Source organism: Dendronephthya gigantea, unplaced genomic scaffold, assembly GCF_004324835.1.
Source record: "Dendronephthya gigantea isolate DGI-Jeju-01 unplaced genomic scaffold, DenGig_1.0 000033F, whole genome shotgun sequence".
NCBI classification, from domain to species: domain Eukaryota; kingdom Metazoa; phylum Cnidaria; class Anthozoa; order Malacalcyonacea; family Nephtheidae; genus Dendronephthya; species Dendronephthya gigantea.
Genome location: NW_021163043.1, coordinates 1,304,804 through 1,431,331, shown reverse-complemented (window position 1 = coordinate 1,431,331; position 126,528 = coordinate 1,304,804). Strand labels below are relative to the sequence as shown.

Here is a 126,528-nt window from a genome sequence, read left to right as displayed (position 1 = left end):
CGACGTCTAACACAGGCCTAAGAAATTAATCTATTAGCGTAGGAGCTAAGGTATAGAAAAGCCTGGCTTGCGAGGTTGAGATTTGACTCTATTGTGTGTTTTTGCGCACTCGAGCATTGGTCAGGCATTTAAATTGGTCAAGGTTAATAGGACACCCTGTATATTAATCATTTGAGCATTTTGCATGGTTTAGGCTGCACACAATAGCCACTTGGTTTATTTGTGTTGGATATTTTTTTGTTGACGGCACTAATGACGATTTGGCCTAATGATTCAGTTAGTCTGCATGCCCACCCAGTTGTTGATTATTTCATTCATTCATATGTTTGTGTAAGTATAAGCCTGATACCGAAGGAAATAAAGTTGAGGCAGGGCTTAGAGATATACGAGTGCTACTTTCGAAATGTGTGCGATGACAGCATGGGAATTAAACAAAGTTTGGGATCAATTTATTGTTAATGTAAGAGAAGATAAAGGACTATGCTGTACAAACCAAAAACATGGCATCAGTGTTAGTAAACAAGCTAAGGGGGTTTAAACACAGAAAATCTCCCCATGCGATGCTAGAATGGCGGATGTTGATCGCAGAGAAAGGTATGTTGTAACTTGTACAAATTGTTAATTCCTTGTACTGAACGGTGCATTGAAGAAGGTTTAAACACAGAGGATTTTATTCGAAGCCACTGCAGGGGCAGGTTGTATCAAGCCCGTTTAGTTTAAACGGCGGTTAAGTTCAAATTAGAATGCAAGTTTATCGTTTTATTCAAACAGCAAACTAAATGTTTTTAACCTTAATACAAAGATAATGTTTACAACTACATATTCAGTGCATAATATTCAAGTTAAATTGACTCATTCAAGAGAGATGTAAGCGTGTTATTTAATTTTGAGGTAACCACCGTTTAAGCGAAACGGGCTTGATGAAATAACTGACTTGACACCCTTTGGTTTTGGTGCATGTCTTGGAAGCAATAGTGCATGATGTAAAATGCAAGTATATAGCTGATTATTTTATAAATCGAGCAATAGGAGGTGATGGTGTTACCAAATACTGGATTTAGAAAATGGTTCCAGCAGTTACGCGTGGTAGAAGTATACAGAACGGGAAGACAAGTCAGTAATTAAGGGAAACGCGAATGCTATATTGGGTTCTTTATTTTGGGCTATTTATTTTTTACCATAAGTGGAGGAGGAAGTGTAACGTTGCTATTTAAAAAAGGTGGAAAGGTTTCTTGTGGTTGTATAAAAAATGTGTGGGGGGTAATACTGACTGAGGTACCCGCATTGATAGATAACATTGCATTTGACCGCTCTTTATTAATAAAAATAGGTCCGCAATGCGTACATGCGCCCGCTGTTCCGCGAGGAATTCGTTTTCTCGTAAGTAAATGGTTAACATTGTGTGAAGAGTTGATTAGATTTTGGTTGAATTTTGTTGTGAATTGGGCGAGAAATTAATAAGGAAATAAAACGTTTCTCAGTAGTGGGAAGTTATAGGAATGCATAGTGATATTTTAATTATTAAATCACGCGTGCAAAGTCTGTTTTGAATCAGGCATTCACAATGAAAGATTATCTACGGATTTTTCTGTAATTGCGGTGCCCTAGCACCGCATTATAATTGCTCGGTTTTTGTTCGTTCGTTCGTTCGTCCGTCCGTCCGACCAACTTCGATAGGTATTTACCGCTTGCACATGCAAAATTGTATAAGTTACAACGCATCAGACGTCTACCGTGGGCTCGGATTTTGATCAGACCAGTTACCGTGGGCTCGGATTTTGGGGGGAATCTGGAGGATCGTAGATGTACAATAAGAGATAGAGGAAGCACTCGGGGATATGGAATCGTTGCTTTCGTGCTGAAATACATGCTTCTGAACCAGTGCACGTAAACAAACCACTATTTTGGAAAGTTCATTTTTGCGGCCAAAAAAGCTCTGATTTCGCTTATGTGTAATGCAATTAGTTTGTCTTTGGGCAATCAAGTTTTGTACGCCTACAGATTACAGCGATCGGCTGCAGAAGTGTCCATCGGCATCGTGCATTGAACGTCGACAAGCATGATGATGAAAGTGATATTGCTGAAGATTATACAAATAGACAAGTAAATGAAGAATTTCATGCGACAAATTTTTGTTTGTACTAGACTTATAATGTCATTTTAACAATTTCATCCAATATTCTGGTAATGTTTTCTGTTAAACTGTAATAATTTTTTGTTAGAAATAGGAATACATATCATACTGATTCTAATTTAAAATGAATTATTATATACTACTGTATTATCATTATGGTGACACTATACATTCCCAAGAAGTATAAATCCTGATTTAAATACAGTACACAGGTCCTTATTGTAGGAGTTATGAGGCAAAGCACAAACCCCTGCACTTAAACCTCCTAGTATAGCCACAATAGTCACTATAATCATTGTTTTCTCATATAGTAGACTTTAATTTGGGGAATCATATCATCAATTCCTACATGTATTAACCACCTGTGATGCATATCATGTATGCTGTTACTAATAGTCTACTATTGTTTGTACATAGTTCACATTTCACTGACAGTTTTCCTGGCAGTGAGTAAAATCATCTGATGAGGGTAATATTTAATAATAGGTTGATTCTGCCCGTTATTTTCAGCAGTTCATATTACAGGTATTATTTTTTATCAACTATTTTTTTCATTGTAAATAATTACTGCATTCGCACTAATTAAGGACGTGGCTTATAGTAAAGTTGAAATGTGTTTTACTGTATGAAATTAAAATTTTTGCTTCTCATACTCTTGTACTGATCATGTCATCAATACACCAAATTTTATATGCAGTAATATTTAATTATTAAATTCCCAATAGAAAAAGTGACCTTTCCCTTTATTAAATATAAATGATTATTAAACTACAGCAACAGGCATACAGGCAGATGCTCGCAATGCATTCTGGTTAAATGTCGCTATAATTCTGTGCCATAAATATCGCCATCTTTTTCATTTCTTTTCAAGTGAGTATGTATGAACCGTCTATTGGCGATACAGGAAAACTGACAATTATTAATAGGAAATTTGATTTTCATGGTGAGCCCTGGTATATGACGTTCACAACCACATTGTGGGCAAATAGCTGCATATTAAAACTGTAGTGAAGCCATCAGGCAACAGGCCTCAGCAAGGGGCACCGCATTGTACTACTTTGTCTGGTTTATTGTTAAAAGTCAGTTGTACCCTACTCATTTCGGGCTGGATACGTCCCTGCGTAACTAGATCGAATATTTAATGAGAAAGTTCCTCTAGTTTACTTGTTGAGGCGTGCAATGTTAGGCTTGTCGAGCTAAAGGTTCTTGGCCTTCTGGTGCTGAGTCCGTTGAGTGTCTATAGATTATAATTTTTTTTCGGATATTCTATTATAATTGTATATTGAGCGAAAAGTGGGACCGTGTAAGGCCGGCCTAATGGATAAGGAGCAGAAGTAGAGTTAATATCAAGGGATACAATTTCAGACGTTGGGCGCACAACGGAGAGACCTATATAAAGGCAGATTTCCACTAGGCGAAATTTTTCGATCGAAACGAAAATTTCCTTTGTCTCAGAAGCATTCAAGTGGAACTAATTTATGATCTATTGAATTTTGACAATAGAAACCAACTTCGGTCGAAAATTTTCGCCTAGTGGAAATCCTAGTGGAAATATTTGGTTCCACATGAGACGTTTTCGTCACATGCGCGATGATATATTATGGCCCTGAAACATGACCTATTTCCGGCCGCGCGGCCGTGTTAGGACACTGGGACGATTTTTCGCGATTCGGCCTTCGGCTGTTTTTTTTTGCAAATTGCACGTGCTTTATCAACATGGCAGCTAAAAAAGTGGATGTAGAAGGCTTCGTCCATCGGGTTTCCGATCTGGCAATGCCAGCTAAAACTGGTGGAAGGTACTTCCATTTTGTCGTGCAAGAGGGGACGAAAGCCGACGCGTGGTGTGCTTTTCTCCCGAGAAAAGAAACAACCTCAAACGCAAGGAAGATGACAAGTCGCCAGTGCGGTTAGTACAAGTCAGTCCACAAAAACGAAAGTTTGCAGAGGGAACGGAGTACAAGTTGGAAAAGTATTCGAAAGTCGAAGATGCCAAGAATGTTTCCTTCCCGTGGAAGGACCATAATTCGAAGTTTCTTGACGTTGCGAGTATTTTGGAGGAAGGAAAAGAAGGAGAAGTGGTTTCACTGAAAGCTGTTGTTCTGCACAAGTCAGAAGTGACAACTATTTTCTCGAATGCGTATGGAAAGAAGCTAAGAAAATGCGATCTGGTAGTGGCAGATGCGTCTGGGTCAATTGAATTGACGGTGTGGGAAGATCTTATTGCCCATGTTATCGTGGAAAAAGTGCACAAGTTCAAAGATGTCAAAGTTGCCTTGATAGAAGCAAATGTCTGAATACTAACACTGGTTCTACCATAGTAGAATTGCCCGATGAAAAGATGAGTATAGAGGAGGAGATCGTGAAGGCAGCAATGGAGCTTGTGCCGAATGAGAAAGAAACCAGTTTATTTGTTGGCAACATTGTGGGCGTAGAAGTTAATAAAGCGTTTTTATGCGTAAATTGTAAAAGTAAGTTGGTTCATTGCAGTGATAAGTTCATAAAGTGTAAATGTTGTAAATTAAGTATGCTTAGCGGAAGTTTGGTGTCAGTTGTTACAGCAAATGTTATTATAGCAGAGGAAGGAGAAATCAAGGGTAGATTTTTTCTGTTCTGAAGCAGTCATAGATGAGATGTTTAAGTCAGTCTCTGAGAAAGATGATTACAACGTAAAAGAAAGTGTTAAAAAGTTGTCTGAAGATATGATAACCGAAACCCTGTTGTTAATTGATAGAGTGAAATTCACTGTTTCTGTAGAAGAAAAGGTGGTATTGTCAATGAGGGTAGCCTAGGGTCTTAGATTTGCCTGGCGTAGGGACGGTTTTGTTAATATTATGTAAACACGTTTTTTGTTCATGAAAAAGAGTTGCACCATGGAAAGTAATAATAGGTACTGTAAGTTGTGTTTTCGTTTCTATATTGACTTGGTATGACAATATTACTGTATACAGTATAGGCACAACTTGATTCATCACATGGAATTTGTAGTCACAAATATTAAAATTACTAGTTATTCAATAAGTTTTAGTTAGCTAATAACTTATACTTTGCAATTTGTTAATAGTTATTGTTACATAAAGGTAATGAATGGTTGATATTAAACATTAAATAAAGATGAAAATAATATTTTTTGTTGATGTGTTTCTGTTTGACAGTAGCAAAATGTTTTATGATCTATGGATGCACATAATGATGCAATGAATGCATTGTTTAAGAAAATGAATGCTATGGGATCTATGCATTGTGAATTACTTAAGCTAAAATATTACATGAGTACTATATTAGAGGTAATAAATAATTAGTCTCATGAGTGTCAGTCTGGTGTGTGGTAATATGTCTTGAATTTATACTCTTCGTCCATCTGCTTTGAGAGTCAATGTTTTCCATTTGAAGATATCGATCGAAGATGGATTACACATTTCAAAGTACTATAGCTTCCACACTGTTGCTTGAACATGACTTCATTGACTTGTCCAAAACATCGTGGTGCATGGAGAGTGTTCCAACCAAAGGTGAAAGAGGAGTGATGTTATAAACAGGTGATGTTTCCAGTAGAAGACCATCATCAGATAAATGAAAATAATCAAGTAGAATAAGCCAATGGCATGGTTATCTTCATTATTTTGAAATCCATTCAGAAATAAAATCCCATATTCCAAGTCAAGCTTCCAAGTGCTTATATATATTCAATAAAATGTCCAATGTCATTGTTGTGTGACAATCCAGGCTTTTCCTGTGCTGATTGCTAAAGCTGGTACAATCATTGTTGTTGGAGGTTCAGTTGCATGCACACCAGTGCCCACATACCATGAGTTCCTAGCGTGAAGGAGTTGGGCCAGGGTGCATGAACCAGCAATATACTGCAGACTACAGTAGGTACCAGTTGTAATGATTTTGTGTATTGGTCCACCACACCCATAGTGCATAGCAGTTGATGACTAATCCAGTATAAGTACAGTATAATGATATTGTCAAGCATATAATGTACTTTAGTCTCACCAATGGATAGAATAATCCCTGTAGCATGTCTTTAACAAACTTCTCTCCATGGGACCCATTATTGAATTGTATGTCAGTATAATAATTGATGTTGACTCTCCAGTACAGAAGCTAGTTATACCAGTATGGTCAATTTTGGATGTGCAGTACATGGGTTGTACATATTTTCATTCGACTCTCAGGCAAGATTTCAATGGCCAATGATTTTAATCCTGAAAAAACAACAGAATTACAGATTATTGTTAATAATAGGCATGCTAGATGGAAGAACTACAACATAGTAACAATGAATAATGATGTACTTGGTAAATTAATGCAAGTAATACCATAGGACAGTATACAAACCTTAATTATTTCTTGGAATACATGCAACAACCAGACATGGCAGGAGCTTTTCAGTTATTATTTTGTTACTATTGATATGATCATATAACAGAATTGGGATAGAATTATATTACTAAAATCATTGTTACTGTTAACTCTTGAAAATGACGGGGCATATCAGAGTGTACAATATTTTACATCATTTTCAAGAATGGGCCTAGTCCTATTGTAGTCATGCATGCAAGGTTTTGGTGGCTAATGGAAGGGGAGAGCATGTTTGTTTTACAAATGAAACCAACAACATAGAAAGTTATTGGCTTTTTTGAAAACTAACCCCCTCCATTAACCACCATGTAATATAAGGTGTAGTATATGGCTGTATGGCTGCACTTATCACAGTTTTGCATTAATTATCGCATACATACAAGTAACTCATGAAACTACAATAAATTTAGTAAGAGCTGTGTATATTATTTCTGTTATGTTGTTTATATGAACTGCAATGATCAAAATGATCCAAAATCTCTATTCCAAATAACAATTAACATATTATACTGTATATTCTCATAGCATAGCATAGTTTGTATGATTTCATAACTAAGTTCACTTTTAAGTTGTTTGCATTGTTTTTTTGCAAAAGTAATATGTCTTGAATATATTAGACGTATTACATAACAGTAATTATAATTGTCTAAAGTCTAATACCTTGGTTTGTGGGAAACCCAGATTGCCTTATGGTCACTAAAATATGTTTCAAGAATACCTGATTCTGTTTCAGACTCGGAAATATTTGTAAATATTTGATCAATTAGCGTTTGATTGTCTGTTGTAACATCACATATCAACTGTCTATGAGCATTGGTCTCTTACCATGACGTTGTAGAGCGGTTGTCGTTCTGTGTCCACTAACCAGTTGACATTGAAATCTCCGATCACAATATTCTGTAGTGATGCATGCTCATTCAAAATGGTTGTCAAAGCTAAGCATAAGTCTCTGATAGGAACTTTTGGTGAACGATAAACTGCAATGATGGTAGTATCAGCTCTGCTGGCAACCTTGATCACTGTGAACTCGATACCATTCATGTTGTGACAATAGGGATATCCTGGAACATATGGTACTTTGCTGTACACTGCTGTACCTCCATAGCCTCTTGTGTTTGTGCGTTGATTAAACATGGCGTCATTTCGGAATAGTTCGAAGCCATCTATTGTGTACATTTCATCCTCATCAAATGGACTAAATCGCGTTTCTGTAAATACTGCTATATCAACATTACAGTAATTAAAGTCTTTACGGACATCATTAATGTGTTTATGCAGAGAACGCGCGTTTAAATGACAGATCTTCAAGGCAGATTGGTCAAGGTTATAAAATGGGGTGTAACAGAGTTTCAAAGATTTATCTGTTCGTAATTTTGTCATCTCAGCAACAACTTTGGCATCGACTGCTATTTTATTCTCACACAGGTCAGTGACATATAAACCATCTAATGAGGTTACTCTACTCAGTGCAACATAATGGATATGCGAGAATGCTCTCTTTGTGTCGAGATTAACAACAATTTCAGACATAGTACTTCCTTGGCTTTTATGTATAGTTTTTGCAGCAGCTAATCTTAATGGAAACTGTTTCCTCACAACTTGAGCAGCCTTATTTCTACCAACAGCAAATTGAGCTGTAACAGGTTTGATTGGTGTCCATGAACGTTCAATACCTTGCACATAAAGGTGTCTGTTTTCCTGTCTGGTTTTTTTGCCAACATCTTCATGATCAAACTCAGCCCATACTATACCAGATGGTCTGTTAGCTTGATGCAACTGTATTAATTTAATATTACCAGCTCCATTTGTGAGACCATCATCAGTTCTTACATTCAAGACCATCTCTGTTCTTAAACCTTCAGCGAGTTGTAAGTTTCTGGCAAGCTGTTTAGTGTTTCGCAAAGTCATTTTCATTACTTGATTCAAAATTTTGTCTCTTAATTCCGCAGTGTTTGCTCCAATAACACTATCTTGTGCCTTTATGCTATATTTGTTGCCAGTAGCTCTGTCATAAACTTCTTGGTTGTACTCATCAACATTGTCATTTCTGATATACAGTCGAGGAGCATCTGGTGGACAGTCAGCCTCAGTTACACATCTTTCTTTTATCTTTGCAATATCATCTTCTGTATGATTCCCTTCCCTTAATCGGTTTAAAATTTCTGCAAATGCTTTGCTTTCTCTTTGTCTCATAATCTCAGTTAATTCAAACATTTTAAAGTGTTTATTCCACAGATTAGGTGACAGTATGCTATATTCTGAATTTTGGATATCATTAAAAATGTAACCGTCAAATACAGGTGGTAATTGAAACAAGTCGCCAATTGCAATTATGGAAACGCCTCCGAAATCTTCCTTGCTACCTTTGATGTCTTTTAAGCGATTGTTTATCTGCACTGTAAACATGTTATTTCCAACCATTGAAATTTCATCAAGTAATATTAGTTTGACTCCACCTAATTGAGTCCGTAATGTATTCAATCGGCTTGAATCCAATGGTTTATAATGTTTAAGTGATTGGCTAGCTGGTATTGCCAGGGTGCTATGTATTGTGTTGCCATTAATAAGGTATGCAGCTTTACCAGTTGGAGCTAATAAAAGTATTTTAACTTGATGGAAATCTTGCCCAGCACGTGTGTTATAGAATTTGAGAGCAGCTTGATAAACTGATCTTGTTAGATGAGATTTTCCAACTCCTCCTCCACCACTTAAGAAACAATAAAATGGCTTATCTGATGTTTTAATGAGATTTAAAGCATGATAAAAGAATTCTTTTTGCTCTTTATTCAATGATTGTACCATTGTTCTGTATTCATCATCCTGCATTTCATTCAACACAAGTGGCTCACTAGTTACTGAGGTTGATGGAATACCAAGATCACCTGATAAATCATATTGTTCATTTAGATCAGGGTGTAAATCAACATCACCTTCATTTTGATCTTGCAGTTCATTATGCTGCGTAACTGGTGCAATGTTACAAAACTCATCATCATCATCATTTTCATTTAACCTGCTTTGAATGTCATTTAAATCATCCCCGCAGACCGCATATTGACTCATTTGTTCAGCTATTTCATCAACTCTGGCTAAATAATGATCTTCATAGGAAGAGTAGTTTCTCATTAAATCTGTATCTTCATTTCGCCAGTGGGTGAAAAGCATAATTAATTCACGATAATGTTTCTCTGGGTGAGCTTCTTTGTTAAACCATGCACTTCTGATGATTCGAGCTGTTTGTCTTTTCTTAGGTTTATTGCTGCCTTTCAATACTTCTATGTTAATATCATCACATAACTCATCATCATTATTCTCATCATCTAATGTTTCTTCTGGTAGACAATCAATATCAAGTTTAGATGATTTTTTTGGTTTATATGGTTTTGAGCCACAAGAATCATACCAAGCTGCCCAGTCAGCTAGAGTAACATTTTCAACTGAGTGTGGTCGTTCAACATATCGTTTTAAAAGACCCCCTGCATGAATTTCTTCTGAGTCATCCTCCATATGCTCAATTTCACTCAATGGTTTCAACAGGTGAACTCTTTCTTCTGGAGGTGAAGTGGGAATAAATATCACACTACGAGAAGCTTTTCTCATTGGTAATTGTAAGGTGACATAAACTGCTTCTTGAGCACTGATCTCAACACTGTTAAGGAATTTGTTACCAATGTCTCGTACTTGTTGCTTTATACTAGCATTGCCTTCTCTTGCTTCTTCACATGCTTTGCGCAATAACTCACTCATACCTTTCTGTGCTTTAGAAATGTAGGACACAATATACATGGCACAAGCATATACATCAAGGACAAACTGGATGTCCATATTGGCTCTCCATGCTTTAAGGCATGCTGGGTTGTAATTATTAACCCTTAGTTCATTTGGTTCTCTTTTTAAAAATATTGTGGGACAATTCAGCGATGAACGTAAAGCCAAAAGGTAATTTTCTTCTGTGATACTCAATTCTTGGAGAAACTCCTCAAATGTCACATCTTGTCCATCTTTCAAATCATTGAGTTTTGTCGTAATATCCTTCCATTGTTGCTTAAGAGATTTTTTGTGATTTTCAGAAAATGTGTCTTCAAGTGGGTGTAATATTGAAGTTGACCTCATAGGTGGCTGAGGATAATTAAATCTACAAACATTTTTGTTATTCTTCTTACATGTATGGGAGTGTCTATGCATCTGTCGATTAACTAAATCAAGCAGTCCTGGGTCATAATCAGGTTTCCGGCATGTGATAATTTGGTCGATAAATGCAGCTACATCCTTATCCTCACTGACTCCAAACACTGGTGCATTTTCAAGCCATATCAACATATGTATATGAGGTGACCCCCGTTGTTGATATTCAACTCTATAAAACCAATCTTTGATTTTTCCTAAAGGTGCAGTGCTGCTAATCAGAAATTGTCTTAAGAATGTATTAAATTGGAAGTCAAAGTGTCTAGCACATGTTACAGGGTCACTTTGAATTAACCTGCATTTATCATTCCACTCTAAATTGTCAAGTTCATCATCACTGTAGTTTTTGTGGTCAACCAGTTTGCCAAGTATTCTTAATAAATGGTTCCACTTAGTTTCAGCAGACGAGAAGCTACAAAACAATGTTGCGGGACCCAGTTGGCGAATCATTGCAAATAAATCTTTTTTTGCTTTTTCAAAATAGGGTGGTGAACCTCGTAATCCTCTCAAAAATTTGTAACCTTCATCATGGTGGATAAGGTTCTCTAGGCTTCCTCTTTGCTTCAATTGACCTGCTGTTATGGCTTGATTGCCAGATTTACATTTTCTCAATGCAATTTGGGATTTTCCTAACAGAATTTTCATTTGGAGCTTTTTGGTTTTAAAGAATATATTTTCTACACACATAGCAGCCCTGCGGTCTGACCGTCTTAATTCAGATTTACATATTTCACTGTAATATGCACTGACTAATCTGTCTTTATCGCTTGGTCGTTTTTGGCCTAGGAAAATACCAGGATATGCCAGTTCTTCACAATATTGGTCTCTAAATATGCTCATTGGTCTGTTGCCTTCCCCAGGTGCAATACTATAAATACCTTCCCTTTCATGGTCACTAAGAAAATCTGTGGCAGTAAGCATACTATCAGTTACTCCAGCAGGTATTTCTGCTTCTCCCTCAGTCCAATTATCATTGTTTGTTTTATTAGTGTCACTATCTTGTGTATTGTGGCTGCCATCACTTGGACAAGTATTTTGTAGACTATCTGCATAGTGCTTTGCCCAATTAGAATCTAAAGTTATGCCTTGTTCCTTATACAGGGTGCTGTTGTTTGCAAGCCACGCAGTTGCCTGTAAAACTTTTTGCGGTCTCACATTTAAAGATAATGCTGAACTTTTGTATTGTAAACGCCTTTTCAAATTAATTTTAATTGTACCTGTGTCATGAGGTAACCTAGGCAACATATTGACAGTATTTGTCACATCAGCTGGCACATTCACCACATTACCATTAATCTTGAATTGTTTACCTCTTGGTGCTTGCATAATTTTTTGAAATGCCAACCTTGGAGCCACAAGTCTACATTCTAATTCATTTAGATCAAAAAACTCAGGTATGGCAGGAAATTTCATCCCATTTGACACTGCGCATGGAGGTACTTTATTTCTACGTAGATAGTCATTACATGATCTACAAATCCATTCTTCACCATTAACACTTAACTTTCCTTGTAAATGATTAGACATGTTGATATTGTTCAGTCGCAGGTTATTTGCACGTTGAACACTGTGCTTGTACCATGATTGATCACAACATGTACAAATATATAATGGCCCTTCTGACACAGTTTTGTGGAATTGTGTTATCAAATCACTAATGTCAACATGATGACATTTTTTATTATTTCGCCTATTTTTCTGCTTCTGTTTCCTTCGTTGTTCTCTCTGTGCTGCAAGCCTAGTCTCTCTTTGTTCAACAGTTTCATTGTTCTTTTTACATTTTTGATACTGTCTTCTTGCTCCAAGCCTGTTCTCTCTTTCTTCTACAGTTTCATTCTTCTGTTTATATTCCCTGTACATTTTTTTTGCCGCTAATCTTTTCTCTCTCTGTTCATTTGTTTCATTTTCTCTTTTACGTTTATTATATGCCCTTTGGCTTGATAACCTTTTTTCTCTTGCCTCACTACTTTCACCTACTTGTTTATGTTTAGCATATTTTGTTTTTTTTTGACATTTCATCATTTGTTGCAGGGTTGTTTAACCCGGGGTTTCCCCTTCTTACATGTTCACTATGAAGTGAGCACATTGAAGTAAACTGAACACCTTTGACCTCAAATGGTGTAACACCTCCAGGTGAAAGAGTCTGAAAATATACAACTAGATCTTGAATATTGTTAATTGTGATTAAAATACATTTTCCAAATTCATTAGGAACACCAAACAAATTTCTAGCATGAGAATCAAAGATTCTAAAAGACCCATCTGCAACTTTCAATATTGCCACAGTATTGCAACCAATAGTAAGCAGGGCAAAACTGTATGTTAGCTCAGAAAATAGGAATATGTTATTTAATGCACTTAGAAGTGTGAAATATGGTCGACTATTGCATGCCATGAATACATCACCAGCATATGACTCACTGTATTGTAAATTATAGATTATGTCATTAACAGAAACCATTTCAGGCACATCAGTCAATAGCAACAAGTCTTTATTCACTGAATTGGATATACATGTATAAAGGTCATTGCCATTAATTAAAATTGTGTTTAATAATTCTGTATCCCAGGTTGTAACATCTTGTATTTGGCTGAAGATTATTGCAGTCAAGGACATAGCAACACATTGCTTTCCTGCATTTTGTCCAAATCTGACTTCACAACCTTGGCTAAAATCAGCACACACAGTTTTTGTTGCATCAACAATGTCATATACTGTAGGTCCTGGGTTTGTTTCCACATCATTTGACAATCTTAGTAAACCAGGCACATACACTTGGTGATAACAGACCATTTTGATAAACCAAATTACTGGTTCATTTGATCTACTGTATTGTTCATTTATTTGCTTTAATGTTGGGAAGTAAAATACATTTAAATAAAACATCATCAACATTGTGTTCCAGAAAGTACCTGTCAGACGTCTGGACACTTCTCTTTGTCTCACAAAGTTTGCATGAGAACCAACTCTTGCTCGATATTGTTCAATTGACACTCCCATGTCTAGTATGATGTCACGTGACTGTCAGTAGTTTTGTGCAGACTGTCTTTTGTTTGATTTGTTATCCAGTTTCAGATGAATATTTTTGTATACTTTTTGGCAATTTTGTAGCAAGTTTTTAGCAAGTTTTTAGCAAGTTTTTAGCAAGTTTTTAGCAATTTTTTTGCGGACACAAGGTCCCAGTTTATGGCTTTTTCGATTGCGATACAACACGCAATTGCCTGACAAACGAGTCAGTGCAGACACAAGGCCCCGTTTAGTTTATAGATTTTTCGATTGCGATACAACACGCAATTGCCTGACAAACGAGTCAGTGCAGACACAAGGCCCCAGTGAGTTTGTTGCTGCGATGACTCGACGAGAATCGCACTAAAAGACAAAACAAAAAGCGTGCTTAACAAACTGCATGTCACCTCGTCGACTTTGAGACAAGCCTCGGCCCTCAAGGTCAACACATTTATAGATAAATACAGCTAAGCCTAAGGTGAAACTGGTTAGCGTACCTTGAATGAGATGAAGTAGGGCGACGTTTACCAGCAAAAAACGGCCAAATCAAATCGAATTTTGCGAACTTGTCTTTGGCAGTTTGCTCAGAACTTGTCGACAAAATTAGCAGATCAGATCGTACCGGAAATTGCGGTCATCACGTGAGCATATGACGTTTTTAGGGCGCCTGCGGTTCCCCCATCCGTTTCGCGCATGCTCAGATATTTTGCATTTATAATTTGCCATAAACCCCGTCTAGCCTCTGCGTGATGACTAAGCGTTCCGCAGTCCTTATGGACAGCGGACGCAAAAACGGTTCCATTTACACATGAGACAGACCATCTATCCTGAACTAAATTTTTCATAATAATTATCACCCTTTTATATCGTATCTCAGTTTGATTCCTCGTGCACCAGTCTAGCCCAAAATCACCAATTGAATCGTCCCTTATCAACTACTTACTACTTCATGAATTTTTTATGTAGAATTATATAAAACAAAAGGTTGTGCCTCTTAGATGCTCTTTCTGTTAGTTATACAGGGCAATTCAGACACTTTTGATTCTACCAAGATTGCCATTGACCTGTTGCAGTAGTTTTGGCCATAGTTGCTCTGGATAAAACTCCGCGGTGAACCTGACATGCACGCCATTCTCAAAGAGCAGGCAATACGAGGACCCGCCAAACATGAAGGTTCCCAGAGGATCGCCCTTTTTCACTTTTTGCCCGTAGTAAACATCGATAGGACAGCTTGAAATCTCGGCCATTCCTATGGCGATGAAGATGACTGTACGAAGAATTGGGTTCCCTGTGTCGATGTGGATTATGGCACGGGTATCCACGTGACTGAGGTAGCGTTGGGAATAGGTATTGGCTGTTGGATCATAACCCATTGAGAGAGCTTCTGCGTAGTAGGCGCCTTCCTTGATGTATGCCTTGGTTATTGTACCATCAACCGGTGCATGCCAGCGATGGTAGTTGGTAGAATTGAGAAAGGCCTGGTACACGGTACCTCCCACATATTTTTCGGTCAAGGCGTCGTCATCCAGCAGATGTTGCAAGCTGTACGGCTGAGACTTGATCCAAAATTCATCGCGGAGCTTCGGGTTTCTTTCAATGAAATACGGAAATGCTTCGCAAGGGCAGCTGATCGAGTAGGGATCATCTGGTCGCCAAACTGGGCGAACATCTTTGTCCGTTCTCAGTTTTCTGGCGAAAAAATCATTCCAGGACTTGAATCCATAGTACAAAGGATCGGTCAAGTCGACTTGGTACGTCTCAAGGAAGTCGGGCATTTTCGCCAATGACTCGGGGCACAACCATCCATCCTGCATATAAAGATCAAAGTTAACTTGACGAGACACTAGTTTTAAACATAGTTTAGCCAATTTTATTTAATGTAATTTTTTATTTCAGTGGATGTAAGTCTCTTTCTATTTATAAACAGAGACGACTAAATGGTAAGGCAAATATCACCTTCGTATTTAGGACGTCTTTCGAGTCCTCGTTGTTCAACAGCTGTGCCCAGTCGTTGAGAATATCTCTGAAGCATTTGTTGACTTTATCGTTGATAAAAGCCATGGTTCCTGGAGGAGTTGCCATCACATAGATCAGGATGTGATTAAGGGGCGCACTGCCGAGGGGATCATTATATCCGGGGGGTTTCGCAATGATCGTCTCCATCTTTTGCAGCATATTCATGTAGTCTGAGATGGGGCTCTCCGGGATATCTGGGTCGTCGAATTTGTAAGTGAACATGGTTGAGAAGAGCATGTTCACTTCAGGGTCGGTTTCAATCAAATCTTTCAAGGCTAAAAGCGATGGTCGTGTGACTTCGGGCGATTCTCGCACGTTTTTTACGTGTCTGCAAATGGTTTTGAGATCTGCAGTCACCCAGTTTCCAAGTGTGTACGTTTTCGACATTTTTCAATGTGTTGTCCTAAAGCGGTGGAAAAAATTGAGCTTTTAAACAGATGGCCTATCATTCTTGTTCATATGATATGAGAAAGATTTCCTCAGAAAACTAAATAGATGCTTCTTCTTCTCTGTATAAGAATTAGATAACTAAACGGAGAATGCTATGCACGACAGTGTGTAATTTAAATTTGGGTTAACTTTGAAGCACCCTGTAGCACATCAATTTCATTTCATCTCATCATTTAGAGATTAATAGTAGGGAAGTAATTTATAGGTTAATTTTTGTTTCAGAATTGTAATGAATTAATGTAATCTGATTTTTACATCGAATATTTTTGTATTTTCATCAGCCCGAACCACAACAACCAGTCATTCAATTCAGCAGTTCACCGCTAAAGGAGTCAAGTCGGCGTTCTATGATACGGACTATGCTTGCCAGTCGAGCTGCTATACCAACAGTGTTTCGTCGTGATGCCGCGTAGAAAGTTCAGTAATACTTCAGAACAACATTTTCTTATGTTTTGAAGTCAGGTACGTAATTTATATGTGTCTGTTTAACTTGAAAATGCCTGACCGCAGCCGACCGCTTATGTAAGATTACGCCATGGATATATTGTTTAAAATGCTGGTGCAGGAGAAATCCTAGACGATTTCATCCATTTTATGATATAGATATCGCATGTAGGTATATGGCTGTATGCTAAGATTGATAATGGTTTTATAATTTTCTAACCCTAAACATGCAGCGTCTCAGCATTCCATTAATCTTAACGTATATCTTTCGTTGAACGTCTTGCGCATGGCTAGAGCCATGAAAATGTTCTTTAGGAACATAAAAATGCTCGGCCACCCAACCGCCCCTCGCCTATGCGGTACGCAGAGCAAAAAAAACTATTTTACATTTGTTATGCACGTTTATGCACAACTCGTTTAATGCCAACGCATAATGCCTCTCGATTTTGAAATGCAAAGATTTTGTTGCTGGACAGTTTTCTGCGCTGGCCGACTATTAAAGTTGAAATTACCACACCTATTGAATATACACATGTAAAAGCTTTTGGCTGTAAAAACTGCTTCACGGCAAAGAGTGAATCTGAACTTCGGCAAACGTCTTGTCAATTGTTTGCAGTATCAGAGGAAAATACGCATTGCAATAAACAGCTGTTTGGTCATGAACTGAGAAACGAGCGTAAATTTTGGTATTTTTGAACCGTGAATAAGCGTAAATTTTGGCATTTTTAAACATAGTTTTCCTTTCGATGCTAATTATTTAAATTTGAAAAGCTCTTTGAAGTTTATAAGGAAATCATGAAATAAATTTTAAGTAAAGCGGGAATTAATACTTCGTACGGCACTGAATTCGGCTCCATGCACTTCGGGTATCTATTTTTCCCTGCATTCGCCCTACATTTTAATAGTTGTTATAGAAAGTACAATAATGCAGTGTATCTATGCAAATTCAGGGTATTCAAAAGCTACTGAAATATCAATGACGGAATGACCACATTAAATGTCACATAGAAATAACTATACACAGGGCTACGGATATGACTGTACTTCGCTGAACTGAAAATCTGCATGATTAATTTACTTCAAGATTAATTTGCTTTGGTAATCCGGGAAAATCAGTTTTGAAATAATTTATGTATGCGTTCCATTCTAACATTTATTCTTACGTTATCTTCTTGATATTAAGGCTTAGGTCTCGCATAGGGTACAACTTAATCATAAAGCACACCCTTGCACTACAGAAAATTGGCTTTGCTCTACAGACTATTTTTCTCAGAAAATAATTGATAAGATACCTTCAAATATTCTTTGTTTCTGATCAAATTCGATGGAGTGTTCGAGCTGTTATCGAAGCCAGCATCTAATGACAAACTTTAGCAGGGAGTTGGACACCTCTAAATTTATACGATTGCTTAATAAGCTAAGTGTACTTTATTCCTAGTTCTTTTCAATGCATTGCATACTGTAGTGTTCTGCGAATTCTCATCCATGCAGAAATGACAAAAGCTTTAGGTTGTGACAGCGCAGCGTCACTGAACAAGACAGACCACGCAGGGGTGGTCGTATTCTTTCGGTTGAACAACAAAAGATTGCTAAGTGCCGAAAGAAAAATATCGACAAATGTTAGTTTAGACTAGCTCTTGGTCGGTCAAATATTGGCCAAATCTCTAGGTGAGGTAGCAGCGGTTAACTTGCGTGGGTAAATATTCCAGACATTATTATTAGCATGATAAAATTATTGGATGCTGATTGGCCGAGAGGGGTACATGCATTTATTTGATTGATTATACTGAGGCACAAAAAATTATTATTACTCCGGCGTGAGCGACGGAGTTGAAAATTCGCTTCGGTTTTGTATCGTGTTTTTTTTAAAATATTTTTTCGGTGTCGCAAGTGAGTTTTCGCGCGAAATATACTAGTATTTGAAAAGTGTATGTGACCGTATTTATCTACGTCACAGTTTTGTCTCCCAAGAGTTGTGGTGCACGGCTTTGGTTAATTTTCTGATGCGTGATTCGATTTCGCTCGCATGATACGGCAATTCTTCGAAAAGAAAAAAGATTAAGATTTAATTGGGGGTAAGAATATAGTTAATACATGTAGATTCTGGTCCTATTTTATTAATATCGCTGCTATTTCGCCGTTTAACAAGATGTGGTCGTGTATGCATGGGCGCGTTGACACGTCAGTTTGCACAGAATTGAAGATTTAATATAGGCACGAATTCCAAAGTGTAAGACAAAGTGAACGTATCTTGCGGTTTATTTGAATTTTTAGATTTTTAAACAATTGAACTTCCATACTTTTTAAAGTACGATGTGCTTCTGAATGTCGCGATCGAACAACATTCAAGTTCGCAAGGCATCTAAATTAAATGCGTATGATGAACTGTATTGTTTATATGTTCAGAAGCTTATATTGAAGACTGGCACGTGCGCGGCACGCCAGAGTTAACGCCAGAACAGGTGTCTTGTTTATCATGCTTGCATTTAAAACTTTTTGCTAAAGGATCGCAATGAAGCAGTACAAAAATTATACCATTTTTTAAAATGCTGTAAATAACAAACAAATAATCATGCAATGTTACACCTGCGCGCGATGCCTGAAAATTCTGGCGAATTGGTTTCGCCCCGACGTCTCACCCAATTTCAAACGTTATTACTCGTAAATGAAGAAATTATGCTCCAACTGGCAACTTCAGCAAACTATCATGCATAACATTTTGCGTTTAGCGATCTAATTCAAATATACAAGAAGAAAGTTCATTTCTCTTTCGTTTTCAGAAGATAACTTGCTCATATCATGTGCAAATAATTGAAACAATCCACTATGCATCTGTTTGAAAAATCAGTTTTTGCCACCGCTTAGGACAATACACTAAAAATGCGATGTAACTGGGCAGGGGCCGGTTGTATCAAGCCCGTTTAGCTTTAACGGTACGTAGATAAGTTGAAAATAGAAATCAAGTCTATCGTTTTATTCAACTAACGAGCTAAAGTTAGTATTTTCATACTAACTCTCCTGACGAAGGCCCTCAGGTTGAAACACCGAAAAGTGTTTTGTTTATTTTAGGCAGTTAGATAGATAGATAGATAGTTTATTAACTCTAATAATTACAGCCAAATTTAAGCTGAATTAGATTAAGAATTTACAAAGCATATTGAAACTAATGGTTAAAAATATTCTAAATTAACTAATTACTATATGGTAATAAGATTATATACAATTGCCATAAAAAAATGTCTTCTGAAGTCTATTGGTTTTACACACGGGGACATGATATTTACGTGCTGTTCTGAGATTAAAACTATTTTTGTTCAATTTTGATAAAAATTTATGCAGTTTATGACTTTGGTTTGTACTGATTTCCTGAAAAACTTTAATTGTTTGAGCGTGTCTACGATTGTTTGCTGTACCTAATTTTGTTATACCACATTTGATGCTAAGTTGTTTGAAGACGCTGCCACGCTGCTCCCTGGTTATATTGGAACTTAAATGTTTTTCAGCTTAATACAAAGATACTGTTTACAACGTCATATTCAGTGCATAAAATTCAAGTTCACTCATTCAAGAGAGATGTAAAAGTGTTATTTAATTTTGACCGTTTAAGCTAAACGAGGGCTTGACACAACCGGCCCATGCATGATTGCCCGACATACACATGCATAATGCAGGCCGTATATTAAACTATTTTATCGAATGTGTACATGGACAATGACATGTTGACCAGGTTTACACACCTGAGTTTACACACCGAATTGATTATAGGAAATGCTATTTGAATTTATTGAATTATCTTTGCAACCCTTTTGACTCAAAAGTTTTAAAATGTGGATGCCATTCCCCATGTAACTATAGCTGTAATTATGTCCCTGTAAATGGATGCTGTCTGCCGATGAGTGCTAACTGCTAACTCTAAAGACCAGACGTTTTTTCTTCACCAACTATTCGATAATCCTTTTTAACTCAATCATTCACCTTTCCTGAAATCCCTTTTTTACTTTTTTCTAATGCTTATTCTGTTCTTGCAAATCAATTGTTTAATTTATACATGACCAGAAATTTAATTCAATAAATCAATGTCAAATTCCAATTTAATGACACCAATTGGCATCTCAGCAACATCATCTTTTCTAAATCACATCACTGCATGTAAATCAGGTCGATGTGCTCTTCAAATAAGAATTCCAACTTCTGTTCATGCGAATTTTAATTTAGATAAAAATCATATGATAAGATAAAGATAAGATAAGTGAAATGCGTGAATAATTAATGAGTCTAACTTCCAATCATAGCGCAGTATTTGGTCACATGTATACACCCATAGTTAGTAATTCATATATAAACTTTATAATATAAGTGTGCATGATGTAACGAGTTACAAGCAACTTAATTCGCAAACGCGGGTGCTTTGTGAGCTAGGCCATAAGGATTAATGCACGTTTGTAGTTTTTAAAATTAATTTTCCCGCCTCGTGTTGAATAGTAATTTAAGTCCAACATTTCTTAAAAGGAGTTGATAATTTGAACATAAAACGCCAAAATGCAATAGTCTATTTTCGAAAGCGCTATTACATTTAATTGTTTTACATGTTGTATACATGTAGTACTGGGGCTGGTTGTTCAAAAGGCGTTTAGCTTAAACGGTGGATAAGTTAGAAATGGAAAACCAAATTATCTACTTATTGAACAACTGAGCTGAAATATTTCGATGTAAATATTTTAATTGTCATTGGAAGTACATATTAAATGCAAAAATATGTATGTAGTTTCTGTCATTCAAAAGATGTATGAGAGTATTTTTAAACTTTGGCTTATCCGCCGTTTAAGCTAAACACCTTTCGAACCAACCTCGTACCCAGGGTCTTCACGAGTAGAGTAAAGACCCTGGGTACGAGGTTGCTTTCGAACAACCGGCTCCAGCCATTTTTCTTTTGTCGGCAAACTCACTCGGACGTCGAACTTTTCATGTGCCGAACCTAATGAACCTCAAGTTCATTCACACTCGATTCAGCTACGCCAGTCTCTCGACTTCTTTCTTAGCTCTGCCTATACATGCATATCCTACGATAAGTACACGAGGACGTCTTCAGGTCTTTTCCAAATATTCCTGTGACAAATGAAGGAATTTATCAAGGATAAACCAGGGACTTGTGTAACAATAGATGACGGCTAATTTTAAAAACCGCACTGTAAACGTCAATCAGAACATGACAAGGCATACCCCACTGGTTGTTGACACTGTATATATATTTCGCAATGTAATATACGGTAATAAAGCTCATTTGAGATATTGTGCCTCACAGATGATGTTTATACAACAGATTTTCGGACGACATTAACCAAATTACAATGAAGTGCTAATATTAAAATGCTATAAAACTCACAAGAATATTTACAATGTTCGTTTAGAGCTAAATTAAAAGATTAAAAGTTTGTCGCACCATTTTATGGCTAACGAATTTACCATTTACTTTATATCGCTACATATATTTCCAGCAGAACAACTTGGAAAGTACAAAATGAGAATGAAAATACAAAAATATCATTAACGCTTGTCGGTGAATTGTGCCAAGCTATTGAATGTATATTTCAGATCTCTGGCGTTCATAGTTAATTGATATTGATAGCTGTTTAATAAGTTTAATTTAAATCTCATTATCTCGACTTAAATATAAATCAAATGTCTTCTTCGCTCGGGTCAATTATATGACTTTGTTATTATTATGTTCTTATCATTATTAACCGGTTTTATTTTAGCAGCCAGTAAAATATGAAAAATATACAGAAAGATATTTTCTATATCTTCACTAGTAAAGATATCGAACAGGTGATCATTTTCCGCCAATACAGTTTGTTTACACCCTGCAGCTTAAACTAAATAAAATTAATGGCAAAATTCACGAACAAAGATGTAAAATCGTTTTGTGATGAGCGGGAAAATGAAAATATTAGAAAGTAAACCTTCTACGATATGAAGCTATTTCTTGAGTTTCTTTCAAACGAAAATCTCGTTAGTGAAAAAATATTTTACTCATTTGTTTGCATCTGTTTGCTGCGCTCATTCGTAAAATATTGCTTTTAATTAAGAGGCTTTGGCTATAATCCTATTACCATTAAACTATGCAGTGGTAATGTGGTATTATCAGGAAAGGTCTATGACTATGTATGCGGGAATTAGTTTTGTCAACTGAATTGCCGAACGCCTAAAAATACTCTGCCATCGCCAGGAAGTTGATTAACTAAACCCAATCTAAAATCCTTGATTAACATGCCGTCATCCAAGCGTATATATGCAAACACTATATCAGGTAACCGCCGTTGGCCAATGTAAAACTGTTTGCACGTAATTAAAATAAACTGTCAAGCATTGTGATTAGACGAAATTAAACGCAGAGAGCTTGCGAGTTGGTTCACGAATATCATTTTAAAAAGATTCATGAAGTATATTAAATGAGGGGCAAAAGCTGACGTCTAAAAATCGATCATTTCGATTTTGTTTAGCGCCTGAAAAGAATATTTTCTGAGCTGCTTCTATAGTTCGGCAGTAAAAAATTTCAACCGGATCGAAAAAAATTTGCTTTGTGTGGCCTTGTCCTTGAAAATGCTTTCTCACGTGTCTTTTCACGTGTCGTAAATGCAGACGAAATTGAAGTATTCTACGATTTATCTGTACCTAAAATAAAATACTGAAACTCGGCCAGGGCTGGCAAGTGTTCATGTAATTACCCTCGTTGCATGGTTATCCGTGAAATGCGAAATGAACTAATGGTAAGACGGGGGATACATTCCTTGGACGGGGGACGGAAGAATTTCGTACCGCGTTCACCAGAGACCGAAAAATTTAGTACCATGCTCGAGCTCGTCCGGTTTCCTCGAGTGAACACGTAGAACTGGTCAAATTTTCATTCGTTCTCACCCTGTGAACACCTGAACTGAACGAATTTGAGCACGTTTCCCATTCTTCCGTCTCCCCGTGAACGTATCCCCAGTTTTACCATTAGTTCATTTCGTATTTCACAGATAACCATCCAGGCAAGATTTTTTCTAGAGGCTCTAAACAAGTTCTCGATTTGCAGACGTCAGCTATTCGCTTTTTTATATACGTCATGGATCGTTTGAAAAAAAGTGATATTCCTGTTCCCAACCCTGTATGTTAGTTATATTTCGAGGGGAGAGCATAATTGTCTTGAAAACGAGAATACATAAACAGCTGTAGCTTGTTATGAAGAAATTGACCTTTACACTAGTATAGTGTTCGCGAAAACATTGCACGGATAGCTGAATGTAACCTGCCATTAGTCATATTACAACTAAGTCGGCATGCGCCATGGGAGTCTATTTCGGCAGTATCGCCACACTTCAGTATACTGTAAACACCCCCGCGATGTTAAAGGGAAACCAGAGTTTCTATATTAATAGGGAACTTAAGCAAGTGGGACGGGAATATGACGACGGCGTCTGTCATCTATACAATAGGACATTGAAAAGAAGAGAATAATTAAAGATCTATCTATGGTAGTTTTAGACGTCGTATATGTTCTTTTTAAAACTGTCATGCATGTGTAGAACGTCTGCATTTCATGCAGGACGCAGCGAGCGCCCCCTCGATTGTTCCCAAACTTATATTCTTAATATTTTCAACGTCTTTTACAACATAAAATCAACACGATTGATAATATATAACAACTTTTTACCATATAGTATTTATTTAAAGGAGCGTTCCATCCGTGTCGACGGACGTGTTGCCCTCCTGCATGCTCAAAGTCCCTATACTGACGATAATGCCTATTTCAGAAGTCGAACTTTCACGTGCCAAATCGTATGCTAATTTTTATAGGTTTTTGTTTAAACTCGTTTGCATTTGCGGATTCGGCACACGAAAAGTTCGACGTCTAAAACAGGCCAATGAGCGGCTGATACTTCACATGAATAAAATCGTTAGTTAACCATGCATGCATGTTTTAATCTTGATCTCATCCTTGTATGTTTGGAAAAAAAAGCATTCTTGCCATGAGAATTCGTGATATTCATTAAGTAAGTTTACCTAATTGTCAAACATTTGAAAATGAATAGTTTATTAATTGAGATTATGTACACACTGCGACACCCGCTCATTGTGTTATAGGCAGCTCCCGAATGACAGTAAATGCCCCACGGAATCTTTGCACTGCACTCTGGAGCTTCGTGGGAAATTATTTGGCGGGAGGCTTTAACTCTGTGGGAACAATACTTATGACATTACTTTATTGACAGTTCTGACAGCTGGGATAAAATGCAGATCAATTTCGATGTAGCTGCATTCTGTTGCTACAGGCCGGCAAGTTCACGCGCGATCTTATAAATTAGATGCACCAAGTCCGTATTTCACTTTAATCTCGCTTGAGTCATCGTAACGTCTCGAGGATACAAAGAGTTGAGTTTTATTCTTCAGTAAGGTATGTACCTTGTTCTTATATTTACTTTTTCACTTTTAAGCTTTGATTATAATGTTCTGCAGTAGTTTAAAAAATGTATATTGTATCATTTAGCTGTATCTCATAACCGATAGTCCGTAAGGAGCGTTTGCACAATTTAAAAGCTGCATTTCTGAAGTTGAAAAAGCTGGAGTGTTAAGTTAATATGATTTGGATTAATACGGAGTAAAAAAATATGGATTTTTTTCGCAAATTTTTGAAGCTATTGTTTCTAAAATGCGAAATTCCATCTAGAAATACAAGTACCCTCAGTACCTTTAGCATATACCTCAAAAAGTGGGACTAATGAACCAATAATTGTAATTAAGCTAATTTTTTTAGCTTGCCCCTGCTGGCTACTCAGGAGTAGGAATCTCAGTCATATGAACATGCAATAACTAAAACGCAGCTATAGCTGCTAGTTTGCAGGGTACTTATTAAATTCATATTTCGAAAAGCTGTTTCGAACTTTGGAAACAGTGTTCTTGTACTTAAATGTGCTTTGTGTTTTTTTTTCAAGCTGTTGTTACAAAGATGTCTATAACGTACAGACTTGGTCACTGGGTTACCGCCGACATTAAAACCATTTGCAGACATGTGAAAAGCATGCGCACGGCAGACGAAGTTACTCGACCCTCGCTGTTGGCCCTAAAAGATCTGATTGAAACCGACCCGGAGGTAAACATGCTCTTCTCAGCCATGTTCACCTACGAATTTGAAGATCCTGATATCCCTGAAAATCCCATCACAGACTACATGGATATGTTACTGAAGTTTCAAGAAGTCATTAGCAAACCACCCGGATACACCGATCCCCTCGGCAGTGCACCCATCAATCACATTCTGATCTATGTGATGGCGACTCCAGCGGGAACCATGGCTTTCATCAACGACAAAGTCAACAAATGCTTCAAGGATATTCTCAACGACTGGGCGCAGCTGTTGAACCATGAAGATTCAAAAGAAGCCTTGAATTCCAAGGTACGCTTGAATTCTCATGACTTTTAGCTGGAGACTTTATTAAGGCTGCTTTTAGTTCACTAGGAGTTATTGTGTTTAGTCAATTCCGTTTATCTGATGCGTGCACGTGCAAACCTCGATTTTAAGCAGCATTTTAGGCGTCTGTATAAGCTAGATCCAAACAAACCAGATTACTTAATGTCTCTACTTCATCAGTCAGTATATGACAAGATTATTTTATGTCTCTATTTCATTAATCAGTATGACCCTATATTGGTCTCAATCTGACACACATAATTCGATAAATATAGCAAATATTGATTTATTGCCATCATTTTTTCACAGTAAATTGATGAAGATTAGCATTTAATTAAGTGCTTAAGGAGAAAAGCCACTTACCCGCCGTTTTGTTGGCCTATGCAGTTTCCTTGCCTCCATGCAACAGTAATAAATTTAATTAATAGGGCATTTGGTAAGTCTTATTTAGTATAATCTCATTAAAACGCGGTTTGAAATGCTTATACCTTACCAGCATTTCGTTACGGACCCAAATTACGGATCAAAATCCCCCGGTCCGGCGTGAACTGTAGCCCCACACTGCAAATTAATTAATGTGGGAGCTAATTTGAAAAAAAAATCGATTCTTGATTAATCTACCTTTGGAATTGGTCAACTTAAATTTAACCCAAGGCAGAGGCTGGGAATGCACGTTCTTGACTATATAAGCCGCATTTACTAGCCCAGCTTAGGCATAGTCTATACACGGGCGTATAAACGCACTTTGGTGAGGCCTTCAAAGATTAACATGGTTGAAATTGCTGAAAGTGCAGATTTTCTGGCCAAAGCCCCGTCGTCTTCTCGTCGAAGCTGTTAAAGCGGCAAAAATCAAAGCCTGTAAGAGTAAATATGGCTAATCCCAACTGCGTCCAGGCACTTGCATACGCAATGACACCTCGGGCATTTCTTAAGTTATGTTTACATGGGGCTTTCAACTTGACTTTTAATTAATTTATCAAGGACTAAATAAACATCAAGTGTCATTTTTATATATTTCATTATGTATTATATATTTCATTATGCAGTAATTGCAGTGATCTCTAAAGCTTTAAAATGATACTGCACGAGGCACCATAACTTTGGTTCTATATTTGAACTCTATATGTAGGATGGATGGTTGTGCCCGGAGTCATTGGCGACAATGCCCGATTTCCTTGAGACGTACCAAGTCGATTTAACCGATCCTCTGTACTATGGATTCAAGTGCTGGAATGATTATTTCGCGAGAAAGTTGAGGACCGACAAAGATGTTCGTCCAGTTGCGAACAAGGACGATCCTCTGACGATTTGTTCACCCTGCGAAGCCTTTCCCTATTTCATCGAGAGAAACCCGCAGCTTCGTGATGAGTTTTGGATCAAAGCTCAGCCGTACAGCTTGCAACATCTGCTCGATGACGATGCCTTGACCGAGAAGTATGTGGGAGGTACCGTGTACCAGGCGTTCCTTGATACAGCCAACTACCATCGCTGGCATGCACCGGTTGATGGTAAAATAACCAAGGCATACATCAAGGAAGGCGCCTACTACGCAGAAGCTCTCTCCATGGGTTATGATCCAACAGCCAATACCCATTCGCAGCGCTACCTTTGTCACGTGGATACCCGGGCCATAATCCACATCGACACAGGAAACCCAGCTCTTGGTACGGTAATCTTCATCGCCGTGGGAATGGCGGAGATCTCCAGCTGTCCTATTGAAGCATACTACGGACAAGAGATAAAGAAAGGCGATCCTCTTGGTACCTTTTTGTTCGGTGGCTCGACCTACGTACTGCTTTTTGAAAAGCACGTGCATGTCAAATTTGCCGCCGAAGACATCCCCGTTGATAAGTGGCCAGATACTCTACAATTGGTAAACAGCGAAGTTGGAAAGGTTATTGGAAGACGTCATCCACATCATCATCATCATCATCATCGCTGATCTCAAAACACGGAACAGTTAATGTCATACCATAACAAACATATTTAGCTTTCACTGCAAAATTACATTTAATTTTCATTAGCGTGCATGCGAATGAATAGAATTATAGACTTTTGGTTAAATTTCAGTTTCTGATCTTCGATTACTTATAACTGGTTCATGCTGTAAAATATCTGAAATATATTCAACAGGTATTAATAAAATTACATTTGGGATAAATATTGTTGTTGTATTTTGTTCTCATTTCGGTTCTTTTAATACGTGGTTTTTGGCGGCAATTGCTGTGAACACATTGAGTTTAGCGGTTAATAGAGTGTTGATGCGACATTTCTGTCCGTAGCGGTGGAGATTGATTCGAAAACAACCCACACACGGAATGAGATATGTAGCATTCTTGCATGTAGACACGAAATCACCCTCGAATTTTGCTTTGATTGCATCAAATTACGATTCGATGCGTGCCACCGTTTCAGCTGGAGTCTGTTTATTTCTTTAAAACAACTATATATGCTAAGTCGTATCTGGAGTCATATTTGCTTCTTGTTTTCAAAATGACTAATCATAAACTCGCAAATTTTTCGTATTTTTCTATCTGAGATCAAATCGGTGATTTGAATAATTTCCAATTTCCAGATTGTGAAAAAAAAATCCAAAATATCTTGCTTGAATTTTAGCTGCATGTTTATAGCTGGTGGCAGCCTAATAAGCTGTGTATAACTTCTCATCGAAAATGGTTAGCTATGCAGCCTGGAAATACAAAAAATTTTCCCCTAGTTTCGACCTGTGGACAATATTCGTCAGTTTAGAGACGCAATGCTTCCAGGGAATTTTAGTAAGAATGGAATAAATATATTTTGTATTCCATGGTCACGCTGCACGATTCTAAATACGTCAAACGTTCATTATCAAAACGAAATTGGAATAAAAATTTCCTCTAATTTTCCACCATGGTTGCAATTTTTTTTCACAGACTCACAGAATTTTTTCATCTCACATGATTAGATCTAATTAATTGTTACAAAATACGCACAATATATGTAAAAGAACAGCTTGAAAACCCCGCGAACAAACAAAAATTCCACGTATTTTGAAATTAAAATTCTACCATAACTCTGCCGGGTTCTCTATCTGACTATAATCCATCTAGGAAACTTATTTTTTTAACATGCACCATTGAGATTAAATAACAATTTGTTTATTTCGTTAAACTTGATTCGTATCACAAAATTTTCATAGTTGCAACTTAAAGGCGGCGCGTATATACAGTCCGTATATAATGTAAAGAAACGCTTTGTTTACGTTTGCTATTTTCTACAATATCAAGAACTTTCAGAACATTTGGCACGCTTTTAGTTCACTATACTGCTAAATGAATATGTTCAGAGATATACAAAACATGCGAAATTCGAGCAATTTTGAAACAAGTAGATTGCCCATTGTTTTTGGTAGAAGCGATGGGCACAAGGGACTGTAACCCACTTAAAGACTGGCAATCGACTTCAGCTATCATTCCATGCTAATAGCGCGACATTGCCAGGGTATAGCTACTTTTTATTTATTACGGCATTACTAATTTTTGTTTGAGTCTTCTTACTATGATATAACTTTATTATACGGCATTTCCACGTTGTTACCCGGATCAAAACGTTTTCTTAAGGTCTGTTCACACGATCCAATTTTCTTGGATCCAATTCACTTTTGATGTATGAAATATAGTCGGCTATCGATGGAGCTGTAGTTCATTGGCTTCAGTCTACTGGCATTTCTGCTGATATACATTACAAGACAACAAACAATAAAACATCCATCAGAAGTGAATTGGATCCAACAAAATTGAATGGTGTGAACAGACCTTAAGATATTCATTGCATGTTCCAGTTAGTAGATCAGAAAAAGAAACTGAAATTACAATTAACGACTGTGCGGAATATTATTCGATATATGTATATATTTTTATTCTTTGAAAAGCGTTACAACCAACTGTGAAAGATTATAAAATTCTACAAACGTTTAAAATTAAGATTATGTTGTAAATCACGCGTATAGAATGAAACATTTTTAGGCATCACTTAATTTGGGCAAGCAATCCAAGAATATCCAAGGCCGTAGATCTTTGTATCTGCCCATGCTCTATGCCAAAGATCGAATCCGGAAGAGGTGATATTTACGGCGATTCCGTTCACACGAAGATTGAAATTCTGGTCGACATCAAGGTTATGCAGCGAGACGATCACAGAAGGCGCCTCTTCAAAGCTTTGTGTAAAATTGACATGAAATCTTTGCGTGCGGCACAAATCAGAATTGGGCCAACAATCTTGACCCACCGTTCCCATCTGGCCTGGTTGAAACAAAAGGTATAAAAGTCCTGAGTCGCCATATATCACGGAGTTCTGGACACAAAACAGAAACAGCTAAAATCTGTATATTTTAAATTTGTTCCAAATGATGATTTCAAACGATTTTTTAACTTTTTTGAGTAAAACAATAATGACAGATCTCAAATGACTAAATGACAAATTATTTAACATTGCTGATATACCTGCTACTTACATTGTGTACAAAAAGCGCGATTTTTTCCAACCTGAGAAGTCGGTTCAGGTTTTTTATCAGTTTTGTATTCAGGCGTGACACGATTCTCCTAAAAGTTTAGTATTATTTAGTGTGTGTTAATATGCAATAAAATTGAATAAATTTAATAATAGTAGAACAAAGGAGTAATGCAAAAACCATAGTAGTGTTTATGTTTATATATACCATATTAGAATTGCATATGTTGTGTAATATGATTGAAATCCCATGCAAATGTAATCATGCATATGCAATTCTAATTAAATTTCGAGTATCTATCTATCTATCAATTTGCGGCCATAGTTTTTGCAAATGAGTGTATATATATATATATATATATATATATATATATATATATATATATATATATATATATATATATATATTATTTGAAGATAGTACTCGGGAAAGGGAAGGATTTTTTAGTAGGATATGACATCGAGTGGCGGCCTGCCATGACAAGCAAAAAATCTACTTGACCACGGCAGGATTTGAACCCGCGCCCTTCGGTATACTAGTCCGATGCTCTTCAAATCCTGCCGTGGTCAAGTGGATTTTTCTGCTTGTCATGGCAGGCCGCCAGTCGGTGTCATATCCTACTAAAGAGTATAAGCATATATATATATATATATATATATATATATATATATATATATATATATATATATATATATATATATATAGATATATAGCAAATAAAAGTATATTGCTTGCCAAAAATTGTCAACTACAGTCAGTCTCATGGGTATAGCACCTGAAGATTCCAAAACGGATGAAACAGAGTGCATGCAGTGGACGAATGTTACGCTGTCTATAATTTATTGATGTTATAATGAGCGTAAAAACAGTCGCTATCAAAAGATCGTCTTATATGCCCGACTGATTACTTCGGGAAGCTATTGTTTCTATGTAAACATGAAATATTCACCCCCCCCCAAATTAAGCTGTCTAAATACGGTCCTGACAACCTGTTGTGACTGAGTAACACGAAGCCTGTTTTTATAACTGCGGTGTTAACTTCCAACTTCCAAATTAACTTCCAAATTTTACGTCCAACTTATTTTGCCTTGACTTATACGCCGTACAAAAATGTAACTAAATAGCAGCGGAACAGGAAAGTCAATTTCACGAGGTTTCGTTTATGCGCGGACATTTTCGTTTTCGTTATCGAGAAACGGGTACATTGGCGGCAATCGATAGTTAATTGAGGAGGACCATATCAATATATTCTGTTATGCCTGCATGGCTAATTTCTTTGGAAATAATTTCACTTATTTTCAATAGTAATCAGCCTGATATAACAGAATATATTTATTTGGTCACCCTCAATCAACGTTCGATTGACGCCCATGAACGGGTAGTTGCAAATGTTAATTAATTTGATAGATTTGGCACATAGATTTAGTCAGGTCTGCATGAGAACATTCCAGCGGATATGCAAACGTGCATAAAAGTTACAGGATAGTGTAAAAATTACCACTTGGTTGGAAATGTGATTTCCTTTATCGATTGCTGCCGATGCAACACAGTACGCAATCTATAAAATGATAATAAAGTTTATTAATGCATGTTAGTTTTAATTCACCACGGTCAACCGTGAACTCACTTACATAATACATATACTTGCATGAGCTTAAAATATGGACATACCAAAAGTGAAGCAAAAACGTTCCAGCAAAGAGCCATTGCAGTATCACGCTATCCTGCACAGAAAAGTATTTACTTTATAAAATAACTACAATGAAATAACGCTCAAATCAGTTATTTAATGATCTCTAATTATCTGGTAGGATAGCACAGATGATAATCTAGGGTTGCTAATACCACATCACATTTTTCCATTGAGAAAACTGTAGTAATTTATAGTAGCTAAGAATTTTTGACAGGTACCTTGTCACAAATTCTTAGCTACTATATATTGCTGTAGTTTTCTCAATGGAAAAATGTGGTATTAGCAACCCTAGATTATCATCTGCGTTATCATGACTTGGCTAAGATGCCCGATCTAGATTATTGCACGTATATATGTATGTAAGAACATAAATATCTACCTGTAATAATTAGTCTTCGTATATTTTCAATCTGATCTGGATTCAAACTTTCCAAAAGCTTTCGACGTTCTGCGGTTGAAAATTTTGCACAGCCTCTGAACAATCCCTGTCTCCCGAATGTCCTCAATTCATGTCCCATATATACCCCACGCATGCATAAATCGATTCCAAAAAAGGGTATCACGTTCAAGGCGTTCAGTATTGAACCAGTACATCCAAGAAGAGTGCATATGGATATATTTGCCTGAATTACCGCATTTCCTTTGCCAAACCATTGTTTTTATGCTATATTGATTTGGGTACCTGCATGACTTCTTGACCTTGCCTAGACCACTCTGCTTAGTGAAATGTCACCGGAGGTTAGAGATTCCCGCTAAAGCACGCTGGCAAAAATGAAATATTGCTAAGCAAAATGCTTTAATATCGAACCATGCTGGCTTTAAGGGCCTGTTTACATGGAATGAGTTATCCCGGCTAGGCGAGGTAAAAAGCGCATCGCATCAATAGCTTAACCTGATTGGTCTTTCATTATATGCAGTTTTCACCTCGCCTAGCCGGGATAATTCGCTCCAACAGGCCCTAAGAGTGCAAAGTTCCACTAGCATGTACTCAGTTTATTTCATAAATTTATTTTCTCACTAACCGTATCGCGCTTGCATTACGAGCTCATATTACTCTATGCTTATTGACTAATTTATAAACTTCTCAATCAGGAGATATTGTTATCGAAATGTCAGAGGATATCTTGAACCCTCACCTAACAATATGTGTGCCGACGAATCTAAAGATCATTGTCTGAACAATAATGAACAATATCACTTCCTATGCACAAGTGCAATTTGTTGCAAACGTAATCTATAAATATCATATTTTACACAGTTAATTCATCCCTTTGCGAGCTCTAAACTGCAAACCCTTTAACTTTAACTAAACCACAACAGGGAAATTCAGTAATACAGAACACGGAAATGGATATCTACTTTACTTAATAGAACCTTCTGGTGATTACGTCACTATTTTATCGTTTTCAATTTGGAACCACCTTAAATGAAATGTATTGCTTCTTTGCACGTGGCTCATGAGAGTACCACTTGTAATGAATTTCATTCAAGGTGGTTCTAAAACGTTTGTAGAAATAAAATAGAAATGCAGGCTTTTCCAGGGTTGACAATTGACATATAAGCAAATTCATTACATATGCCAGCAAAATATTACCCCAGGAACTTCTACATGCCTTCATAGATATGTGCCTTGACATACAAGAAACAACCCGTGCGAATTGTAAATATTTAATGATTTTTCAAATACAAAAATGCGCAATATATTTAAGGCGGTGAAATTGCATAGTGTAACAGCGCCTTTATACTTTATAGCGCAGCAATAGAAAGACATTTGAACATGCATTATATGGAAATTATTTACGACAATCTGCATATTGTCTGTCTGTGATTTTTGGCCATGACTGTGTATTTCTTTTGCCAAACGATTGTTTCTGTGGTATATTGATTTGGTTGCTGACTTGTTCTTGACCTTGCAGTCATTTGTAATGTCAAGCCTGGTGCATAGAGTTCTCCGCTCGTAAAATGTTATTCTGATCTTAGCAGACTGCTTAGGCAGAAAGGCGAGTTTTCGCCTATTGAGGTGACAGTTTTCCGACGGTTAGGAAAATAAACTCTAAAGTTTTCACCGAACGCTATAGAGATTCCTGCTAAAGCACGCTAGCAAGAATGACATATTGCTAAGCAAAATGCGTTAATATCGAGGCTGTAAGAGTGCAAAGTACCATTAGCATGTACTCGGTTTATTTCATAAATTTATGTTCTGATTAATCGTATTGCGCTTGCATTACGGGCTTACTCCATGCTTATAGACTAATTTATAAACTTCTCAATTAGGAGATATTGTTATTGAAATGTCAGAGGACCACACCTGACACCAACCTCGTACCCAGGGTCTTTACTGGGTATACAAGGTTCAAGGTTGACCTGACACCTAATCAATATGTGTGGTGACGCATGCAACAAAAATAATTAGGGAGATTTAGCACAAGGACAAAGAATACGTATTATAAGAAGTGTAACTGGTGATTATTCCTCAAATTTCCCCCAAATGTACTTATGTCACGTCATGTACACGCCACGACAAGTTCATCGTTTGCTCTCATTTTTCGATATTCGTCGTCGCAAGTGCGTTTTTGCGCGAAATATATTTCGAAATTCAAAGCAATCCGGCGGCTATTTGGTACCTATGGCACGTTGGAAATTCGTATGTGACCGTAAATATATACGTTCAAGTTTCGTTTCGCAATGCTTGCCGTGCACTTTTCGCAAACCAAATTGTAATACCGTTTGAAGGCAAATTTTTACTTTGGTTTTAAAAGAGATGTTCATGTCACGTTTTATTTTGGATTTCGTAGTATTCTTATAAGTAAATCTGTATCGCCAATTGTATTTTACTGTTTATAGAATTTCGTCGACAGTCGTGTGTTGACACACGCTATTCTATAAACCTATTAAAAATGTGAAAAAAATTTTCTTAATATAAGCACGAATTCCAAAGTTAATGTAGACGTCGTGTCCGTATGTAAAACAAACGGTGATGTGCTGTTTGAATATCAAACTACATTTATGTTCGCTACAAATATAAACTAGTGAGTAGTGTTGTGTTCACAAGCTTTGCAATTTACAAGAGTCGCACACATGCCAGGCGTCTTGTTTAATATATATACTCTACTCTTTGCACAAACAGATATAACTGCAATTAAAGCACGTCGCCGAAATGGTGCAAGAACATTTAGCTCATTTTTACTGTATTTTCATTCAACTGGCCGCTGAGTTTCGTCTCAAAATCAAGGGTTAATTAAAACAGGTGGTAGCACAGAATCTGAGTAAAATTATTTATTAATTATTTATTTATTAAACTAAGTTTGAAATTTCAGATTGCTTCTATGCATGAAAATTAACGACAAGAGACATCTATACCGTAGATATAATACCTGTTAGTTATAGACCTTGAACGAGGGGTATTAATATTCCCCAAAAATTTTTCTGAGGGATGAAATATCCCGAGGGCGAAGCCCGTAGTATTATACCGAACCTCAAATAACTATGAAATAAATTCTAAAAAATCTTTCACAATTTTAAAAAAAAATCAGATTCTTCGAGAGATTCCGCCATTTTGTGCTAGGTAAGAGCCTGGTATTAGAGTGAATACCATGCCCCGGTGAAAACATCAAGGGTACGATCGTTCGGGGGCGTGGTATTCCAGAGAAGTACCATGATCATGTGGAATCAAACAACGTCTATGATTCGACAAGCTTGATGTGAGGTATAATATATACATACATGAATATATACAACTTGCATCCCCTTTGTTTAAAGCCTCTGGAATATCGGTTAAGAACGTAGAACACGGAATCGTATGATTTGTGATTTTATATTGATGAAATTATTTGATCTAACAAAAAATGACAAATAGATAAGTAAATATAAGTATAGGTTACATAGTGTTTAAATCCTTCTATCTTTTGTCGCATTCTATGTAAATTTTATAAATGTCTGTTTCACTTATTTCTTGCTGGGTCTACGCGTTCTACATAATCTTCAAATAATCATACATAAATCAAATTAAACGGGTTAGCAAACAGAATAACAGTCCTTTTCACACAAAAGTGTTCTTGCATCTCAACCTAAATCATTTCAGTGTATACTGGTCCATATTACCTCAAGAATCTCGTGCAATTAATTAATGAATGCCAAACAAAGTTAATATTATTAAGTTTCTACTTAGTCCCTCATCGAAACAGCCTCGGTGAACCACTCAGTAAGATTACATGAAAAGCTAATTAAATTTCTGTAAACGTGTAAATATCTGAACGATAAACATAAAACAATTGTTCTACCAGGTTGCCGTGTGGGAGTCTGATTGATGATAAATAGATTTAAAATTAGTTCGTTTGATCCACGAAAGAGGATCATCATTCTGCTCCCTATTTTGTTTATTCAGCTTGCAACATCTTGCTTTAGTCGGTAGAATGCATTAGTTTATTTAGCTTGCAACATTTTGCTCTAGTTATTAGAATGCATTAGTTTATTTAGCTTGCAACACAAAACTTACAATGTTATTAACAGCAATTAATAAACAAAAATGTACACCATCAAATCTGTTTACAGTTGCAACGAGTAGCTATTCAACACGTGCAGTAAATGAGGCACCCAAATTCCCAACTAGCTATAGTTTTTCAATGTTATAAATTCTGTCATGTTGTGTTTAATTAAACAGTTTTTCGTTGAATTTTTTTTCCAACAGAACTTCGTATCATAATAAATGTTGCGTAGGTTTTTAACTGTTTTTACTCATGCTCTGCTTATGATCGAAAAAAGGGAAGAGCTCAGGGGCCAGAGTTGCGTCTCCAAATTTTGCCTGGAACTTGTGCACACGTACTACACGGTGGGACTTTCTTGTAACCTTTTTTCGTTTCTGCATACGCTGTCATGGACACCTTCCCACGAGTTTGGAAGATATCATTACTTAGCCTTTCATAAGCAAGAGTGTTGTTGTGAGCCACTTGCTCGCCACACCATCCATGACCCTTTCCACGCAACTCAGGATCGATGACATCTAAAATTTTTTTATGTTGCCAGCCCATCTTATTACTAAAGTCTCTTTGTGGAGTTTTACCTCTGATGGATGTAGAAGCTGTGGCGCTGCCAGACTCTAAGTCTTGTGCAACTGTTACGACTCTAGGTCTCTTTTTGTTACTTAGATCCTTCACGCTGTTCACTGCATCTTGCTTTGCTGCTTTGGCAGCGGCTTTTCTATCATGAATACTTTTGGGATCTTTGGGATTCCAAATATCTGGACGTTTGCTGTCTCTTTGCGCGCTTCCACTCTTATGTGAGAATGTCTTTTTGCCAGTCATTTTGTGAACATTCTTTGCATTATCTGGGGTAAAATGCTCGGATTCCTGGTACACAGAATATGAATGGGATCTCGGTCGTCTGTTGTTTTTATTTGTCGTTGTATGTGAACCAGGAGGAGGGGGTGAGGGATCGCCTGGGGCCTGTTTTCCGCTTAAAGGATTGCTAGATTCTGAGTTTTCACGGCACGAAGATGATGATGAAGCATTTTGGGATTGTTCTGTGTTTGCTTTGGCAGTTTTAGCAGCTTTGGCTTTTTTAGCGGCCTTTGCTCCACTTTCAGCCCCACAGACCGCTCCAAGCAGAGTCATTCCAACAATTGCACCAGGATCATATTCATCATTAATCAGTTGCACCGCCGCGGTCGAGCCTGCCCCTGTAGCACCACCGACTACAGCCCCACTAGCGACAGCGACTGATGTCCCAAGTGGAGCTGCGAGACCCCCTGTTGCGACGGCTGCACCGACCGACACTGCTGTGACGCCAAATCTTGCACTCGCTTTTCCACAACATTCCGCCAAGCGTTCGGCCTCTTTATCATTCCCGTCGATTTTGGCCGCTAGTGATCGAAGTCCGCTACCGATAACGCTGCTTTCGCTGTACGTTTTCCATCTTTTCCTTGCTGATTCGTCATCTCCCCCGCCAATCATATCACCAAGGGAATCTCCACAAACAGCTAATTCATGGAAAACAGGGACGTCACGAAGAACACCGCCTCCCAACAGTGTTTTTCCAGTTGCGCGACCCATACCTTACAGTAATAAAGGTGTTGTTATAAAGACAGCATTCCCGGTTACTTCATTTAAGCCGGTTTTCCACTAGCGTTCATTTTCGCGCGAAGCGACATTTAACTTTTTTTTCAGAGCTTTCAATTGCAACTATCTGGAACAAATTGCTCAAATACAAAAGAATAAAGTCGCTTCGCGCGAAAAATATCGCTAGTGGAAAACCGGCTTTTGTTGGCACGTGAAAATGTATGAAAAATAAGATATGAACAAGATCTGCGTTTCCCTGTTACACGGGGCAATTTTTCTTGCAAATTGCAATGCTGCTTAAGTTTTTCGCTGATGTTTACTTCACATGTCGAATATCCTTCACTGATTTCTTTAAATGACATCACTTAAGGGAAGAATTGTATTGCAAGTTGCAAGGAAAATGGCACTGTGCAACATGGCCTTAAAGTTATCATCATTTTTGCATGTGTAGAGCCAAAAAACAAGTGGCATCGTAAGATAAAATTTAAGAGTCAAAATATCAAATTAATATATTTTTCTTGAAACTTGATTTGTGTTTGAAAATGCGTAAAAAAGTTTCTTGTAAAATATTGCCTCAAGAATCTTTATAATTCGCATATTTGTTTACATTTTTCAGCCTAAGCCAATCAGAATGCTTAAATTTTCAATACTTCATCATGAATGCTTAAATATAAATTTTCAATACTTTATCAAAAAGTCATAAAAAGTCTGTTGCTAAACAGAGCTGAATCGTTAACATACAATCGCGTTGCTAGGGACAACGAGCGTGATTATGTCCTCAGTGTACTGAGAGAGAACAATTATCCACGAAACTTTTTAAATGATTGTCAAAAATCCCCTGTCTCGACTAGATGCAATTCCTCAGAGGGTGATTCCTCAAAAACAGGAGTTGCTATAGTTCCATACAGGGAATTGCAGAACCAATCAGGAGCATCCTGAATAATTGTGGTATAAAAGTTGCCTTCAAACCATTTCAGACACTGGGACATATTTTCGCGAAACCCAAGGATCGCGTAGCGACTAAACAGAAAACTCATGCTGTATACTCTATACCATGTCAGTGGTGATTGCGAGAAAGAATATCTAGGTCAAACAAAACGCCAGTTTGGCACACGTTTAAAAGAACATCAAAAGGCTGTTTCGAACTAAGACAGTGTCAAACTAACCATAACATTGGGTGGAACGATTCAAAAGTCATTACCACTAATGATCGTTATGGACAAAGGCGTTGTTTGGAAGCCTGGCATATTAATGCGAGTCTTTGTGCCTTTAATAGGGATGACGGAAGCTATTTGCTAAAAGAATATTTGCATCTGATTGCTAGATGACGTCATTTTGAGAGTATATAAGGAACCGAGTTTCAACATCAGATGACCCTTATGAAGACACTAGACCAGAGTGTCAAAACGTTGGGTCGTGAAAGTTAATCTTTGTGTGGTGATTACTTTCATTTATTATAACCAGAGTAGCGATAATTTCGATTGACTTCATGTAGAATAGCAAATAATGGTCAATAATTGGTCTAAAACGAAATTCCTCCTTGTTTAGATGAGATACTTGGGATATCAGATATTGCAAAGGCAAGAGATATAAGAATGGAAAATAATTAATTTACTTCCATTTGATGGTCTAAGCTACTTGATCTTGTTGTTCTGCTAGTTTTCGAACACAGCGTACAACAGGCAAGCAAATGCATCCAGTACCTTCTGGAGTATGTAGTGATCGCAAACGCCATTACACGCAAATTGCTTGTTTGCAATCACATGACTTTTTCTTTAAATGAAGGGCAATCAAGCAACTTTAGGACGATTCTCTTTCTATCAGAGGATCAAAGAAAGATAAAATCTTCAGTAATCCGTATTTTAGCTCTAATAGTGTCTCGATACTGGAACAAATCACCACAATTTATGTTTTGTTCTAACTACTGAAATACGTAAATTACGTCATTGCAAACAACCAATTGCTCAGTACATTGTTTACACCTAAGGCCCGTTTCAAACGTCGAACTTTTCATGTGCTGAATCGAATGCAAATGAAGATAAACAAAGACTTCAGCTCATTAACATTAGGTTCGGCACATGAAAAGTTCGACGTCTGAAACGGGGGGTGTGACTAATTAACGGAACTGCAGACCACGGAACTGCGGAACTTGCGGAACATGCGGAACTTGCGGAACATGCGGAACTTAATAATATCACCTTTTTCTTGTCAGTAGATAAACAGTATAGTGTGTATTTATATCATATGTTTTCGTATTGCGCGTCATGCTCTGAGCAGTCTGAGTTGCCCTTCTGTGTACGTGCCTTTATTCTGTATAACTCGACGCGTGCTATGGCAGCTTTTTCGGAGGAGGGATTCAAAAACAAGAGGTAGACTGTTATTTATGTTTTATTCATCATTTTATTCGTTAATTTGCGTATATACAACAAACCTGAACTTCTTCTCAAAATTTTGTTCAGTGATGCGAGACCTATTGTTGTGGATTTGACTTTAGACAGGTTAGTATTGAACTATCCTACTCCTAGTTTTGTGTATATATATATATGAAGAGAAACATGAAATTACATTCAATCTTATCATGAATTAAAACGTTATTTCACTGTAGCGACGAAGAGATTACAGTTAAGGAAGAGGAACGTAGCAGGTTATGATTTATTAGTTCTACAGATAGTGTACACACAATAATAAAAAATATATTAGAACAGCATATAATAATATTAGCATTTTAATACTTGCAATACATTTTTAGTGATGAATTACCTATCGCTGGCTTCTCCAACAATATTTCGAAGGCGCAAAGAAATTTAGGTTGGAAATAAATATTTGTGATAAATGCGATTTGATTTTTGAATACTGTTTTAATATTATAATAATAAATAAGTGCATGGGCACTGTGGCAGACATTAGATTAGGGATTCTGACCAACTGATTACCACCAACAAATTATGAGGCATTTATCTTTGAATGCTGAATAACTATAATATTTTAGCTATAGACATTAAGGTATAAATTAGGAAATTTAAGGCAAATAGTAGGATAACTGAAATACCAAGTTACAAAAAGTGACCATATGTTGACAACCTAACTCAACCCACCCAATATTTAAAAATGTGTCTGCCAGTAAAATGTACTTTTATTACTTTAGAGGAATCTCCTTCAGAAACGGAGAGTGACATTGATATTATAAGGTATGGTGATGGGCACTTCAATTACAGGACTTAGGAGAGTGACATATATAAATTAGAATGTTTACATGAAATGTATCACATGCATACAAATTAAATTTAGGTTATACATAATACATTAATTCCACCCTTCATTAGTATTTCAAGTTTGCAAAATGCATTTCATGGACTTTCTCCATCAAAAAAAAGACAGAAGGTCAAAATGTATGTATTAAAAAATATTTTTAATTTTTTTACTAAAAGCATGGATAGTTAAAAGACATATAGATAGTGATTTTATTATCCATGCTAAAAGTAGTTGATTCTTGATTAATAGTTGTGAGTGAAGTTGCACATTTTAGACACACACAACTGTCAAAGTTGTTTTATTTCCAATTATTTTATCAAATTTTTAGAAGTAGCAATGTGTCTTTAACCAAGACTTTAAATGACAATGATTCAAGGTAAATATATATGTTATGATAGTTACTTTCAAAAATTCATATAATATATTATTTTAATTAGTGCAAAAGTTGACCAAATATATACAATACAATACAAACTATCTGAGAGTATTTATATTGAGGCTTGTCTTGAATTCCAGCATGTTTCTCCTCCATAGATTAGACTTCGCTAACTGGTTTGAAATAAGTTGTTGTATAATTAATCATTGCTATATATACAGGTATAATTGATAGGTATTAATTAGTTCATGATAATATATGACAATGGTCTTGATTGTTTTACTTGGACTTTGTGTTGTCTGCATTATTGAGTTCTTTAACTAATGTTTGTTAATTTGTATTTTCAAAATCAAAAGCCACTATTGTTTGATTGATTATTTAATTGGTCACCCCCAAATTACAACAATAACTATCTAAATTAATACTATGAGTGATATTTTATTACATATTTATAATTTATTAAGTTCAATTTAAAAAATATTAGTTGTTCTACTTAATCTATGATTAGATGGTACCTCATGCCAGAGCTTTGTTATACAATACTGAAACTTTTTTACTTATTGCACTAGTAGCTAAAAAGAAGAGTTTTTTATGTATATCAGACAGTCTAGTTGCTCTCCTACCTATTGTTCTTACAAATTGTGAACTCAAATTTTCTGGTACTGCTTCGTTCATACATTTGAAATTTCATAGGCAAACATTCGAATCTCTGCTAGTGACAATTTTTGTCCCGCTAAAGAGGAAAGAAGAGAAATAAAGTCGTTTACCTCAATTATTAGCAGCTTCTCTTCCTTGAAAGAGAACTCACGCAATAAGACACTAAAATACAAGTGTATTTGTTTGTGCAATTTTATAGTGACTCTGATGATTTGATTGAATCGGCGTCATGGATACCAGATGAGTCACAAAAACCTTCCCTTTATAAAGGTCAAACGGACACGCCTTTCTTTTACCGAGGAAACCACCCAGAGATCTCATTAGATGATATCATGGATATTCTTTTGAAGGAACACTCAGCTTCATACGTGTGCCAAAAGCAACCGATGCATGTCCAACAAAATTCCATTTTTCTTATAAATGTGTCCGCAGTAAGTTTGAAAGACCTTCCTACTGATGACAATGGGACTTATCGTCATTACGGAATGCGCACTTGGGTATTTGAAGTGGAAAGCGGTACAGATGGAAAAATCAAAAAGACTTTGATTGCAAAGCGTGCCCTGAGACCTGACGAGTTGAAAACAAGAGGAAATTGTGTAACAATCAAGAGAACATATCGTAGGAACAAATCCCACGAAGATTTTACGCAAGTCATCACATTTGCAGAACAAAACGGCAGTATTGTAAATAACTTAGCAATACTGCACTATCAATTCAAAGGTGCAGAGTGCTCATTTCTTGTTACAGCACATGGTAACAAGAAAGACAAGAGTGTTCCTTTCCTTCCCGTAAATTCTACTACACGGAAGAAAATAAAAGAAGTGGTCAAACACCAAAAACCAAAGAAAGCTTTGGCGCAGCTTGACCGACAATCGAACATGATGAATGCAACTAGCAGCGCAGCTATTCCTCGTGATGTAAAGCAAATTGCTAACATGCGCAGTTCTGTAAAATCTAAGGAGAGGCAAGATCAAGGAATTCCTGTTCACGAAAGTAGAAGGGATAGGCTGTACAGTGTGTTGATCATGGCTGTAGAAGAACAAAGTAACGAGGAAGAAAAATATATCCACGGTGTTACAGCATGGCCAGAAGCAATGTGTATTGTTGGTTTTCCATATCAATTTCATGATATATCGCGTTTTTGTTCTAATTCTCTCGAATTCTATCCAGTTGGCATTGACACAACTTTCAATCTCGGCGAATTTTATGTGACCCCTACTGCGTACAAGAGTCTTATTCTTCATAATGCCGATGATACTAAATCCCCAACATTGGTTGGGCCTACACTAATCCACATGAGCAGAAGCTACAGTGCATTTTGCCACTTAGCTGCAAAGTTAAAGGAGATCGATAACGGAATTTGCGACCTTAAGTGCGTTGTTACCGATGGGGAACCAGGTCTGATTAAAGCATTTCAAGTATTTTATCCTCAAATGCCCCTTTTGCGTTGCTGTCGCCATTTTCGAGAAAACTGTGTGGAGAAACTTAAGTCTCTCGGGATTAAAGGCGATGATCAATGCTACTTCACTCGATGCATTTTTGGATCATCTGTTGAAGAAATCTATCACGAAGGTTTATTAGATGCACCCGACGCTGAAACCTTTGACGCCCTACTCGTGTCTCTTGAAAAGGAGATGAACGAAAGAGAGCAAGCTATCAGACCTCTTGGAAGCTCACCTCAGTTTTACCCGTGGCTAAAAAAGCATGATGTTATGATGAAGAGTTCGCTTACAGAAGAAGCGAGACAAAATGCTGGACTTAAATCCGGTGAAAGAATTACGACTAATCCCTCTGAGAGTGTAAATCATGTCCTGAAAGAAGCTGCGGAATATGAAGAAATGTCTCTTCCAGACTTTATCGCCCTTTCAAAGGCCGTAGCAGAAAGTCAACGTCAAGAAATAATGAGAGCGGTCATAAGAAAAGGAAAGTATCGATTTAAACAAGAGTATTCCTTTCTCGAAGTACCGGAATTAAAGTGGATGCACGACATGAATCAGGATCAAAAGAAAAGTCATACTTTAAAGGTTATGCGAACTGAACTTGATTCGAAAAATAACTCGCACGTCACAAGTGCCGATCCATCGAATGCCTCCACCCCAATGCTATCCGTGTGTTATTCACGATCGCAACTCAGTGTCCCTGGCACTGTTCTTGCGTCGATATGGAACAAGGCTTCTCAATATCTCGCTACTGATAACGCAGTACTCCAAGCGCCTTCTGTAGAAAGCGGAGTTCGAAGGTTCTCAGTTCATAGTCGATCATCAGCCTGCCCTAATTCTGTAACCCTTTTTGATAGTGGAAAGATTACCTGTACCTGTTTGATGTTCAAGTCCAGTCCCAATGTTTGCTCACATACAGTCGCTGCAGCAGAAAAAGCTAATGTGTTATCTACCTATTTGGAATGGGTAAAGCAAGCGAACAAGTCAGTTAGCATGTATGACATTGGCACAGGTAATATAAACACACGGGCTGCGGGACAGAAAGGGGGGAAACCAAGAAGAATAAGAAAGACACCCCAGACAGCTACGTCAACGGTTTCGTCCGGGGAATGGCTATTTGGTATTTCTCCCAATGAGATGGTTCGATCGCACAGCTTGGCTTCAAATTCAGCATCTCCTGTAGGGTTTCACAGTCCGGTCGCGAATCCGTGGCATCTTCAGTCAAATTTAACTCCACCGACAACCAGTGCATGTTTGGGGACAGCTCAAAATCCACGACCTGTCTTGCACAGTTCTCCAGTGTTCCCGAGCAACGATACTGAACGCAACTATCCTCAACGAAGTCCCTCCCCACAAGTGCTGATGCCCAACGTAACCCCACCAAGCAAAGCACCTTGGCACAACAACAACCCTTTTGTCATTGTATCATTGACGACACGAGTGAAAAAGTGTGCTGGGTGCCCTTTCCAGTTTCGGGATCCACTAGGCCCGCCATTTATCGGTCTTGTCATTCAACACAAAGAAAAAGATTTTTATCCAGACAAGTTTGGAAATCTGAAGGTGTCAAATGAGACCAATCGTTATTACCATTGTCAAATGCATTGTATCCTTGCACGTCATCCATACTTCCACGTGCGGTCTTTGCAACTGGGTTCAGAGACGGTGATAAACAGTATCCAGGCTAATGAACTTCTGCAGCAGTTCGGGTTGCAACTTTAGAATATTTGATTTGTAAAGAAGGGTATGAGAATCATTTTTTACTATAATGGTTCACATTCTGTGGCATCGACCTATATAGAAGTTCTATTAGTAAAAGGGGTATTATTTCGCCATATAATGTTTGGGTTAAAATTCAGTTAGGTGTATAGATTGGTTAGAATACAAGAATCGTTGTTGACTATGTTTTAAATTCTGTTGCGTCGACCTTGTTTGTTTAAATTCTGTTGCGTCCAGTGAGGTATTCAGGATAAGTAGGAATAAATGACATGGCCTAATATCCAATTCAAAGTACCCCTAAAAACAACGCTATTGGTTACTGTTTCTAAAAAATATTTGTATATTTCTACATAAAACTCTACCAATCTGAGTTCAAGTAATTTATTCTGACTTACCCTTAATCCGCCAATGGTTGCTTCGATCCTTTTTTGTTTGTTGTGTCAATTAATGTTATAGTTGCCTAATGTTTAGTTTTGCATCACTGAGCAAAATGTTATGGCGAAATTCAGGTTTGTTGTACAGGGTGTCCAAAAAAACCCCCAAAACAATTGAAATCACCCATAACAATGTAATAGCTGGAGTTTGAATGCCTAAGCGCCATGTTGGGACCCACAAGTGGATAAATAGATTTTTGACGTTGGCATTTTTATGCATATATTAAATCTCAAGCACCATGACCTTCGACATGTCCTAAAATTTTAAATCTAGGCCTATTTAGAATTTTATAAGTTGCGTTAATCCCCACGAGCAAAAATTCGCGAACAAATCATTCAAATTTTAACAATAGATGATTTCAATAGTTGTGGGGCTTTTTGGGACACCCTGTATACGCAAATTAACGAATAAAATGATGAATAAAACATAAATAACAGTCTACCTCTTGTTTTTGAATCCCTCCTCCGAAAAAGCTGCCATATAGCACGCGTCGAGTTATACAGAATAAAGGCACGTACACAGAAGGGCAACTCAGACTGCTCAGAGCATGACGCGCAATACGAAAACATATGATATAAATACACACTATACTGTTTATCTACTGACAAGAAAAAGGTGATATTATTAAGTTCCGCATGTTCCGCAAGTTCCGCAGTTCCGTGGTCTGCAGTTCCGTTAATTAGTCACACCCCTGAAACGGGCCTTATTCCCGTCGGAGAGCAAAATTACCTGACGTTAGCTAGGGCGATAGAGAGTTTAACCTTCCTGTTTCCTACCTTTAAGATACTCTCTCGATTTTTCTTCGTTTCCTTTTATCGCTTCCACCGTTCCAGCAACATAGGAACCAACTATGCTTTCACTGGCATAGTCATGCCATCTCTGTCGCGCCATCTCTGGATCGCCAACGATTGCATCTCCTAGCGAAAGGAAACTTGTCGAAACTTCATGGATTACAGGTAGATTCCCCATGTCACTGTTGAGTGTTCGGTTCTGTCGTTAGTAGATCTGAAATGGCAATAAATGCCCTAGTTAAGTTAAATTTGCGTTTATGATTAAAGACAGGGCATTATCTGCAAAAAGATTTCCGTGTGTTAGTGTGGGAATTCACTCAGCTGTCGTACTTGACAGACAGGGTCGTCCCTATCGTCCCTAGAATTGGGGGTCCATATTCATATACTCGTCTCATGCCCGACTGATTTCTCTTTTTAGGCATTATCTTTTTTATTTTGAATATATGAATATGCACCCCCCCCCCCCAATTGTATAAGCTTCTAGCGACGCCCTGTGGACGGACGTGCATTCTGGAGCCCCACAATTTCTCAAATAATGCTCAATATATTATTTTCAATTACAGTTACAGATCTATCAAATACAAATGAATTCTTTATGCTTTGCATGGCAAGTTGATTATGATTCACTATACAAAGAAATTCTTTAGCGATGCATGTTTTAACTTGATTGACGGTGTTTGGGAGAAATCTGGTGGTGATAAAAATATATTCTTTATTACTGATATATCTATCTGCTGGCGCATGGACAAGAATTTGCAAGAATTTAAGCAGGCAGGCCACTACATGAAACTGTTCTGTACGGAGGTCTATGCGAATTAATGTTCACTTCTTCATGTTCAGATGGCAGCAGCCAAACGGAACCGATCTCTCTGAATCAAGTATTTGTAAAATAAATGATGTTTATGCCAACATTGAGGACCTGCAATCTGGCCAAGAACTTAATGGTGTTGCAATTCAATCTATATCACATTCTGTCGAACATCTCACCGATCTTTTCTCCCCGGCAGCTTCGCTCATCAGCAGTCAAATCCATAGAATAATGAGGACTAGAAGGTTCACGAGAAAAAGTCGAGAAAGCCGCACGTTCCAAACTGCTCATCCAAGACAGCAGGGCAGCTGGGCTGATCAGCTCAGGAGAACACAACTTTCAACTCTTGGGAATTCCCCTTAGAAACGTCCCCGAGTTTGTCCCACTTTCTATTTCGTGGGTTAGTATTTTTTAACAGTGGTCAAAATAAACCTCGTGTGCTAAGCAAATATTTTGTAACGAATCTCAGTTGGTTGTAAGGCTTCGTCCGCCCATGTCAGTAGTCAGCCATGGAACTTTCTTTCATTCTGTTATGTCAAGCCGAGCCTTAGTATCGAAAGCGCCTGCGCACATTTGCTTGAAATGAAGGTAAATTTCATTTTAATTTGATATTTTTAAAACAGGCAAGACGCTTGGCCATTAAGTGTTAGGGACCGAAGTTATTGCCGCGAAGAAAGTGCTGTCGATGAATAAGTAACGTTAGCTACATATTTTAGCCAAATGCTTACACTTAAACATCCCCGTTTCCAATTCCCTTGAAAGATCAACTTTATCGCGAGGCCATGCAGAAGATGACTGTTTGACAGCGGAAATGAGGGAAGTCACGCAAACTAAAAACTATTTAAATCGAAAAGCGTATGCTTTATAAAAATGCAAGTGAGCAAGAAGTAGAAATGCTCTTCTGGGAAAACCCCGTCCAAGAAAATAAAATATCCTGTAAGGTGAGAAATCGACATATGAACTCCAAGAACTCACTCAATAATATGATCTAAGAATTCCAAGAACTCTACCGCAATTCTTTTCTCATACTAATAGTCTTAAACTCTCGTTTATCCCAAGGACTATAATGCACTATAATTATTATGGACGTAATTCTTTCAAGTATATAGGTATCCATAATTTAACCCTGTATATAGCTATAGGTATCCATACTTTCATGTACTATTATAGACATATTTTAAAATGTAAACTTATTTTACTTGTATATATACATACTTTAATCATATTCAACAATTGTAAATCCCTTGTAATTTTTCACTTAAGATGGATAAATTAAATTATTATTTTAATAAGGGGAATTGCGGAGATAAATAAAACTAGACTCCATTTTTAAGCGCCGGGTTTTCTGTTAAGAAGAGTTCCAGAAAATATTCCAGTGTGCATTTCGTTCGTTTCCTTTCGTTTGCCGAAAATGCTTATCTAATTTTAACACGACTTATGCATATATGTTTATTGCAAAGACGACAATCTGGTGATCATATGATGACTTGTGTCGTGTCTCATGCTCTTTCACTTCGTATGTTTTATTATTCAACTTATGCCATATGGTTTAAAACAGGCTGTATTTTTGTAACAGTAATTTCTTGCCGAAAAATTACGAAGCAGAGCAAATATGTGATGAACTATTACTGTCGTGGCACAGAAAACTTACATTGTTGTTGAAGTATTATCCCGTTCATGGCTTTATCTATATATTTTCCAGTTTAACTCGCTTAGCAGAGTTGAACAGAGACGGTAATAAGCGACAACGGCAATTAGACGCATGGCCATTAAGTGTAAAGAGAAGGAAACTATTGCCGTGAGGAAAGTGCTGGCGATGAACAAATAGCGTTACATATTTTAGTCAAGTGCTTACCTTTAAATATCCCCGTTTTCTAATCCCTTGAAAGATCAACTTTATCGAGGTCAGAAGATGACTGGTTGATAGCAGCAATGAGGGCGACTTATCAAGTCCACTGTCAAACAAAACTATCTTGTATCGAAAAGCGTATGCTTTATATACAAATGCAAGTGGGCAGGAAGAAGCACGTTCTTCTGGGAAAACCCTATCCATGGAAATAAAATATCCTGTAAGGTGAGAAATCAGGGGAATTCCAAAAAATTTCCATTTAAAAAACCCTTCTTTTAAAAGTGGCAGGTAGTGAAATTAATTTCAATCTATGTAGATTGGGATTTTTGCATTCTCCGAAAATTTTTTCTCGAATCTCTTATATCTTTCCAGCCAACTAACAACTGATGGATGATTGGTAGCTAAATACATGACCGAACTCAAAGCTATCCATGCGGCCTCGTCAAGCCTATGCGCTCAGTGGGACATGTCCTCAAATCTCACTACTGCCCGCAAGGATTAAGATCAAAAGTGGACAAGTTAATTCAAGAAACAAAAGAGATATTACTTAGAAATATAAATGCATTAATTAAGTGACAGAAAAATGGAGAATGAGATATTCTGAGAAATGCGAACTGGAATACTTTCACGAATTCTTCACAGAAAACCTAGCGCTTTACAATGAAGTCTATTTTTAGTGGGGAATTTTCCTTATATCTTTCATCTACATGATATTTCATTTCCTTGGAAAGGGTTTTCCCAAAAGAGCATTTTTACTTCCTGCCCACTGACATTTGTAGAAAGCAAACGCTTTTCAAAAGTTTTTTTAGGCCGTCGACTTGGTAAGTTTCCCTCATCGCTGGCCTGTCAATCAGTAATATTCGGGGCTCGATAAAGTTGATCTTTCAAGGAAGTAAGAAACGTGGAAATAATAATATGAATATCCAAACATACAAGTAAATGAGCATGTCCATGACACGTCATCATATCATCACCAGAATCTCGTATTTGCAATGAGCGCATATGCACAAATTGTGCACAAATTAGTTAAGTATATACCGAACGATTACTGCGCTATATTCAACAACACGCGTATTCACAGGCTGGGTGTTATGATTAGGAGTCACATGCATTCATGCTTCTCCTAACAGGTTTCTGGCGTGTGAGATTTTATATGAAGGTGGCATCTGTGAAGAAGATTAACGCGTGATACGTTTGTTGTTTGTTTATCAAACGTGAATAATATGTCAATGCAGTGAATTCTTACGTTACCACAAAAAAGAAACCCGTGGTTAAAAGTAAAAATAGACTTTATTGTTATGCGCTGGGTGTTCTGTGAAGAAAAATTTCTGAGAGTATTCCAGTGCGCATTTCTCAGAATATATCATTCTCTCTTTTCTTTCGCTTTATTAATGTATAGGTCATATCTCTAGATAGGTCTAGATAGGTCTAGATAGGTGGATAGGTCATATCTCTGGGCAGCTAATGCTTTGTCTCTAAAATTGTTACTTGCGGCCTTTTATCATTTCCACCGTTCCAGCAACATAAGAACCAACATATGCTTTCCTTAGCGTAGTCGCGCCAGCTGTGGATCGCCAACGATTGCATCTCCTAGCGAAAGGAAACTTGTCGAAACTTCATTGTTTACAGGAATATTCCCCATGTCGCTGTTGAGTGTTCGGTTATTTCGTTAGTAGATCTCAAATTTCCGAAAATGCCGTAGTTAAGTTAAATTTGCGCATTATGGTTACTGAGAGACAGAGCATTACTTGCCAAGAGACCGGTGTGTTAGTTCAGTCTTAACTTATTGACATTTCGTCCATATAGTGCGGCTTCTCACATTGAAGTGTTTGCCGGCAACAAGCTTGCAATAAAGAGCGTATTTAAGATCAAAAGTGGACAAGTTAATTCAAGAAACAAAAGAAATATGACTTAAAAAAATGTAAACACATTAATAAAGCGACAGAAAAATGGAGAATGAGATATTCTGAGAAATGCGAACTGGAATACTTTCACGAATTCTTCTTCACAGAAAACCCGGCGCTTTACAATGAAGCCTATTTTTACTCGGGAATTCCCCTTATATCTCTCATCAGCAGGATATTTTATTTCCTTGGACAGGATTTTCCAAAAAGAGCATTTTTACTTCCTGCCCACTGGCATTTGTATAAAGCAAACGCTTTTCAAAAGTTTTGTTAGGCCGTCGACTTGGTAAGTTTCCCTCATTGCTGGCCTGTCAATCAGTAATATTCGGGGCTCGATGAAGTTGATCTTTCAAGGAAGTAAGAAACGTGGAAATCATAATGTGAATATCCAAACATACAAGTAAATGAGCATGACCATGACACGTCATCATATCATCACCAGAATCTCGTCTTTGCAATGAGCATATATGCACAAATTGCGCTAAAATTAGTTAAGTATATACCGAACGATTAATGCGCTATATTCAACAACACACGTATTCACGGGCTGGATGTTATATAGGAGTCAGTCACATTCATGCTTCTCCTAACAGGTTTCTGGCGTGCGAGGTTTTATATGAAGGTGGCATCTGTGAAGAAGATCTATGTATGCATATTTCAAGATAAATTTGAATGTTTAATTCGAAAGTCGTCAAAAGAGGACGTGAAAATTGCGAGTAAATGGCGTGTTGCGTCCATATATGGACAGGCCACGCCATTCATTCGGCATTTTCAGGCTGTCTTTGATGTTCACGTCCTCAAGCCGGTTTTCCACTAGAACAAAACTCTGCGAAAAATATCGCTAGCGGAAAACCGGTTTCATGCTAAACCTCCTTATCATTAAAATTAGATTTGCCGTCATGTTTGCTAAAATTCCCTAAAAAAAAGGGTAGTGTTGCAGCTCCTCAAAGAATGGTTTTCACTGGCTGAACTTTACAATACATTTCTGTTTCAACCAATAGCATAGCTTCGTTCTATAGAAAGTATAGACAAGCATTATCCTATTGCACAAAAGCCTCCGAGAGCTGCGACATGTAAAATAATCTTATAATGTCGGTGCTACGTCTAATGGATCCGTTTTTCGTTATTCATTTACGCACGGTTACTTCATGTAATTTCACTGTTGACATTTGTTTATAAAGCAACATGGCGGGTACTTATGAACGAGTGTTTCCTTCACGTTTCTGGTAGATTAATAAGATTACATTGTTGGTCTCGGATCACAGTCATGAAATCTATTTTCTAGCGAAAAAAACATTCGATGATATTTGCAACAAATGTGTTATTCATGTACAGTATTTTTAGCTGACGTTTACAGTTAATTGTACTTTATGTTCATTTGTACCTCTATTAACGACGTATATTAACGACATATCATAACATTCACTCGTGCACCATGCCTGGTAAAGTGAAAGTGCGTATTGTATCAGCACGAGGATTGCCGGTTATGGACCGTTCCAGTGATTTGGCAGATGCATTTGCAGAGGTAGGCAAGTCCTTGTAGTTGGATGAACTATAATCTATCTACAATGCTATCTTGCTATAGTGGGCTAACTGAATGTTTTACTTTAGTTTGGCAATAGTAGTGTATTATTGAAGTATTTGCTAAGAATACCCAAGAGACGATGAATTGTGCTTTACCTTGATCTTACTCTTGATCTTCTGCACTAGAATTTATCAATGCAAAAGTTCTACTATGGAAACTTTGATATTGTTGAGCAACCTTGCAGGGGGGTTACAGGCTTACAGCAGCTTTTGCACACTAGTTCTCCTCGTAAGAATGGGAGGCTATTTTTTGTCCAAAAATATGCCCTAATTTTGCATACCAGTAGCGCTTTGTGTACGACATGAACTATACTTATACAACATTTGATACTTGCTACTGCAGTCAAATTAACACAGGTCTACTCCAGGTTAATCCATTTTAAGGGGACTTGTTTGAAGAAGATAGGGAGGATAAGATAAGAAATGCCTGACTCTGTCCCTCAGTTTCCAAACCACAAGTTCAATTGCTATTAGAGAGATATATAAAGCTATATTGAACTGCTCCTGGATAAGTCCAGAGAGTGTGCATGATTTAGTAAGTGTGGATTTAGGCACATGATCATTGAGCGTTTGCAATTATATTAAATTTGAACATACTGAATTTGTGTTGGATTAGGTGAAGTTGGGAAATACATTCTACAAAACTGAAGTTTGTAAAAAATCATTGAACCCAATTTGGAACTCTGACTGGTACAGGTTTGAAGTGAGTAAATGGATTTAATTTCATTGCATTACTGAAATTTGTATGAAAATGTAATGTTGAAAAGAATTATTAAATGTCCTGTCCATTTTTATGGGAAATAAAGGTTAAATCGTAATGCATTATCCAAGTATAATACACAACATTTGTGAAATGGCTGTTTGTCACAATTTTACTCATCCATTCTCACCCGGAACAAATTTTTAGTATATCCAGCTGACATTATTCTTTTAAGATTTCCTCTTTGTTCCACATTAATTAGTAATAACAGGGCAGCTAGGGGACTATTTAAAGTGTATAGTGGGGTGGTCCCATGATTTCGTAAACTTGTTGCAGCGATCACGGATTAGGGTACAAGCACCAGTTTTTAGGGATGTAAGAATGTATGTTTGTTTGAGAAGTTTTAAAAATGAGACCAAAATTGTGCTACCCAGAATCCCAGATTGTCAGTACCTCAGAGAAGTTCTAAATGCACTAAAATACTTATAATTGGGTACTAATTTTTGTACATAATAATTACCCCAAATTAAAATTACTACCCCAATTTTTGTCCCTTTTGCAACCTTTTGGGACTAATTTAATGGTGTGTACATCCCACTGTACCCCTTTCAGTAAATCCATCCCTGGGGAGAGGAAGGGGGCAGAGTTAACATGCTTTGACATTATTATACCCATGGTAGTGGCCATGGTAGATTGTTAAGTCAGGGAGGGGGAAATATTCATATATTCACATTTTACATTATTAGTTTCTTTTGAAATTTATTGTTTTTACTGTCTGTTAGCATGAAAATTCATATATTTGCCCCCACTTAACAATCCTCTGTGGCCCCATATTATACCTCAAATATGTTGTTGGCTTGCCAGGTTGATGACGAGGATCTGCAAGAAGAAACCTTGCAGCTCCGTGTTATGGATTATGACACATACACTGCACATGATGCTATAGGAAAGGTGAACACTCCCATGCAAACTGAATTTGCACTATTTATGGTTTGGACTATCATTTTAAGATGACTGTTACATTTTTGCGAATAATAATAGTTTTAGTATAATTACAAAGGTGAATGTTTGAAAAAACGAATCTGTTGAAGAAAATATGGGTTTTGCAAACGTATAAAAAATAATAATTTAATTCGGTTTATTTATATAATAAAACCATGTTTTCGTGAAATAAAGTTAAAAAGCATTCTACAAGGTAGTTTAACCTAGAAATAAATCAAATAAATGACCTAGGCCAAATTGTGTCACTTCTTTTAGGTACAGTATTTTTGTTAAAAATAGCCTGTCAGTGTTACTTTGAAAAACAACTTGCCGCCATTTTGAAAAATTCGCTTGTGAATTTTGACTATCCGTGATTATCCGAGGTTCCTCGACCAATCAGAGACGAGAAATTCAGTAATCACCTTTGTAATTACCTACTAAGGTTCATATACAAAGCAATGTTCATTCGCTATAGTTAATTTTTTAGTATTTGTCCAAGAAATTATTCTATTTTTGAAATTTATGCTACGTTTATTTTTCTCCAAACACCTACTGTCCATGCTAGTGGCTTCTATATCCAGTGTATTACAAGATCAGTGGTGAAGACTAAGAATTTGAGAATTTATCGTATTTAACTTGGGCTGATAGAAGAATATTGTATCCCTGTCCGCAAAATATGCGCACACCCCACAGGAGTACATGCATGTTACTTACATGGCCGCTGATTGTATTTAAGGTAAACATTAGCTTGAATTGCCTGCTGAGTAATGATTCTCCAAAATCCTTATCAGGATGGTTCCCAATCTACGACACAATGCACGGTAAGTCACGTGGCTGTAGAAAATAGAAAGCTATGGTCGCATGGAGGGACGCTGCCTCCAATGTCTTAAGGCCCAAACAGACCGGACGAGAATTGGCAACGTTTTTATTTTTCAAAATCAAATAAATTTTAAACTATCATAATATTCTTATAGATTACATAACAATAAAACATTTTGACTGCTCTGGCGTCCATAGTTTCCAAATTTTGCTTCCACAATTTTATTTATACTCTTCTGAAAACTAAAAATTCGCGTCAAGTTGCCTCATTGCGTCCGGTCTGTGTCGCCGTTAAGCCGGTTTTCCACTAGCGTTAATTTTTGTGCGAAGCGAGATTTTACTTTTTCAAATATTTCTAAACCTAAACTCGGCCATATATTGATTAAGAAGTATATCGAACCGAAATTGAAGCGATCAATTTAATATTACATGATATTTTTTGAAATACTGCATTTGAAAATGTAAACGTGGCATGCGTATTACTTGAATGGACGTAAACAGTAATTTGAATTGTCTGCTTTGTAAACATGACAGAATGTGCTATTTTCATTCTAAACCTAAATTCCATAGGGATACGTGGAGAAATCAAGATCGATGTCAAAGTCGATTTTTTTGTTGATGCAAACAAGTTTCGTCAGTCATCGTGCGGGGTGCAGTTTTTTACAAGTAAGGCATGAATATTTTTTTTGGTTCTGCTTTCTATGCAGTTAATGCCCTCGTGGACTCCACGATGTTAGAAATTAACATGCTTTTTGGCTGGACAATTTTTCACCCTACCGGTAATTTTGACCGTCCATGTTTATTGAATCAATTCACATAACCCATCTACCAACATTTACCTAAAGTTTTATTTAAACGTCGCTTGCATGTAGTATCTGCTTGTCTTAAAATATTTCAACGGATCATCCATTTGGTTATGCGTTAATTTCTGAAAGTTGATCGGGGGTTTTCTCGAAGCACTACAAGGACCTGAAAATGAGGTTTTACTCGGATTACTTGGGGCAAAGTACTCCGAAGACCTGGAAAGAGGTGTACTGACCCCTAAAAGCGAACAGTGGAGGCACATCGATCAGCTATAACGCTGTGGTGAAAACCAGCCTATGTCATCGCACCAAAAACTACAAAAAAATAAAAAATCTTGACCGCAAAACTGGTCGGCCTCAAACGCCCAGACTCGCCGAATGAAAGTAGACCGAAGGAGTCGAAATGTGGTTTAGGATATTATAACAATATTCCTGGGTTATTAAATGATAACATGCATACATATCCACCTTTTTTTATGCTTATAGCTCCTTCAATTCCAAGCTGCTACAAAGCTATTGCATTTCATGGTTTTGTTGAAGAGTTGGTAGTGAATGATGACCCGGAATATCAGGTGATTTTTCCCCCTAACTTTTCAACTATAGTTATTGCATATATAAATGCAATCGGAAGCTGTGGAAAATGTCGGAAGTGCGGCCCAAAATGTGTGGATATTTTTTCCAAACGCCAGATAGTAATACAGTAAGTTAATTAAACAAAAAATATTCAAAACCAGAAATATTGTTTTTTAGTGGATTGATAATTTCCGCACTCCGAGATCCACGAACGAAGCCCGTCAGAGGCTATTCCAGAAACTTTCGGGTAAGTTGTTAAAACAAACGAAAATTTTAAAGCACATGGCTACTATCGAAATGGTCTAATGTTGCATTATTCTGAAGATATTCGTCATTTATATAAATCCAGGTGAACTGCAGAGAAAAATCGGATTGAAAGTCCTTGACATGGGCGGAAACGCCGTCATTGGGTGAGAAATGGCATACAGCCTACAAACTAATAGAATAATACAATCTACAATCTATATTGATACGTTTTACTTCTCTTAGGCCTTCAATACTAAGGCCCGTATTCAAAAAGCTCACTCACACTCACACTCATTGAGTGGGAGATCTTAATCCTCTCATAACGTTTTAATGGCGGTATTTCCAGCCGAACAGGGGCTTGATTTTCAGTGATTTACCTTATATCTTTCCATCTATTTAGAAAAAACTTTCTCATTGATCAGCATTAAAGAAATTTATATGTCACACTCGATGAGTATGAGTGTGAGTGAGCTTTTTGAATACGGGCGTAAGTCAGCATGAACTTCTTAGAGCCGTCATGCATGCCTGAGCTCAATTTTCATAATAGTAGGGGGCCACTTTAACTACGTTGCCATTTGCGCAAAAGTTATCTGTAATTAGTTAAAATATTTTGTGGTTTACACTGACTTCAATATTCTAGTAATTGTTTGTGTTTCACATGTATATATATAGTAACAAACAGCCTCTTGAGGATAAATGTTCTTTGCAACTGAAGCGTTATGATCATTTTCAAAACTTTTTTAAACACCAACAAAATTTGTATTTACGCCAAACTTTTTCCACATCTTTCACTTACAGATACCAGCAATATTTTGATTTGGAGGGTGAATCTGGTATCGTAGTGCGTGGTATTGGCACGTGCGTTTTTCTACGAAAGAACTATGCATTTCCTTCTCCTTCTACGCCAACAAGCTTTCCTGCATCACCAAGAGAGGACGCTCCTGCAACTGATTTGTAGGTGTTCGTTTCACGTGGAGACATTTAGTCCTGATTAGGGAAAAATGATCAAACTTCAATAATCCATTGCACTGACGTCATATTATCACTAAGAGTTCTCCTTCAAAAGCTTCCTTGTCTTACTAACAAGAGTTACCATACGAGTAGTGAAAGTTTATATAGCAAAAATATGAAGTAATTCTAAAAAGTAGCTTCAACTTCACAAATTATCATTTCTGTATCAGACCAAAAATTTACAAAATTCGTGCTCTTCAATATGTCCTTACAAATGCCTACCGCGACGTTATGTGCAAGGAAACTATAATAACAAAAAATTCTACTTAGAGATAAAATAGGAAGAGAATGGATTTTTATGACCCTAATTGCCCGCCATACCTTATAATCTATTAGTCTCTAATTAGTCTATTGTTTATATCTTATATCCAGACACGCAGTAAGTTTTTCAAGATATGTTATAAATATTGCATTTTTTTGTTATATTTGTTCACATTTTTTATTTATTTGTCAACAATCAGGTTATCAGGGGATCCTTCAAAATCGTTTCCTCCCAGTGTCCAACGAAAAAAGAGAAACTCGTCCACTGACTCAGATGGTGGATCACCGATGAAAGGTTGATTTTATGTTTTGAAACAATAACATGCGTTGAATACTTTTATTTCAAAGTTTGTCGCCTATTCGGTGTACTTTGGTATACTTTTATCAAGGAAAACTTGAATTTCATCGTCGCTTGACTCCCCAAATCTTGCCGCCATTGTGTTTTCGTTTCTCTACTAGACAGATACGAGCTAATATCTGACTAGTAGAGAGCCAATCAGATTGCAAGTTAGCTCATATCCAGCGCTTGTGTATGATCTAATAATATTATTTGCCTGGCGTCTGTCCGAGTCTAACCACATTATATCCCCGTGTGTTTCCAGATTGCAGTAGTAGCGGTGACAAGGGAAGTTTGGGGACATCTTTGGGGAGTTCCAAGATGCCTCGCGAGACCATGACTAGACAACGAACAATTGATGAATTCGTAAGTTATATTTTCATTATTACATCTTCGTATCATTTGGTTGTTTTAAAAAAACATCACTAAATGCTTAGCAAAAACAACGAAATGTCCATGTTTAAAGAGGTTTCTTATACTGCGCGTGATATAAAATATTTTGTAATCTGAGTCGGCTGTATTTTTCGCATCTGAGGGGCTGATTACATGGAGTGATTTCAGCCCGGGTAACTCAAACCAGGCTAAAATTCCAAGCCTAGCTGAAATTCTTGTCATGTGATAGCGTGCGCAATTTTGTTAGGATGACCGCTAAAACTCCACTGAAATTACTACATGAAATCAGCCTGCTTAAATTTAGGCCGTAGGATGAGCATCCAAAAGATGCAATTCCGTTGCACCCCTCGTGAAACTACATAATTTTCACATGAATCAATAGATAAAAACTTACTTTATCAGAATCCGTCGCTCCCCAAGCGAAACAGGTGCACAAATGGGAAAAAAATCCCTCCAAAGTTTGCTATATTCGCGCTTCGAAATATTCGAACCGCCATTGTTTTAGTAGCAAATACGCATGCGCTTGTCAGCCAAACTCGCACTGCGCACGCGCAGACAGGAAAAATGGATTTTCCCTGTGGGTTTTCCCCGATTTCCCGTGTAAAAATAACAAAATAAAATCACAGAATAAAGATCAAACCTTGTAATATTAACGAATAAATACACACACAATAAATATTGTTAAAACACATTGTACATTTTGCTTGCTCATATGCTAAATCACTTCAATTTATTGGCTATTGTTTCAAAATACCGTTTTAACGTATAATTCTACTTATTAACATCTTAATTCAATAAAAATTTGTGAGGTAAAAAACCCACCTGTATCAAACAGGACGGAGAATATATAAATATACATACAACTCACACAATCAAGAAACAAGTTAAATATTTCGCTTAAATATAGCCTTGGCCAAACGCATTATCCCATGCAAGAGTAGTTGGAACATCACTAACAAAGCCTGGAGGAATAGCAGAATCATTGGATATATTCATCTGTGCAAGGGCAGTTTCATGGCACAATACAAATGAGTGTGACATGCAATGTCCAAAGCCACTCAATAGAGAAATTACTGAGGCTGAACCTGTCAGTTGTCTAAGTGCCATGGCAAGTGCTATGCTCTTGGGTGTAAGATTCCTTCCCCCAGATGCTAAATTCACAAGGTCTTGTACAATTGATGTTAGTTTGGAACTGTTCTTGCCCTCAATTGGCACGTACTCACTTAAAGTTGGCTCTGAAGAGAATCCACAAGTCCAAGCCAATACATTAAAAAGTTCACATGGAACCACTTTTTGCACATTATCTATTGTCAAATCAGATGCCAATGGTGGCCAAGGAAGATTCAGTTTTGGTATATCTTGGACCTTTTGGCGAAGAATCAATGCAGCATTGTATAGAATTTGTAACTCATTGACTTTAGAATTTCCCTCAGTTTCTGTGTTGGAATTCAGATCATCATCATCAATGGTACCGGTATAGCTCTCTTCATCAAAGTCTTCATCGTTGTTTTCTGACTTGTTTGACATATGTTCCTCAACCAATTCGGAAGAATCCAAATTTTCCACATATACAATCTCACTAACATTTCTCATTTTCGGTACATAGAACACAAGTTGGGGATAACTTTTCATCAGTCGTTGCTTGAGTTTAAAAGCTCTATATTTAGATGCATCCACATTCTCGGTGTCCTTAGCAATGATAACAAATTTCTCCAGCAATCTTTCATGTACCTTATTTGCTTATTTGCGATGACCTCAGTCTCGATTACTTTCTTACAGAAGACATCATAAGACTTCTCGTACACTGTAGATCTTTCAGTCTCCAATTGCTTCTTTGTCTCTCTGGTGAGAAAATTTGTATGATTGCAGTAGCAAACTTTGTGATAGCGGACTTCCAGTGCTACACAGTCTTTCCCCCGGATTTACACGAGTATCCGTTCATCATTCTTTCTCTCGGCAGCTGTACGTAGAAGACCAGCATCAATTGTTTCTGCCAACATGAGTGGGGTTCTTCTTCTCTTCTTAGTCACCTGGTGTGAACAAAACTATTAAACTTAATATCTGCTAATAACACAGTTGGATGTTTGTAGCATTAGAAACTACTTTACCCTAAGACTAAATAAACTTAATTGACCACAATTCAAGATATTTTAAAACCAAACTCGAGAATGCTGTGCTACTAGTGCACATTGCACCAGCTACTAGTGCACATTGCACTAGTATAATTATATCTATCAAAATGACCATACCTTGTCTAGTGAGAACTAAGAGGAATCTCTTCCACAAACAATACATATCTCTGGAAGTACATGCTCGTTTCTTTTAGGCAGGGTCTTATTAACGTCTGCGACTGATTGTCGTGTAATTTTTCGCCTTGGTTCCATTGGTTCCACTTTCACATGTAGTCCTTCGGTAGGAGTTACAGTTTCAGAGCTAGTGCCTTCTCCTTTTTCTTCCTTTCGCTGTTGTCTACGGATCTTCTCTTCATCACAAAATCTCTTCCAGCATTTCATATGATGGTACCATTCTCAGTTAATGCTGTCAGGGTTCTTCTCCATGTATGAATTGACAGATCCGTCATCGATGTTTTCGTAAGATTTCTTAGCTATTTCAGCTTGTTGACATTTAAGTTTGGCCCATTTTGGACCTACACTCAAGAAATTTCTTACGCCTTTGGCGTGTAACTTTGCAAAGTTGCTCCGTAACGCCATCAAAATGAATAAAACATGAGGATATTCGAGTGTTATAAATATCTTCAGCCATGATTATTTTGCATAACTCGAAGCATGTGCGTGCTTATGCGCGTGCGCAGTGCGTGTTTGGCTGACAAGCGCATGCGCATTTGCTACTAAAACAATGGCGATTTGAATATTTCGAAGCGCGAATATAGAAAACTTTGGAGGGATTGTTTTCCCAATTGTGCACCTGTTTCGCTTGGGGAGCGACGGATTCTGATAAAGTAAGTTTTTATCTATTGATTCATGTGAAAATTATGTAGTTTCACGAGGGGTGCAACGGAATCCGTTTTCTAAGCATCTTTTGGATGCTCATCCTACGGCCTAATTCGGCAAGTCCTTTTTGCTATTCTATAATAGGTCCATCTAGCTGTCGCGTTTGGTTTCACTATATAGATTTGAACAGACTAGAAAACATTGCCATGTAGTAACATTTTTTGCAATGTTCCTTCAAATGTTTTCTTGTTCGCCATTCAACAGTGGTAACATTGTTGCGAAAACAAATTTTGTTTCCTGGGTTGGCAGGAAGCAAAATTTCATGTTTCCTGCTAGATTTGGAAATTCATTCTTCAGCCGGAAATTCATTATTTCCAAATGTGATTTTTATTATATATGTACCGAACTGGCATGCATGGTCATGTCCAGTAATGTTCTTCATTATTAATAGTTTGAGTAGAAATGTTCTCGCGCAGGTTACATAAATAAACCTGGGCGCTATATATTGTTTCTAACTTATATTTCCCAGTGTTTAACGTTCACTGGGAAAAGGAAGAAAAATTTTTAGGATACAATTTTTGGCGAGTTTCTGCCTTTGCCCAAAGAGATTTGAATGCTCGTTCATTGAAAAATCTTGATGAATAAAAACATTATTACTCGCGTAAACATATAACATATTTGTTAGAAAAATTAAGTTTTTTGAATCATGCATAATAGGATAATTATTTAAGAGATAAAGTTCAAATTTATGCATGGTAACAAAATTAGGTATGCGTATATTTACCAGCGACTCCAAGCATGGGTCATGTTGAGCTACTGTATCCCCGCGCGGGGGGGGGAGGGGGATAAGTTCTTCGCGAAGAACTTTTCAAAAACCAACTTCATAACAATTCGTCACAAGTGTTGGGGATTCTGGTGCAACAAGAAAATAGGACTTCTATATATAGATAGAGAGTTTCCAAGTCAGGATGTTTTAATTTAGAAAGGCTCGTGCATGGTCTAACAATTTTCAATTCTTCAATTTTTGCATTACTTGCAGACATTCTTGGCGTATCTTTAAATGAAATTTCTATAACTCATTTTATATAACAAAGTCGTATAATTTTTTCTGCCGTGTGGTTTCTTATACGGGAATAGCTATATTGGGTTGGGAAAAAGCGTATTTAAATAAACATTTTTATGGAAAATAAAACTACATTGTTGAACGGTGCACGCTCAACTCTTTTTGGCAAAAATATTTATGTATTTAGATCGCTGTTACATCGTCGATATATTTGTTTACGTTTTTTAAAATGTGATTTTTAATTTAAAAAGCACAACTATACAAGCAGATTAGGAAATTGTACAAATTATTAAGCAGAGCATTCTATGAAAAAGAATAGCAGGAAGCAAAATTGAATTCGTATTTTTAGCAGTAGTTGTGACGCTGTCGAGTTCCATGAAAACGCGGAAGATGTTAAGCACTTCAGGCAATCCAAGAATATCTTACATGATAGAGCCTGGTGTCATACCAAGGGACATGCTTTACATCGAAGCCGCGTAGCTGTATTTTTATTACGATTCCCGTCTCGCCTTATGTTAAAAAAGAAGCATTTTTTGAAGTTTTTTTTTCATAAAAAGAATAAATTTGCACAAAGGTCACCTAACTATCGCTGCAAATGCAAAATCGCGGTGATAGATTCGCTACATTGGTCAAATTTTGCTTGGTCATTCAGCATAAACAGTAAGTACAGTCTAGATAAAAAACCCTCTAAATGAGGTTCCACTTTAGTATATGCGTTTTTTAAGGCTGACGAACCAATGTAATTTTCCTAGTCGGTGATTTCCGATAACTCATGGGCTGATGAAAATTTTAACTCTCAATGCTATGAATGTAACAAGCTTTATAGCATATTTGCTAATCCTGTGAATTTATCGGATCTATTTTATTATTCAATTTTTATATGTGTTTGCCGTCTGGTTTTGATCCAAAAGTGGGCGGTTCAACTTCTAATTTTAGCTTTCGGAGTTTCTCTGTTTTAATAAAAAAATCTTGTGAATAGTTTGCTTAGTTTACATACAAAGGAAAAAACTATATGTAAAATGGATGTTTTATAGAAAAGTTATTTTGTATCAAGGAAACTGAAGGTTAAAATGATATGTATATGTGATCCCCCATGATGTTTTGCACGCTGAGCTTTACGTTTTGAGCTTTTTATATATTTTAACACGACCACCTTTTGCATCGTAAGATGTTTTCACAGCTGGAACGGCGGTCAAAAAATCGACGCGCTCAAAAAATCGCTTTGAGGCTAACGACGCTGCATATACGCCTCATAAAACTGTCGAAAAATAAGTCTTTTTAGTGAATGTAATCATGGATTTTAACAAAGGCTATATACGAGATATTAAAAAATCGTAGAAATAAGAAAGTCATGCGGCAAGGGATATGCAAATTTTCGACTGTATACTACTCTGCGAAAATCAAGCTTTTCCCCATTATCGAGATATTTTGACGCAATACAGTAAACGGCCTTAATCCATTTCAGATAAACTGTAGGGAGCCATCTTAAGAGGAATATTATTCCTCTTAAGGTGGCTCCCTACAGTTTCTCCAAATTATTAAATGCACATTTTAAACAGGGATATTCAGCGTCTAAATGTTTGACTAGAAGACTAAAATTTTATGTATCTTCTGGCAACATATACCTAGAGCCGAAATCTATTCAGAACTTGTGCTTGGCAGCCGTTGCTATAGCAACAGAGACGTTAAATTTTTCTGATGAGGAGATTGTGAATGTGTATTCGTATTCGATCTTAGTCGTCATATAGGCTAGAGTTTAGAATGATTCAAAATTTTTCGTGCGTACAATCCTAAGTATGAAAAAAACACACTCATCTATACAAAGAAACTTCAAGAAATGCAGAGAAATGAACTTTTATATAAACATGAAAAATACTATATAAATAAAAAATCTTACTAAAGCATGTCGTTGTAATCGGACGAAGCTTCAATTCAAAGTGTACTAAACCACGGACATATTTGAAGCGTTTAAAAAACCCACTATCGAGTGAATAGCGTTATCCGGCATTCGTATACAACCGTCCTCTGTACTATTTATTGAAAGGAAAATTCAGAATCACATGTAATCATTAGGATTTTTATTTCAAAAGCACTACAACTATACAAGCAGTTTAGTAGATTCTATACAACTTGTCAAGCGGAGTATTATATCAATGAAATATTATGAAGCGAAATTAAAGTGAACTTTCATGCAGCAGCATTAGTTCTGAAGCACTTGAGTTCCTTGGTGACATGACAGGAAGTGTTAATCAGGGCATGCAATCCAAGAATATTTCAGGTGATAGATTCTTGTGTCGGCCCAAGTGCCATGCTTTAAATCGAAGCCGGTAGGTTTTATATTCACGGCCGAGCCATCCACACGGAGATTGAATTTATAGTCTACATCAAGACCAGCCAAAGAAACGCTTACAGAAGGCGCTCTGTGGAACACTTTTCGAAATGTGACTGGAAAACGTCTCGATTTACACGACTTATAATTGGGATAACAGTTTTTAGCTGCTACGGTTCCCGTCTGGCCTATATTGTCAAACAAGAAAAAAAGATTTCGAATTGTTGATCTATTATCGCTAAAGTTACGTTGTCAAAGCATATTAGGAAGGTATTGTTTCGTGAAAAGAAAGAATATGACAAAAAGAGTTGAAAGGGTTTGAATTTTGTAACAAAAGTAATTTAACTACCGATGCATAAAACTGTCGACAACAGTGCAAAAATTGATGGAAAAAAACCCTTTTATAACGTTGATTCGAATCGGCCCATGAAATATGTGCTTTTAACGAAGGAGAATGCGATCGCCTACACTTTAATATGTGATGCCATCCGCGTTAAAACCTTGAACTCTATGTCAGTATATAATGGTCATGAAACAAACGGAGATGGCTAAAATGATTCGTGTACTATATGCGATCCGCACATACCATTCGTGCAATCTTGACCTACATATATTCCTAATCTATACGGAACCAAATGGAGATATTTTGTCATTTGTGTTTCGACACTAATGACAGAATATCTCAAATTTACCCCCACAGATTAGAAACACGTATAAGTCATAATTGTAATAAATTACTTGTGCATGTGCGTACTAAGCTTATATACCAGTTTGCGCCAGGCTTAAGTCTCTGGGTTTTAAGCTTTTTATACTTTTACGAGACCACCTTTTGAATCTTATATGTACTTACAACTGCCACCAAAAAATCGACGCTGTAGAGTCCTCTCTTCTCCTTTATCAGCTCTATATTGGGCAATCTTACTTTCTTCATCGTTCTTCATGAAAGATATATTAATTATTGGACATATATAATAGTTAGTCATATTACTGCTGTTTAATTAGCTAATTTGTTAGCAGACAACCAGTTGAACATTTTTTCCAGTAGATTCTTATACTTTGTGAGTTTGCATCAGTTTATGGAAGTTCAAAAATGTATAAATGTAATAATGGGATTTTCGTAGGGACCGCATGCATAATGCTGGAAAGAATTGTAGGAATATATATGCATGCAAACTGTAGGAATATGCAATATGGAATTCGTCTATATGGTGTAATAGTTTGAATTTTTTGTCGTGCAATAAGAAAGTTTGCTTAGGATTTTTCAATTTTTGGTTGTATACATACCACACTTCGAAATCCCATTTTCCCCTCACTATCGAGACTTCGTGAAGCAGCACAGTACGCGGTCTGGAATTCATATAAGATTAAACATTTACTTCTTTTTAGTCCTATATGTAGCTACATAATGCTGACGTTAGCTTATAGATTATGAACATATACTGTACCAGAAGCAAAGCGAACATTTTCCAGTAAAGAGCCATAGTGAAAAATCTCAGTAACTAAAGGGCGTAGTGTAAAAAAACAAGATTTAATTCTGGATACATGCAAGATAATTAATAAACAAAACTTCCTTCATTTGGTATCACATATAAATCTGGAGGTATACACGAAAATTTGTAAATACCTGTAAGCTGTCTTCGTATTTTTAGTCTTTCTTGATCTAACGTTGCCAAAACTTCTCGAAGTTGTGCAGTCTGTCCGATTTTTGCAGCGTTTTGTAGTGTCTGATTTTAAATTCATCCATTCATCTTAAATCATGCCCGTGCTAATATAGCTACAGGAAATTAATTTCAAGAGCAGCAGGGTTGTGTAATGAGTTTCACGTCTGACGCCAAGAGATCAGTATCGGCAGATTCAAAAGAAAAAAAGGGCTATATGTAAGAGCCGCAGAAGTTCGTTAAGTGGGGGGCTAATATTCAAATATTAACGTTGAGTACTATTAGTAACTTTTGAAATCGATTGTTTTTTGATCTGAAAACTTGAATATGTGAATCTTATAGGCCTAGGTTAAACGTCGCATTTTGTCGCGTCGAATGCAAATCAAACAATAGGTAATGAGATGATAAACATTATTAAGCTTCATTACCAGCTCATTATCTATTCCGCGGCCCCCTGCGATGTGTTCTCAAGCAGACTCAAAGCACTTACCACCCATGCATGCATGCACCGTACAAACTGATATATTACAAATGTTACAAAATGCGAATATATAATGTAATTTAACTTTGTTAAAAAAATAGAAGGTCAATATAGATGAGGAAATTACTTGGGGAACATGTCACACAAAATGAAGTGTAAAGTAAATATCATTATGACCCTTCGGAATCACAAAATTACTTTTCCTGGTGACAGCCCATGGGATTTCCTCCGAAACAATAGTATGTCGTACAAAGTACAAGTGTCACGACTCAAGAACATAAGTTCTAGACGGATACTAGTTTATTTCAATCATTTCTTTGTTATATTTTGCTCGGTTAAGCACTTGAAGCCTTACGTCACAAAAAGCTTAATTCGCTGAAATTATTAGTAAAATAGTTTATAAGTTAAGATATACGGTTCACAGAGTATATAAGATGATAATTGTAGCTTAAGTTAATGATAAATATTTTAAGTTGTGAACAAGTTTTAACAGTGATCGATTAAGTAAAAGGCCAACTTGACTTGTGCGTCACCGGCCTTAAGTAAACAAAGTATGAGAGCTGGACCGAGCTTCGAACGCCAACCCACTCTTGCAACCTACAACGCTGATTGGATAGTGTGAACCACACCACCTTTCACAGGACGTCTGCAAGATCCCCTCAAATTTTATTGTAAAAAAAGGCGCACAGCAACAGAACCTAGAGTGGACTAGCGGAGTAAAAAGCATATGAAACGTTGGAGAAGCTCAACCTTAAAACCAACAACCAAAGACAGGGACAGCAACGACGAATATCAGTTGAAGAAAAGAAGAGAAGAACGGAGAAAGAAGAGAACATTAGTGAACTTTAGTAAAACCTTGTAAAGATCTCCTACCTCGCGTAAATAGAAAATAAAGCTAGCTACATAACACAAAGAATGGTTGCACCCATCTTGAACAAACCTCTTAAAAAAGGCTAAAATATAATCGCAACATATATGAACATTTGCAGAATTAACTGCACTACGACATTTAAGGACGAAACTCCGTAATGCGAATAACATCTCAAGTAAAATCACTGTCGTTCCCAACTTGGCCTTGTAGCTCAGACGGTAGAGCATCGTTCTAGAAATGCGAAGGTCGCGGGTTCGATTCCCACCGCGGTCAAATAGAATTTTCTGCTTGCCTGGTTGGTTATACTTTATATTTGTGTAGAAGAACATATAAAACACACACCTTACCAATGGGTGCATAGCATAGCGTAGCATAGCATAGCATAGCATAGCATAGCATAGCATAGCATAGCATAGCATAGCATAGCATAGCATAGCATAGCATAGCATAGCATAGCATAGCATAGCCTAGCATATAGCATAGCATAGCATAGAATAGCATAGCATAGTCTTGTATTGAAGTCATGCCTAAGTTGTAGGTCATGCACGAAATTTAAAGTTGTGGACGTCACATGGTCTTAAATGCTAAATAAAGGCTATAATGCCTGGTTCCCTTTTAGTCGTGCGGGTCGTGAACATGTCAAGATAGCTGATGTGATACAATATTAATTTCTATGCGTCTGCAGTCAACAATGACAGATTTGAATACAGAAATAAAGACGAATTTACATACCGACTTCTCATAATTGAAAATGACAGGATGTTTACGACAATTACGACTAAATGGAAACCAGGCTAAACTGTGTTACCTTAAAACGAATTGAAACGAATTCGTTTCGAGGTATCGTACTACTTATTTGATTGGTTCCGAAATTGATGTAGGAATTGTTTTAAATATCTTTAACACGGTCTTATAATAGCTAACTCTGTTTGATGACAAAATTAATATGGATTGTGTGATTATATGCACGGATGCACTGAAAGTCTTGAACAGTCTTTGTAGACGAGTGTGTTTTTTTATACTTAGGGCTGTACGCACAAAAAATTTTGAATCATTCTAAACTCTATATGACCACTAAGATCGAATACGAATACACATTCACAATTGCTTTATCAGAAAAATACACAACACAATTACTTCATGAGTAATTTTGTGTTTTGTGAAACTTCATGTTTTTACTCGTACCCAGATATGTATGACAAACTCTAAAGGGCCTCATTGTTATTGTTATTATTTGTTATCTTAACCACGGTTTGATAAATATTCTACCTTCAAACTTATTTAATGTCAAGATTAAGCGTCCCATTTGAAAATCATATGCGGCGCTCAAACCAATAAATATGTTCAAGTTTGATATTTTTACTTTACTTCTGTTTGTTCTATTGAAAAGTATATTAAATTTAAATTTATATTGATCCCACCTATGCATACACTTTGCGGAATATTATTTATATATATACCATCCGTATTACCCTTGCGGGAACTGTGAGTATATTTTGATAAAATACGAAACAACGGAAGTTACTTTCTCATCGTTCGTATTTACTTTCTTTATCGTTCGTATACCTTACCAATGGGTGCTGAGCACAGCACAGCACAGCACAGCATAGCATAGAATACCATAGAATAGCATAGCATAGCAGCATAGCACAGCACAGCACAGCATAGCATAGCATAGCATAGCATAGAATACCATAGAATAGCATAGCATAGCATAGCATAGCATAGCATAGCATAGCATAGCATAGCATAGCATAGCATAGCATAGCATAGCATAGAATAGCATAGCATAGCATAGCATAGCATAGCATAGCATAGCATAGCATAGCATAGCATAGCATAGCATAGCATAGCATAGCATAGCATAGCATAGCATAGCATAGCATAGCATAGCATAGCATAGCATAGCATAGCCAGTGGCGTAACTACTATGGGCTCAGGGTGTGCGAACCCGCGGGCCCCCTGGCTTAAGGGGGCCCCTGTGAGATTAGAAGGTTATTGTAATTCTATGAATAAAACAAGAGAAATCGCACGAACTTACATATAAAAAGTTCAATTCAAAGGCTAGAGAGCGAAATCGTACCAGAGAACAAGAATATTTGAGGCGAAAAGTACATAATCATTGATGATTCGTTTCAAATCAATTTCTCATTTGCGCGCGTGTAATTTTGAAATATGTAATTTTAACCTTATGTTTATTTTATACTTTGACATAGGTAATTGGAACCATATTGTAGTTCTTATATAGTTATAAGTTAATTTGTAACAATTGTCTGAATTAAACCAACTAGAGAAAAAAATAGGACGTTATGTATATGTGGGCAAAAGGGGGACATAATGAGTAATTTGTTGAATAGTTCATTGCGAATTAAGGGGCGTAGAAATAGAAGTAAAATTAAACAGATGGGGTAGTTGGGAATTTGTTGGACAACCGCCAACCATGTGGTGTGTTTGAAACAAATTTTTTTTAAAAAAAGGGTTTTTGTTTGTGTATGATGGAATTCTTCAAGAAACTATGTAGTTACGTGTGTAGGGGGCCCCTTTTAAATTTTTACCACGGGCCCCTAGTTGTGCTGTTACGCCACTGAGCATAGCATAGCATAGCATAGCATAGCATAGCATAGAATAGCATAGAATAGCATAGCATAGCATAGCATAGCATAGCATAGCATAGCATAGCATAGCATAGCATAGCATAGCATAGCATAGCATAGCATAGCAAAGCATAGCATAGCATAGCATAGCATAGTCTTGTATTGAAGTCATTCCTAAGTTGTAGGTTATGCACAAAATTTAAAGTTGTGAACGTCACATGGTCTTAAATGGTCTTAAAGTCCGTCCATGACGTGAGGTCCATTGCATAACGGCGGGCGACTTTGACTTGACTTTCGCATTTGCACATTCTGGGCGTAAATATCCGAGCGGAAGTAGTACCCTCACAGGCGCGGCTCGGGATTATTATAATTATATTATTACGCCACATATCTGTACTATTTGTTAATGAAAAATTGAGAATCACAGCTGATCATTCAGTTTTTATTTAAACAACTATATGGTTAGCTGATTAAAAAATTTTACAGAATGCTGATTGTCAAGTCGTTCATGTCGTTCGTCGCATTAGGTTACTTCTGAGCAGTACTGTATATATATACAAAACCATTTACAAAATTACATGATATATTTGTGTGTAATTGCCGTGCCCTGACAATATTGTCAGTCTCTTGATTGATTTAGGTGTTTAATTAGTGCTATTTTGAAGGAATAAGTAGAAAGTCGATTACAATTATCTAAAATTTCATTAGGCAATAGGAAATATCTAAGATTTCAATGATTTTTTCATAAACGATCTATTGGTAGCTTCCACCTTTAAGCCCCTGTATACTATTAATATAATGAAACTAGAAATACATGCATGCAGCAATCCCTCGAAATTATTTAATTGTAACATGATAGTTAGAAAATTTATGTTGGTTGGGAGGTGTGGAGGGTACGTGGTATGTGAGAAAAGAAGTATGGGGATATTTTTCTGGAAGTGGAAACACTGTAGTCATAGCAACTCGCAACGGCCGTATATTTTCAAATAATCAAAGGTTGTACCACTGAGCTATATAATAATTCCTGGAGGACCGGCTCGTCATTTTTCGGTAACTTCGCCGCCATCTTTTTGAAGCACCATATGGCGATTTTGCCTTCTGCGCAGTGCGCAGAAGCTCTGCTGACGCCACTTGGTTCCTTTTGACCATGGTATTTACCACTGACCAGGCTCAATTCTGAGCCCGCTACAGCAGTATTCTCCCCCCTGGTTTTTGTAAATAACAAATTCTCCCCCCTGGTTTTTATATTTTTTTGCCGTGATCACGAAATCTTTTTTGTTTTTGAAATGTTTTTAGGTTGTTTTTTTGATATTTTTCGCCCTGACATACAATAAAGTTTTATTTTAAGATGAATACAAGTCATACACTTTTTTTTGCCAGTGCGGGAACAAATATATATTAAAATATGGAAAAATGTGGACAAACTAAAGATTTTAAATACTGACACGAACTGACAGGTTTATTATTTTATTTTCGTAATAATATTTTTGTTATTTATACTTTCCAACATGAAGTTTACAAATCTTTGAATGTTTTTGGTTCACTATCCTCGCATATTTTGAAGACAACTAGGAATTTATGGGCAACAATTTGACTTTTCTAAACCCTGAACTGATGAATTTCGCAGGAAGTATGTAATCAGTATTCAGTATGTGATGTTGTCTTCAAGGCTTTATATCTATGCACAATTCAAAATCCAAAGAATCAGAGGCCAAAGCTCAGGCAAAATGCTGGGCAGCTGACTAATACTAAGTGCAGGAATATAGTTTCAACCAAGAATCATATTTGCATAATATACTTTTCATTCAAGTCATCAACTTTTACCTTAATAGGCTATAAAAGTTTTAATTGCATCCCTGGACCCCTGGTCATAGTAAAGAATAACATTTATCCCTCCATAGGCTCCACTGATTAGCCTAATGAATATAGCCCTCTTTGAGGTTGATACCATAAACAGAAAGTTATAAAAGTTGCTGCAGATTGAAGACACACTGCTCAGTCAATGCATGTTTATATTTATTTCATTAATTAATATATATGACAATTGGTATAAAAACACCAGCCAACAACAAAATCAGATAACATGGAAATGAAGAATAACAATGCACAGTCATAAAATGCATGAACTTCATCCTGAAAAATAAAAATGGAGATATGATCAAGATTTAATCCCAAGGTGCAAGAAGCTAATTAGAAGCATTATATAGCTCAGTGGGTTATACCCTCATAATTTTATGAAAAGATTCTTACTATTTTTTGGAAGTTAATAGTACCGCTATTTGCTTATAGTGCTGTATTTAACGATAAGTCAAGTTTAATTTGTATATCATAAACGGAATTTGAGCTGTGAACGATTTTAAGTTTTGTTCAAGACACGATTATATAGGTAAGGAAATAGTAGCTATATATGTACACGCAATAACACGAACTATATATACAGGTATATACCTGCCACGGTTCAAAGACAAATACAACAGCTTTCCTTGAAACATGTAAACTACTGTTGATGTTGTTGTTGATGTTGATGTTGATGAAAATGAATTTTGGTCATGTTTGCTCATGTACTTTTGTTTGCTTTATTGGGTACTTTTTTCACAGGAAAATCGAGAACCGTGCGCGTATATTAATGTGTAGGGACTTTACGATCTGCGACGTAGTTAGCTCGCGCTAGTCAATTATTTTGCTATAAATAAGCTACGAGAAATTAATTATTCTCCCAGGACTCTAAAATTATCATGCAAACGTTTCAATTGTGCCAAGAACCCCCGACATTTAGCTGATATTACAGTTTCATATAAGCCATCAAACAGCTATCGTGAAAATGCCTCATTTGAAGGCGTTGTAATGATGACAGCGCTCCCATGGGACCGCGGGTAGCCCGCTATTGTATGGCTTCTCATGAAGTATCCTTATCCTTAATTCAACTGCTAACATATCATCGCAGGCACCGCCATTTTTTCAGTGCACTTCACTTGAATTATGTATTATGTATATGTTTACATGGGTTGGCAACTCCCAGTCGTATTTTCACATTTACGAACCACAAACAGAAACTTACACATCAAAATACTCGTACTTAAATACAAAAATATACACAAAAAAACTAAATCTATGTGGGAACTGACTTTCTGAAACATTTCCGGATCATTTTTTATTGTTAAATTTTGTGAAAAGCCGTCAGGATCCCATTACCTTGCCCTACGTCACAGCAAATACGCAATATGATTGGCTGGTTGAGTCCCGTCGACGTAAACAAATTTTAAAATTAAAAACATATATCTTTGATAACACGCATCGAACTTTGTCCTTGCCAGGGGGGCATTTATGATACCATATTCCTTATTTCATGACAATAAACTGGGGTGAAGTTAAATCTGTCGTTTTCTTCGGTGTAATTGATTTGAGGAGGGTTTATGTCAGGGAGGTTGAGTTCCGACCTGGAAGAGGACGAAGACCTTGAATTAACGTTGAGGCTTTTTAGCCACATTCGCAACAAGGGTGGAAAAAGAACTGATTGAATTCTTCGGCTACTAATCCCGGATGTTTCTGACTCCTTGTCTCTGTAGGCTATATTTTCTTTAATTACCTTCCAAAGCGATCCAGTGTTGTTTTTGTGTTGCTGAACTTCCTTTAGAACATGTTCTCTATGTGCTTTAGCAATGCGGCTTTGGTTGAGTTATGGGCCGCTGTAAAGTTAAATCAATCGTGATGGTTACGAGTTTTCCTAAAAATTCAGTTTCGTATTGAGCAATTTTACTTTCTTTATCATTCTTAAAGATATATTTTTTAAGCCTATCAAATCACAGCTAATTAGTTGGAATGACTATGGCAATGGAAGTTTTGATTTTAACAATTTACTGATGTTGTGTTATTTCTATATCCAGTGTATTAACGGATCAGTGGCGTTGCTGTCCCTCGATTTAGAAGGGCTAAAATAACTTTTTTTTGCAATAGATATACGCTCTGATATAATTTCTAAACGACCCTATAAAAGCACTTTGTGTACTGTATTAGTTCTGCCCGACGGATTTCTGTCGAACTTAAACGATCCGTTGTCGACATGCATATCAAGGTTCCTCTTTACAAAAGTTTGCAATTTCTCCCTGACCACATTTTACACAATCTGGTCTTTATCCAAATCCAAACTTCCAAAGAATATTTTCAATTTTACTGTACAATGTATAAACAACGTTTCCCTCTCGAAAATAGTTGCATGACTGCTGACGCATTGTTTATATTAATTCTTTGCCTAAATTGCTCTACACAATTCGCTTTCGTTGTCGCTTTCCAATTAATTAAACTGGAAATTTCATATGTGGGGGTTTACCAACGAAGGAATCTTTCTAATCTTTATAATTATTATCAATAAGTTCCCTTGTGAAACACATGGATATAGGATAGATATAACAGAAGACACGTGAAACTAAATTAGCTATTAATAATATATATAATTATATATATATTTATATATATATTATATATATATATATATATATATATATATATATATATATATATATATATATATATATATATAAATTAGTTAGGTGATTACCCAACCAGAACAAAATTTATAGCGACTTCAACTATTCCGTTCGTGCACATGCACACGCGAATATATGTGAAAGATATGACCTTTGCAGTTTGCTTAATCAATGCAAACCCTTGAACTTTGAGCGCCAATGAATTATTTACTTGGTTTATATATGTACACGCAAAAACACGAACTATATACAGGAATATATATCTGTCATGTTTCAAAGACAAATACAACAGCTTTTCTTGAAACATGTAAACTTCTGATGATGTTGATGAAAATGAAATTCTATGATCTGCATGCATTTAAATGAAGATATCGTTTGCTCGCGCAGAGCACTTTTGTTTTCTTTTCATATGGTATTAAAAAAAAACGGTGAATATAATTGTAATTATAAAATTACCCCAATCTTACTAATTTCTCGTTGTAATCCAAATTTGAAACAATGTATTAATATCTGATGATAGCTCTATTCCTACATTTAAACTATAATGTTGATATGAACGAGGCTTCAATTCAAATTATACTAAACCACGGACATATTTGGAGCGTTTAAAAACCCGCTGTCAAGTGGAAAGGGTTATTTCCGGCATTTGTACGTCCTCTGTACTATTTTTTGAAAGGAAAATTCAGAATCACATGTAATCATTAGGATTTTTATTTTAAAAGCACTACAACTATACAAGCAGATTAGTAGATTCTACAACTTCTCAAGCGGAGTATTGTATCAATCAAATATTATGAAGCGAAATTGAACTTTCATGTTGCAGCATTAGTTCTGAAGCACTTGAGTTCCATAGTGAGATGACAAAAAATGTTAATCAGTGCAGGCAACCCAAGAATATTTCACGAAATAGATTCTTGTGTCAGCCCAAATGGTATGCTGTAAATCGAAGCCGGTAGGTTTTATATTCACGGCCGAACCAACCACACGGAGATTGAAGTTCCTGTCTACATCAAGACCAGCCAAAGAAACGATTACAGAAGGCACTTTGTGGAACAGTTTTTGAAATGTGACGGAAAAACGTCTCGATTCACACAACTCATAATCGGGATAACATTCTCGTACTACGGTTCCCGTCTGGCCTATATAGTGTCCAAAAGAGAAAAAGATTTCGTATTGTTGATCTATTATCGCAAAAGTTACGTTGTCAAAAGCATTTTAGGAAGTTATAGTTTCTTGAAAAAAAGCCTTTTGAATCTTATATGTACTTACAACTGCCACCCAACGATCGACGCTGTAGAGTCCTTTCTTCTCCTTTATCAGCTTTGTATTTAGCAATATTAGGCCTACTTTCTTCATCGTTCTTCATCAAAGATATATTAATTATTAGACATATAATCATGAATCATGTATTACTGCCGTTTAATTTGCCAATTTGTTAGCAGACAACCAGTTGAAGTTTTTTCCAGTAGATTCTTATACTTTGTGAGACTTGCACCAGTTTATAGAAGTTCAAAAATGTATAAATGTAATAATGGGATTTTCTTAGGGACTGCATAATTCTGGAAAGAATTGTAGGTATATATATGCATGCAAACTGTAGGAATATGCAATATGGAATTCGTCTATATAGTGTAATAGTTTGAATTTTTTGTCGTGCAATAAAAAAGTTTGCTTAGGATTTTTCAATTTTTGGTTGTATACATACCACACTTCGAAAACCCATTTTCCCCTCACTATCGTGACTTCGTGAAGCAGCGCAGTAAGCGGTCTGAAATTCATATAAGATTAAACATTTTATTTCTTTTTAGTCAAATATGCAGCTATTCTATAATGCTGACGTTAGCTTATAGATTATGATCACATACTGTACCAGAAGCAAAGCGAACATTTTCCAGTAAAGAGCCATAGTGAAAAATCTCAGTAACTAAAGGGCGTATTGTAAAGAGACAAGATTTAATTCTGGATACACGCAAGATAATTAATAAACAAAACTTCGTTGATTTGGTATCACATATAAATCTGGAGGTACACGAAAATCCGTATATACCTGTAAGCCGTCTTCGTATTTTTAGTCTGGATCCAACGTTGCCAAAACCTCTGGAAGTTGTGCAGTCTGTCCTATTTTCGTAGCCTTTTTATAGTGTCTGATTTTAAATTCATTCCATTCATCTTAAATTATATGCCCGTGCAAATATAGCTACAGGAAATTAATTTCAAGAGCAGCAGGGTTGTTTAATGGGTTGCACGTCTGACGCCAAGAGATCATCAGGCAAATTCAAAAGGAAAAGAATGGCTATGTAAGAGCCGCGGAAGATCGTTAAGTGGGGGGTTAATATTCCAATATTAACATTGAGTATTATTGGTAACTTTTTAAATCGATTGTTTTTTCGATCTGCAATCTTGAATATGTGAATGTTATAGGCCTAGGTTGAACGTCGCATTTTGGTCGCGTCGAATGCAAATCAAACAATAGTTAATGAGATGATAAACACAATTAAGCTTCATGACCAGCTCATTATCTATTCCGCGGCCCCCTGCGATGTGTTCTCAAGCAGACTCAAAGCACTTATCACCCATGCATGCATGCAGCGTACAAACTGATACAATACAAAGAAACGGAAATTCCAACCTTTTATTCCACCACTATACGTGTGTGGTTGGTTGCACCCATCGTTGGACCTTGAACGAACCTCTTAAAAACTAAATATATATAAATATATATATATTATATATTATATTATATATATATATTATATATATTATATATATATATATATATGTTGAACATGATTTGCTCCAAAATAAATTTGGAGTTGCAACACAGGTAATAATATAGGCAAAAATGTTCTCCGTGTTTACTATACTCACCCTTGACGGTTTGAATATACCCGTCAAGGGTGAGTATAGTAAACACGGAGAACATTTTTGCCTATATATATATTATATATATATATATATATATTATATATTATATATATTATATATATATATATATTTATATATATATATATATATATATATATATATATATATATATATATGTATGTATAATTTTAACGATTACAATTAAGTTTTGTCCAGAACACGATTATAGGAGGAGAAATGGTTTTTATATAATTATGTACACGCAATAACACGAACTATACAGGTACAGCTAGACTACTGTTGATGTTGATGAAAATGAAATTCTTTGATCAGCATTCATTTAAATGAAGATATCGTTTGCTCAAGTTCAGCGCTTTTGTTTGCTTTTCATATGCCATGTATAAACAGAAAACGGTGTTAGGTGGCGATTTTGTATATATAGCTCAGTCTGAAACATGCTATAATGCCTGGTTCCCATTTAGTCGTGAGGGTCGTGAACATTTCAAGATGGCTGATGTGATCGAATATTCATTTCTATTCGTGCGCAGTCAACAATGAGATATTTGAATACAGAAATAAAGACGAATTTACATCCCAACTATTGTTCATCGGCGTAAATGACATGTCACGACAATTACGTCTAAATGGAGACCAGGCTTAGGTGTTACTTTAAAATGAATTGAAACGAATTTCATGGTGAAAACGTAACTATAAAAGCGGGTCGTTTCTATAGTCATTGCTATGTATATGATTATATGCATTGCTGCGTGTGATTATATGCATTGCTATGTATGATTATATGCATTGCTATGTATGATTATGCATTGCTATGTATGATTATATGCATTGCTATGTATGCATGATTATATGCATTGCTATGTATGATTATAATTATGCATTGCTATGTATGATTATATGCAGTCATTGCATTGCGTGATTATATGCACGGATGCACTGAACAGTCGTGAAGTTTCTTTGTAGATGAGTGTGTTTTTTTCATACTTAGGGTTGTACGCACGAAAAATTTTGAATCATTCAACTCTTTATGACGACTAAGATAGAATAGGAATACACATCCACAATTGCTTCATCAGAAGTATATATTTTTACTCGTACCTAAATATGTATGATAAACTCGTAAGGGCCTGATTGTTATTGTTATTATTTGTTATCTTGACCTCGGTTTGACTAAATATTCTACCTTCAAACTTATTGAAAATCATATGCGGCGCTCTTACCAATAAATATGGAATATACATCAAGTTTGATATTTTTACTTTACTTCTGTTTGTTCTATTGAAAGGTATATTAAATTTTAATTTAAGATATTAATCCCACCTATGCATATACTTTTCGGTATATAATTTATACATATATTATACTATATATATTATATATATATTATATTATATATTATATATATATATTATTATATATATATATATATATATATATATATATATATACACCCATTTGCAAAAACGTTGGCCGCAGATAGATAGATAGATAGATACTCGAAGTCTAATTAGAATTGCATATGAATACATTTGCATGGGATTTCAATCATATTACACAACATATGCAATTCTAATTAGATTTCGGGTATCTATCTATATATCTATCTGCGGCCAACGTTTTTGCAAACGGGTGTATATATATATATATATATATATATATATATATATATATTAAATTATAATGTAATATTCTCGTTTTCAAGAATAGAAAGTGCTCAATACAAGACAATTATGTAGAGCATTTAATGTTTTCATTACAATTTTTGAATGAATAAGTGTCTACTTCAAGTTTCATGCAACAAGCAATCATCAGGCAACATACGTACTATATGTGTTAGGTTGCGATAATTGTATATATATATAGCTCAGTCTGAAGCATGCTATAATGCCTGGTTTCCATTTAGTCGTGAGGGTCGTGAACATTTCAAGATGGCTGACGTGATAGAATATTCATTTCTGAAATACGTGCATGCATGTGCAGTCAGCAATGACATACAAGTTTGAATACGGAAATAAAGACGAATTTACATACCGACTTCTCATCCGTGAAAATGACAGGATGTTTACGACAATTACGACTAAATGGAAACCAGGCTAATGTTTTACCTTAAAACGAATTGAAACGAATTTAACTATATAAAAGCGGATAGTTTTTATAGTCATTGCGAGGTATCTTACTACTTATTTAGTTGGTTCCGAAATGGATGTAGGAATTGTTTTAAATATCTTTAACACGGTCTTATAATAGCTAACTCTGTTTGATAGCAAAATTAATATAGATTGTGTGATTATATATTTACCGAACAAACCAGGCTTTTAAAAGTGTTGATGTGACGGCTGATGTGCAACAATGAGAGATTTGAATACAGAGATAAAGACGAATTTACATCCCGACTATTGTTCATCGGCGTAAATGACATGTCATGACAATTACGTCTATAAATGGTAACCATGCAGGTTAAGTGTTAGCTTAAAACGAATTCAAACGAATTTCATGGTGAAAACGTAACTATAAAAGCGGGTCGTTTTTATAGTCATTGCTAATTGATGTAAAAAATGTTTTAAAATATCTTTAACACGGTCTTATAATAACTAATTCTGTTTGATTACAAAATTAATATAGATTGTGTGATTATATGCACGGATGCACCGAACAAACCAGGCTTAAGTGTTACCCTAAAACGAATTAAAACGAATTTGATGGTGAAAACGTAACTATAAAAGCGGGTCGTTTTTATCGTCATTGCTGATTGATGTAGAAAATATTATAAAATATCTTTAACACGGTCTTATAATCGCTAACTCTGTTTTATGACAAAATAAATACAGATTGTGTGATTATATGCACGGATGCCCTGAACAGTCTTTGTAGATGAGTAGTGTTTTTTTCATACTTATAGGGTTGTACGCACGAAAAATTTTGATTCATTCTAAACTCTTTATGACCACTCAGATCGAATACGAATACACATTCACAATTTCTTCATCAGAAAAATTTACAACGACTTAACCTATATATTTTTACTCTTACCAAATATGTATGACAAACTCTTAAGGGCCTCATTGTTATTGTTATTATTTGTTATCTTGACCACGGTTTGACTAAATATTCTACCTTCAAACTTATTGAAATCCATATGCGGCGCTCAAACCAATAAATATGGAATACATCAAGTTTGATCTTTTTACTTTACTTCTGTTTGTTATATTGAAAGGTATATATTAAATTTAAATCTAATATATTAATCCCACCTATATGCATATACTTTGCGGTATATATAATTTATATATATACCATCCGTATTACCCTTCCGGGAACTGTTCAGTATTTTGATAAAATACGAAACAACGGAAGTTCGAATTTCCATGTATTTCTTCCAGTCGATCGGGCGAGAGTTGGCAGCCTTTTATTGCTATATAGTACCAGTGTGCGGCGGTCATTAGTAAGAGAAGTTTCGACGGATCAGAGTTCTATGGAACAGAATTAAAATGCTAATGTGCACAAGGTGTACATTAAGCAAAACATAATAAAAATAAAAATACAAATAATAATAATAAAATACAAATCTTTAGTCATGCACACTAATAGTTTAGAGAAAAACTAAAGCCGACGATATTGCATAGTATAGCATATAGCGTAGCATATAGCATAGCATAGCATATAGCATAGCATATAATTTATAGCATAGCATAGCATATAGCATAGCATAGCATATGTATAAACAGAAAACTGTGTAAGGTTGCAATAATTGTATATATAGCTCAGTCTGAAGCATGCTATAATGCCTGGTTCCCATAAAGTCGACTTTAGCCCCGTAAACACTACATACAATTTATTGGCACCACACGGTTAAAATTTTACACTGTTATAGATGCTTTATCGAGAGTAATTTTAATTTTTTTTACAAAAATTCTGTCTTGGTGCAATTTTTTTAAAGGGCTAAAATAACGTTTTTTTGCAATAGATATAAGCTCTGATATCATTTCTGAACGACCCTATAAAAGCACTTTGTGTACTGTATTAGTTCTGCCCGACGGATTTCTGTCGAACTTAACGATCCGTTCTCCCTGACCACATCTTACACAATCTGGTCTTTATCAAAATCTAAACTTCCAAAGAATATTTTCAATTTTAGTGTACAATGTATAAACAACATTTCCCTCTCGAAAATAGTTGGACCATGCATCCCATCAAGTGGTTATACTGACGCATTATGTTTATATTAATTGCCTGAATTGCTCTACACAATTCGCTTTCGTTGTCGCTTTCCAATTAATTAAACTGAAAGTTTCATAAGTGGGGGTTTACCAACGAAGGAATCTTTCTAATCTTTATAATTATTATCAGTAAGTTCCCTTATGAAACACATACATATAGGATAGATATAACAGAAGACACATGAAACTAAATTAGCTATATATATATATTAGTTAGGTGATTACCCAACCAGAACAAAATTTATAGCGACTTCAACTATTCCATTCGTACACACACGCGAATATATATGTGAAAGATATGACCTTTACAGTGCGCTTAATCAATGCGAAACCTTTATATATGTAAGAACTGTACAGGAATAGGCCTATATATCTGTCATGTTTCAAAGACAAATACAACAGCTTTTCTTGGAACATGTAAACTTCTGTTGATGTTGATGAAAATGAAATTCTTTAATCTGCATGCATTAAAATGAAGATATCGTTTGCTCGCGCAGAGCACTTTTGTTTGCTTTTCATATGGCATTGTAAATAAAAAAACTGTGAATATAATTGTAATTATAAAATTACCCCAATCTTACTAATTCTTCGTTGTAATCCAAATTTGAAACAATGTATTAATATCTGATGATAGCTCTATATTCCTACATTTAAACTAATGTTGATGTGAACGAAGTTTCAATTCAAATTATACTAAACCACGGACATATTTGGAGCGTTTAAAAAACCCGCTGTCAAGTGGAAAGGGTTATATCCGGCATTTGTACACAACCGTCTCACGAGGTTGGTTGACATGTTGATGAAAATGAAATTCTTTGATCAGCATTAATTTAAATGAAGTTATTGTTTGCTCACGTTCGGCACTTTTGTTCGCTTTTCATATGCCTTGTATAAACAGAAAACTGTGTTAGGTTGCGATGATTGTATATATAGCTCAATCTGAAGCATGCTGTAGTGCCTGGTTTCCATTTAGTCGTGAGGGTCGTGAACATTTCAAGATGGCTGATGTGATAGAATATTAATTTCTGAAATATACGTGCATGTCCAGTCAACAATGACATGCAGATTTGAATACAGAAATAAAGACGGATTTACGTACCTACTTCTCATCCGTGAAAATGACAGGATGTTTACGACAATTACGGCTAAATGGAAACCAGGCTAAAGTTTTACCTTAAAACGAATTGAAACGAATTTAACTATAAAAGCGGGTAGTTTTTATTTATAGTCATGCATTGCAAGGTATCTTATTACTTGTTTAATTGGTTCAGAAATTGATGTAGGAATTGTTTTAAGTATCTTTAACACGGTCTTATAATAGCTAACTCTGTTTGATGACAAAATTGATATGGATTGTGCATGTGATTATATGCTTTGATGCACCGAACAAACCAGGCTTTTAAAAGTGTTGATGTGATGGCTGATGTGATACAATATTAATTTCTATGCGTCTGCAGTCAACAATGACAGATTTGAATACAGAAATAAAGACGAATTTACATCCAGACTATTTCTCATCAGTGCAAATGACATGTTCACGACAATTACGTCTAAATGGGGACCAGGTTAAGTGTTAGCTTAAAACGAATTCAAACGAATTTCATGGTGAAAACGTAACTATAAAAGCGGGTCGTTTTATAGTCATTGCTAATTGATGTAAAAAATGTTTTAAATATCTTTAACACGGTCTTATAATAGCTAACTCTGTTTGATGACAAAATTAAATAAATATAGATTGTGTGATTACATGCACGGATGCACCGAACAGTCTTGAAGTTTCTTTGTAAATGAGTGTGTTTTTTTCATACTTAGGTTTGTACGCACGAAAAATTTTGAATCATTCTAAACTCTAGCCTATATCACGACTAAGATCGAATACCAATACACATTCACAATTTCTTCATCAGAAAAATACACAACACAATTACTTCATCAGAAAAATCTACAACGACTTAAACGATATATTTTTACTCGTACCCAAATATGTATGACAAACTCTTAAGGGCCTCATTGACATTGTTATTGTTATTATTTGTTATCTTGACCACGGTTTGACTAAATACATATTGTACCTTCAAACTTATTTAATGTCAGGATTAAGCGTCGCATTTGAAAATCATATGCAGCGCTCAAACCAGTAAATACGCTATAAATGAAGTTTGATATATTTATTTGATACGAAACAACGGAAGTTCGAATTTTCATGTATTTCTTCTAATCCATCGCGCGAGAGTTGGCAGCCTTTTATTGCGCTTTTATTTATACAGCAGATGTGTGCGGCAGTCGTCAATAAGAGAAGTTTCCACGGAACAAAGTAATTATAAAATGCGCACATGCACAAAGAGTACATTAGGCAAAAAATAATAAAATAAAAATACAAATAACAATAATAAAATACAAATCTTTAGTCATGCACACTAATAGTTCAGTAAAATACTAAACCCGCGCCTGCCTGCATTTAAACATTATATACTAACGTAGATTGCATGAAGTTTACTTAAAGCTTCTTTTAAGAAATTCTCTTATAAGGTTTTGGGAGTGAGTAATCTGTGCTATACTTTAGAGATGCATGGTAATCACTATAATTTTTTCTGGCACTTGCCGGCGGTGCTGTTAATAATAATGTTTGAGTCCAGAACCGACTTAAATTTAAATATTATTTTAAGATTTTTCTGGTTAGGCCGTTGAAAGCGCTCAGTGGAGTTGGTATCATAGACCACATTATGGAACTGGAATATTCTAATTTACATTTGACTTGCTGCTGATTGGTTGGAGGGAGTGCTTGCCATCATCAAGTGAAGCCAAAAACATTATATAATTACTTACATTATATAAAACATAATATTATTACTTAAGAATTAAAAAACGAGTCGCGTGCCTTTATGGTGTAATAATGCACGATGGGGGAATGTTGGGAGAATACGAGAGAAGCTTGTAAAACACGAGGCGTAGCCGAGTGTTTTACAAGCTTCTCGAGTATTCTTCCAACATTTCCCCGAGTGCATTATTACACCATAAAGGCACGCGACGAGCTTTTTTAATTCTTTTATAATATAGGAAGAAATTATAGGGCAACAACAAAATTTATTTATTTGATCAATAATGAAATTCTTCTTACATGTTATTTAAGATGTTGCTTAGCAACAAAAACTTCAAAAGCCAGAAGCGTGCATTATGGCCTTCTCTATAAGTGTTAATGTTAGTGTAAGTTATATAACATATAACGCAGACAAAGTGCAAATTAGACAAGCTCTGGTTAAAGATGTGTGTAGGCTATATGCATCTATATATATATATATATATATATATATATATATTATATATATATTATTATATATATATATTATATATACAGGGTGTCCCAAAAAAAAACGAAAACTTTTGAAATCACCCATAACAATGCAATTGTTAGAGTTTGAATGCCTAAACAGTCTATTGGGACCCACAAGTGTATAAATGTTTACCATACGCATTTTTATGCATGCATATGATGCAGTAAAATTTGCTTGTACGCAAAAATGATATTTATTAACAATATTTACAATTGACAAATATGGATAACAATATTTAAATGTGCATCTCAAGGACCATGACCTTCGACATATTCCCCTTTCTCTAGCAACACAAAGCATTTAATATTTTATAAGTTGCATTAAATCCCCATGAGTTGAAATTCGTGAACACGGCATTCAAGTTTTAACAATGAGTGATTTCAATAGTTTTCGTTTTTTTTGGGACACCCTGTATATATATATATATATATATATATATTATATATTATATATATGTGTGTGTGTGTTTGTTCTTCTACACAAGTATGACCAACCGGGCAAACAGAAAATTCTACCAAAAGGCCGAGGGCAGAAAATTCTACCAAAAGGCTACCAAAAGGCCGAGCGCGGGTGAAATTCCATGGGTACCATTTTAGCCATGCCGTGCCAATAGATTGAGTTTAGTGCATGAACAGGCCTTTTTTGAAATATATAACTATTAATATACCCATAATACCACCAAATACCTAGATCGGAGGTGTATATTTGGAAGTTTTCGCAAGTTTTCAGAAGATTAGAAAGATTAGTGCGTAAAAATTCGTCATGATTCATGATTGGACAAAACACATGCGATGTGAGGTAATCTTTCCAACTACGTGAAATGAGATGACAATCGCCTTGAAAATAATATTGTAAGTTGTATATAAGAGAGATGAAATAAACGTCGTCTCAAAGAACCAATTGCTTTTCCCATATAGGCAAAATACATATAGATGGTATGTATCTTGCTGTGGCTGTTGTACAAACAACCTTATTTGTGTTTACATAACTCAAAGTGCAAATATTAAGTTTTTCATTGATTTAAAAATCAACCTTTTACGTTGCTTAGGCTAGCGTGCATGGTTACGCAAAGTTTGTATCTATATGTACGTCTGGGTGTATGTATATAACTTTGGAATCAACTCATAAAAACCTCGTCATAATTATAAACTGACCGAGAACAGATGTAGCGTCTATTACCTTTATGCGTCATAGATTAATCTCGAATCACACCCCGATACATTTTCTAATGTTTTCACAAGGCCTTGTGAATGCCTAAAACTAGAATACATGTGCATTCCTTGCCATTTCGGACCAAGAAACTAATAATTTCCTGAGCAAGGCAGACCAAAGCTTATATTATGAAATTACTCAAACCAGTCGATATATAGAACATTTTTATCATTCGGTACGAAAAGAGTAAAAATGATTGATAATTGCTGACGTTCTCATTGTAATACAAATATTTTGTCTTAGCCAATCAGGAAATTACTAATTACCAGTCTTTACTCGTTCAAATGTTCGCATGCGCACAAATTCTAATGACGATTGAACGTCCAACGGCCACGGTCCATGACAGAATTTGGGCAACTTTGGATTCCGCTATGTTCTGTCACAATACCCGGGTGTAATTCCTAATATCCGGGCGGAATTAGTACCCTTCGAGACTATGCCTTAGACAACAATGCACTGATGTGTAAATATTGATACTAATGGACAATTTGCATGTTAGACTATATTTTATCTGGGCAAGAAGGTATAGCAATAAACTACTACAGCTAGAAGGAGCATGAAATTGAGTATTGAAAAGGAGTATTGAAATATTGTTAAAATCGCTGCGTTCAATTGCAAAGTGCGGAAAAGATCGGTAGCCTAGCTGGTCGAAGCTTGAAGATTGTTCCCATTTTCAGCCGAAAAGTGGTAGCCATTTCTGCGTGCGCATTAAAAGGGGAGCACGTATTTTGCACGTGGACCAGCTGTTAATTTAAGCACGCGGCTTTTCAGGAAAATATAGTTAAACAGTCATAACAAACGAATATTCTTTTCGACGTTTTTTGTCAAAAGCAATTTGATTGCTTTGCTTTGATATCAATATTTTGGTAAATATTATCTACAACTATCAAATTCATTTTGAGAAACATTTTGTGCAGTGTTAAGAACTGTCGCAATCAATTTATCCCCCCATCCGTAACTAAAACGAAATTTAGCATAATGAACATTGACATTGTGTTTAATATTCAATGATATATTTAATAAAAACTCAATTAAATGGATTTTATTATATGAACATGAGTGTTATATAGAGTTTTACGCCGCCGAGAAAAATCGTCTTTAAACCCACGTAAAAATACGATATTTATACGTGTAAAAATATCATTTTCGCAAGCTAATCAAAAACTGCGTAGGAAATACGTTTGACCAATCAAAAAATCTTTCTAGCTCACACTTTTGTTCGTTTTTTTATTTCATACCATATTTATATACACGTTCAAGAGACTATAACTATAAGGGTATTTTACTGAACATTGTTATTTTAATTGTGTGCTCTTCAATACATATTTGTTTTTGAGTTACTAAGAATTGTCGTTAGCTTGTGATTTGTTCATATAACGAACAAAATATGGCATATAATATTCTCTATATATTTAACAATTATTCGCCGTTGACGAAGCGAACTTCTCGACAAATATCGCTGGATGAGTTTGTAGACGAAATCGAGCTTTAAGATACAGCATTTTCATTAAGATTGTTTATAATACCCTCATCTATCATTTGAAAAGCAATTCGTCGCGAGTGTTTTCGCGTCAGCGGCGAGTGTTTTCAATAATCACCTGTTTAATTAATATGAATGCATGTATGCTTTTCATTAAACGTAATAATAATTAAGTGATGCAAGGATTTATCTGCGCATGACAAACGCTATTTATCCGCCATATCGTATTGAGAGCAAGCATAAAGGCAAACAAGCGAGACGTATATTACGATGGCAGTTAATTCAGCACAACATGTGCCCTACAACATCACTTGTATTGGAATTACTATGTATTTGAGCACCGATATACGAACTGTGACCGTACAAGGTGCCATTCTGATGTTCAATGTGCTCATATTTTTTTTCGGAACGCAAGCAAACGCTTTGGTGATTATCGCCTACCTCCGTAACGGACGTCTACGAACAGTTCAAAACACGATCTTCCTGATGCTCGCCCTCGTTGACATTGGCGTGACAGCTTTTGTTCAACCGACATACATATCAGCTAAAGTTTATTTATTGATGGGAAGATTAGACTGTTTCCTTTGGGATATCGTCTACATCATATCTCCCATATTCCTTGGAATGTCATTGTTAACGGTTACCATACTTAGTTTACAAAGTTATGTAACTTTGGCGTATCCTTTTCGCTCCCAGAATTTAATCACTAAGCGTCGCTTGTGCAGAATAGCAATTACATCCTGTTTGGCGTTCGGGACAATGGCACTAGTTTCTGTTATATTCAAAACTGTATCGCTCATCGCCTATTATTTGATTGGTATCGTACCAGTGACGTTTCTTACTGTCATTTTTACCTGGACTTGGACGTGTAAGCTTGTGGCTCGGCATCGGAGGGTTATCCAGATGAGTCAAACACCAGCAACCCGAGGGTGTGTGAAAAGAAGAAAGATTCTCAGATCAACAGTCACCGCTTTTGTTGTAACAACCAGTCTCCTGGGATGCTATTCACTAGCTTTGGCGATATCGCTGAGGAAATTTATTCAACCCTGGGCTCTGGATAATTTGTATATTGTGTTGTTTGATGTTTGCACCACCCTGATGCATTCAAACTGCTTGTTGAATCCTTGTCTCCTGTTCTGGCGAAACAGTAACTTCAGAGAAACGGTGAAAAGTTTGTTAAGTTGAAAATGATGTCCACTGATTTCGAAGTGAATAAGCCCAGGCAAAAGTTGTTCAAAGCTCGTTCAGTTTAAAAGATGGATAAGTCAAAATGATAACCGTTTTACGTATTTTGTTATTGACTGACTTAACTTGAATCTCGTCCAGTGAATATTATTAAGTTGCTGTCAAGATAATTCGTCTTCTCGACTTAATCATTGTTTATTCACTGTTTCACTGCTTCAACCACGGACATCCGATCCCTGGCAAGTCTAACGACTGGAAACAGTGTTTCTTGACAATACTAATTTTCTTCACGTTTGCCAAAATGGAAAAACTCAGGAACAATGGAGGAAGATGTTTGACATGTTGGCCGGCGACACGACGACGAGTACAGAATATGAATGGAATGAATCATAGTTTAGAAACTTATAATACGTACAAATAGTATTCCTCTCTGCAATGCGATGCTTTACCGCTGATAATCAAGCTTAATTAAGTAACTTTAGGAGAAATAAAGCTACTCGCAAGACATATACATAAGAGGTTTAAATATTCGGGTTTCTTGTAATATTCAATTTTTTGTTTCTTGTAATATTCAATTTATGAAATATTCATATTTCTTGTCAAAGCAAATTGAGTTGTATACTAAATTGCGCACAGTCAGATCGTATATTTTCTAAGATTTTGGGGGAATTTTAATTATATAGATTCTGTGTGTTCTTGTAGTGTAAAAAAATTTAGAATAATTTATAGGAAGAGGTATATTTTTCCAATAGATTAAATGGCTTTGCGATCGAGTTTTATTACACCCGATCTTCATAATGTTTTGAAGCATATAGTGTTAATAAAACATATACTACTTTAATTAAATGGGCTTAATTTATTAGTAGACTCTAAATTTGTAATATTCGATTGACGTGCTCTTTTGCAACGTTATTTCACATACCATAAACAATATATTTTAATATATTTTGCTACGTCCATCTCCCTTATAAGTAATGCAATAAATTGAAATCTACCATAATCAAATATTTCGTTAGAACGAAGGAGATTTCTAAAGACCCCATTCTAAGAGACCCCATTTCTAAAAGCGAATTTCTACATTGCCGACTAAACAATAGTAATCATATACATGGACGTAATAAAAATAATAATAATAATAAAAATGGTTAGTCGCAACCTTTTTCAATAAGTAAGTCACAACGTCATTGGATTTACTTATATAGAACCTTAAATTAAATATAAACCATTAAATAAGTTTTAATTGGGCCTAAATATAGAAAAAATCAACCAACCGACGTATTTTCAAAACTATTTAATTATATCAAAAAAGGTTGTAGAACTTATAAACAAATTTTTCAAGCCCTATTCAAATCCGTAAAGATCCCACGTAAAGATCCCAGTGATATAGGCACTTTAAAGTACGCTTTGAATATAAACGTTCTTTGTCTCATGAAATGCGAAATTTTGAATTCGTTTTTGTAGGAATTCCCATTCTTTACCCTCACCAAGTTCCCGCCTCGATTTCTACGAAGCGTTGGAGGAGTGGTTAGCGCTCGATCTGTGAAACTGTTGGACAGAATTTATAATCCAGGTAAAGAAGTGTGAAGATATTTTTGCAATCAAAGAGAATTTGATGATATATTCTTGGTTTTCATATGACGTCATAATCTGTCATTTGGCGCCATTTTGGTTGACTCTACAAAGTTTACTTCTGCTTTTAAAGAGAACAATCTGCGTTGATTTACTTTTTTCTTGTTTTTCATCTCTACAGTAACGAGAAAAAATATTTGGGCACATGTTTTGAAAATTCACCAAGATCGCGGCAATCGCAAACCACCGATAGCGCGTTGTAGATTCTTTCGGTATCCGATATCAGCTGCTTACTTTGTAAAAACAGATTGTTAAAAAAACAACTAATTCTAAATTGCATGGTTGTCTCAGATTCATCTCTTTTTGATCAAAGAACAAACAATCGGTATTTTAGCCAAGTTTTTAGTCATTTTACCCAATATAAAAAATTGGTGCAATAAATGAGGTGACCAATTTTAAATTGGTACTAATTTTATAATTGATGCTGTTCACTTGATGTGATTAAAAGGCTGGTTAACAAACTCTCTCTCTCTGAAATCTTTTGCCTCGCGACAACGAGGGGTTGTGAAATGATTTGTTTTAGTTTTTGGAACAACGCTTATAGAATATAAACTATTTTCATTTTTACCTAATAACTGTCTTCAATTGTCTTTAATGTATTCAGCACAATCGCAATTCGGGGTTCTAAACCTCGGTTTTTTATAGAAGTATCTTTTGTGCAAGTCAGATACGCTAACCATTAATTTCTTCATCTTTCAGATGAGCCTGAAACAAGAGATTCGTGGTGGAGAGAAATACGAACTGAGATTCGGTCACATGCTATGGCTCTTGGCTGCCATGCTGTTGTGGGGTATTCCGAATCGACCACGATTTGGTAAGACAGTGTCAATGATTACGTATACCTTTCTGTTATAATTTTCTGTTCTAAATGCCGACCACTGCTTCAGGCAGAGGTGAAGTCTATCTATTTATTACTTTGAATGTGTCTAGGCTTATGTACAGTAATTTGCATACATTAAGATTCTAACTAATACAACCATTCATGCGCAATATCGCACAACACCTTCCTTTTGGCAAAGTTTGGTAGGATGGATTTGGGAATAGTTATGAATTAACTATTCTAAGCGAATCTCTTCGTGTTAGCAGAGGCTTATGCATGTGTAATATGTTTTTAACACTAATGGAAATGTTGTAAATTGTGTGTTAAATTATGGGCAAAAAAGTGTAATTTTGAGACACTTTGGCTGCTTAATGTAAGTAGCGTTAAACCTCAACTCGTTTAATTTATAGTGAAGAATTAATCGTGTTATCTGCCATTGGAACGGCGGCTTGTGTGGATTTTGAAGGCGAGATCAAAGCAATAGGTTAGTCATCCCAGTAGCGCAAACCTGGCATTTTTATGTCATAATTTATCCCAATATTCCGCTATCTTTGAGCGAGGACAATTACTTGCTAATTTTATCATTTCATTCATTTTTTAATGATTTACTATAATGGCAACCTTTGTCATTGTGTTCTCGATTGTCCCAAACCGAAGGAACCTTGCCATGCCAATAGAGGGAAGCAGAATCTAAATTTAGCTTATGTGGACATAAATATTGATCAAAACTTTGTCTCTTTCTATATCATCCCATGCAGCTAGACACTCGAAAATTTCTGGAGAAAATATTTCACAAGCGGACTCGCATTCAAATCCGGACTCGTCGTCTAAGACAGCGCCTGTACACCTAAGGTTTGTTGATAGTTAAAGCGTGTTATTGAGAATGCGTTTACCAGCGGAAAATTTAATGAAATATAAGAAAAAACATCCTCCGAAAAAGAACAAAATTTTGTAATTAATGTCTCTCCATCGTTTTAATTTTTTGCGCATTTTTAGTATTACTCCAACAGACGATTTTGTTGTATTTCCTCATAATGGTTGTTCGATCTGTCATATCCCGTACATGGAGAACGACCTTCCAATACCCGTGCATCTTACAAAATGTCTCCTCTGCAAGTGAGTAGCAAGTTTTACAGCAATCCTTGTATTAGAACTGAACACTTGCTTCGTCTTACTAGCCTGGATAGTTTTTGATAAAATTTAAACCGCTATTACACGTTATAACATGCTGCGCAGCTGATTATCACATTATTGGAAAGTTTTGGATAATTTTCAAAAGTTACTTTAAGCACAGTCCAATATTCGAAGTGTTTTTCAGCTGTTTATAGAAAGTTAATGCATCACTATATGGTAAAATTTTTAACTCTTAAACCTGTGAATTTTCAAAAGCACCAAACGTGTACGTCTGTTATTTCTAAATCTCCTCCGAAACCATTCTAATCTCTCAAACTGGAACCTGCTCTCGTCGTTTAGACAAGGAAAAGTTCCCGATGTGTTATTTTCGACAACGGAGTTGCCACATGATATTAGTATAAATGGAAAAGGATGTCTGTTGCAAGGAAGGTATTTCATTCATGAATTTTGAATGTTTATGAGAAAATTCTAATTCCTCGTGTATGGGATCAGACTTCATGAAAAATGATCTTTTTCTTAGAGTTTGTCGAAGTAGAAGAAAAGAAAAAGGTGAAGCGAATGCAGAGTTGACCAGCAATGTATGTTTGACAGTCTGAGCAACATAAATAGTCGCACGTAAAAATTAAATAGATAGACAATACAGCAATCTTCTTGCCCTATGATGAGGTATATTATTCAAAGTTTTAATGATTTGACTCTGTAGATCCTCCCATTTATGGAATATGAACTGCACCGTCAATTAACAAATAAACTGAAGGTTTCTATATTAAAATTTTACTTAACTTTTCTACCATAATTTTACACCATGCAAGACTCCAATAATTTTATTTCTCTTTTAAGAAATGCTTCAAAACGTGTTAAATTCATGTTTATTTAGCTGAAGGGGATGAATGCGTTGTTTGGTCTTCAAATTCAAATCTCTGTTGGTGAATCTATGATCATTGCTATTGGGGTAATTAAAATTATGGATCTAGATATATTGACTACGCGTCAATTCTCTCCTCAACCTTGATAAAACCAAAATATGTCACCTAGATAAAATATGTTCACATCTCTTCCACGCTGTTTTAAAAAATTCATAGGAACAATGCACAATTTTTTATTTTTTCCTGTATATCTGGATAGTCGAGTTTTGAATGTTATGGTTTTTGGAATTTTGACCATGCAGTTATTGCTTTTATAGTAAATAAAAAGAAAAAGGAATGCAGTTTGGCATTATCTATTTAATTGAATCTTGTGATGTGCTCTGCAAACGTACCTATATTTCTGTAACCTATTTCTTATGTAACCTGTAAAATGCGTTGAACTGTCTCTGAGCAAGTCCCTAGCAAACTTTTCTTCGTCTTTTAGACTGCTACAGCTGTCTACTTGTCGTGCTTGCCTCCTGCGCCAATCCTTCGTGTCGCTGGAAAGGTATGTTTTACGTACTATATTTCAGAGGTTACAGTGTTTTTAGGATAGATTCTAAATCATCCTTCCTTTCAGACGTCGACAGCTGATGACGAGAAAAGATTAAAAAATATTCAGAAGAAGATTTTGGAGTTTAGTGCTAAAAACAGAGTTTCCTGTGGAATTGACGAAATTTATGTAAGCTACGTTTCTAAGCATCATCGATTTCGGAAATATCAACAAAAAATGCATTAAATATTAGATTTTATGATGTTCTAATATAAACAAAGGTTCAATTGATAGCGATAAACAGGTAGGCTAGAAACTCGATTCAATTCCTGCTTGAGAAATTTGATCGACGATATATTCTTTTATGAAATTATAATGTATGTATATGAAATATCTGATCAGAAAAAACGCAACCATTCGCCATGCAATAATCAAAATGCTTGAAAATCATTATATATGTTATATATACTTATCCCAAGAGAGATTTTTAAAAGCCTGTTATTCACATGTATGTATCAATTTAGCAAATAAGGAAATAAATTATCTACAAAATTGTTTTCAGGATTCCTCTTTAACCAGTAATATCTGCCAGTCAGAAATGGTTTCAAGTGAGAGTCCAGAGGAAAAGACAATATTGGATCCCTCATTTGGGAATAGGGAAGCGTTTGTTATCGAGGTAACATTCATGACAGTTCCAGTTTCATTCTCTGTTTACATTTCCTTATAATTCAGAGTATTAGGAAATATTTAGTTTAACACAAGAATATATATAACATAAAAACAAAGCTAACTGGTTGATAAACCCATGCATTAAAGAATAGAGAATTGAATGACTGAATATAAAGTTATAATAGGACAAAATACAATGAACCTGCTATATATACTGCAGAATTTAAACCTTGAAACTATATCTGCTCTTAAGAACTTAAAATCCCTATTTCGAAACTCTTTTTGTCGAATATTTTTGTGATCACGTAATTGCTATTTATAGATCGATGACCGACAAGATGAAGACGTCATAACGTATCTTTTCGATGCACCAACACCGGAAGGTTTGCACCTGTTACTTTAGTAAAGTCTGCTTTTGAAAGTTCTCTTTTCAAAGTTGGCCTCAACCACATTTCGGCCCAAATAAAAAAAACGCTGCATGTGCAGTTTGGAATATTGTAGGCCTTTTCCCACGAAATATTGTCCTAATTTTATGACCAATTTTATTTTACGAAAACGTTAAAGTAGTGTTTAAAATGCAATTCTTTTATCCAAGAATGATCATTTACTTAATATTGTAGGATTTTACTGCTGTACCACAGAGGTTATACCTGGAGTCGCTAAAGCTGAGCAGAGAATGCAGGTTATTTCTTAACAATTTTTTAAGCGCCTTTGACTTACAGTAAGTTGGTTAACATGGCGAATACTTGCTTAATTATAGATGATCACTGCCGTCAAACGAATTGCAGTGAGTGATGAGAACAACGATCAAAATAGACTGGTCTCAAAGTTGTTTGAAAGTATTGTTAAGGTAACCTCTCTTTTTTTTTCAAGCCGTTGTCGCCTTTATTCTATTATCAATATTAATCCATTAAAAGAATTTTCGAAGAAAAATATATCAAAACAAATTCATAGAGCATCCTAAATTTAGTAATCTCCCAGCGTTTAGTCGTAAAATATTGTGGAACGAAAAATGGGTTCCAGTTCTTCCAAACTGATACTAACAAAAACAAGATTAACAAACCTAGCACGTTCTTTCCTGCTAAATAAAGATTAATTTTTCTTTTCAAAACCTTTCTAATTTGCTATCGGTCTTCTGAAAATCCAATGTAACCTTTAATAATATTTTTAATGCCACATTTTGAAAACAACGGTCTGTTTTTAGAGTTTTTGGTTCAAAGTTCGCCGTTTATCACCCTGTTCAATTTCCAACATTCGTTTCGACATAGAAATACCAATGGCGGATAGTGTACAGGTAAGAAGTACATGTGATGTTTGAGGCGAATTTGTGGCTAGTGAATATCGTTATTTAGCGTAACTGAAGATTTTTGCAATATGAAAGAAAGAAAGCTTTTCGCGGGTTTGTGATGCCTGCTTGAATGTTTGTTTACATATCCTGGTTCACTAATGCATGTCCTAATTGCAAATTAAACTAAAGGGGATTTCATTGATTTAAATTTTGTATGCGAACCAGGCGCAAGATGGCGTCGCGAAACCCGGAAATGGCGTATTGACCAGCTAATATCAAGTTAGATTAAGCTAACTAATGTGTAGCTACCATCAGAATACGGTCATCGAAATTGTAGATATAGAATGCGTGCTTGGTCATGTGACCGGTGTCCAAAATGAAAGTCAAAATGCCCTTATACATCGGCCATCTTTGATTTATCCTAGGAGCGGGCAAGAGCATTAAAAATTCCATTAATCTAATAAAGGTGATTCGTTCCACCAACATCCAAATAACGTTAATATCGCGGCGCATCTTGCGAAAAAGTCATGGAGAGAGTTATATTTGCCCTTATAAATCGGCCATTTTGAATAGCTAATGTGGCGTCAATTTGCGTACTTGGAAGGTACAGAAGCATGCAATCTATGTCTATTATTTCTATGATTACGGTACACAGTCAGTCAAGATCGGAGTTTATGACTGAATTCGGCCCATGTAAGGTAATCCAAGAGGTTTTTGGATTCCGGATTCCACTGCTTGGATTTCGGACTCCATGCACTCATTAGATTCGGCTGGATTCCGGATTCCACATTACTGGTGGATTCCGGAATCCAATTTATAATTTTCCAAGTTGAAGGCAAATACCGCTGTTTGTTGCATAGCGTTTGCCTACATTTGACGAATATTGTGTAAAAATATTAACACGCAACAAAAAAACGTAAAGTGCATCTTTATCTCAGCTGAATTGATTGATAAATTTGTAGCTCGAAGCAAGGAAGAAAAGTAATTACAACTTCTTTGAGTTTAACAAAAGTTGTTAAAAATTTATTATCCTGCCATTAAATATTTACTTTGGGGAAAAAATTCTTTAAATTTCATTCAATTTACTCCTGGCAAAGTGGTGTTAGAAAGCGTTATGCCACTTTATTCTTTAGGTTGCTGTCAATGCTTATATAATTGGGTTCAGGGAACATGACTCCAGCGGCTTACCAGCTTCAAAACCTGGTAAGCAAATAGAAAAAAGAAATGCTGGTTCAGGAAGAGGGGTAGAAACAACGAGTTTAGTTTTTATATTGTCTATTGAAACTAAGGACGAACGTTAAAAACATTACCTTTTTATTTCAAAACGTCATTCTTTGCAACAAAAGCATTGCCTATTTTCTCAAATAAAGTGTCAAAATTTAGGCCAGTTTAGCGTAGTTGACTAATTAAGTAAAGCATATGAAAGCATGCAAATGCTCCTAACAGTCATATCTTGTTAAAAAAATGCTGTTTTTCGGAGCATGTTTCTTCTTTCTTCTTAAAACCAATAAAGTTCTAGACAGGAAGTTCAATATTTGTCCAGAGTTGCCAGCAATTTTTTATGCATGAAGCTCAAAGTCCTGGTACATTGTTCTTATTTTATCTCAGGTGGTCTTCTGAAATGTGGAAAACCCGACGATTCAGAGGATTTACAATTCGAAATAGACGAAGAATCTCAGAACTTACAACAAAAGAGAGCCAGCGGCAAAGGTATATTATTATTGTAATGCAGACGGCCCGTGTGTGTAAAAGCAAGGCGTTTTAAGCCTATATACTTAGTGTGCATTGCTGTCCCGCAAAAATGTGTGTTTATGTGTATGCTGCCCCGCAAAAGTGTATGCCTATGATAGACCTGCACAATGTACGAAAAACTACACTTCGATTTGCGAGAGTAAAGCAAACATATAACACCCCGGGTAAAGCAAGGTTCACTGAGTATGAGCAGGAGACTGCGCCGAGCCAGATCAGGAGACTGCGCTGAGCCAGAGCAGGGTGCACGTGCCTTGCAGTTATTTTTTATAATCTTTATTTTTAGAACATTCAGATCATCGCTTGGTGAACAGAATTAAACTCAAGGTAATTTCAGCGAAGCTAAGTCACTAGACAGCCGTTTATTTCAGAGGATATCTGTCTATATTAGAAACTGTCTGTGTTAGATTGTAGTCTGCATTAGAGAGGTGTCCGTATTGAAAAGAGGTCTGTATTAGAGAGATGCCTGTATTAGAGAGGTGTCTGTATTACATAGGTATTCGTATTAAAGATATGTCTGTATAAGAGATATGTCTGTATTAGAGAGATGCCTGTATTAGAGAGGTGTCTGTAATATGGAGGTGTCTGTATTGAAGAGATGTCGGTATTAGAGAGATGTCTGTATTAGAGAGGTGTCTGTGTAACACAGATATCTGTATTAGCGAGATGTCTGTATTGGAGAGGTGTCGGTATTAGAGAGATGTGATGTGCCTTCGTTAGGGAAATATCTTAGTTAAATGTCTATATTTTAGAGGGTCTTCATCTGGCGAGTACTGCCACATCCCTATACATACGTCTTTTGCGCAAGATATCTGCTGCGATGCTTCATCGTCCCCTGAGGAATCGTATCAACTCCCTTTGCATTTTTTTTAGCATTCTGATATTGATACTTTCCGACCGGTGGTTGAACTAACTCCCATGTCGTGTGTCGTGGGCTGTTCTACGGAACGTTATTTAGGAAACATTAATCTGTTCTTCATTCGTGAAAGCCTTTCTGTTCGTGAGGTAAGTAAAGAAAACGAAAAAACCCAAATCTTCACTTCAATCAAACCACATGGTTATAGCAACAGGGACAGTATTTAACAATCGTAATCATACAAACCTAAATACATTTGTCCAATTCGTGTGTGTTTTTTTAGAACGGTGGATTAAACCATTTTATTCAAGTATTCATTGGAGAGGTCCATGCTATTGTAAGAGCACAAGTATTGGCTTTAGGAGGGAATGCGCTGACCTCGTTTCGTATGAATAAAATGGTACTGCTGGATAGCCCACATAAGAATCAGGTATGTAATGGCATCAATGTTAAACTAGTGAAGTTTTCAACAATGCACCCGTAATCTTCCTGTTTATGCCACTTTTGTAAAACAACTTCTTCTTTAATGTCTCGATTTCGGAGATTTGAATGTAAAATTTTAAGTTGATCTTTATTAATCGCAAAAATTTTTGCGATACTTGCAAAATATTGCCACAACTTCAGAACGAACGCGATATATTGCCACAACTTCAGAACGAACGCGATATATTGCCACAACTTCAGAACGAACATTCAGAACGAACCTTTGTCACGTTGCTTTGCAATAAATGATTTGAAAAACAGTTTTAGTTGCACAATAATTGGTTGATTTACTATTTTGAGTAACTATTTTTGTTCAGGGTCAGGTCCTGCTAAACGTTTGCGGAGATGTGGTTCAGGTGTACTTCAAGAAAGAACAATAATCAGGGAAGATTTCAGCTGATCTACTCCTGGTGCATTGCGATAAATAACGGTTAATGCGTGTCTGCCGTGTTCGTTTGTCAATGTTAGAATTTCCAAGAAAGCAGCAAATCATCTAATATTGGCCCCATTTCTGATGAACATCATCTTATTCTATGGAAATTTTTTGTGGTTGATATCCATGCAAGAGATTTTTGTCTCGCTGAATGAACACATACTCGCGTTTAATATACATTGCATTTGTACATTCAATTATGATTTTTTACACATATAATGACGAAGTATACAAAACATATACAGCCACCCTGTTGATAGTCCAGTTTCAGTGCCCTGACTTGTTTTTTCACTAATCTATATACAGTAAAGTAAAAGTAAACAAAACCGCTGTCTTGATAATGCAGATTCAGTTATCTGACCATGTGTAACACTAGTTTATATATAGTAAAGTAAAAGTATACAAAACGATCATCAGCCGCCGTCTTGATAGCAGAGGAGTAGGCCGTAGCTATGGCGGAGCCAGAGGGTTCCCCCGGCGAAGTTAAAGCCGGAAAATCCTGGCCAGAATGTGTTTGCTGGCACACCAACACCCTCCCCCCTTCTTCAAAATCCTGGTTACGTCTCTGGACGAGTTAGTGGCGAAGACAATGGTCTCCAGTTGCGTAGCCAGCCTGAGGATTTGTCCCGCTATGCTAATATTTTGGTGTTTATTGACTGTGAAAACAATGAATTTATAACGAAATGAATAATTATAATAACACGAAATTTACAAAGCGGGACAAAATCGTCGGGCTGGCTACGCCACTGATGGTCTCCCAAGGGTACCTTGATGGTTCGAATCCAAGCATTTATGTTTCTCATTATGACTTTCGAGAAAAAGTTAAGTAAATTAAATAAATTGAATATAATGATCTCTTAATAGCAAGTCGACGGTTCCAATCGAAGTATAGCTGTTTTTCATTATCCTTCACGAAAATGGTAAAGTAAATTAAGTAACCATGTAAGCACAAGATCTTGCAGTCTAGTGGCTAAAACGATAGTCTCGCAAGTGGTAAGTCGATGATTCGAATGCATGTATACCTGTTTTTGATTATGTCCTTCGAAAAAAGGATAAAGTAAATTAAATAATCGTGGGCTTTTAGTACAAGATCTGTTGGTCTAGTGGCAAAAACAGCGGTTTCCCAGTGATATCTCGATGGTTCGAATCCACGTATAGCTGCTTTTCCTTATGTCCTTCGCGAAAGGGAGCAAGTAAATTAAATAACCAACGCGGTTCAGCGCAAGACCTCGTAGTGTTGTGGCTAAGACAATGGTCTCCCAAGTTGTAAATCGCCGGTTCGAATCCTACAATAACCGTTTTTCATGATGAACTTCGTGAAAAGGATACAGTAAATTAAATAACCATAGCCGTTCAGCACAAGATCTCGTAGTCTAGTGGCGAAGACGATGGTCTCCAAAGTAGTAAAGCCATGGTTCGAATCCTACCATAACCGTTTTCATTATGTTATGAACTTCATGAAAAGGATAAAGTAAATAAATTAATGTTCAGTACGAGATCTTGTAGTCTGTTGGCGAAGACGATGATCTTCCAGGTGGTAAATCGATGGTTCGAATCCTACCAGAACTGTTTTTCATTATGTGTTTCGCGAAAAGGATAAAGTAAATTAAATAACCATAACCGTTCAGCAAAAGCTCTCGTAGTCTAGTGGCGAAGATGATGGTTTCCCAAGTGGTAAATGAATGGTTCGAATCCTACAATAACCGTTTTTCATTATGTCGTTCGCGAAAAGGATATAGTAAATTAAATAACCATAGCCGTTCAGCACAAGATCATGTAGTGTTGTGGCGAAGACAATGGTCTCCCAAGTGGCAAATCGGTGGTTCGAATCCTATCATAACCGTTTTTCATTATGAAATTCGTGAAAAGGATAAAGTAAATTGAATAACCATAGCCTTTCAGCGAAAGATCTTGTAGTCTAGTGGTCAAGATGTTGGTCTCATGTGTCGACTGTCGAAGGTACGAATCTCGTTTTAGGTGGAAATTTTAGTTATTAATATTACATGGTAAGGTTATGGAGAATAAGTTGTTGTGGGCTTCCAACAATCACCAGTTAGCCTTGTGGTAAAGTCGTGGACTATCAAGTACAAGATCGAGGTATCAAGAACAGTATGGTACGTTCCTCATGGCGTTGGAAAAAAATGGTAAAAATGTTGCTCGGGGGAGGTTTGTATTCGAATAATCTTTGCAAATCAAAGTTAATCTTTAGGGCAATCATGGGATAGATAGGGTGAATGAGGGGTATATGAGTACAAAAAGACTTAGTAATTGGGCGGCCTCGGCGCCCGGGGGGAGGGTATAGGTGAGAAAACACCATATAAAATGTTTAAGTCTTTTTGTACTCATTTAAACCTCTTTAACCCTATTTATCCCCCTATTTACTCCTATCTATCCCTGCTTTTACCTATCCTCATATATCCCTGATTACCCCCTAACACGATTAAATGTTTGAAGAAAGCTTGCTTTGAAAGTCAGGAAAGCCGGGGGAAAGAGAACCCCCCTCAGTCTACTCCTCGCCCAAGGCGAGGGCATATTCGCCCTCTCGCACTACTCCTCTCACACTCACAAATTCTCACTTTATTACCTTGTTCTTTTTCGGCTAATCCAGGGCTTGAACCATCGGCTTTACACTTGGCAGGTCACTGTCTTCACCACTACACCACCAGTTCTTGTGGTGAAAGCCTACAGTTTTTTTTTTACTTAATCCTTTTTGGATGGATCTTTGATGAAATAGAAGGAAAAAAAAACATTCCCATCTGGGACTCGAACCTCCGCCTTTAAACTCAGAGAGCACTGCCTTTACCAGTAGACCGCATGATCTTGCGATGAAAGGCTGTACTTTTTTATATTACTGAATACCTTATGGGTAGGATCTCAAATGAAATAAAAATTTAAAGGAGTTCTTTTTAATGTTCATGATTTATTTTCTCGTCTAAAACACGCACACAATTGTATCTTATTCGTAGCTTGTAACCTAATAGTAGCCATTTGTGTTCTCGCTATAATATAACATACAAGGTATGAAGTGCCTTAAAGCACTATTGTTTCCATAAGTTAGTTGTTATATGCGGCTCAAGTGAAGCTAATGGTTACGGTGAGATTGTTTTGTATTATTAATGAAGTAGATTCAAAGTGAAGTACAAAAATTAAGAAAAGTCGAATACTCATCTTACTGAAACTGGAAAGTTGATAGCCGTAAAAACCCGTCTGAATGTGAATTGGGTTATGGAAATTTTATACGTGTGATGCATGGTTCGGGTAATGCGTAACTGATCATTACGATGATAATTGTGTTTATTTTCTGTAGCCTTGTTCCGTCCTTGACCCTGCTGATATTTCGATAAACTCGTCTGATTTACTGATACGTCTAAATGCGAATTTAAGACGAGTTTCTCTTCCAGACAAGTTTTCCGTCTTCGATGAGTTTCTCGTCTTTAATGAGTTTCCCGTGTATATGATTTCGAGTAAATGTGTAGAGCTCGTATAGTCATGAGGCAACAAGCATTACATCTGAAATTGCAAATAAGCAAATATCCAGTTAAAGAGATATTGAATATTTACTTCAACACTGTTTGTACCTGCTTCGTCTAGCCAGTTCGTCGAATATAAAATGCACTAATCTAATATTTAAACCTTTGGAGTAAAGAGACCAACGGCTTAACAATTGCTTGACGACCACATCGTTTGTCGTTTCTTCGAAGAGCTTTTAAATGAATAATTATGAATCGTTGCCGTAATACTGTGGAGCTGCTGTTTGTTTGTTTGTTACCGCTGTTAACTGCGGAAATTACGTTTTAGAACTGAACTTCATTTTTCTTAGCGTATTTTATATTCGACGAACCTGCTAGACAAGCTAGTATTTCGACTCTTTATACAACAAAATCTTGAAATAAATAGTCAATATCTGCTTAACTGGATATTTGCTTCAATTGCGATTTCAGATGTAATCTACGAGACTACGAGGTGCATGCTTGTTGCCTCATGACTATACGTGTTATACATATTGAAATACATTCTTAATTCTTGTAGTTTTTTCTTTTAAACCTATCTTGAAATGCATTGTTAACTCTTGTACTTTACTTTGACTTCACTTCATTAAAAATACAAAACAATCGCACCGTAACCATAAGCTTCATGTGCGCGGCATATAACTAACTTATGGACACAATAGTGCTTTAAGGCACTTCATACCTGTATCTGATATTTTAGCGAGAACACAAATGGCTATTATGCGGTTACAAGCTACGAATAAGATACAGTTAAGTGCGTGGTTTAGAAGAGAAAATAAATCATGAACATTAAAATGAACTCCTTTAAATTGTTATTTTATTTGAGATCCTACCCATAAGGTATTCAGTAATATAAAAAAGTACAGCCTTTCATTACAAGATCGTGCGGTTTACTGGTAATGGCAGTGCTCTCCGAGTTCAAAGGCGGAGGTTCGAGTCCCAGATGGGAATGTTTTTCTTCTTCTATTTCATCTAAGATCCTTCCAAACAATATTAAGTAAAATAAAAAACTGTAGGCTTTCACCGCAAGAACTGGTGGTGTAGTGGTGAAGACGGTGACCTGCCAAGTATACAGTCGATGGTTCAAGCCCTGGATAAACCGAAAAGAACAACAAGGTAATAAAGTGAGAATTTGTGAGTGTGAGAGGAGTAGTGCGAGAGGGCGAATATGCCCTCGCCTTGGGCGAGGAGTAGACTGAGGGGGGTTCTCTTTCCCCCGGCTCTCCTGACTTTCAAAGCAAGCTTTCTTCAAACATTTAATTGTGTTAGGGGATAGTTGGGGGTATGTGAGGATAGGAAAAAGAAGGGATAGATAGGAGTGAATAGGAGGATAAATAGGGGTAAATAGGTTTAAATGAGTACAAAAAGACTTAATCATTTTATATACTGCTTTCTCACCTATACCCTTTTCCTTGCCCCGGGAGCCGAGGCCGCCCGGTTTCTTTTTTTTTTTTTAAGTCTTTTTGTACTCATATACCCCTCATTCACCCTACCTATCCCCTGATTTCCCTAAAGATTAACTTTGATTTGCAAAGATTAATCGAGCACAAACCTCCTCCGAGCAACATACCTACCATACCTACCTTTTTTATTGTTCTTTCCGCCGTCATGAGGAACGTACCGTCCTGTTCTTGATACCACGATCTTGTACTTGATAGTCCACGACTTCACCACAGGGCTAACTGGTGATTGTTGGAAGCCTACACCAATTTATTCACCATAACCTTACCACGTTTTATTAATAACGAAAATTTTCGTCCAAAACGAGATTCGAACCTTTAACTGTCAACACGCGAGACTAACATCTTGACCACAACACTACAAGATCTTGGGCTGAATTGCTATGGTTATTTAATTTACTTCATCCTTTTCACGAAGTTCATAATGAAAAACGATTATGGTAGGATTCGAACCATCGATTTACCACTTGGGAGACCATTGTCTTCGCCACTAGGCCACTAGAGCTTGTGTTGAACGGCGATGGTTATTTAATTTACTTCATCCTTTTTTCGAAGGATGTAATGAAAAACGTTTACGGTAGGATTCGAACCTTTGATTTACCATTTGGGAGACCATTGTCCTCGCCACTATAGACTACAAGGTCTTGTGTTGAACCGCTGTGGTTATTTAATTTACTTTATCCTTTTCGTAAAGGACATTATGAAAAACCGCTTTACGTGGATTCGAACCAGCGATTTATCACTTGGAAACCGTTGTTTCTACTACTAGACCAACATATCTTGTGCTGAATCGCCATGATTATTTTATTTACTTTTTCCTCTTCTTGAAGAACATCATGAAAAAGGGTTAAGCGTGGATTCGAACCATCGATTTGCGAACCCATTGTCTTAGCCACTAGACCACGAGATCTTGTGCTGAACGGCTGTGGTTATTTAATTTACTTTATCCTTTTCTCGAGAGAAATAATCCAAAACAGGTATACTTGGATTCGAAACATCGACTTACCACTTGCGAGACTATTGTATTCGTCACTAAAATACGAGATCTTGTGCCGAAAGGCTATGGTTACTTAATTTACTTCATTCTTTTGCGAAGGATATAATAAAAAACGGGTTTACTTGGATTCGAACCATCCATTTACCACTTGGAAACCCGTAGCCTTGGCCACTAGACAACCGGAGATCTTGTAATGAACGACTATGGTTATGTAATTTTCTTTATCCTTTTTTCGAAGGACATAATCAAAAACAGCCATACTTGAATTCGAACCATCGACTTACCACTTGCGAAACTATCGTCTTCGCCACAGGACTACGAGATCTTATGCTGAACGGCTATGGTTATTTGACTTACTTTATCCTTTTCGGGAAGGATATAATGAAAAACAGGTATACTTGGATTTGATCCATTGACTTAACAATTTGGAGACCATTGTTTTCGCCACCACACTACGAGAATTTTTCACTAAACGACTGTCGTTATTTAATTTACTCTATCCTTTTTTCGAAGGAAATAAAAAGAAGGAATACTCGAGCTTGAACTATAGACTTACCACTTGGGAGACCATTGTCGTCGCTACTGGACCGACACCGCGGAAATTGGTAGACTTAGCCGTAATTCTCAATACTTAGACTTTAAATTCGGCAAGCTAAAAGATTTATAAATACTCAACAAAATATCTCTTGCACAAAAGATTTGAAGCTTGCACACGGCAAAAACAAATCATCTGAAAATGTCTGAAAATGTCTCAAAATGGCCATTTTACGGTGGCAGATGCATACGAAGAGCCTTCAAAAGTTTCCAAAACCGATATTGGAAGAAAAATTGTACTTGTTTTCAACTTATTTGATAGTATTTTCTTTGACAGCAGTTTCTGAATACTAGGATTCAAATGTGAGCAACTGATGAGATATTTGACTTCCAACACCAATTTCTGCGGTGTCTACTGGACCAGGAGATCTTCTGCTGAACGACTACGATTATTTAATCAACTTTATCCATTTTTCGAAGTTCATAATGAAAAACAGTTATTCTTGGATTCGAACCTGATTATTGTACTTGTGCTCAAAAGCTACAGATCTTTTTTATTTTCGTAATCTTTTTTTGCTAGGATCTTAAATGAAATAATAATCAACAAGAGAAAAACATTCCTGTCAGGGAGACAGGGACTTACCATAAGCTAGTTATATATTCGGCCCAATTGAAGCTGATGGGTGCGGTGAACAAGGGGGAATTTCGTTTTGAAAAAATCCGCATATTTGTTTACTTTTTCAGCCAACACGAATTCCTAAATTTTCAATACTTCATGTGAGATGGCAAATGATGTAACCTTTTACCGGAAGTAGTCAAGATTTATGCATTTTGATTGGTTTACTGAAAATTTCAACAAAACGAAACGAAATTCCCCATTGTTGTTGCGGTGAGATTGTCACGGTAAGGTGTTTATTAGAATGCTTCTACATTTGCCACCAATTTGATACCAGCAAAATTGTAATCAAACTCTCTAACAGATATTAAACAACTGTATTTCTCTTAAGCTGCGTCACACGGTACCGGATCCACTCATCACGACATCTTCTTTTGCCGTTATGAAGCAACGATTATTAGTAAATGATTATTAATTTGATAGATTTGGTATATTTATTCAGGGCTCAGACATTAAAAAAGCCGCTTTCTTTCATTAGCTTCAAAATTTGACCTGCTCCGAGCCCCCGGTAGCAATCCGGGATCAGTGATATAAGTATCCTCGTGTTTGATAGCAACGGCTTTCATAGATAACCGTCAATAATCAAAATATTATAGATCTTTAGTTCACAATATCGGTGTTTAATTGGGTACAAAAATCTGCTATCTAGAATTTTTACAAAACTCTAGGGAGCCACCTTAACAGGATACTTATAACTAATAACAATATCAATTTATTTTATTTCTACTGTCAACTGCTTAAAAAATGGATGTGTTCATGTCCATTTTGGTATATATTTATATTTAGGTTTGTTTACATTGGTTCTGAACCCGGGTTCGAGCCAGAGAGAACCCACCTTCAAAGCAAGGTTCAAACTAACCAGGATTAAGTGTTGTTACACCTAAAAACTAACCTGGGTTTAAGATAACCCAGGTTCAGCTTGGGTTAACAAGCTTACACTACGAAGCTTGCAAATTCATTGCTACAGTTTTTCTCACATGCAAAGCAGTTATACTTCTTGCTTATTTGAGTTGTGAGTATATTAAAATACTCATGAAAACTTTAGCTCAATCTTGGTTGTGGAGAACATTCTGTGATTAAGGCGGGTGCATCGTCTCGCTTTTTTCCGTTGTGGTTTCGTTTTAGTCGTCAAAAGAACAAAGACGACATGACCCCCAACAGTTTATAAAGAATACTACAAAATTACAAAGTTTGGTCGGAAATCGTTGTAAAATGCGGAGAAAATAGCATTGTGAAATATTCGGATCTTTTAATCGTCACTTTAAATTACGGGCGAATATTTTTTACCATCCTTGTGCTTAAAGTGGCCATACTACCTATAGCCGTATGTGCGTTCAAAAAAAGCGCATTTCTTTGCAAGCATTCGGAAAGTTTAACTGTGCCTTTTATGACATCTCACCATGAAACTGCGGTTCTACCATTTCAAGTGTGCTCTTGAACTGTCGTGGTATCTTTATATCTCCTTGTGAGATCAAAGAAGTCATCAATACAACTCTGAAGGATTTACCTGCATAAATGATTGAATGTAGTAAATAAGGCCTAGGTTATACGTCGCATTTGCTCGCCTCGAATGCAATTTGCCTATGAAAAATAGATGATGCAATGGTAATGAAACTTAATGAGTTTGATTATCTTATTATCAAAATGCTACGTACAACCTAGGCCTAATAGCGAGAACACTAAATCGTCCCTCACCCAATTTGTTCATCTTGCATGTAATATATTCCACAGATTAAAAGATTCTTTGACAATATCTCAAGAGCACGCTTTGGCCTGTTTCCGACGAAGGGCAGTGCACCTTATTGTGAGGTCGTATGTATTTGGACGTGCAAAGCCAAAAGGTCATTACTTCAAGTTCTCTTGCATCGAGCGAACTAACAAACAAGTCGGGAAAGATTCAGAATCAAAGATTTGTTACAGCCTCCAAGGTATGTTGGTAATCAATTGTGTACATGCGTTTATACATCATACACCTAATATCGAATAGATTTTTTCGCTCAGAGTTCTGTTATTTTTACCGAGAGCCAATGTTTACATGATAGGTGTTGCCGTTGCTATATTATAATACTAGAAAGTTTGGCCAATGCAACGGCTACAGCAAGGTTCTCATCAACAAAGGCATTGTTCATGAAAGATAAAACAAAATGTAAATAACAAAGTTTACAATCGTCGTCGTTGGTAAAACTGCATCGTAATTTTCCCCGATTTTCACTGCGGTGCATGACCAAGCGGGAACAGTTAGTGTGTGTGTTGGAATTGCATGTTGTATTATGGTTGTATTACTATATTTATTGTTGTTAATAATTGATAGAAAGAGCTAGGAAACATAAAAAGGGCAAATCGTGTGAATATTAATTTTCTCCTAACTTTTTTTTCTATACTTTCTGCTGCTTGCCTAAGCCGACTCAAGCACGTTTATTGCAGCTATGTATAGCCGAATTGTATACCAGCTTTTAAAAAGTAGAATTTGCCTGCAGAATCAGTATTTTAAGAGAATTGCTCCAGGATCAACTTTTCATGTCTCCAATATATTTGAGCTGAACCCCCCTTTGTAATTCTTTAACGTGTTTTTCTTGTTTTTGTGTTGAGACCTACTCACGCATGTGTCGAAGGGACATGTCGCAGTGCTCGGAAGCTTTCGTCCAATTCGATAATGCTTTTCTATGCTATCTGAACGAAGCTATGCTATTGGTTGAAACAGAAATGTATTGTAAAGTTCAGCCAATGAAAATCATTCTTGCGAGGAGCTGCGACACTACCCGTGTCGAAAGAAGCTCTTATAGCACTCGTAACTATAATCCACTCGTTCACATCTATCAAAAGAAGAGAATCGCACATAAAATCGCAGCAAAAATCGCAAGTTTAAAGGGCCTTTCCTGTTACATCTTGAAATAGAAAATACTGGCACATATTCCAGTAAGAGATTGAAATTGGCTGGGAGGTTGTAATCTTGAGCGCGTCAATCAAATGCACGCGTGTTGTTCTTTAATCTCTGCACGCTGAAGTGTCGTCTTTCCGTCATCCGTGACAAAAGCCCTGAACATCGGATGAGTGTCAAGGCAACCGTCCTTCCAGTTGAAGGTTTAACAAGGACTTGATATATTTTTTTTAAGTTTACCACGGTTTAAAAAACTCCTCACTGATGCTTGGAGAGGCTATCAATTCTTTTACGCATAAGTCATCTTTGTTATGACCAGGTTGCTTTAAGTGTTCAAGTGTCAATTTCATGTTGGATTCACTGAACAAAAGAGGAGATTTGGATTTACAAATCTATTGTATAATATATACTCCATCGCAGCACCATAGCATCGTTCTCGTCACCTAAACCGTCTGCAAACTAGTGATATCTTTTTCGTGATTGTAGTCCTAATGAACGGCTTGGAAATTAATACCCTTTCAGTTTGATTGATCACTTACAACTGTCATCGACCTCACGCGCCTTTCCGATATCCGTTACATTTACAAGTGCATGCACGCATAACTGAAATCTTAGTTTATAGATGAGTTAGGTCCCCAGATAAATATTGCCTAAATTTATATCAACGTTAAACGTTCAAAAGCTTTACCCTGTGCATACACTTGGTAGACAATGACTGGAATATTTCGTACTGGGTATATGAAAAGTGATTCCCCAATATTTCCAATTGGCTTGTCAATCAAGATTGACGTTTTGTTCGAACAAATGCGAGTTTACAAAATGCAATATTAAATAGAATTTTACGCAGCGATGAAAGCATTGTATGCGCGTATAATTATAGTCCATCTCTAAAATATCTTGATGAATATCTTAAATCAATCTTGCCTGCTCACAGAATTTTAATTTGCTGGACGTTCGGAAAGGGAAAAAATCAGTCTGCTGATACCTTAGCTTGATCGTGTACGGTGACGTATAGGCACTCGCACCACATAATTATCTAAAATGCAATTTTTTTTCTCAACACACTTATGGCTTCGCCTTCGACTAACCTGATTCTTTAGAGTTTTGTGTTTTCATGTCATCGTCATCGAATTACCAAACCTGCTTTGCGACGATACTAGACCTTTCTCGTAAGTTAATGATGTCGTGAATCAAAGCCACTGTTTGAAAAATCCATGACTACATTCTCATATAAGCTCGGCACTTATTAAGCAAATCTATTTATTTTTATGTAGAAACGCGTTTGTTTTCGCGCAATTTACACTGCTAGTAAGAACAACGGAGACAAATGAGGGAAACTATAAATCTCAAGCATTATCACTTCAATATCGATGAAATAACAGATGAATGTGACGATGATTTGGCCCATTTGCAATGGAATTTTGAACACTTAAACTTAGACATTAAAAAGCTCACCTTAAAGACAAAATAATTAAATATCGTGCTTTTGCTATCATTGGACACGCACACGGCCAAATGTTCTCGTTTTAAATGTTGCTTATAGACAATGTCAGATCGATCGTGCGTGAAATCGAGCATTTTAAAAGCTAAGGATTTTACATACATACATACACAACAACTATATAAAATGAACTTGAAATACATGCATGCAGCAACCCCTCGCCATTTCACACGAAGCAGAAATCATTTCCTAATTTATCCAGACCTAACCCTTTATGCTTATATCATGAAATAACTTAAATATAAAGCCGATAGCTGATGTTTCAATTTTTTTGAAAACAAAAGTCATATAAGATTAGGTGAAGTAAAATCACCCGTTTTCCTGCTGCATTACGTTACATGAAATCATATAGACTTTCACAGTTTAAGTGAGAGTTAATACCTCACTATAGCTAAACCTTCAAAACATCAAAACAGCACAAATAATTTAAATCCACAAGGCCAAGCATTTAAGTTTAAACGTCGAATGTCGGTTTTTCGATTATTGACTGAATTTATGCAGAGATTGTAGTCGACTTTATAAAAGCTTTAAAGTGATATTTTTTATATCAAAACTACGAATTACACTTAAAAGAAATCGTTTTGAAGTTAAAACGATGAAGTAAAGCCTCAAGTAATCGGTAAGATCAACGCAAACCGACATACCAACGGTTCACACTCAAATAATTCAATAAAGATAAAATGCATTCTTACGGCAAACAAAAAATGACAAAATAGACAGTCACCTACCGCTTCAAGTATTATAAACTACGAATCCTTCCTTTTCACCGCTAGCGTTGAATTTTTAATCTTTTCCGTGTGTTTGTATCATTATGTTTGACCCCACATTTTATATCGAGTTTAATACCAAACATTTTTTTTAAAAAATAGTCTCCAAAACGACAGTTAATTTCTGACGTTTTTCATTGAAATACATGAACTTTTTGTCTTAGCCAATCAGTAGGTTGCTCATTGCCAGTCTTTACTCGTTCGAATTTTGCGCATGCGTGCAAGTACCATGACCACTGAGCGTCCAAGGTCCATGACATTTTGTACAACTTTACATTCCGCTATGTTCTCCCGGATTCCAGGTGTAATTCATAATCTCCGGGCGGAATTGGTACCCTCGCACGGTGCTCTGCACCGGCTCGGGGATTAAATGACAGGCCAATGTTTCTAAAAATTGTTTCTTTGGGGTTTTTAGTAGTGTACTAACGTTATCAAATTAAATCTAATCTCTTTCAGGATTTAAAAAATGTCGAAAACATACCGGCTCGGAAACTGGCTTGGGGCCGACCTCAAAACAATCTACAAGTATATCAAGCAGATGCGCAGAGCAGATCAACTTACTCGTCCTTCGCTGTTGGCCTTGCAAGATCTGATCGAAACTGACCCAGAAGTCAACATGCTTTTTTCAACCATGTTTACTTACAAATTCCCCGACCCAGACATCCCAGAGAGCCCCATCTCAGACTACATGGATATGTTACTGAAGATGCAGACTGTCATGAGTGGAGCCCCTGTATATAACAGCGTGCTTGGCAGTGCCCCTCTTAACAGCCTCCTCGTCTACGTGATGGCCACCCCTCCTGGAACCATGGCTTTCATCAATGATAAAGTCAACAAGTGCTTCAGATTTATTCTAAGGGATTGGGCGCAGTACTTGAGCAACGAAGATTCGAAAATAGTTTTGAATTCTACGGTATTATTGTAGCATATTTTTCTAAAATCTTCAGATGGAAGAATTTTTGTTTTTTGCCATAGACCACTTTCGATATTTTCTTCATCCCATAAAATGAAGGAATTTTACTTTACTACAACTTTTTTACCACCTTAAATCTTCCATTTCCATACAAATATAGAAGCCTCCCTCGCCACATCTTTTGAGTCTCGACCTAGTAATCCAATAGCAAAGCTAAAACCTAGACCTTCATTGGTAGCTTGTTCTTTTCAGTTTCTACAGACACCCATAGATTTTTTTCATGTATCCTGATATTTTCTTGCAGGATGGATGGTTGTGCCCCGAGTCATTGGCGACAATGCCTGGTTTTCTTGACACGTACCAAGTCGATATGAGTGATCCTGTGTACTATGGTTTCAAGTCATGGAATGATTTCTTCGCCAGAAAACTGAGAACCGACGTGGACGTACGCCCGGTCGCCCATCCCAATGATCCATTTGTCATCTGTTCCCCCTGCGAAGCCTTTCCGTACTTTATCGAGAGACAGCCGAAGCACCGCGATGAATTTTGGATCAAGGCCCAACCGTACAGCTTGCAACATCTGCTCGATGACGACGCCTTGACTGAAAAGTACGTGGACGGGACCGTGTACCAGGCCTTTCTCAGCTCTGCCAACTACCATCGCTGGCATGCACCAGTTGATGGTACAATAACCAAGGCATACATCAAGGAAGGCGCGTACTACGCAGAAGCTCTCTCAATGGGTTATGATCCAACAGCCAATACCTATTCCCAACGCTACCTCAGTCACGTGAATACCCGAGCCATAATCCACATCGACACAGGCCACTCGGCTATTGGTACGGTGATCTTCATCGCTGTCGGAATGGCAGAGATCTCAAGCTGTCCTATTGAGGTCTACTATGGAGAGAACGTGAAGAAAGGCGACCCCCTGGGTACCTTCATGTTTGGTGGGTCAACCTACTGCATGTTATTCCAACGCGGCGTGAATTTGAGCTTTGTTGCCGAGAGTATCCCGGAAGAAGACTGGCCAACAAGTTTGCAACTGGTGAAAAGTCATCTCGGCACAGTCAGAATATCCCACAAGAAAGGGCGCTAATTTCTGGAGCCTTTTAGAAGGGGACTGGTTTAAACTTAGCTGTGACCACAATCATGCATCATAGTTCTTAGAACTATTACTAGTATAGTAACATAGAACTTTTGATATTGACAGGAAGTTGGTTAGTTTAAATGTACTGCTTAACTGGTTCTTACACCAGGTGTTAAAAACAACATAGACTTTGCATGGGTGGGTATAGAGTTTATATGTTTATTGATGACACATAAAATACTTTGATGCATTTAATAAAACAGTTTCTGGTGATTGATATATGTGGAAGTCATATTATCATTACTTGTGACATAGAAGCTGTCATAATAGACTACTTTTTGTTCAACTATTTTAAGAGCTGATCTTTTTGTAACTGTAAAATGGTTTCATTATTCCGGCCTGATGTAGCTAAGTCACGTAATTCAAATATATCTAAATACATTTCAGTTTTCATCCTGCAGAAAATGAAAGAATATAGGAGAAAAATGAAAGAATATACCAACATTCAGCTTCACAACCACAGTTCGCTGTTCCCCATATTTAAAGAAAGAAGGAATCGCACATGCCAGGCATCAAGATCTTTTGGTATTGCACAGAAAGGGCGATACCTGTCTGAGTTGTCATCTGGTGGTACGTATCGATCTTTTAAGGAAATATCTTCGCAATGTAATGTAATGTAATCTCGAGAATAAGGAGCAACATACCCACAACTACCTTTTTCCTAACCGTAATGAGAGACGGTATCTTCCAATTCTTGCTCCCTCGATCTGTCTGTAGTCCGTGATTTTACCACAAGGCTGACTGGTGATTGTTGAAAACCAACAGCGATTTATTTAACCTAATTTTACCATGTACTGTACTATTAAAAATGAAAACTTTGATTTAAAACGTCTTAAACGAGATTTGAACCATCAACAGCTAACACATGGAACTATCGAGATAACCACTAGCCAACCAAAGTTTTTGCAAACGGCAATATGGTTATTTAACTTAAATTCTCTCCTCCGCAGAGGCTTAGGTTTACTATTATTACATGAAGTATCCTGACAGTTATCAGCGCGCGGAGTATAATGGGAAGAGGAAATTTCCAATCCTTTGCCAACACTGATCTGCCAACTAACGCAAACAACATGGCGGTGGATGATATTGCGTAGAATACAATAAATGTTAATAAAATCTGAAAATTCATTCTGAAAAATTCATTACTTTATTTTCGAATAGATTGCCTTTAATATTGTTTCTTAGTTAATAATATATATTTAGTAAGGAATGCCTGAATCCCCCTCTCTCGTCAGGGTCTAAACCATCACATAATACGATTTAATACGTCTATTAATACAAAAACCAGGGTATTATAATATACACCTATAATAGCTATATAATATCCGAGCATCCTCTTGTGCATTTATTGCTGCCGCAGCGAGGTCGCCTGAGCGACCGAGCAAGGCAGCAGTCCCTAATTTGTGTAGTAGGGGAAGCAAATTTACGAAATAGCGCACTGCATTGTGGTAAAAGATCTCCTACCACAATGCAATGCGGTCGGTATGCTATAAAACGACTCCATGCTTTATACGGTCAGTGTTTCAAATTCAAAGTGTTTTTGGAAGGCAGACACTGAGTTAGCCGTGAGATTGTGCTCGCATGACGCATCACTGTTGTATAAACGGACACCAAAAGCGACATGGTGAACCATACCGTTACTTGGCAATTGGAGTCTTGTGCTTTTGGTCTTTTACAAATACTTGCGCGTTTGGAATTTGAACTTTAATCTATTGTGATTTTATGGTGTCGTATAACATTTGACTGTCACTTGTTTTATAGCTTTGTCATTTCGATTTTTTTAAAAGGTTTGAAACATATTTTCTTTTACTTTTATCATTGGGGTAAACCTGTGTGGCGTAACTAAAGCATGTATAAGTATTTAACTTTTAAGTTAGTTCTTTGATTGTTTTATTTAAGGGGCTAAAGCCTCAGGGTTTTAGTTTCACAAATACCTCGCGCATTTGGAATTTGACCTTTGATCTATTGTAATTTGAAGTGTCGTATAACATTTGACTATAATTTGCGTAACCATGGTATGAATTTTTAACAAGCAAGCATTTTGCGCATGCTATTTCTATAAGAGTATAGGCAGCACTACTGCCTTTAGGTAACCTAGTATAAGATAATAGCTAAAGATAAACAATCTGATACGACTCATTCGCGTGCAAAATCTTATATTTAAATGACTTTACTGAATACTGACCTTCCATACTAAGATCTTGAAAGAATTTTCTCCAAAGAATAACTCATATGCATTGATATTTTGAAATTTTATTCATATCTTACGTTCGAGTGAACGTTTGGTCAATTGAATTGACCATAGTTTTTGGCGAGCGCTCTCGCTTTACGCAAACTTCATGTAAGACGGTTTTAGGATTTCAGGCGGTTAGACTGTCTAGCGCGCTCTGAGAGAATTACTTCACCCTTTTGTCGAAGGTCATGATAAAATAAAGGTTTTCAGGGATTCGAAATATTTATTGCTACTTTCGGCATTATTGTCTTCACCACTAGACAACAAGATCTTCGGCTGAACGGGTATGGTTATCGTTCTCCCAAAGACTATAATGAAAAGACTTATGCTGGGATTCCAACAATAGGTTACCACATTCGAGAAAATTGTCTTTACCACTAAACCACGAGATCTTGTGTTCAAGAGTGACTTTTATATTTTCACTTCATTCTTTTCTTAGAGGTCATGATGAAAAATAATATTTGTGTCGCATGCAAATTATGACTTAATAGAAGCTAAGCAAATTCCTTTTAACAGTTTTTCTTACAAGGCAGCCTTATTCTGCCTTACTTGAGTTGTGTGTGGTTGCTTGTATGGAAAGAAGTTGGTTATTGATAAAACAGCACAGCACTTATTTTAGTGGAATTGACGTCCATATACATTGCAAGTCAACAGACTATATAAAACATACACCACAAGTAAATTGGATGCGACAAAATTTAAGTTTGCTTATTTTAGCTTTCGTGATACATGCAGACATCTCTTAGTTATAAATAATTGCGTCAACACTAAATCGCCCCTCCCCAAACAATTACCCTGTCTGTTTTTCATCTCATAATCCACCTCTTAACCCACCTCTTTGTCAAGATCTAACGAGCACACCTCCAGTGGCGGATCTAGGATTTTAGGGTATGAATAAATGACTACAGCTTAAAATCGGAATCGCATTGGCAGATTTTCATGAAAAAATATAAATATTTATGTTTACATACTGTAGGAACAAAAGAATTCAAAATAGAAATCAGTCGAGCATGCACGAGCAATCTTCTACTTACGGTCTTGTAGTTTTTAAATTAATAGAACCCCGTTAATGTTAAATGAGTCAGTTTGACTAATTCACCAACATTATCATCTTATCTGAGTTACCTGCATGAGAGAAAAGTTAACGTAGATGTTCCAGCCATTCTTCTTCCGGGATACTCTCGGACACAAAGCTCCACTTCGCGCCTCGTTCAAACAACATGCAGTAGGTTGAACCATGAAGACCCAAAAAATATGATACCCAGAGTCGCCTTTTTTTACTCTTACTTATAATAGACCTCAATGGGACAGAAAATATCATGTATATATTCATGTTCGAACTTGAAACTAAAATCTTAGTAGGCTCCGTCGAAGAACTAGACTGTTTTGGGGGCTAAGAAGGCAAACAAAGTCTTGAAATAGAGCCAGCCCAGAAACGTGTATACCTTTCTAGCAGTGTCTGCTCACTGCTAAATGGGGATATGGTTCACCCGTACACGAGAATGATGACACTACCTGTTCAAAACTGAAATGAATTCGACCATTTTCCCTGCCCATTTTTTACTGGTCATTCCAGTATGCATTGTGCAGAAATTATACAATGTAAGCGCCCAAACCAAGGTATATTTCCCATGAAAATATTATGTAGCAATATGTTGTACACAAATCTAAATCACCATCCATGCATCAATCTAAATTAAGTAATAAAGTTTCAGTATATAATCAAACTGAATGTCACAAGTTTTACTATTTTTAAGCAACCTTGGCAGGAAGAGCAAAGACAGATATATGCGGCATGTCGTAGCCATCCTGGACCATCAACTTCCCAAACTGATCCTGCCAACGCTGCACCCGATCCTTTATCATCCCATAAACTGTGCGGGTCCATTTCACCTGGAACCAACAGATCTTGTCGAATGCAGGCAAACTTGTCGGTAAATGCAGTCAGCGGTTGTGAGTAGTTGCCAGTAACAACATCTCCCAGTGCCACGTAGCCTTTAGGTGCAATTACTCTCCAAAATGAACCAGCATAGTCCCCTTTTGAATCTTTATCGTTCCATTTCAATTCATAATCTAGTGGAATCCTTATGAAGTTGGGATCGGAAGGCTTCACCAGGATTATGGAGGATTTGGGTATATCTGTAATGCCAGTTTGACGGGCTGCAGCCTGGCCTATCATATAGTAGCCTTCAGGAATATCCTCCATCGAGGCTGTAAAAACACTAATACCTCGATCAGCTTTAGTTCCCGAATCGTCGTATACTTTTTTTTATATTGGTCGCAGATCTGATATCAAAAAGAATTTTTGCCATATTCTTTTGTAGAATTGATGTGAAACTAATAAGAGAATATAATGGTTCGTAAATATTAAATTATAGATTAATAATGTCAGTTTAATATTAAATACAAAATTTAAAAAACCTTTTTTTGTTGTATTGCTCCAAAAATTTTGTACAAACACTTAAAATGGACCTTTTCGGTAATTACGTCACAACATTTTAACATCACATGTTTTAAATTTAGGACCACCTTAAAGGAAGTCGATACACATACACATACAGTTCACACATACAGTTCACCCGGGTGTAGATAAAAGGCGGACGCGGACCCCTAATACATTTTACTGCCCTATATAAATATTATATTAATAGCATTATGATTGAGGTTTTCCTGTGGCTCATGAGTGCCGGTATTTCTACAATGTGTTTATGTGTAGTTAAGTCACGCATGCCTGTGTGATTCTCTGGTTTATTTTCATTACAAATCAATTGAGCTAGAGTATGAGTGGAGTTCCCATGCGCTTTCAAAAAAAATAGTTCAATGAGAGACTTAGAGTTATCAATATTAACTGAGAAATCTAACACGTCTCGCGCAAAAGAAACATATCAAATCATGTGCATATAAATATAACCCAGTACATTTCGCTTTTATTATGGCATCTTTTTTACCAACATTCTTCAGCTGTCTTTACTAAAATGTGCGCACTCGCATCTTTTGAGACGTTATTTACTTCGGTAAATCCTTTATCTGTTAACTCTGCCTAACGTGTTTACAACACAGTGACTCAATTGGTCATGACTCATGGCGTATTTGCAATTATTGCACGACTGTTGCTAGGAACGTACAATTATTAAAGCCATTTCACAACACATTTTGATAATATACGAGTCACTTTATACAGAATTGTCTGTCTTTTTTGCGCAGTTAGCCTCTACTTATTACTCTATGCAATAGAGTTACTAAATTGTCGCGTCGAACGAGTTCCTATTGTGACGTCAAACACCTTGTTTCGCACCAGTCTCATTTGCGCGGTTTTCAGAGTTTTCATTCCACCAAAATCAATGTTTAGATGGCAATAACTCGAAAAATAAAAATCCAATTTCAGTTTTGATTTAGAACTTACTAACTCATTTCAAACAAAGATTCTAAAAATCTAAATTCCAATTTTATGACATGGGCACTTTAAAGTTTTACTCTCACGAGCTACGTGCAAAATTTCCTTCTTCAACACATGCATGAAATTTTTTTTTGTTTTGACCAATAAATGTGGAAATAAGCCATAACACAAGAACGAGGCTGAGAGGCCAAGACCGCGAGCCTCGCTCCCGCGTTATGGCTTATTTCTATACTTATTAGTAAAAATGAAAAATATTTTTCATGCACTGATTATAGAAGGATGTTTTTCATCTTTGCTCATAGCTTGTGAGAGTAAAACGTGAAATACGTCTCATTTAAGGTGGTACTAAATTTAAAATAGTAATATTGAGACGTAATTACTGAAAAGGTCTATTGAATCAAACTCATTTTACAAAATCTTAAAGGCTTAGCGTGAGCTATCTAGATCAAGGGCCGTTTGAATAAAAACTCTTTAACTGCATTTTGCATAGTTAAATTCGATCACACAAGTTGTTTTAATATTGCAAGAGGACCTCCTGCAACTCGAGGATAGCTATATTGTGGGCGAGGTCACGATTTTCAACAAGGCTAAAATGCTATTTCTTCTTTACTTAAATGATTTCCATAATTGCTCAAAAGTTTTTGACTTCCATCTTTTTGCTGATGACTCGAACCTATTTTGTACTAACAAAAGTTTATTGGATCTTGAATATACTGTTAACCAAAATATTGGAAAAGTTTCTGATTGGTTTATTTGTAATAAACTTTCCCTTAATATTGACAAAACAAATTTTGTTCTATTTCATCCACCACAAAAGAAAATTCAGACTACAATGAAGATTTATATTAATCAAACTGAATTAAAACAAGAAAGTAGTACCCAATATCTTGGAATTTATATTGATTCTAACTTAAATTGGAAAAATCATATTCAGCATGTTACGAAAAAAATTAAACGAAGTATTGGTATTTTGTCTAAAATCCGACATTATGTTACCTCACACGTGACCCTTCAATTATATTATTGCTTGATATATCCGTACTTAAGTTATGGGGTCTCGGTGTGGGGTAACACTTACATTTCTACTCTTAATCCATTAATAATTTTACAAAAAAGAATAGTTCGAATTATTACATTTTCTAAATTCGATGAACACTCTAATCCTCTGTTCAAGCAACTTAAGATTTTGAAATTTGTTGACCTTGTATTTCTTCATAATGTTTTATTTATGTATGATTATTATTCTGATAACCTCTCGCCATTATTTCAAAGCTTTTTTAAGCATGTTTCCTTAGTTCACAATTACCATACAAGATTAGCTGTAAGAAATACTTATTTTATTGATAAAGTAAGAACAAATTATGGTAAATTTAGTCTCAGGTTTCAGGGTCCAAAGGCATGGAATGCCATTGATGATGAGTTAAAAACATTAAACAAGTCAGTTTTGAAGAGGAGGATTGCGGAAAGTTTAATTGGAGCCTATTGATTTATGCAATTTTATAAAAGTAATAGACAGATAATTAATAATGTTCTGGCACTCATTTATTCGAGGTGCCAGAGCATCTTTAAAAACCTGCCACCGCTAAAAGTTTCATGGAAAAGCGATATACTCTACCATGGGTAATCAGACTCGATTAGCTATGCTATTTTTGATTACCTGTGCCAAATACATGCTTTATATTTCAATATAATATTGTAAATAACAGTGATGGTGTGTATGAGGTGCATTAAATTAAATTATTATTATTTATTTTAATTTAAATTAAATTAAAAATTATTTGCATGACGCCGAACTTATATGAAAATGAAGTCATGGATTTTTCAAACAGTGGCTTTGATTTACAACATCATTAAACTACGAGAAAGGCCTAGAATCGTCGCCAAACAGGTTTCGATGACAATCATGACATGGAAACACAAAACTCTAAAGAATCAGGTTAGCCTATGTCGAAGCCGAAGCCACTAGTGTGTTGAGAAAACATTACATTTTAGATAATTATGCAGTGCGAGTGCCTAAACGTCACCATCCTATCAAGCTCAGGTTCCAGCAGACTGATTTTTTCCCTTTCCAAACTTCTAGCAGTTTAACATTCTGTGAGCAGGCAGTATTCATAGATGAGATTCACCAAGATATTTCAGAGAGACTATAATTATACGCGTATACAATGCTTTCGTTGCTGCATAAAATTTTCTTCAAATTGCATTTTGTAAACTCGCATTTGTTCGAACAAAACGTTATTATTGAATGACAAGCCATTTGGAAATATTGGGGAATGACTAAGGGGGTTCAGCTCTGATTTCAATTCTTTTAAAATGCTGATTCTGCAAGCAAGTTCTGCTTTATAAAAGCCGATATATAATTAGGCTATACATAGCAGCAATAAACTGCTCTTTCTATCAATAATAAAATTCAAAAATATAGTAATACAGCATGAAATTCCAACATGCACATTAACTGTTTCCGCGTGGTCATGCAGCGTGAAAATCGGGGAAAATTATGGTGCAGTTTCAGCAAATACGACGATTGAACAACGTTTAAACGATGTTATTTACGTTTTCTTTTATCTTTGAGGATCAATGCCTTTGTTGATAAGAACGCTGCGCTAGCCGTTGCATTGCCCATACTCTCTAGTATTATTTATTAGCAATGGCAACACCTATCATGTAAACATCTCTCACCAAACGTTGACTCCAACTTAATTAATATATGAATAAAATTTCAAAATATCAATGGATATGAGTGATTATTTGAAGGAAAATCAGGAGAACTTTCACGATCTTTGTATCGAAGGTCAGTATTCAGTCAAGTCATTTAAATATAAGATTTTGCACGCGAATGAGTCGTATCAGATTGTTTATCTTTAGCAATTATTTTATATAAATGCACAAAAGGATTCTCGGATATTATATAGCTATTATAGGTTCATATTTCATAGTGCCCTAGTTTTTGTATTAAATAGACGTATTAAATCGTATTATTATACATATACCACTTGTCACAGTTTGGTGTTCGTAGCGTTTCATTGGTCGAGAGCAAATCACGCGAGAGTGACGAAATTTTGATGTCGCCAGCGCGACCCTCTGCAGAGTGAGATAACGTGTTATCTCATGGATAATAACAACTTTTATCCATTTGAAATTATGTCTTTTATGAACTCAGAAAACATTATGTTTTGTGGACCCTCGACCATCGATATTTCACTCGGCTTCGCCTCTTGAAATATCGACAGGTCTCAGGTCCACAAAACATAACATAACGTTTCCTTCGTTCGCAGTAAATAAGTGTTAATTATGTGATGGTTTAGACTCTAATGAGAGAGGGGGTTTTAGGCATTACTTACTAAATCAGTATACATTATTAGGAAGCAATATTTGACAGCGATCTATTCGTTTTAAATCAAAGTTTCGCTGGGATATTTACACCAACGATGTGCAAATGAGGAATCAAAAAACTCTGTAAAACTTGCCACTAAAATTTAGACAAGTTACGTCGCCAAGCAGGTTTTGATCACAATGACATGGAAACCCAAAATTCTAAAGATGTAGGTTAGCCGAAGTCGAAGCCGAAGCCTTTAATGTGTTGAGAAAACATTGCATTTTAGAAAATTATGCTGTGTGAGTGCCTATACAGTCACCACCGTATCAGGCTCAGGTTTCAGCCGACTGATTTTTTCCCTTTTTCCCTCAAACTGTGAGCAGGCAAGACTTATCGAAGATATTCACCAAGATATTTCAGAGATAGACTATAATTATACGCGCATACAATGCTTTTGTCGGTACGTTGGATTTTGTAAACTCGCATTTGTTCGAACAAACGTACGTTATTATTGATTGACAAGCCAATTGGAAATATTGGGGAATGACTGAGCGGGGTTCAGCTCTGATTTCAATTCTCTTAAAATTCTGATGCTGCAACCAAGTTCTGCTTCATAAAAGCTGATATACAATGCGGCTATACATAGCTGCAATAAACGTGCTTGAGTCGGCTTACGCAAGCAGTAGAAAGTGTGGAAAGAATATTTTCATGATTGCAGCAAAAAGTATAATTATTATTCACTTGATTTGCCCTTTTTAGGTTTCCTTGCTCTTCCAATGAATAATAAACTACAATAAATATAGTAATACAGCATGCAATTCCAACATGCACACAGTAGCGTAGCCAGTCTGACGATTTGTCCCGCTATGCTAATATTTTGGTGTTTATTGACTGTGAAAACAATCAATTTCTAAGGCAATGAATAATTATAATAACACGAAATTTACATAGCGGGACAAAATCGTCAGGCTGGCTACCCCACTGCATGCACATAACTGTTGCCGCGTGGTCATGCACCGTGAAAATCGGGAAAAATTACGAGGCAGTTTTAGCAGATTAATTCCTTTTTATGCTGTCCTTGCCATGTAGATCAAGAACATTAGTTAGTGCCTGACAAAGTTTCTTTATATTTCTTGTGCTCTTTCTAAACTGATAAACCCATTTTCAATTTTAAAAAAATCGATCACACAAGCTGTTTTATTATTGCAAGAAGACCTCCCGCAATTTCAGGCATATATTGTGGGCGAGATCACGATTTTCAACAAGGCTAAAGCGCTGACGCCATGACGCCGAACTTATATGAAAATGAAGTCATGGATTTTCCAAACAGTGGCTTTGATTCACGACGTCATTAAACTACGAGAAAGGCAATTAAACTATTTGAGAATAATAAAAATATATTTGGTAGTACCGTTTCGTCTTAACTTAAGTCATCTTCAGACTAAATGATAAATTACATAATAATTTGAATATGTAGACTAGTAATATATTTACAAGGTATCAATTTACAAAGGTCGATAACAAGGACAAAGTGAGGACAAACAGTACATGAGAGGACAAGGGACAGAGACGTCACAACACGATGACAATACGAAGTAAGGACTAAAATAAATTGAGAGGGATAGAGTTGCCTTGAACATTAAGAGAAGGCTTAAGTTTAGTAAAGAGGAGACTCTCATGTATCATTAGCTCATAAAAGTCAGATGAGGAAGAGAGGATTCTAAATTCGTCAAAGCTAGCCGAGTGTCCGCAAGCCTTTAAGTGCGAATGTATACTGGACATAACAGGGCTTGAGATCTGTTTACCATGCAGTGAAAGATGATATTTCCAAGTAGCTCTGATATTCTGGTATGTAGATGACGTGTGGTTGGACCCACGTACGACGCGGAACAGCATCGACACTTAAATAAATGAACTACACCAGATCTCAGGTACTTAGGGACTTTATCTTTGAAAGGAAAGAGTGAAGAAAGCCTTCTAGTGGAACGAAAAACACATCTAACATCCAAATGTGGAAAAGCGACGCTACAAAGACGGTTGATTTGTGTGCAAATCTGAATAGAGTGTAACCCGGTAATAGGGAGACAAAAATAGATTATTTTTTTAGGTGCTGTTAGGATAGGCGGTTTTGGAACGAACGTACTATCGAGAAATTTTTGGACCAGACGGTCGAATGAATGCGAAGGAAACCCGTTGATTTAGAATAACTTCCTAACAATTTCGAGTTGGACGTCAGAAGATGTCTTAAGTTAAGATGAAAAGTTACTACCAAATATATTTTTATCATTCTCAAATGGTTTAATTGTCTTTTATGGCTTTATTGAAAGCACTATGTTGGGTTTTAATGTTTATATTTCGAATACGCTTCCCGCCAGGGGTGAATTCAGCACTAGTGCACTAATTTACATGACACAAAAAGACTGCTAAAAATAACCACTTTGTTTTGTAATGCAAATTAGTGCACTAGTGCTGGATCCACCCCTGGACGTTGTCGTGTGTTCGCCTTTCGTACGCAGCCTTTTTTCCTGCAAAAATTGAATAGATTTTCTTTGCATTTCACAACATGCAAATTATCACTTAATTGAAGCTAGGCAAATTCTTTGGCACAGTTTTTTTCACAACGCAATCTTATTCTGCTTAGTTTTGATGAAAGTTTGCTTCAAATCTTTATTTGTGTCAATATAAGGCCTGTTCACACGATCGAACTTTGTCGGATCCACTTCACTTCTCACGTACAGAAAGAAGTTGGTTATTGACATAATAGTACAACACTGATTTT

At 36.4% G+C, this 126,528-nt stretch overlaps 7 protein-coding genes, 2 long non-coding RNA genes and 1 other non-coding gene across 11 annotated transcripts; 5 read left to right on the top strand and 5 right to left on the bottom strand.

Moving 5' to 3' along the window:
- Window positions 1–7,766: 7,766 nt before the first annotated feature.
- Window positions 7,767–14,484, top strand: LOC114525060. The gene is made up of 2 exons (XR_003687145.1): window positions 7,767–7,924; window positions 12,896–14,484. It is a non-coding gene; the product is annotated as an uncharacterized LOC114525060 (long non-coding RNA).
- A 1-nt stretch (window position 14,485) lies between these two features.
- LOC114525059 (L-tryptophan decarboxylase-like) lies at window positions 14,486–17,963 on the bottom strand. The gene is made up of 3 exons (XM_028546267.1): window positions 17,894–17,963; window positions 15,648–16,110; window positions 14,486–15,499 (listed from the first exon to the last, which is right to left on the bottom strand). Exons 2-3 carry the CDS (start codon window positions 16,092–16,094, stop codon window positions 14,720–14,722), a joined length of 1,227 nt encoding a protein of 408 aa, XP_028402068.1. The 5' UTR covers window positions 16,095–16,110; window positions 17,894–17,963; the 3' UTR covers window positions 14,486–14,719.
- A 6,586-nt stretch (window positions 17,964–24,549) lies between these two features.
- LOC114525184 (L-tryptophan decarboxylase-like) lies at window positions 24,550–28,199 on the top strand. Its single transcript, XM_028546406.1, has 3 exons — window positions 24,550–25,035; window positions 25,574–26,034; window positions 27,179–28,199. The coding sequence occupies exons 2-3, from the start codon at window positions 25,588–25,590 to the stop codon at window positions 27,989–27,991; spliced, it is 1,260 nt and encodes a 419-aa protein (XP_028402207.1). The 5' UTR covers window positions 24,550–25,035; window positions 25,574–25,587; the 3' UTR covers window positions 27,992–28,199.
- Window positions 28,200–29,948: 1,749 nt separating this feature from the next.
- LOC114525188 lies at window positions 29,949–32,731 on the bottom strand. The gene is made up of 5 exons (XM_028546410.1): window positions 32,611–32,731; window positions 32,210–32,262; window positions 32,037–32,096; window positions 30,542–30,629; window positions 29,949–30,329 (listed from the first exon to the last, which is right to left on the bottom strand). Exons 2-5 carry the CDS (start codon window positions 32,243–32,245, stop codon window positions 30,061–30,063), a joined length of 453 nt encoding a protein of 150 aa, XP_028402211.1. The 5' UTR covers window positions 32,246–32,262; window positions 32,611–32,731; the 3' UTR covers window positions 29,949–30,060.
- Window positions 32,732–36,131: 3,400 nt separating this feature from the next.
- LOC114525183 lies at window positions 36,132–49,709 on the bottom strand. Its single transcript, XM_028546405.1, has 3 exons — window positions 49,614–49,709; window positions 46,936–47,164; window positions 36,132–38,280 (listed from the first exon to the last, which is right to left on the bottom strand). The coding sequence occupies exons 2-3, from the start codon at window positions 47,126–47,128 to the stop codon at window positions 37,001–37,003; spliced, it is 1,473 nt and encodes a 490-aa protein (XP_028402206.1). The 5' UTR covers window positions 47,129–47,164; window positions 49,614–49,709; the 3' UTR covers window positions 36,132–37,000.
- Window positions 49,710–52,666: 2,957 nt separating this feature from the next.
- LOC114525100 (C2 domain-containing protein 5-like) lies at window positions 52,667–100,814 on the top strand. The gene is made up of 33 exons (XM_028546309.1): window positions 52,667–53,036; window positions 53,712–53,798; window positions 54,660–54,746; window positions 55,513–55,597; window positions 56,166–56,261; window positions 56,885–56,970; window positions 57,149–57,218; window positions 57,321–57,381; window positions 58,016–58,171; window positions 58,690–58,784; window positions 59,092–59,192; window positions 91,421–91,529; window positions 92,288–92,402; window positions 92,819–92,892; window positions 93,167–93,260; window positions 93,405–93,524; window positions 93,882–93,971; window positions 94,063–94,120; window positions 94,246–94,299; window positions 94,420–94,494; window positions 94,893–94,955; window positions 95,028–95,129; window positions 95,503–95,616; window positions 95,932–95,992; window positions 96,230–96,291; window positions 96,370–96,459; window positions 96,814–96,903; window positions 98,031–98,141; window positions 98,469–98,607; window positions 98,933–98,973; window positions 99,520–99,651; window positions 99,786–99,932; window positions 100,303–100,814. The coding sequence occupies exons 1-33, from the start codon at window positions 52,947–52,949 to the stop codon at window positions 100,363–100,365; spliced, it is 3,018 nt and encodes a 1,005-aa protein (XP_028402110.1). The 5' UTR covers window positions 52,667–52,946; the 3' UTR covers window positions 100,366–100,814.
- LOC114525187 lies at window positions 59,896–62,016 on the bottom strand. Of its 2 annotated transcripts, XM_028546409.1 has the most exons (3): window positions 61,469–62,016; window positions 60,443–61,249; window positions 59,896–60,181 (listed from the first exon to the last, which is right to left on the bottom strand). In XM_028546409.1, the coding sequence occupies exons 2-3, from the start codon at window positions 60,849–60,851 to the stop codon at window positions 60,117–60,119; spliced, it is 474 nt and encodes a 157-aa protein (XP_028402210.1). In that variant the 5' UTR covers window positions 60,852–61,249; window positions 61,469–62,016; the 3' UTR covers window positions 59,896–60,116. The 2 variants fall into 2 exon arrangements, with proteins under 2 accessions (XP_028402210.1, XP_028402209.1); XM_028546408.1 differs by having other exon boundaries at window positions 59,896–61,249.
- Window positions 66,847–67,228, bottom strand: LOC114525191. Its single transcript, XR_003687167.1, has 3 exons — window positions 67,187–67,228; window positions 67,008–67,061; window positions 66,847–66,909 (listed from the first exon to the last, which is right to left on the bottom strand). It is a non-coding gene; the product is annotated as an uncharacterized LOC114525191 (long non-coding RNA).
- Window positions 68,773–68,845, top strand: Trnas-aga. The gene has a single exon. It is a non-coding gene; the product is annotated as a tRNA-Ser (tRNA).
- Window positions 100,815–109,460: 8,646 nt separating the features above from the next.
- Window positions 109,461–115,090, top strand: LOC114525185 (L-tryptophan decarboxylase-like). The gene is made up of 3 exons (XM_028546407.1): window positions 109,461–109,522; window positions 113,197–113,653; window positions 113,958–115,090. The coding sequence occupies exons 2-3, from the start codon at window positions 113,207–113,209 to the stop codon at window positions 114,750–114,752; spliced, it is 1,242 nt and encodes a 413-aa protein (XP_028402208.1). The 5' UTR covers window positions 109,461–109,522; window positions 113,197–113,206; the 3' UTR covers window positions 114,753–115,090.
- Window positions 115,091–126,528: the final 11,438 nt, after the last annotated feature.

Excerpts from the sequence above, each read along its gene's own strand:
- LOC114525183 (XM_028546405.1), bottom strand. The coding sequence starts at position 47,128 with ATGGGGAATCTACCTGTAATCCATGAAGTTTCGACAAGTTTCCTTTCG. Across the intron at positions 38,281-46,935 it reads ATCGAGAGAGTATCTTAAAG|GTATGGGTCGCGCAACTGGA; the intron begins GTAGGAAACAGG and ends TATTACTGTAAG.
- LOC114525184 (XM_028546406.1), top strand. The coding sequence starts at position 25,588 with ATGTCTATAACGTACAGACTTGGTCACTGGGTTACCGCCGACATTAAA. Across the intron at positions 26,035-27,178 it reads AAGAAGCCTTGAATTCCAAG|GATGGATGGTTGTGCCCGGA; the intron begins GTACGCTTGAAT and ends CTCTATATGTAG.
- LOC114525100 (XM_028546309.1), top strand. The coding sequence starts at position 52,947 with ATGCCTGGTAAAGTGAAAGTGCGTATTGTATCAGCACGAGGATTGCCG. Across the intron at positions 93,261-93,404 it reads ACAGCGCCTGTACACCTAAG|TATTACTCCAACAGACGATT; the intron begins GTTTGTTGATAG and ends GCGCATTTTTAG. Across the intron at positions 99,652-99,785 it reads AAAGCCTTTCTGTTCGTGAG|AACGGTGGATTAAACCATTT; the intron begins GTAAGTAAAGAA and ends GTGTTTTTTTAG.
- LOC114525185 (XM_028546407.1), top strand. The coding sequence starts at position 113,207 with ATGTCGAAAACATACCGGCTCGGAAACTGGCTTGGGGCCGACCTCAAA. Across the intron at positions 113,654-113,957 it reads AAATAGTTTTGAATTCTACG|GATGGATGGTTGTGCCCCGA; the intron begins GTATTATTGTAG and ends ATTTTCTTGCAG.
- LOC114525188 (XM_028546410.1), bottom strand. The coding sequence starts at position 32,245 with ATGGCTCTTTGCTGGAACGTTTTTGCTTCACTTTTG. Across the intron at positions 32,097-32,209 it reads ACGTTTTTGCTTCACTTTTG|ATTGCGTACTGTGTTGCATC; the intron begins GTATGTCCATAT and ends ATCATTTTATAG. Across the intron at positions 30,630-32,036 it reads ATCACATTTCCAACCAAGTG|GAGAATCGTGTCACGCCTGA; the intron begins GTAATTTTTACA and ends CTAAACTTTTAG.
- LOC114525187 (XM_028546408.1), bottom strand. The coding sequence starts at position 60,851 with ATGAAAAGTTATCCCCAACTTGTGTTCTATGTACCGAAAATGAGAAAT.
- LOC114525059 (XM_028546267.1), bottom strand. The coding sequence starts at position 16,094 with ATGTCGAAAACGTACACACTTGGAAACTGGGTGACTGCAGATCTCAAA. Across the intron at positions 15,500-15,647 it reads AAGACGTCCTAAATACGAAG|GATGGATGGTTGTGCCCCGA; the intron begins GTGATATTTGCC and ends CTTTATATGCAG.